The sequence below is a fragment of the Aphelocoma coerulescens genome, chromosome 2, assembly GCF_041296385.1.
Source record: "Aphelocoma coerulescens isolate FSJ_1873_10779 chromosome 2, UR_Acoe_1.0, whole genome shotgun sequence".
Lineage (NCBI taxonomy): Eukaryota > Metazoa > Chordata > Aves > Passeriformes > Corvidae > Aphelocoma > Aphelocoma coerulescens.
In genome coordinates this window covers 15,338,065-15,457,797 of record NC_091015.1, presented here as the reverse complement: position 1 = coordinate 15,457,797, position 119,733 = coordinate 15,338,065, and the positions used below count along the sequence as shown (strand labels likewise).

The window sequence follows — 119,733 nt, the reverse complement described above, 5'->3', positions numbered from 1 at the left end:
CTGTAGTCTAACCCCATGCAATTCTAGCACTACCAGAGAGTAACTGTGGCTATACCATCTCATCCTCAAGTGAAACTTGCCATCAGTAAAATTCATATGTTCTCTGGTGGCTCAGCACAGGCTAAGACAAGAAAACATTGGAAACTTTCGATTTCCCCATGCCTCTGGAGAGAAACTTGTGCTGCATCTTCACGAGTGACTTCTGGCTGTAGCTGCTCGAAGGCAGCAGCTTTGCACACCCTTTCAGCTGAGGTTTACACACTCTTTAGCTGAGTGTCATGCACCTTTTAGCTTGATCTTGGCATGCTTTCAGCTGCGGCTGCCACCGAGGGAGCTGCTCTCCCCTTGCCCCTGTTCCTGCACAGCCGTGCACTGATGGCCCCTGGAAGAGGGGCTGTAGAAGTGTCCCGGACACAGCCCACGTTCCCTGCTCCTCCGTCTCCTTAATGAACACCGGAAGCTACAAACTTGGTTTTCTTCTGCTTTTTTGAGCTCGTGCAGCCTGCTGGCTGTAAATATCAGACCAGTTTTTAATAACTTACGTTCTCTTTATGTTTTAATCAGAAAAAGACTGACGTGGGCTTTATTCCTAAGGCAACCACCTCCACCACGGCTGTACCATGCCTCATGCCCACACAGCCTCCCGTGACGCAGAGAGCTGCTCGCAGCGTTGGGCTCAGGAGCTGCACTCCTTGGGAAATCCCCCTGTGTAAAGGAGTCCTTCTTGTGCAATAGTACGGGCCTTGCAGCTTTCGCTTCTCGAGCTGTAGAAGGGGTAACCTGGAAAGCTCTATCCTCATCCAACATGATTTTGGAGCTGGGAGTAATCATGCTTCGATGCTTGAACAAGCTCCAGCTCTGACTGGGGAAGTTTTAGGGTACATTTGTGTCTCACAGGCACCTTCTCAGCATCCTCCCCCACTGCCCCTCCTCGGGGATTCCCTGGGAAGCTGCATTCCCCAGATCATCTGAAGTCCCTAGGGATAGGAGTGATGACTGCTCTGCTTTCTGTTTGCTGAGAAAATCACCCCCAACCTTCCAAAAAGGGAGAGAAGAAACCCCAATTGCTGTGACACTCCTGGGTTTTGCTCCAGTTCTGAAACTTTGGGCAAAGTGCTCTATTTCTTCCTGGAAATGGAAATTCCAGCTGAGGGAAGTTAGTAAATCTGTTAACATGGAAAGGGCCCAATTCCCTCCTTTGCCTACTTTATCTGCAAAGTCCATGGGAGTGTTTCTGTGCTACTCAACCCTGTCAGAGATACAATGCACAGCACATTTTCTCTTGATGTAACACTGGAGGGAGAAGTCCTTTTCTACACGGACAGCATGAAAACTGTGTTAATTCTGTTTTCTCCCTTTTAAGGCATTTACACAGCTTGAAGAATTTTCGCTTGTTTTACAACCAGAGAGCAAAGGCAGGCAAATGGCTGCTGTCAGCACGAGTGGTTCTGTACTGCACCAAGCCTGAGCGCAAGCACTGCTGATGGACTTCGGGTGAGAACCAGTTTGCTACAAGCACCTGGATTACAAAACAGGTGGCCGTGAGTAAACTTTCTCATCACCCACTTCAATTCAAAACAGGAAAGCTTTTTATGTCATGGAGAATTGTTGTTTCTTGAATGGGAACATCCACAAGAGAAACCCTCTCTACCCTTCAGAGAGACGCTTTTTTGATATTTGATACTTGGGACAGTTTGTGAGACTGTGGTGTGTATATGAAGCTTAATATTTGTAAGCAATTAGCTTCACATTGGGTAAACACAGGCCTTTTATCCATCACCCATCTGAAACACCAGTGCATTACAAGCTGGAGCCCCATTTTCCCCTGTGTGGAGATCTCTGGGGTCCTCAGTGGCTTGCTCTCTCCCTGTGCTGTAGCTGCTCTGCCTCATGTGCATGTACAGGTGCTGTGCCCTTGCAAGCAGCTGCTGCATCTGTATCCTGCATGGTGTGTGCCCGAGTGAACGCCCACTCCAGCAAGTCGACTGCCCCCATCACCCTTTGTCACCCAGCCTCAGCTGGCAGTGCCACTGCAAGGCCCCACCACTCCTGCATACTCACCACTCATTCTCCGGGAGGCTGGCAGGGAGGTAGGGATACACCAGACAGTAGCGTGCATCCACGGCTTCCTCTGCAGCATCCCACTGTGATACGGCATCCCACTGTGATACAGCATCCCACTGTGATACAGCATCCCACTGTGAGCCCTCTGCAGTTCCCCTTGGAACTCCAGTGCCCAGCCGTAGCCCAGGGCAGGTACTGCCTTGTGACCTCTTGTGCTTCTCTGCCTTTTGATTCAGACTTTTCATCATGTTAAAATCGCACATTTCAGGGGCTGGGCTGTGCCATTCCCCCTCTTCTGGCCTGCTCACACCTACCTCTGAAACTTACTTTCCTCTCTCCCTTGTGCTGGGAAAAGCCCTGGGTAGGCTCTTTATTGAGACAAATAATTCCTGCCTTCTGTATACTTTCTCTCTCACCTGCCAGCTTAGTCAATGCTGGACAGCTGCACCACTTACACCTTTCTGGTGCTAAGCCCACATTCTGGATAAATGTTGTCTCTCTTCAACTGCTGGGAAAAGGGCAGATCCTGACAGTCAGAAGGCAGCAAAACACCCTCTCCTGTTTTGATTTTGAGTTTATCCCCAGCATTAATAGAAAAAAAACTTTTATCTGCATGGAGTTTAAGCATAACAAGTGCTTGGTGATGGCAAATACTCTGTTGGAAAGCTCTCCATCTCATAGTGTGTAGGGACAATGTGGACATGGCCTTGCAGTAGCTTGTAATGCACAGACAGAGAGAGTTTGGGTGGTCTGCTCCCAGGAGTAGCAACTCAGTGGGTGGGGTGGTGCTGTAGATCATAATTTTGGATGACTTCAGTGCAGCACAGAAGACTAAACTTCACACTGCTGTTCCTTGTCAAAAAACATTTACTGCTTAGCTGAACCACAGCCGAGCCTCCTCGTGGCTGCTCTGTGGAGTTCCACATGGCATCACAGGGTGCAGGTTGTGCTGCTCTCGGGGTATATGGCCCTGCACCAGCAGAGGTGCAAGGGGCTGACAAAGCTCTTCTCCCTGGCAGGCATGTGCTCCCAGCCACGCAATGACTGTGCTGATGAGCTCTACTCAAGGATGTTTAGAAATGTTCCACCACAAGTGCTTGGAAAACTATGAAAAGCAAAGAAGATCTCTGGCTGTGCCAGCAAAAACATCTCCTAAAAAGAGAAGATAAATTACTTTTTCTACATGGTAGGCTCGCTTTTCAGAAAGACAAACGCCACCAATAGTGGTGGGAGGGATAGAGGAGGCAGTTTGTATAAGGAGGTGATTTTTTTCAGTATGAAATTATGCATCTGTTCCGCCTGCCACAGACCTTGCGGCATCAGCCCTCCCTCCCTTGGCTCAGCTTCTTTCTCTCAGCATGAGGCTGCAAGCTGCTGTGCTAAAAATACATATTTTTAACATGAAATAGCTGCTTCTGCAGGAGCACACAACAAAGACACCACAGCACTCCTTGCAACCTCTGAACCTGCTTGGACTTCTCTCCTGAGGCTGGAGCATGAGGCTATCGATCAGAAAGGGCTTTGCTGACATCCCAGGTGAACTAGGAAACCTCTCCCATCCCTCCATGGATTTCTCTAAAACTGAATTTGAAAAATAGTCTTCCCAGAGGGTTTGTTCACAGTCCTGTAAGCATGAACCAGAATAATGTTACCATTTGTTCTGGGACATTTTCCTACAAATTTCTCATTATTCCAGGGTAATTCTTTCAAGACCTGTTGGGTACATGTAGTAGCTGCAGTGTTTAATCCCTGTGAAGAACTGTAGACTTTTCTGTTTGGGCTGAGAGCTGACAAAGTCTGGTATATCAGATGCTTCTTACCAACAAATAACTCTCATCCACTAAAAAAGTCATTTGATCAATCATTGAATGAAGAGATAAAAATAATGACAAATTGAAGCCAGGTAACATTGGAATCACAAACTGATAAGGCTGGATAAGACCAGTGGGGACCTCTGGAGATCATCTCATCCAACCTCCTGCTCAAAGCAGGTCAGCTAAAACAGACTGCCCAGGGCCATGTCCTGTTGATGTTGAATGTCTGCAATTTTTTCCATTTACGTCTCTGGGCAGCCTGCTGCAGTGCTTAACCACACTCATAGTAGAGCATGTTTTCCTTGTGTTTAAAGGGAATTTCTTGTGTTTCAGCTTCTGTTCATTGCCTCTTGTCCTGTCACTGAGCACCACTAAAAAGAACTTTACTCCATCTCCTGTAAACCCTTTCGTCACGTATTTATACCTAAGGGTGAGATCCTCCCTGAGTCTTCTCCAGGCTGAGCAGTCTCAGCCCTCTCAATTTGCCCCTCCATAAGAGATGGGTCCAGTCCTGTAACCAGCTTCCGGATCCTTCATTGGACTCTCTCCAATATGTCCATGTCCCTCTTGTAGTGAGGAATCCCGAACTGGACACAGCACTCCAGGCGCAAGAGGAGACCTGCTGCAAAGCTTTGTCTCATGCAGCCCATGACACCATCGGTCTTCTTTGCCAAAGTTTCCCAGATCTTGTTATAGGCTCTCCTGAAAGAGGAGTATTTTCTTTCTTCCAGTCTTCAGGTATCTCTCCTAATTGCCAAGATTACAGAGTGACCTCGCAGCAACATTGGCCAGCCCCTCAGCACTCATGGGTACATCCTGTGAAGTCTCATAGGCCTGCATATGTCCAGTTTGTTTAAATGCTCCCTAATATGACCACTGAAAGTCTTTCTTGCTCTGATCTCAGGGTAGTTATAGCATCATATAGTAAGTATGCAATTTTCTCTTAATTCTCTGCAGTGCTCACAGCATGATGAGTTTTTTTCCCTGTTCAGTTCTACAGTATTCTCCAGGAAAAAAAATTACCTCAACAGCAGATTTTCATGTAATTATAACCTCTGTATCTACCTTCCTTCCCTCCCTTTTCCTCCCACTCACCTCCAGCACCCTGTTTCTAAATTCTCCTCCTCCCCCAGTACCTATGAGAGAACACAGGCAGTGCAGCATGTCCATGGACTTACACTGACTGCTCTGAGGGGCACAAGAGTTGCATGCTTAAACCCTTGTGGGTGTGTGCTTGAAAATTTCAGCTCCATTTTGTAGATGAGGCGAGCTCTGGTGAAGATTTTCCATTGACCTCATCCTGTCCCCAGCACTGACATCATCAAATCCCCAGCAAGGGGTATTGTTGCTGCATCTTCACAGTGAAAAGGTGAAAAGACTCTGTTTAAACATACAAATTTAACTTGCTACCCAGGGTGTGCTTTAGAATACTGCAGAATTTTCCTGAAAGATTAATGATGTTAAAATGTGCTAATGGCAAGCGAGAGCACCAGCGTACGTCCCAGCACAGGGGTGGTGCAGGCTGTGGAGCTGCTCCCTGGGGACCTTCTCCTGGCTGCCCCATGCATGGGAGAGCACAGCACGGCATGGCAGCCCACCTGCCACTGTGAACCTGGCCTGAGTTGACTGTGCTCTTGACAAGCCTTGGACAGGCTTGGGGAAGAGTTCCTGGTGGTTGCTGTCAAGTGTGCTGGTCCTCACCCTTCCAGAGAGTAGGCGTACTCTGAAATGACAGGTTTTTTTCCAAAGTGCTTGTTTGTCTTTTATGTTTGCCTCCTCAAGCAGAAGAACACTCTCTGCATTAATTCACCACTGCAGCCTTTTCAGAAATATTGGCCTGGCCTTTGCCTGTCCATCTGCAGAGCCCCTCAGCGGGCTTGTGGAACGGATGAGCCCTGCTCCATTTCTTTCTGTATGTGCCCACGTCACCCCAGCAACCTGCCTTGGCCCCAGCCTGCTCCCCATCTTCCTGCCTGGTCTGGATGCCAAAACCTGCTTCTTTTCCCCACACTGACACTTTTTTCCTTATTAGCTCTTTCAGTGAGACTGGATCCTTCTGTAGTTTCAGCCATGGTGTGACAGTTGGATTTTGGACATTGCTAGCCGAGAAGATCTTCTATCCAACAAAATATTACCCATGCTGCAGGACAAAAAAAAGGAGAAAACATTTAGCAACTTACAATCCCATCCTGGGAAATCTGTTGACAGTGAGTGTGGAGAGCCAGGCTACATCTCCAGATTGTTTCTGCACATCCAGATCATGTTTGCAAGCCCAGAGCAGGCTGCATTTGCCATAAACCGGATGTCTAAAGCCAAGTACACAGTGGGCACACTGAACCCCTGAATAGATAGAACTGATGGTCTCTGACTGCAAGCCTGTGCCCCTGCCAGTTTGGGATTCTTCCAAAAATATTTCAATTCCATGTTCTAGAGCATGCAGTTTTAACTTGAAGGGAGGGAAATCCTACCCATAGGTTTGGTTAGAAAATGAGATGCATCCCATAAAGCACTTTCTTTTTTCTGCATGTAACAAAAAATTAATTACCTGGTATCCTTCTCTATTAATCTGCATACGACCAGTGAGTGGTTTCTACAGAACCTGGTGGATTAATCCCACTGCCAAGGTACACCTTGCAAAACACCTGTTAAATGAGTCACCAGAAACTGTTGTGGAGGATACTGATGGGGTAGAAACCAAATTAACTATGCAACTGCTTGCTACTGGAGGAGCCTCACCATGATGAGCCAGGCTCCTCTGTGGCACTGCTTCCAGAGGAAAAAACTGGATCCATGCAGCCTCTGTTTTGCCTCTGACGTGACAAAGGAGAAGCACTGAAGCAATCGCTTGTGCTCTGAGGTTGATCACATCTGACTTTCTGCAACCACACTCAATGGATAGAGATGATTAGAGTAAATTCTGGTGCTCTTGTGTCTCTCTGGTGCTGGATGCTGATGAGCAGTGACAGTTGCACAACTGCTGTCCTTTTCCATGGTGGATATTGGAGATGGAAGGGTAGAGACATGGTGGTATGTGCTGCTTCTTGCAACCCTGTTCTGGGAGGCTTTTTCCCCTGAAGATCCTCACTGCCATACGGGAGAAATAAGAATTGCATTGGAAGATGCCTGGACCAGCAGAATATTTATGTGGATCTACAGACATATATATCAGTATATTTATCTGTATTTCTCCAAGTAGATATGAAGATCAGTCATTTGCTTTGGGGAGGGAAGGTCAAAGTGGACACTTTGCCTAACTGCACCAGGAACTAGGTCATAATGCATTTACTCCATGAAACAATCTCTCTTCAGATCTGTGTCACACTTTAAATGCCACCAGAGACAAACTGCCCCCTGGTAATCCACATCCCCCTGGTTCTGCCCTCCCTGATCTTCTCCCTGTGTAATCCCTTCACTTACCTAATGATACAGCACAAACCATTATCACCCATAACCATACACCATTTTTCTGGAGCTTAGTGGGAAACCTTCACCATTCAGAAATGAAATAAAAACATAGCAGCCTGAAAAGAGCTGCAAAGTCTAACAGTCCACGTGTGTTTGAGCAGTTTGTGAAGGATGCTGTGGACAGGCTGTGTGCCTGTGCAGGCTTCTGCTACCAGAGTGGTGCCTGGAGACCAGCATGTGCTGCTGCAAGGTGAGCAGAGGCACCCAAGCAGAGCTGTCAGCACACTGCTGTCCAGGCTGAGGTAACCCACCGCAGGGGATGTCAGTGCTGGCAGCACAAAGGCAGCATCCCCACCTCTCCGAGTTCTGTTTACAGAGCCTCAGTCTCAGTTGGCAGCAGCCACCTTGACATGGCCAGTGGGAAGGTGGTTGTATTCCAGGCTTCAGAAAAAAAGATGGCATTTCCCTGTCTTTGAAACCACAGAGCTGTGTAGGCACTGTGTTTGCAGGAGATGCTCCCTCTTTAGGGAAGAGATCTTTTGGAGCAATAGCCTCTCATCTAGCATCAGTGTCACATGGGACACTAAGCACCAAAAGGACAGTGGGACACCAAAGTGAAGGACAGTATGTTTTGCTTTGAGGTTTCAGTAGCTGGTTACAGAGAGAAAATAGTTTTAATATAAATTCCAGCCTGTTCAGATTTGTCAGTAGAAAGTGTCCAGTGGAGTTTTAGCTGGTTTACATATTTAAGAACAGATGTGAAGCTGAAGTTCTGTAATTCCTGTGCATTTCTCAGCTATTCTCTGCCATGAGACATTTCATATGTTTTATACCCCAATGCACTTCCCCTCCCATTGCTATAGTCCTGAGGTATTTAGATCATATCTTCGTAACTTCACTTTACTGGAAAAAGAAAATATATTACTGCCTCTCACACACAAAGTAATTATCCCAAAGGCTGTTCTGGAGTCTCTCTCGGTCTTTGTCATGCATGAGGTGGAAGCTTGATGCTGAATTTTTTGTTCCAGCAGAGATCATGGTCATTCCCACTGTCCTCTTCAGCTGAGTCAATGCAACTCTTTTCGAGGGCTGTAGCATCAACTAAATCAGCGACATGTTTTGGGTTAAGAAGCAACAATCAAAAGGGGGAAAGGTGCATCTGTTTGATATATGTTCAAGCAGATCAAATAGTTTGCTTTTATTACCCACTTTCAGAAGTGTAACTGTCTGCTGGCACATGAGGTGAGATGCTGGGCTAGCTGTGCCCACAGCTGTGCAGCCACAGGGCACAAAGGTTCCGTGCTGGAGGCCACTGGGACCCCCAGGCAGGTCTTGGAACAGGGTCTGGTTCTGCTGATGTGGTAATGAGCTTATGTCCGTGTCCCAGGACATGCCAGGACCTACCTGCCAGCTAACAAGGGATGAGTTGGAAGTCACCAACTCCAGAAAATCCACCAGTAACACAGCATTGGGAAATGTCATCCCCAGTGTGGCAAATACAGAATAAAGCCATGAAAATAAATGGCCCAAAGGAACAGGGGCATTAGGAGGCATTTTTGCTCCTTCCAATGTGCTTCATTTACAGACCAGGACCCTGTGCTATATCCTCCATTCAGCTCCTTTTTTGTGTATCACCAAGGGGATCTTGCCTGGCCATGCCATCAGCCACTGCCACAGCAGTGCCTTTATATTGCCTCTTTCTTCCCCCAATCTAAGATTCTCTTCAAGCATTGCCAGCTACATGATCCCACTTTCATGAAAAAAGCAACAAAAAGAAGTATTTTCCAGCAGCCAGGAAGTTGGCATATTTCTAATTATAACAAAGAAAGTGGCCATAGCCTGTTTTGTACAGATGACTTCCTTTAGTTAGGCCAAAAAATGTGACTATTTCAAAGCTGATTTATGTTTCTAACTGAAGTCCAGAATCTTAATCTCTCTTACTGTTTCCCCAGTTTGAACTGTGCTTGGCTGAGCAAGGAATTAGGGTTAGAGATGGAAGTCAGAAGGAAGAAAGATCAGTTGTTCCTATTGCAGAAGTAAACAGCAGTACGTGCTTAATTGTTTCTGTATTTTCTCATCAGGTGGATTTTTCAGACCACTGCAAAGAGCCCTCGGTGTGTGCAAGCATCATACACTGAAATCAAATCAATCAATCCACATCCTCCTCCCCCCTTGAGGTGCTTGCTTTTCTTGTCATTGGTCCAGGGCAAGGACAAGCTCCCCCAGTGCTCCAGGCCTCTGCAGAGGACAGAACAGCAAAAATCCCACTTCTCAGTGGATCAAAATGGTGGTATCCAGACCCAAACTGGGACAGACCTAGAGAAATGTCTGGAAATCTTCCTGGTCACCTTCTGAGTGCAGCAGGGCAATGATCAGCCTTGAAAGCCGAGTCCTGCCTTCACAGCTGCCACCACCATCAAGGGACCACAGCACAGGGCTCTGACCCCTGACAACCCTTGGATACTGCAGGAGGAAAATATGCTCATGTGAAAACCAGCCCTTTGGTGAACACATGAGCTCCTGATATCTTGTTTCCAATGGGTTTTTGTTTCATGTTTGCCCTGGGAAAGTGTGGTCTCCTATGCTATGAAATCCAGAACAGTGGGGCTTCACCCGAAGCAAAGAAAAAGAGGGATTTCCAAAAACTCACTTGATTTTCAGCACCAGCCATGCTCCCTATGCCCTGGTCCTGATGATAACCATCTGTGAGGATGTTTGGATGGAGGCAAATCACACAGCTTTGCATGGTACTCTCACTGTCTGCAGCAGCTGAGTACCACGGAAAGCATCAACCATTTTGGATCAAGTTCTCATCCCAAATAAAGCCACAGTCGAAGCCCCTGGCTGCCCACATGTTTGCATGTCTTTGTGTCACCCCTAGGCTATGCAGGAGTTTCCCCTTCACTGGAATTTTTAACTCTCCCTCCTTGCCCTCCTGGATGTGTGCTATTTATTTTAGCCCTAGCATGCATCCTTCAGAAACAAATCTTCAAGCACCCAAAGGCCAAACTGGGCTCTGCTTCAATCTGATTTTTAACAGACTGGCTGCCTTCAGCAGCAATGAGACCCTGCTACCCCTGCCAGCCCTTGGCTTCATCCCCTCATGAAGATGCTGAAGGGTGTAGTTTCCCACAAAGACAGGGATGTTTGATGCTCTGGGACTGAACTGGGCTGTCATGTTAATGAATGATACCCCTGTGTTTAAAATGGCCTTGCGGATAGTGAGATGGAGAAGGACTGGATAAGTTTCCAGAGGCTCACTGTCCTCTATGTTGTGCAGATGATTTCCCCCCTTTTCCTATTTTTTTCCCAAGATTTCATGTTTTTTGACAAACAAATGTAACCAGGATGCTGAAGGGATTAACCAAGATTGAAAAGACTTTGATTTGGTGATTTGGACTGTTAATCTTTGGTCTGCATGAGTCACTGGAAAGCTGCTGTGTTCCTGTGTGGGATGTAATGGGTGTCACATAAACCCAGGCTGCTACACTGCAGGTTAACTGTGAGCAGAGCAGAGATGAAGAAAGGAATTTAGCGTGGGCAAGAGGCACACCCTCTATTTTGGCAAGAAGCAGTTCACATTCTTACTCTGATTTACACTAGTTTATAGAGAAGGCTGAACTGAGTTCTTGAAGCATGTGGTAGTGTTTAAGTGTATAAAACTTGGAATCAGCTTCAAGTACTGCATATGGAGAGATCAAAGCTATTGAACTATGTATTTTGTATAAGAAATATCTATGATGAAGAAATAAATGCGTCTCAGTAATAGCCAACAGGGAGAACTCTCTGAAAACAAAGGCTGGTGCAGTGACGCCCCTCTGTTTACTTGTTTTGCAGGGAGATTGATTGTTAGAGCCCTCACTTTAACATAAACTCTGCAAAGACTTGTGTACTTTGCACGAAGCCGCTCTTTCTCCTGAGGCTGAGGCCAAGGCACGCACAGTGATGGAGCTGGGCTCTCCAGGCTCATGGCGCCAGGGCAGCGCTCTGCCACTGGAGGGATGGGGGCTGCACCAGTTACATGGGAAATACTTTCCTCCTGGTGCAGTCAGGCTGATATAACTGCCTCTGGCCGTGTTTTTCCAAAAGGGAAAGAGGGAGAAAAAAACCTTTGCTTGGCTTTTTTTGGGCACATCTAATTGTTGCCTAGTCCAGATCAAGAGGAACCAAGGATGAACTGCAATGCCTATCCTAGAGAATCTGTGAAAGTCCAGGGTCCTTCTGCAACCCTTGGCACTGATGCTGACCTCCCAGCCCATCACCATGGAGGGTCCTTTGCCACTGAGGTTGGCAGCCATTTCCTCCACCATCCTCTTCTGAGACCTCCTCTCTCCCCCTCCCTGCTTGCTTTCCCTCACCTGGTGCAGTTTGTCTTTCATGTTCTGGTTATTTATCTGAAGCCTGCTCTCCAGGGCTGCCCCATGTGGCTATTTTAGTCATTTCCTCCAGCAAGTTCCTGTAATTGTTGGGTTGGCATTGTGTGAGTCACCCACCACACTTCCTCCCACACTCCCTCTCAGATGGGAAAAGCCTCCTCCTGCTAGTTTTCCTTTGTTAACCAAGGCATCCTGAAGCAATTCCACCTTTAACAGCACAAAGGCCATGCTTGACTGCAGCAGCCAGGTGCTTTGCAGGACCAGAGCAGAGACACCGTCGGAGCAGAGGACACCATTGAGCTGCCTGGCAAGTGGTGCAAGCAGGGGAAACCAGCTGGGCTGATCTGCCCCGTCCTTTTCTTCCTGCAGGTCCATGTGGTCACTCTGTCCCTGGGGCTTTGACTGGGAGTGAAGCCAGATTTCAGCCAGAGAGAGACCCAGACCTGGGCTTTGCAGCTGCAAAGTGACCTTCCTCATGGCCCTTCCTGCCTGGAGGACACTTGCACATTGCACCCAGCATCCTCTTGCCCTAGCACCAGCAAAAACCCTGGACCAGACTGTCCACTTTAGTAGACATGAGGCACAAAATCTCTGCTGCTCAAAGCCACAAGTCTCTGTAAGCAGAGCCCTTTTGGTGACAGGAATGCTGAGGCTGACTATCACCACTCCGTGATGGAGAGCAGGGCTGGCAGGAGCCATCCCAGCATGCTGTGTGTGCAGGGCGCTGGGAGGCTGCCCTGTGCGTCTGGGCACCACATGGCCCTGGGAAATCACAGCTCACACCTGGCCACATGTTGGCCTGACTTCCCAACCAGTGAGATGCTAGCATGTGAGCACTGGAAGAATCTAAAATATATGCAGGGCAGGTATCTAAATACACATGATGGGTGTGTGTTTAAAATCTGAAAACAGCCCAGCAAGGTTTTTTGACATTCCATCATGTTTCTTTTTGCTTGTTTGTTTTGCTTTGGGCTTTTTGTATGTTTTCATACAAAATAAAACTGCAGTTTTTCACCCCTGAGTACCAGGCTGGTATGGCATTAACATTTCTGTCCCTGTAGGAGCGGCAATCATTGGCAAGTTTGAGCCTAACAACTCCTTCTGTTTATTTGATGGAGATCTAATGTTTTTCCCGCTTGTGCTGTGCTGGACAGACTAATCCTCAGTGATGCCCCTTGCAGACCTGCCTTGCCTTCATTCAACGAAGTCTAGTGCTATGTTTGTGGGAACATCACCTTTGGCCACAGGTCCTCCCTGGAAGTGCCCCAGGGCACACTCACTTCTCCGTCCTGCCTTGCACTGCGTGTGGGTGAGCTGCAGCAAAGGGAACCCTTTGGAATAAACCCCTATGTGCCGAGCCATGGGTTGGTGCCGAGCCCCACAACAGCCAGGCAGGAGAAGGCACAGACAGCTCTCCAGAATGCTTTTCTGAAGCTGTCCCTGAAAGACCAGGGACCATACATGGGCTTTACACAGCTCCTCATTTATACAAGAGGAAATCTGGCATTTCTCCCCCATTAGTACCTGAGGACATTGGCTCAGCCGATGTTTTTTTGAGCTGCTTGTTAGGTCTGCTCTTCAGTGACACATTTCCCACTGGGAAAGTACTAAAATCACCACCTAGTTGCAGGGGATAATTATCATTTCTGCAGGAACAATCCCGATGTTTTTCATTAGTGCCAGTGCTATGTGTGGAAACCTGCACTTTGGAGGGAGCAGAGGGCAACCATGTCCCTCAAGAGCACTGGGAGAGGAGGAAGGCTGAACTGCCACCACCAGAAGCATCTGCTGTTTCTGTGCATGGGTAGCATTGTCCTGGGACAGTCTGAGGCTTTTCAAACACGTGGAGACATGTCAGAAGGTAGAAGGAAAGGAAAGGAAAGGAAAGGAAAGGAAAGGAAAGGAAAGGAAAGGAAAGGAAAGGAAAGGAAAGGAAAGGAAAGGAAAGGAAAGGAAAGGAAAGGAAAGGAAAGGAAAGGAAAGGAAAGGAAAGGAAAGGAAAGGAAAGGAAAGGAAAGGAAAGGAAAGGAAAGGAAAGGAAAGGAAAGGAAAGGAAAGGAAAGGAAAGGAAAGGAAAGGAAAGGAAAGGAAAGGAAAGGAAAGGAAAGGAAAGGACTGTAGAAGGAAAGCTTTTAAAAAGTGTCCTGTGAACAAAATCCCATTACTTCTCTTCATGGCTTCACTCAAATACAGTGATCAGGTAGTGATGCAGGAGGAAGGTTGGGAGGGAATTTATAAGCCATGGGTTGGGCTTGGCCTATCCTTCAGCATCTCACAGCACAGGGCCATGAAGGATGACTGGTTTATGCCTCAGGGATGGTGCATGGGTTCTTTTTAGTGCAGGTGCAAGGAGAAAAATCTCCTAAACGCTGTGTCCTTGCCCCACAAGGAACAGAGAGATACCTTGTGCATATGAAAAGGCAGAGAGCACATCCAAATTACTCTATTAATCTCTGGAGGCATCAATTCTCTCTCTACCACACAGATGCAAGGAAGCTGTTGGCTCCGAGCGTGGTGCAACAGTGCAGCAGCACAGGGGTAATACACCCAGACCTTTCCTTTCTTTGTCATTTCTCAGAGCATCTGGGATCTTATTTCCTACAAAAACGAACCAAAATCTGAAAACTACTTAAAATTCATCAAAATCAGGAGATTGGGAGGGCTGAATGTGCCCCCTCACACCTATTTGGGGTTGTTCTACAGCTGTGAGCTATCCTGCTTTCTGAATTTGCTCCTCTAAAGCCTGTTGGGACAGTCATTGCAGGCAGGCTGCTGTGGGGCCCCAGAAACACTCTACTGAATTTGGTGCCGCATGGGTCCAGCAGATCCCTGCTGAACTTCTCTCAGCACTCTTTCACTCCGTAGGGCTACTGAGCTGTCGCAGTAGCAAGAGCATTAAGGAATCTACTTCCTTCTGAATTTAATAGGCTTGAAACTGTGAAACCCTGGGGTTTGAGGTGAAGAGGTTGGCAAGCTGTAAAATGTTTGGTTTGCTCCCAGTCCTGCTTCCTGTGACACTTGAAACAGCAGAAACAGTGAAGGATTCTTTCCCTTTTTATTCCTTGTGCCCACAACCTCAAACCCTTGTCTTTTTCTCTGTGGCCATGGAGAACAGGATCCCTGGAAGAATTTTTTTCCCCAAAGATGAGTTTCTTTGGTTCAACCAACTGTTACTATGAGTTAAATATTGTATATTAATATATACTAAATATAAAAATAAATATAAAACTATAAAAATATCCAAGAAGTCACATCCCAAGCCCTTCTCCCCAGCACCCCAGCCAAGCCATCGCCCTCTTTCCAGGCTTACACTGGGAGGACGAGGAGGAGCAGTGCAGTGATCCTGCTCTATCTGTCCAAGGGATTGAACTCCCAAGTGGCAGCAAGATGAGGAATGAGGCTGAGGTTACCACAAACCTCCCTCTCCCAGCAGCCAGCAGGCAGCGGAGGTCGTGTCCCATCTCTGGGACAGCGCCATTCCCAGCACATCCTCATGTGCACTCTGCTTTCTAGCCTGGGGCTCAACCCTGTTGTGTCTTATTAGTCCATTTTTCAGTCTCCTTGCTGACCTTTTTGGTGTCCCATGGCCACCCATAGGCAGGGGCTCTGCTGGGGACTCTCATCCACCAGTGGTGTGTGGTGCTCTGGGCACCACATCACAGAGCCCACAAGAGGGTGATGAGCAGCAGCACCTCTGCTATGGCCAAGATGCCCCGGGGGGCATTTCCATCCTTCATACACCAGGATGCTTCCCCTTATTTGTTTACTTTTAAACAGTGGCTTGCTGTTTCTTAAGGGGGATGTAAAGGGGAAGGAGAGAATTGTGCCTGTTTCCATTAAGAAATACAGTGATGAAAGAAAGAAGGAAAGGAAGAAAGAAAAAGAGAATGAGAGAAAGAGAGGAAGGAGAGAAAGAGAGGAAGGAGAAAAAGAGAGGAAGGATAAAAGAAAGAAAGAAAAAGAGAAAGGAAAAGAAAAAGAAAAAGAGAAAGGAAAAGAAAAAGAAAAAAAAGAAAAAGAAAAAGAAAAAGAAAAAGAAAAAGAAAAAGAAAAAGAAAAAGAAAAAGAAAAAGAAAAAGAAAAAGGAAAAGGAAAAGGAAAAGGAAAAGGAAAAGAAAAAGAAAAAGAAAAAGAAAAAGAAAAAGAAAAAGAAAAAGAGAAAAAAGAAAAAGAGAAAGAAAAAGAGAGAAAAAGAGAAAGAAAGAAAAAGAGAAAGAAAAAGAAAAAGAGAAAGAAAAAGAGAAAAAAAGAAAAAGGAAAAGGAAAAGGAAAAGAGAAAAGAAAAAGGAGAAGAAAAAGAAAAAGGGAAAAAAAGAGCAACGATTAATTAAGTCTAGGATTTCACAAATACCTTCTCAGAGGCTTCTGGTGAAGATCAAGTGCAATATAATATTAAATATTTAGTATGTCCTCTCAAAAGGGATTTGATCTTTACATATGAAAAAGGGATGAGACTTAAAGATTAAACAGATCTTTTTAATATCCAGCTTCAGTTACTCAAAATAACAATGCAATCTGCAGTGACTGAAGAATTTGCATGTGGAGGATTAGGCAGAGTGATTAAACATTAGGGACAGAGCGCAGGTCTGGGGAAGCTGTGCCATATTGCGGGTGTCACTGAGGGAGACACAGAGAGACCTGGGAGGAGAAACGCTGTCAGCCAAAAGAGGTGGGGCAGGAAAAAATGACCATATGCATGAAGAAGGGTTGGGTAATATTCAGGTGTGGTGGCCTCATAGTTTCCCAGTTGGCCATCAAGAGAAGAACACATCCTACTACACTGCTGTGGTACCTCTCTGTATACAGGGAAGCTCCGGGGTCTTCCCAAAGGACTCTGCTGAGTCCCTCCTGCCTCAGATAGTGTATTCAAGCAGGAGATACCATACCATAGGTATGTATATTTATATACACCAATGCATGCATATTAGAAGAGAGAATATGTGAAATGCGTTTCTCAGGCAGACAAAAAAATACTTCAAAAGACAGAATCATAGAATGGTTTGGGTAGGAAGGGACCTTCAAAGGTCATCTAGTCCGACCCCCCTGCAGTGAGCAGGGACATCTTCAACTTTATCAGGTTGCTCAGAACCCTGTCCAGTCTGGTCTTGAATGTTTCCAGGGTTGGGGCATCTGCTGCCCCTCTGGGCAACTTGTTGCAGTGTTTCACCAACCTCCTAATATAAAATTTCTCCCTTCCAATGTTTAAAAACATTGTCCTTGTCCTATCACAACAGGCCCTGCTTAAATATGTATACCCATCTTTCTTAGATGATAGACCCCCTTCAAGTACTGAAAAGACACAATAAGACCTTCTTGGAGCCTTTTCCAGCTGAGCAACCCCACTTCTAAAAGTCTTTCTATGTGGAAGAGGAGTTCCATCCCTATGTAAGAAGAAAGGGAAAATCACAACATCCACAGTTTGTTAAAATGAAGGGTTAAAAGAGAGAGATGTCCCTGCTGCCACAAACCCTTCTCTTTTTCTGCTTTTAAGCAAGAAAACCATGAGATGAAGACAGGTCATGTCAGAGCCAGCACTTTGTTTCTCTAAACGCCTCTAGGAGAGCTTAACTAATGTGATGTGGCAGCAGCACGAGGCACAGCATAGAGCCCTGCCGTGGTAGAGACCAGTCAGACATGGCCAGAGCTGTGGGGATGCCACACTTCTCTGCTGCCCTGGCTCAAGCCTCTTTTTCACTTCAGTCTTTCCTAAACAATGCATTTATAGTGTTTGGCCTGGGAAAACAGGCTTGTCTGACCTTCTGTGAAGTTGATTTCAGCCCTTTTTTCCAAGTACAGCTCTGTGCCATTTTTGTGTCTGAATGAGCAGTAAGTACCTACATGGGAAAAAGGTGGGGGTGGCTTAGTCAAGAAAATAAGCCTTCCCCAGTCTTTCCACAACATTTTAGTTTCAATTGTGTCCCTTTTTTGTTCTGTGGAGCAAAACCCTGAATGATTTCAGTCATTTCCCTTTCAAAATAATTGCTTTCCTGATGCAGCTCTGGACAGTCCAAGCAAAGAAGTGTTTTTCTTTCCAGCAGCCCCGGTGAAGGAGTGGCAGACACTGCAAATGGAGTCCTGGTGAGCTCAGCATTACTAATGCCCATCAGATCCAGTTCTCATCACTGTATTGCAGCAACTTGCAAATTTTAAAATGCACTAAAGCCGGTGAAACCTGTCTTCAGTGTACCATTTAGATTTGCCAAATACAGAACCAGAAGACACTCTTACACACATTTGCTCTGAATTCCCAGGCAGCTCAGGCCAGAGGTTCCCTGAATTAATTTGCCTTTGAACTGGAATATTTCTGTTTAAAAATGCATTGTAGGAAAATTTCTGGGGTTTGAAAATCCATCCCAGTCTGTGCTAAACCTCTCCCATGTTTGGTTAATGTCATTCGTAAAACACCTTCCCTTTGATCTACACCCCCCATCCTCTGACATCCAGCTCTAGATTTTGCTGCACTTTGTGTTCCAGATTGATGAGCTCTCTTCATCACATTTTTATTCTCTTTAGCTTCACTTACAGTGGGGTTTGCCTTGCCTTCCTTTGGGTAGCTGAAGTGAGAGTGTCTCCAGCAGAGCAAATCATCTTGTATAAAGAGCAAGGCTCTTTATACTCAGTTGAGGGAAACAGGTACTTTGAGGATACATTTTTGTCACCTGTTTTAGACCCCTCCTTTAGAAGGAGAATTGCACCCCTAAAGTGCTTATTTTCTCTTCATTGGCTTTAAAGGGAGCCGGAAGGATAAGTTTAAATAATATCTGTGCTTGGTCAGATGAGAACCACCCAAGCAGGCAGTGATCTCAGCCTTCTGAATTAATCTCTGACAAATTCCAAAACCACTCTGAGAGCCTCAAATGCTGTTTTACAAAGCACAGTTATCACTCCTTGCAGTTATGCCCATCATACTTCCTCAGTGCTTCACAGCTTCCTAAACCCTTCCTGCAGTGGCTGCTACTATGATTCACAAGATCCCACACATCCCACTATCCCAGCAGTCCGAGCTGGGGAGTGAGCTCCCTACTCATGACAAGGGTGTGGCATTGTTTTCTTTTCTGGGTTTATTTTTACTGTGTCTGTGGAGAGCTCCAGGGTCTGTTTAGCAGCTCCACATTTGCTGACACCTCAATAAACATGACCTCTTCCGGGGATGGCATCTAAATGCTCATCCCCTGCAAGACAGCTCTGCTATGCTACCCCCACCTCCTCACCCAAAACACTGGGATACACTGAAGGCAGGAAATAAAAAGGGAGGTATTATTGAGTCAAGACCAGAATGGAGTTTCCTCATCTCTCAGAGAGAATGGTCTCACTAAAGGGACAGCTCCTTAGTTTGGCTGGGTGAGACCTGAGCAGAAAAGGGATCTGGGAAAGATGGTTTCTGCAGGGAAACACCAGCTTCCTGCTGGCACAGCAGGTCCACATCTGACCTCCTTCGTGTCCCATGGCAGAGGCAGAGGTGGCTCTGCAGCTGCAGTGACACCAGTGATGGCTCTGACCACTGCTCCTGCCCCTGGGGACAGGCGCTGGAGCTGCTGGGCGGTAGTGGTGTATCCATCCCTCCCTGCTTTCCCTGGACTATTAGTTCCCCTCATCACTCTGTTCCAGGTGTTCTTTCTGGAGAGCCTTCTTCCAGGACACGTTTTGCACCATTTATGTGGACTTTCACCTCATCCAAAAATTCCTGTTCTCTCCTAGGCCCTTCTCCAGGACACTGTGAAGAAGAAGCAAGCAAACACACTGACTGAGACCAAAGCAAGAGGGTCTCATTTTCCTTCCCCCCATCAGCTCTTGGGACTATTTACTACTTCTGAAAATTCAGAGAAATCCTTTCTTGCTGTGGAGCTCTGTCTAGTTCTCTGCTGGGTCCCCAGACTGCTTCACATTCCCATGGCAGGTAAGGGAAGGAAGAGAAGTTATCTTCGTTCCCAACCAGGAATGCCTGCCTAGACCTCAGTCCAGCCTCCAGGCAAACATCCATGTCTACATGAAGGATTGGAATTGCCACCTCTGCAAATCAGCAGAGAAATGTGCAGAGCAGAAGGGAGAACAAAAAAAAGACCATGATTTCTCTGTAAGTGAATGGTTCACATACTTGGAATGAGCAGCTGGAGAGATTGCTGACACCCCATCTATCCAGGCACCTTCAGGCACTTCAGAGCAAACAGCACAGATCCAGCTGAGAGATATCTGCCTTCCCAGCCTGGAAAGCTAGCCCTGTCCCTGCCAGTCCTGTCTCCTCTGGCCTTATTTCCCTACATCCTGCCTCTTCCAGCCCTGTCCCTTCTAGACCTGTCCCTCAGTCCTTAACCTCACCCTTGAAAACCCATCTCTGATGTCTGCTGGGTTTTCCCATTTAAATGCATAAAATGTGGTGTACAGACACACCTTGTCAGCTGGGCTCATTTTGGCTACCTGGGCTGGAGGTGAAGGGAGGCCTGGTGAGAGATGGAGGATGAACAGCTGGGAACCAAAGTGCTCCCTTCACGTGCATCGGGGGGGTGACAATGAGTTGGCATCACCAGCTTCTGTTCTATTGACTACTGGGGTTTAACATCCACCTCTGGGGGAAAGGGGCTTGGCTGAGCCTGACCCACAGCCAGCAGCAGAAGGCAGAGCTGAGAGCCCCTGCAGTACCAGGGACTTCGTGAGGGCTTGCACACCCAGCTCCAGGCCACAGCACTCCCATGGGACACAGCATACACAACCCTACTTTCTTGTCTCCTGCCACTTGTGTTCATGTGGGCAAGGAGAAACTTCAACCTGTTTGTAAAAGTAGTAGTGGATTTTATATATATTAATCTAAGACAACATCACTGGCACAGAACTGCTGGGTTTTTTCTTCCTGATCTGACTTTGACAGAGATTCCTGTCTATTGACAGGAAAAGTTCCATTGAACTTTTTCCCCATTAGTTTTACTACCAATTCATCCCATACTGACTTTCCATCACCTGTGTCTTAGCTTTTGCTTTTACACAGTTCTTCAATATCAGATAATTTCTTCAAGAGGTAAACAAAACAATCATAATCTGCAATTATTTGTTGCTATTTTTTTCCATATGTTTTTCATCACTGATCCATGGGAAAGTGGATTGTTTTGTTTTAAAAACATGTCTGTTGAGGTAAAGTTAAAAGGAAATCAAACAACCTACTGGAGAAAAGTCTTGAAAGCAATAAAGGCTCCCAACCAGTGATGCTTCCCTCCTTGCTAAGAAAATCTCCACCAATGAAGCAGTTGTTGAGCCCAAGTCTGGGGAAAGGCATTCCCCCAGTCACCTCATAATATGGATCTGGTAGGTCTGAGTCTTTGGTCTTCCAGTTATTTCCTTGTGTGTGTAAATAACAATGATCCTGACATATACAGCAGTCCTTAAGAAGGATAATACCTGCTCAGTAAATTGCATTGTTATTCACAAGTCTGTTATGTGTGTCTTTCTCAAAGACAAACCTTAAGGCTTAATTTATGTTTGTATAAAGACATCACACCTCCTCGAATAACTGGGGAGAATATTGAGAGTGAAGCTGTTACTACAAGAGATGCCATTTTAAAAGGTCCACCTTTGCTCCAATGCCTGGTGCAGAGCATGAACAGGTTCATTGCAGGCACCAAGACATGGAGACAGGGAAGGTGGTTTGGGTGAGGGCTGTAAAGAGTGACACAGATAGAAAAGGGTGGGTGAAGTAAGAGCAAACCTCGAGTATTGGTATGTGCAGTGTTCCTTTGTGAGAAGTGTGGCTGCCTGTCTCTAAGGCAGAGTCCACAGAGGTGAAGGACGTTCTTTGACATTTCCATTGAGCTGCATATATTGAGGGGCCTTTCAAATCCATCCCAGTTGTCAAAGGCATTTTCTTTTCAGATAACCCAAGCTAATACAATGCAGCAGCCTCAGGCTAAATCCCAGCTGAGAGCAGTCAGGTCAGTTATGTTACTTCAGTTTGTGATTGTCCTCATAAGTCCTTCATAAGCTTATCTAAGGTAGCTTGTAGGTGACAATGCATGCTGATTTGTGAGGAAGGATTTTCATGCTAAATGGATGATATAGAAATCCTCTCAGCAGGGAGAGTGCAAGAACACATCATTACTCTGTCCCTGCAATCAGTGGGTTGGGTAGAGCTCATTAGATATTGGCCCTTCTTTAGAGGCTGTTCCCTACACATCAGTATTTATCTCCCTCTGTCCAAAGTGACCAACAGTGGCACATTCCTTGGAGATCCCCTGCCTGATGTGACCACCATTGAGGTGGTGGCTCCCAGCTCACAGGCAGCGGGTCCATGAGCCCTGTGGCCACAGGGAGAGCAGGATTTCTGCAGCATCACATGCATGCAGCACATGGCAAAGACAGTCAGTACCTTTGGTATAAAGCACTTAATGATCTGGGCTGCTCTCTAATTAGTTGTCTATTTATTAATAACAATATTAATTAATACTGGACTCACTTATTATTTTTATTAGTAGAACAGAAAGCACAATACAGAAATTTTAATTATGTTCATTTTACATATGATAAAAGTGAAGCAGAGATGGGTGGAATGCCTTCTTCAATGTCACACTTCAGTTTACTCTCAGATCTGGAAACAAAATCTGTTTCCAAGTATTGGACCAACCTGGAGCTGCCAGGTCCTTTGATGGGGTTTTCTGGGTACTTATGACTGCTTCAACGACTTTCTCATTGCAGCATTCCAGAAACTGAAGGAAACCACTTCTGGGCCAGGGTTAACACACTTCAGTTGAAGGTCACAGTAAAAATCAGCTACTTGATAAGGATTTTTTCCAGGTGAGCTGGTGGACTGTTGCATGGCAATGAACAGAGCAAATGCTGTTCTCTTGATGATTTTCAGGCCCTCCAAGGACATGTTTCCTATTCTGAGATGAAATTCATGTCTTCTCCTTTACCCATGTATGCCCTATGCCACTACCCAAACACAAACCAAAACATAAGTTTTTTCTTTCATGATCCCTTCTGCTTTGGTAGCCTTGATACCCTCCACTCCAGCCATGCATTTTATTTCAAGATCCACTTTGTTTTTGCAGCCTCTTCACTCTTTCCCTGGCTCTTTTGTTTGAATTTGCTGTGTAGCCTCAGGTGCGTGTTCTGCAACACCTCTCCAGTTAGTGTTTATGTTCATCCCGAGGCCATGAGCAGAGGGGGCCTTTATGGAACTGCTCTTCTCTGTCCACTTGTACAACCCGAGACTCTTGTCAAAGGTTGTCTGACACCTTGTGCACCATCTCTGTAGCACTCAACATCACCGTCCCTGGCCATGGGCATTACGGGTTTTGTTGAGTTTGTGTAACAATGGCAAGACCACTGGGAAGCCCGTTACCCTGGAGGCAATAAAAGATAATTAACTGTAAAGGTATATTTGTGTATTTTTTCAAATTGAGATTTCCTGTATTTTGCAATTTGATTAGCTGAATTGTTTTATAGAGTAAAAAAAACCCCAACTTTACACTTCAGTGAAATAACATTTCCATCCTCTTTATCAAGGAGTGAGCTCCCACTTACCCGTTTGCCAGAACCAAAATTTTTACAAAATCTCTTTCAGACAAGGCTGTAATCCTGAAATACAACAAGTTTAAGCAATCATTTTGTAGCTGGATATTTCTTGATTCCCCTTGTACATCTAACTAGAAAGGAGAGCTGAAGAACAGCTGGGAGAAAGTGGAGTAATTTCTGTATTAGCCATTAGCAGGCCAGAGATTTTTCCTAAGGAAACTTGCCCATTTAAACAGAAAGCTGAGAGCACACAGAGATTTTTCCTACATCTTCCTCTGAGAGTGAAATGTAGGCATTAGTGTTAAATCGTTTTCAATTTTTGTAATGGCTTAACATAAATAGCTTTTCCTACTCCAAGTCAGTACACTTGACAGCTGTTAAATACTGCTCTTGCCAAAACAGGCCCTTGTCACCTCAGTCCTTATCCCAGTAAAACTCCCAGTTCCCAGCTGAATCATGAATCCCATGCTGCAGGGGAGCCATTGCACGGCTCTCTGTGGTTCCTGCATATGGGCAGGCAGAGAAGCCTCTGCAGGATGACACATGTGTGAGGAAAGCAGGGAAGGTGTGGGGTTGGCAGCACATTTTGCATGACTGAGCATCTGACCCACCTTTAACCCCTCCAGCCTTTGGCACCGTCTGGTGTCCCCCAAACAAGGACATGCCCCAGGGGGAGATGGCTCTTGGTCCCATGGGATTGGCTTTCTGACACTGAGATCAGGTGCCTTCCACCTCTCACTGGCACAGGTTAACCATGGTGACAGACAACAAGCAACCTCCTCACACCCAGGCAAGGGGCAAAAACGAGAAACCAGGGCACCATCATCAGCTGCTGCTGCTGCTCTCTCCTGTTGCTACCAGAAGGACTTAGGTGCCAGCAGAGCTGTGTCACCTCTGGAGAGAGGAGCACTAAGGGCAGCTGCAGTCCACTGCTACCCCTCAGCTATTGAGTAACAATGCAAAAGCCCACATTAATTTTAGGGGTCTGTCATCTCGCAGACATAGTGTCCTCAGAGTGGGAAGGAGTCCTATAAAGCACACTAGAAAGATCCTTTCAGTATGTTCTGCATTTCTGGGGTTGCTGCAGCCCCTTCCAGGTGTCATGGAGGAGCAGGTGACCCTGCCTCTGTGGCACCAGACCTTCCAAAACCACCTTTCCAGGGGGTGAGATTACCATCCTGGCTGGATGGAGCGGTTCTATCTCCAAAAGCCCTACATACAGCATGCATGTGTGTAATTTGCCCATTACACAAACAGCAAAAAGAAAATGTTGCTTGCTTTCTGCACCATTTTTCCCTGGTTTCCTTTCTTTGTTATTTTGTTCTTTTCCCTCACAGTAGTCATTTAAACAATTTCTCATCTCACATTGAAGTGAAGTCATTTTAAGACGGCTTCCTCCTGTTTAAATTAGAAGGAGAAAGAAAGGGGAAAGAAAATCTTTCTTGCTTTGCTGTCAGTCCTCCAATATGAACAAGTAGAGACTATGTTTGTTGGAGATAAGTACCTGCACCATTCTGGCAGGAGTACCTTGCCTATAAAGGTACTGTCACACTGCAAATCTAAGATACAGAATTGTAAGGTACTCACATGGATGTAACTGCCAGGCCAAAAATATCTAGCTGCTGTTCTTTCACCAAAGTTGTGATGGTGCTTATAAGCTTTCAAACACAGTATTTTCATTATATTGATATTTTCCAATACTATGTTGAAATATATGGGTAGTTAAAAAAGCTGACCTTGATAAGAGGAATTATATTTTTCCAAACTATTAATGTTATTCTGAAAGATCAATAAATAAAATATTGAAGGAAACACTTTTCTTTATCAACGTAGGACAATAACCACCAAAACCAACAGCCACCCTGCAGCACAGCTGCAGCAGCAGACACCAGCCAGGACACACTCCCCAAGGGGCCGGGGACCCCCAGGAGGGGATGTCCCAGCAGAGCCCAACACATTTTTGTTCATCAGCTACAGATGTGACCAGTGGGACCACTTATTTTTTTGGCCCTCTTCCTCTGGCTGATCAGCCTGGCCACATCTGCTTCTAAACTGGCTAAACTTCTTGGGTACAACTTCTGGGCCTTTTTTAAAAATATCACTGCTAATTGACTTCTCTAGGAGATGGGACAGTGGAAGCATTTACATGGATAATGTTCCAAGTATCCAGAAGAGAGTAACAACAGCTTTACTGCTCATGCTGGGCAGCCCAGCTGGGCCATGGGTACAGGCACAGCTCTCACCATGACCTTGAATCAGGCATTGGTTCTGCTCTCATCAGCTCCTCACCTGCTGAATGTTGAGGATGTGTCTGGGAAGTGCTCGAAAGTTGGGTTAACGAACACCACTAATGAATGCAGGTTGAAAAAGGACATCTCACTTCCCAGTTCTGGCTCTCAGGGCATTTCCCCAGCCTTTCGTCCCTCCAGGCAGCTCTGTGAGCAGTGGGAGGTGCTTGGGGCCACGCCGTGGCTGGATTTAAGCTGCTTCGCCCGGAAGAGGCACTGTGAAAGTGCTGCATCGCAGTGCGTGAGAGCAGCTGTCTCCATCCACAGCTTCAAGCACTACCACAGCAACTAATTAGTGTTGTTTATTAGTGCTGCATTCCCCTAGCTGAGCACGCTGCAGATTGCAGCTGCTGTGGCCCTCCGTACCGTCCTAGGAAAAGCCCTGGAAGCAAATTGCCTTGCAGCGTGCCCTGAGGGTCAGCTAATCCTGCCCCTGCAGGGCCAGACCCGATGGCTGAGCTTCAGACAAGGAAACCTCATGCAAAAAATCATCTGTTCAAGGAAATGATTAAGGGTTTTCATCTTCTCTGCAGTGAGATACTTCCTGCTGTCTGATGAGACCAGTCTTGCTGGGGATGGTGAAGCTGTAGAAGCTGCAAGTGATGCAGCAAAGTGCCCTCTCCAGTGCAGCCTGAGTGGGAGCTGATGGTGTGAACTGTCATGCACTGTCCTGAGCCCCTCCCTGCCTGCAGCACAGAGTCCCCAGCATGGCCAGCAGCTCACAGGGCAGCCTTGCCTGCACACCATGAGGCTGGGAGCCCAGCAGGCACCGCTCAACATGGATACCCAGCAGTGAGCCTGATGAGAAGCACCCCATGCCACCAGTGCACCATGAGCACCATGCTGCCCCAGAGATGAACAGCACATTAATGGCAACACCTGCCTACACTGCATCTACTGCCAGCTCTTCTCTACAGCAACCACCAGCTGAGCATGCAGAAGCAAATGCTCGGGAAAAATTAACGAGCAATTTGGTTTTGTCTGGCTGAAATGGGATAAAAGAGAATCCAGCATACATGCTCCTGGTGAGAGGATGGGACTTTGGCTTTGTCTAAGGCAGGACTGACCTTTGGGGGACACCTCCACAGGGTACTTGGGTGAGTGTAACGTCACTGCCCCTCCTGGGTAACTTGTGCTTCCTCACACTCCTGTGCCATGTCCACTGCCTTCACCAAGTGGGCTCCTGCCGAGTCCACAGCAGTGCTCTCACTGCACAGCCTCCCTCCTGGTGCAGCCTCTCCTCTTGGCTCAGCCTGTGCGTGCCCCTCCCAGTACAGCCAGTCCTGCAGCAGGGTGCCAGTCTGGCCTGATGCTGACTTGTGATTGATATATGGTGTTGATTGTAGCTCACAGAAGAAGTGCACATGGCCTGTGGTTTAGAGAGCTTCCTAACAGGCAGGCACAGGTCTCTCAAGTGAGAGAGCAGCTCACAAGCAAGGACAAGCTGAGGGGGGAGCTGAGAGAAATCATCCAGCAGCTCTTTAATTTGCCTCCTGGATTTTGATCCCTTTAGTTTCATATGTTTGAGCTTTTCTCCTCAAACAAGAGAGCTACTAATATTTTCCTTAAATAAACTTTCACATAAGGCATTTTCACATAATCAGATTATTCCAGGAGCTGGAGTATTAGAGAAAAGCCAGAGCCTGTTACACGAGGTGCGAACACAGAATCCCCCGAGCATCAGGGTGCTCTCACTTGGATAGATGGGAGGCACATTTTTGCAGAGGGAGGATTATCCTTAATTTTTAAGATTCACATTTTGATCCAGTTAGCCTCCTGAACATTTAGCAGCCCCTCCCAAATTTTATCAGAGCCTCAAGGGACCAGAAGTGGGAGAGCAGTGCAGGAGGAGGACAACACACCATGACAGCACAAGACTGCAGCAGACAGGGAAGAGAAGCTGTGAAAAGAGCAGGGTCACTGAAAGGGCAGTGCTTGGATCCTGGCTGTGGCAGGGATTCTCTCTAGTTTGATACTAAATTCTGTGAACTTGGATTTGCCAGTGGTTTTGAGCAGGTATTGGTAAGACCACCAGCACCAGCCATATCACCTCCATTATTCTGCTGTGAACTTCTGAGGTAGCAGAGTCAGATGAATCAGGCACAGGCCAAGAGTTGATCTTTGAGTCATCAATCTGACAGCGACCCACAGTGTGTCTTAAAGCCAGCAATTTAAAACCTCCCAGGTTTCTGTTCCTTTAACTGTAAAATGGAGCAAACAAAGTATTTCAGTCAAAAAGCCTGAGACTCAAGTTTGAGTTTGTAAAGCAATGTTATGATTAATCTCTTTTCTATGGATGCTTAGGAAATGAAACTAAAAATGAGCTCCGATCTTCATTTTCCAAAGTTCAGAAATGATTTTATCTTCAGATTGATGCAGGCAACACTATGTTTCTTTTCTTTAAGAGGCATGAAGGGACAGTAAAATGTAAGGGACTGTGAGTGTCTAATTCATGCAAATTCTTCTCTGCCATTTGCTCATCAGTTGAGTCTAAATGGGAGGAGAAAGAGCAGGTCTGCTTTCAGGCAGCTTCCATGGGACTTGGAGTTACCGATGAGTTCACATCATCACCACAAGAGCTGATGTGGATTGGCTATGGTCACATTCATGGCACTGCCTGGGTTGGCTAAAAAACACACAGTTTTGCTGCCTTAATATTCCAAAGCTGGCTCTGGTTCATGGTGGAGGGTCCCCTTGGATTAAATCACTTGTGAAAGCTCTGCTGGCCTGCAGTGCGTAAACAGTGTCTCAGTGCAGCACATGGTGGGAACTAGATTCGGTTGGATGTTTTCCAGCTGAATTTTTTCTTCCATTTGAAGATACTCCTTGGCCAAAATGGGAATGTTCTTCAGGAATGCATCAATTTCGACAGATTGCAGCAGCCAGGGGAGTTAAAACCCTGTCATGGAGGTTCTTGCTGCAAAGCCCTTCCACACCAAAGGGCCCTAGAACTCCACAGCAGCTCACAGACCTGCAGGGCTGAAAACAGGAACTGGTTTTGCCTAAGGGTCCCTTCCCCATTTTCCTCCAAGTAGCCTGCCTAGGAAAGCTGGACTTCTGCAGGCAAACCAGGCAGGTGTCTCTGCTTCCTCACAACAGACTTTTCCTAAGCTTTTTCAAATCTTATGAGTTTTCCCATAGTGGAAGTTTGTTTTTCTGCTCTGCCTCAAATACAAATATTTAAAAAAAACCTGTTTATTGGTCATTCTGGAATACCAGCACACACAGATGCATTGGAATAATCAATGGTTAACTGCTTTGCTTCTGAGAGGTCATAACAAATGCAACCATATCTCCTTCAAAGGAAGACAAACAAAATGGATAAGAAAAATTATAATGAGACCAAGGAGACATCTGAACAATAATGAAAACTGTTGTGTGGGCCTGAATTTTAGCAGCACACTACCTTGCCTTCCTCTCCTGGGACATCCTTGGGCTAGGGCTCACTCACATCTGGGCAGGGGAGACACCAAGCAGCAGTGGGGAACAGCAGCCTGGCTTTGTGCCCAGAGAGCCAGTGGTGCTCTGAGAAGAAAGTGCCTGTGATATCTCACTCATCTCTTCTTGTGGCTAAGGAGAGGGCATAGCAGTTTTTTTCACCCCATCTGCAAACAGGGATCAGGATGCTGGCTAGGGCTGCTGCTGACCCTGCTGTGAAAACGTCACATCTTCTGGAGCCTGGCCTAATTCATCTCATTTGAGCTGCCAAGTAGGTCTCAGAGGGTAAGAGCTTCAAACTGCTCCTGTCTTAAATTGATTTGAAGAGATTTGCTAAAAGCAAAAGATTTTGTATCCAGGCTACTCCCTGTATACAGCTCAGAGCAGCCCTACAAGGCTCTTTTGTGGAGTACTGACATGCACTGTGAAGGGGGTGGTAAGGAATGAAACCTGCACAGATTGTTACTTACAGTTTAATAAACCCTGCTTCAAACTCAGGAGCATCCATAAAAAGGGGTAACACACAAAACTAAGAAATTTACGCCTTGGTTTTGCTCGGGTAAATGTTCCCACTTCTGTCTTCATAAACACTTCTGTGTGATGGGAAATTTCCCTACATCACTGTCCCTGCCCAGGGATCCTTCCTGACTGTGTCTGGAATAGTGATTTGGTACCAAAAGCTGGGATTGCAATGGCAGCGAGGGGGCAAGCACGGGAGTGTGGCTCTATGCAGTGTGATGTCATGGAACATGGATGCAGTTGTTAATCTTTTTGGGATGCTTTCTTTATACTGAACTGACCAGTGTGAATTATGAGTGCTCAGATTAAGACTTGTGGCCTTCTGTGAGTTTTCTGACTTGCTGCAGGCAGGTGAAAAGAGCAGACCATGACACAGGGCTGACCCTGATTCCATCAGCAGCTCTTCATGGTGAACTCCCTGGCAGATAATGCCGGTACTTCCCCAGCACAGCCTCAGAGCAGGGTTTGGCCCAACAAGTGCCAAATGCCCTGGCTTTAGAAGAACCTCCTGGCACCTACAGCTTTCTACAATGCACTCAAGATTTCAAAAATACTGCCCTTCCAGGCCTGCAAGTTGTGTCTTTGAAGGATGGAGCTGGCCAGCCTCTGCATTATTCTCCTTAATTTTACCTTGCTGTCTTGTAATTTTTGTTGGGAATGGTTACTGTGAGCTTTTTGGTCTTAGTGCAAATCTGAATCTGATTGTCAGAACCTTGCCAAAATTTTTCTCCATCACCTCTAAACACTTGTGCACTGCCAATCAGTGCACATCCACAGTGTGAGGCTTGACTTTCTAGACTGCAAACAGGAAGGAATGACTTTCGGTCTCCTAGGGGCTGTGCATAATTTGAGTACAATGACCTTTGCACCTTAGGCTGTAAGTTTCCACAGCTCAAAGGAGTAGCTCCAGCACCTGAGAAATCCTATGCTAAACACGAGTTTTAGAAAAAAAATCAAGAATTGCTGTGGCTGGAAAGTTCTGTTTGCTCTCCCCTTAAGTGCAATTTCTCTCTACTTCCTGGGAGCTCTTGGTGTTTTGCTCCTTCTGACGCTTATCCTACAGAAATCATGCCCTTCCTTACTCATCTTCATTATTAAAAACCCAAAGAGGATTTACACTGCCTTTTGCAAAAAAAAAAAGTGCCTTCTAATCCTCCAAGTGTACACAGCAGAAATAGGTCCCAAACACTCAGGATCTTACAAGAGAAAACAGATTAAACTGCATCAAAGAGGAATCTAACATGATGTTTTATTTCCCTTTCCAGTGTCCTTCCTCTGTGCAAGTTTATTTTTTAAGATCAATTCCTGTTGCCAACAGTGTGTATTTGTGTAACGGGGCAGGCAGATGTGTGCCAGAAGTTTGTGCTCTGCCATGAAAGGCAGGTTGGGACAACCTTACATGAGGGAGATCCTGCCACCTGCCTTCATGGTCGGAACAGAAAAGCCAGACAAAGGGCTCCAAGGAAAGATGGTTTATTTCAGTATGCAGAAGGGAATGGAGACAGAGAGATGTGGGGATAAAATTTCCTACGACCTTGGGGCTGCCAAGTGTGGGCAGGTTTTCAGAAGAGCTGAGCTTCCATTAGTAAGTAAAATAATGGGCTAATTTATCCAAAGAACTCTGAACAAGGGGAAATGAGATCTTCTGGGGATCTTGCCTCATATAGTTACTATAACGACTTGGCCTTAGTGCTGAGTGTATGAAAATCCATCAAAGGTGATTTGCCAAAAGTGGTGCAGGGAGTCTGCAATACATCTGGGGATCAAATTCTCATGTCTGAAACAAAGTACATTATTCAGGCCTCTTACTTGTTTGGAAAAAGCAAGATTTAGCTTTGGCTTAGCTGTCTTGCTTTAGAACAAGAAAAAGAAGGAGCTCAAAGCAGATCTTGCAGCTCCTTTGTGGCCTTTTGATGTTTCTTGGGGAGAGCTCTGGGACCAGGTTGGATGGGGCTCTGAGCAACCTGGTCTAGTGATAGGTGTCACTGCCCACAGCAAGAGGGTTGGGACTAGATGATTTTTAAGGCCCCTTCCAACCCAAACCAATCTGTGGTTCTATGATTCTTTCTAAGAGGAGATGTTGTCAGGGCTGATATGACTGTAATGAGGTAGAGACAGCCCCACATGACCCCACCCACCCTGGACAGTGCAGAGGGCTTCAGGGCTCAGTACAGTTTCAGACCTTCTATGCACATTTCATAATTTTTGAGCAAATTCCTTGGGGCTGCTAGGTGAGATGAAGGCTTGGAGAATGCCTGTGAGCGGGTCAGTGAAGCATCTTACCTCAAGTCTTGTAATATCATGCAACTTTTCTTGTGGAAATCAAAGGCAAAGCTTGAGCACTGCTCTGCAAACAGTGCAAGGGGTAAGCATTGGGGTGGTGCCACACTTTCTGCCTTTTTATTCAGTTATATCTCTGGCTCAGCATTTCCTTCAGACAGGCTTTCACACTGCATCCTGGACAGCCACTTGGCTAGTTGTGACAGAAGTAATTGCTGGTAAGTAGCTGAAGGCAAGGCACACAAACAGAGGATTTCTTAGGGACGCAGGCTGCAGTTCTGGGTACACTAAAAAGAGACTTTTTCCCCTCCCTGCCACATGACCACATCCTGCCTTGCTGAAATCGTCAAGAGCTGTCACATGAAAATGGCCAAGGAGCCACTGAGGCCATGGGACAGGACTCCAATTCCTGTCAGATCTGCCCTTTGCTTTCGTTAGCAGCAGTTACTCTTTTTCCCAGAGCAGCAGCCATCAGGCCAGACCCGCTGCCTTCCAGGTGGCTGTTTTGCAATTTGCTTTCATGGCATAGAGTGAAAAACCAAGATGACCACCAGACATTGGTTGTGTGACGGCACCTTCCACTAACATGTCTCATTTTGCAGTCAGTGGTACAGAGGTCCCTGGGCTCCTGCAATCAGGGGTGTGAGAGAAACAAGAAAACCACTGTTATTACCTAACAAGAACTGTCATGCCTTTGTCTGAATACCAATATTTTCTTAAGTTTAGGAAAGAGCTCTGCTGTTTTCCTCATTTGCCTCTGTTTTCTGGACCTCTGATACAAAACCCTATGTTCCTTTCCTCTCATCCTATGTTTTCTCCATTTTCTCCACAGTGTGCCCTGACACCTCCATCTGAACAAGGACCTCTGTAATTTTCTTCTGTCTTATTGAATGCACCAGTTAAACCAGGGACTTCATCCTGACATTTTGCAGCTGGACCCCAGTGTGGGGTTCTCCATGGGCTTTAAGGGCACAGCTGCTTCACCACGGTCTGCACCACAGGCTGCAGGAGAATCTGCTCCAGTACCTGCAGCACCTCCTCCCCCTCCTTCTTCACTGCCCTTGGTGTCTGCAGAGTTGTTCTTCTCATATACTCTCTCACTCCTCACTCCTCTGCTGTTATTCCAGGCAGTTTTTCCCCTTCTTAAATAATGTTACCCCTTGCCCCTGATGGGTTTGCCCATGGTCAGTGGCAGGTCAGTCTTGGAGTCATTTAATCCTTTGCTCCTCTGCAGAGCCCTGCAGTTCCCTGTGACCCAGCACCACAGGGTGAGCAAAGCCTGCATCATTACAGGTAGTTTATGATATACTTCAGGGTTTGTCCAATACTCACATACTAACACTGGGAAATTCTTCTTGATGGGTTGGGTGCAACTTCCTCATGCTAGGGGTAAGATCTGCTGGGTTTGGAAAGGGGGAGCAATACCTACATAGGGTAAATGGCTACCAGAGCCCCTCCAGTGCCAGCCAACAGGGCCTGGAACCCCCAAACAGAGCACCCACCTTTTTTCTCTTGGGTTTGTAACAGAGGTGCACACAGTTCATTTAAGAGGAAGCTCTTTGGTGGAATTGCTAGATTAATCTGCAATTAGCTGTAAATTTGTTCAATTTTAGCTTGTCACGTCATTTGGTGTTTTATGTTCACTGATGGTAATAACTGGTGTAATTTTAGAAATAAACAGGACAGAAGCAAGCATTGCAATCTAGAAAGAAAATAATTCAGATGCATGAACTTAAATTCACTTTTCCCCCATTTTTTCTTTTTTTTTTTTTTAATTTTGACAACTATCAAAGTTGTGTGTCTTATTGTGCTAATATTGTGAGGAGCTGGTTCAGGGCATCATTTCATGGAGTACTTTGACTAAAGAAAACATTTGTTTACTTTTACAACAGAAATAAGTAGAGATGTCAAAACTGTAGAGCAGAAGTGTGAAAATGTGGTCTGTTACCATTCCCAATGGACTCCTTTTCCCAAAAGCTTATGTTTTCTGGATCAAACATGAAGTTTTGTGTGAATCCTAATGGAAGATCTTTTAACAGTGTGGATTGGCAGTATCACTTCTAGAAGCAGTTCCTCAATTCAAAAGAAATGGAAACTTCTTGAAAACATGCAAAATAGATGAGCAGCTATTCAAGTTCCTTTAACATGTAATTTCCATAGACAATGTCTATTATGACTTCTTCATCCCATTATCTCAGGAGTGGCCATTGTAGGAATTCTTGATGCTGCGAAATTTTATTTCATTGTACAGTTCATTGTGCTTTGCATTTCCTTTCGTTTGTTGCTCAATTCATAGAAATGCTGACTGAAATGCAAAATTGAATCCCTAAATAGTTCTAGCACGGGCTGTGTTTTATTCTGCAGGCTTTAATGGGAGGCAGGTGAGCACCACAGCTTCCAGACCTCAGCCAGTGTGATTATAGTGCAGAAATATCCAGCATTGCACGAGGCTGCTGAAAGGGAATACTCCTCTCACAGGCCAGGAATGATTTGTTGCTGTTTACACTTGGGAAACAGCCATTCCAGCTCAGAACCATAACAAAGAGAGAAAGGGAACTGCGGAGTGCCTTTGTTTTGGAGGCAGCATGTTCATGGTTTGTACTGCAGCAGGATACATCAGGCAGGGAGCAGGTCTGAGCCACCTCAAAGCACAGGAGAAAAATAAAAAACTTCATCAACAGGCAGGTGTTTGCCTTCCAAATGCTGGATGCTGTGTCAGAGCCTAACTCTGGCAAAGGTTTCAGAATGAATTTCTTTTTTTTGCAAAATAATATGAACTTGAAGGAACTGGAGGTGAATTTGTGTTTAACTTGTTGGCTTGTCTAGGACAACGAAAGAAATGAACACTAAACCCATCCCTCTGTTAGTACTTTCGTCCACATCCCAAAGAAACAGGAGTTATGTGGAATGCTGAAATGTCTTGCCTTGACATTTCAGAAATAAAACTTTACATTTCCTCTATGTTTGTTTTTAAAGTGCTGTTTCTTTGTAAATTGAGCACAGGCTGACCTAAGAGATAAGCTAGAAAAACCAAACCATGCAGTAGGATCAAAAGCTTTCACTTAATTCAAAATTATTTTTGCTTTCCCTCCTACTTTATTGTTTTTAGTTTCTCTGGAAAAATGGACTCTTTTCAGGTCAACCTGTGGAGCAAAGTCTGCTGGCTTCTCTTCCTCCTGCTGCTTTCTATTGAACCTGCTAAGTGAAAATGAAAAATATATCCATCTGCAGCACAGAAACTTCCTTTGTACACACAAACCCCCCCATCCAGGTGCAACAGGGACCACAAGAGAAGTCCTTGCTGGCAGACTGCTGCGTTGGTGCAGCGGTCTGGTCCCTGGCATACCAGTATCTGCAAACAGAGACCTGGGCTCTTCCAGCTGGAGCTTCCTGTCCCTGCCCTGTGAGCATTTCTCATGCCTGCTTTCCTTGTGGGGTCCCATGCAAGGGTGAGGTAGAGCCTGTAGCTGGAAAATATCAGTGGAATTGATGTTATGACAATTACAGCCAAGGAAAGCCAGCTTGGGTGGAGTGAGCTGCTCGAGTGGTGGATGGAGAAGTTGGTTCATGATCCAGAAGTAAGCTGATGGGAGGTTTGGGGACATTTTGTGTCTAGCTCAGGTACACATCTCTGCCTGTGGCACAGATGCTTGGGATCTGTCCTGATTTCAGCTGGGATAGAGTTAATTTTCTTCCTAATTGAGGATACAGTGCGGTCTTTTGGATTTAGTATGAGAATAATGTTGATATCACACTGATGTTAGAGTAGTTGCTGAGCAGTGCTTGCACTAAGTCAAGGGCTTTTCAGTTTCTCCTGCACGAAAAGCTGGGAGGAGCCATAGCTGGGACAGCTGACCCGAACTAACCAAAGGGATGTTTCATATCATAGGATGTCATGCTCAGTATATAAACTGCACAGAGTTGGCTGGCAGGGGTCAATCCCAGCAGGTGGTAAGCAATTGTATTGTGCATTTTTCCTATTATTACTATTTTTTGAAAGAAAAATTTATTTCAATTATTAGACTGGCCTTACCCCAACACACAGATTTTGCCCTTTACTGATTCTTCTCCCCATCCCACTGGGGAGGCTGGGGCAAGGGAGCGAGTAGCTGCTTAGTATTTAATTGTTGGTTGGGGCTAAACCGCAACAGGTTACCAATTTTCCCCACAAAACCCCAAGCTCAGGGGAGCCAGGGTGAGCCATGCATCAGGGGAAGCTCAGAGAGCTCAGTCTAAGCTCTGGGAAGCAGGCTGGCATCTCTGGAGATGCCCCAGTCCACCTGGGGAAGCTGCAGGCTGGAGTGGGTGACAGGCTCTGAACCGCTGCAGGTTGTTAAGGACACCAGAGCCGTACATCAGAGCGAGCTCTCGCAGCCCTGCCTGGGTGAGCCACCAAGCTGAGTCCCCACGCTCCCGGCCAGCCCCCCACGAGCCGGGTGCTGGCTGTGATGCCCCTGCTCCTGCTGAGGGACAGGAGCCAGCCATGCTGCTGCTGGATGCTCTGCTGCCTTCCTCCTGCACAGCACGGGCCCCCATCCTCCAGGCCAGGCATTTTTCAGAAAGGATGATTACATCTGCAAAGCACCCGGCAGTGCTTTGGGATGAAGAGAGTTATGTAAGTGTAAGATAATGTTATTTATAGATCCAGGTTTTATCCAAAATGGAATTAAACTTGTGTTCCTGAAGCCTCTGCTGTCGAAGACAAATTGCAATTTGTCCAGTAGCTTCTAGTGCTCTGCATTCAAATTCTTTTTCTCAGTTCATCCCAAAGTTTAAGAATGTGTTTTATTTACAAATCATAGATCTCAGAAAGTGAGGAAATCTCTTTTCCATCAGCTGTGAGGTGACCATGGAAGCCTGGGCAGTGGCCATAGAAGCCTGGACCATAGTTGTTCTTTGCAACTGCATCAAATGTAATATCAAAGTACCATAAATCAGGAAGGGAAGGCAGAGTTTGAGTTGGGTTAAACAACAAAACCACAAACAATTGTCCTAGACACAATATTTTGCCTGCATTTAACACTCTGTAGCAATCCATGAGCTGCAGGAGGATATCCAGCTTACATCCCTGTTGGAGGTAGCACTAGTTCAGTGGGTTAATGTCTGTGCTCCCACAGAACTACAGACCCTGTGACCTTTTAAAATCATGCATTATTAACTTAGAGAGCTTTACTTGCTCTTTTGAAATATTAGATTCAAATCCCTCATATCTGTATCTTTTACAAGCCACGAAAATGCAAATTTGTGGGCTGCCTGCTGAAATCCATGCTAACAGGTGTTAGGAATACTGTTTTATGAGGTACAGCACCTTGCATAGGTTAGCTTGTAGAGTTCATCTGCTCCCCCTCACTTGTCATAGTATCTAGCATGAAATTCCACACATGCCTTTTATTTAGGAAAGAACACAAAAGTATGTTATCTTATTCCTCTGGAATTTTCCACAGTTATTTAGCATGTTAGTTTAAGCATAATTGGTTAGTGGGCTCTTGAAATCTATATCTTAGCTGTATTTATTTACATCAGGCTAAAAGTAGTTCATTTCAGTTGAGGTAAATGTGAAGCATTAGATTGCAAACGTACCTAATCCATCTCTCCTCCCCCATGACTAGAAATCCTGTGGTTAAAATAACACAGCCTCTATTCAGAGCACAAACTTAGAGCTGCGAGCAGGAGCAGGCTTGGGATTTAAGCAACTCTCAGCAGATGAGTCTGTTCCAGGGTTTTTCTCGGGTTTGTTTTTCATCCTACTTTTGATCCATGAGAGGAAGCCAGGCTCTCTCCTCTGGGCAAGCAAGGTAAAGATTTTCTGCATTCTGTATAAGGTTGCATGTGCTTGTAAAGGAGCTTATAGACATGATTGCAAAACGGCTGTTGCAAACGCAATTGTAAAAATGTTGCTGTTATAGAGCAAGAAGTGTTTGGCAAATGGCTTCACAATCTTTAAATGTTAATCTGGTCTTCTGGCTATTTCCACACGACAGTAAAATGATGAAATGATAAATCTTGCACAGAGAAGCAAGGAGCAGTGGTTCTCCATCACACATGAGAGAAGCTGAGCATGTAGGAAATAGCAAACCCAGGTACTACTGTGATCTAGCCAGACTAAAGCAAAACTGGCGTTTTGCTAACTGTCAGGTATAGTCCCTCCTGGGTTTGTCCAGCTGCTCTAACCCCATTTGGGAGGCTGAGGCTGTGTTGGAGGATGGCACTGACTGTTTACAGAGTATATGCTAATGCTGCTCCAGCGTGACTCTCACAGTAACGGCGGAACCGTGCTTTCAGGAATGTTTGGATGCGGCGTGCCAGATAATTAACTGCCTTTATTTGCTCTTACTGCTTTCCAAGTCACAGGGCATGTAGAAAAGCATCATCTTTCCTTGAATCCTTATTTTATTTGAAATCCAGGAAACAAGCGTGATGTCTGTGCTAATGCCCGTGGAACTGTACTCCCAGTGCCAGAGTCTGTTAACTCTCCCAGCCCCGTGCTGTTTTTCACAGGGGATCCCGAGTACCACATCAGTCCTCCTGCACCACGGTGTTCAGACACAGAGGGTGGCACTGCTGGGGAGTATGGAAACACCGTTACTCACAGTTTTGCTTAATTTTAAAAATGCTGCCCCTCCCTGCCCTGAGGCATGGGACAGTGTGGTTGCGTTGTGGGGGCACTTACACCCCCCTCCATCGGGGTAGCACGAACAAATGCTGCTCCAGGTGCTACCTTTCCAGTGCTGGAGAAAGCCTTGTTTCCCACACAGAGATGCTCACTTTCCCTTTCCTCTGCTTTCCACTCCTTTTTCCCTTCCCTGATGGTTTCACATTGTCCTGTGTGCAGTCACTGTCCTGCCCTGGTCCCTGCTGTCCCACAGCCGTGTCACTCCCATGGCAGCATGCCCTCCACTCCCGCTCGACCAGAGGAAAGAGGAGGACCCTGCTTAGCACACCAGGTCCTCTTTCGACTGGAAAAGGTGCCCTTCTCCTTTGAGCCAACAGTGCTGCTTTGTCCTGGGAGAGAAATGCGGCTTTATCACTTGGGTGCCCGGCACAGGGAGGGACAAGCGGGGCTATAAGGAATACAAACACACGGCTCTTCCCGATTCTCCGAGCACACCGCGGCAGAGAGGCAGCTCGGAGGAGAGAGAATATGTGCAAAACAAAGAAATGCGGTCAGGCAGGAACTATAAAATTCCAATATAGAAAGCGGAGCTGATGTCATTTTAACATCCTAAGCAGTGCCAAGAATTCTAAGCTCCATATCAAGATTCAGTGCAAAACCCCCACAAACTCACAACTTGTTCTTGTGGAAAAATTAACTTTAATGGAAAATATGCATGGGAACATGCCAGAGGAGTGTGTTGCTTTATTTCTTTTATTAATTTCAAATACATTAGTTCAGAGAGCAATCCCATTTTAGCATCAGCTGCCTCTATCCAAGAAGCCGAAGCTCACACACACAGCTCGCAAATATTGGAGGCGAGGGAGCTGTGTTTTTCTGTGTGATCAGTTGTTGGATGGAAAGAGCTGTTCGAGTAGGAAGGGGTGTGGGAAGGCTCAGTGGGATGACTGAGTTAAGGCTTTTTTTCCTGGTGACATATCTGAATCGTGATCAGATGCACCTGAATGAAGCAGCATCATCAGCTATTATAACACAGAGTGCGTCAGAGGTGGGATCGCGTGCAGCTCCTGTGATAAAGGTTACTCATCTCTGTCCTGCTGTAGGGCCGCCTTCGGTGCTGCTTATAACTTTGTCAGACTTGAATACTTTAGACTGAGTTCTTCCAACTTGATTGTCTGCCTTGGGCTAAGTTCTTTTCTGGAAAATTTCAGCCAAAACTGTCCAGCCAGTTTTGTTCATTCCAAGAATGAGCATAGGGAAAAAGGAATTGTTGTCCAACTGGAAAAAAAAGAAAGGAAGAAACAGGAGGGGGGAACCTGGTGATCCTGTCTTTGGATTGTTCTTATCCCTCTGTGCTTTGGAGTTGAGATCTGAAATTTGGCAGCTTTCTGTTGAGAATGTGATTTTTTTTTTTTTTTAACTTTGTAAATCTCCTCCAATTTGGCTTAGTGATAGCCTTTGAAGGGAGAAAATAGCAACTTCTTAGGGACGTGCTAAGGCTGAGCAGTCAAAATCTCCTGAGATTCCTTCCCACATGAGTGAGCTCAGCCCGGCATCCCAGCAGCTCCCAGTGTTGACCCCAATGCTCCTGTGCAAACATCCAGTGCTACCAAGTTCCTGCAGATCCTTGTTCTTCCCCACAGCACAATAGGAACCCCGTCCTCTCTCTGCAGTCCAAGAGTCATCCCAGCTCGAGGAGCAGCATGAAGATGGGCTCTTCACGTAATGCTGCTCAGGGCAGAGTTGATGGCCAATGGAAAGGCAGGCAGGAAGCAACACTTTGATACTTTCCTGTCACAGCCTGGTGGCAGACAGGGACCCAGGGGATGCTGGGCTAAGCAATGGTCTGGTACTCGGATGCTAAAGCCTGGGGGTTGCATGGGATTGGGATGGGGAGTACACGGTACAAGTGAGGAGCCAGGGGGCTTGGGAGCAGGTCAGGAAGGTGTGGGTCAAGGTGTGAGCCATGGGGAGAGTCTGGGCATGCCAGACCCTGACATGAAACCTCAGCTACCCTACCCTTGGTCCCTTTTTGGGAATGTGAGGGCTACCTCTCAGAATTGGCTTCAGTCCCACTCTCTCTGCAGGGTCATCTGTGCCAGGTCTTGCTGAGGCTCTCCCCAGTCTGCAGCCAGTGGCTGTGGGGTGCCCCACTGTCTGCATGTGCAGTAAGACCCTGCTCCTGATGTCTGCTGCTGGGATGGGAGTTGGTGGGAGCTCTGCCTCGAGCATGTCCAGTGTGCCTGATGCTGAGCACTCCTGCACAGCCCCATGTCTGTTGGTCAGCTCCTGGGGACAGCTGGGATGAGTGACCAAGGCCCTGATAAACAGGTGCCTGGTGCAGTCAAGCTCTTGCTTACATGCCTGTCTCTGTTTCCATTTTATTCAAATGGCTAAAGAACCACCACCCTTGACAGAGGTACTAGAGCTCAGGGACACTTGTGAAGAACCCAGGTGCACTAGGGAGGTGTGTCATTGTAATTCCAAGTTTTGGGAAAGTCAGTAATTTTTCTTGAGGAGAACTCAGGAAGAAAATAAAGCCTAGGACTATGCTGAACTCTAAGGGAAAAAACCAAAATTCTCTATAACATCTCCAGTGAAAAAAGTCCATCCAGTACCGTGGGATAAAGCTGAGACCTCTGGCAAAATACTGTTTGTGTTCATCTAATTAACAATTGTACCAGAACACATAGCACAAAGGAGGCCTAATCCTGGCATCTCTTGCCTCATGGATTTTTCAGTTGTAACAGTATTTTTATAGCCTATTTTTGTACTCAATGCACGTGCAGCATTGGAGACAGATGGTGAAATCTCAGTGTTCATTGTGCCACTTGACGTGATTTCCACATCGAAAGGTAGGGAGCTGCAGTCTGCTTGTTCCCACTCCTGCTGGAGTGGCAGGGAAGGGTGGCTTACTTCACTTCTTTTATGACTATAGACTATGGAGCAACCTGGACAGCCCCTCCTTCCACAGAGACAGGCAGTGAAGCTTCATCATCTTCACCTGCTCCTGGCAGCCCCATGCACATACCAGGGCTCAGCTCCCAGTTTCTGCAGTGAGACTGGAGAAACAAAAACCAGAAGGACAGGAGCTGTGAGAAGAGTGTGAGAAGATCAGAGCTGCCTACAGACAGCTACTAGAGAGAGGAAGGAGTGCTAAGAAGCTGTGAGACAGTGTTGGCCAGTGCTGCAGGCAGTGCTTGATGAACACTAACAGCCTCACCTTAGTCAAAGATGTCACAATGAGGAGCTTTAAGCAGGGATTTGCAGGAGAACTGAAACAGAAAAGGAAAAGGAGTGGTGGATACTTATGGGCTTCTGCTCCTATGGACATTGCTAAAGTCTGATGCTGAGTGAGTATGGATGAGTGGAGTAGAGACTGACAGTTCAAGGACCAGAGATGCTTAATGGGGATGTCCTTGTGGAAGCTGTCACAAAATAAATAAAGCCAGGAGGATGTTGCTGTTACAGCTTTGATGAGATGATTACACGTAGGGAGCAGCATCATGAATGAAGCAGTCAGGTCTCTGCCTAAGGTTTCTTGCACAGATCTAAAAGAGCTGCTGCCTTCTCATCTGCCACCCCAGCTGGCCCAGCCAGCTCCTTGCACTGCTCACAGCCCAGGGAAAGAGTCAGATCACCTCATGAGTGCTAACCCAAAACGTTCACTGCTTGATGAATTGTTTGACCTACTTGAGGCTCAGACTTCACTCAGAGAATTCCATGCTCTTCCTACAGTGTTGGTCTGAATTAAACCAGTATGTACAACATGACTAGTTCAACAATCACCACACTGTGCCTTGGGACTTTGCCTCTGCTGGAAACTAAAGTACATGCAATTAATTCTGTGGTTCCTCAATGAACAAAATGGGGCTTTTGTGTAATACTATTACTCATTTGTTTCCAATTAGTCATGAATCATGAATTGTTTTGTCTCAGAAATTAATGCTCTTTTTTTCCAAATTATCAGTTTTTACCTACTTTGCAGACCCCCATGTTTCCATGGCTTGTGTGGGCCAGGTCTTCTGTCCTGATCCATGCTGGAATCTTGGGTTTCTGAATGTAATTGTACAGTAAGATTGAGGTCTCCAAATCCCATGGATTGAGAGAATCAAATTGATCCCAGACCTGAGAGAAGGTTGCTACTTTCCTACAACTGCACTTCAAATATAAATATGTCTTCATGTTATTCTGCTGTCCAGTGATGTGGATTAGGGTGAAACATCAAAAAATTTTGCTTATGAATGGGTGTACAGATTTTGTCTCCTATCAAGGCATAGGCCTGTCTAAGTACTCTTGTAGTGACCATCTTGGTAATCCAAACAGTGTTCTCCTACATAAATCAGGTCCTGCTTAATACAGGGGATCTGCCACATCTTCAGATGCATCCATGAAACACGTGTCACTTGGGCTGCGTGACCTTTACAGAATCCTCCAATTCCAGGGACACTTTCGAAAAGTGACTTATTTTGTGCTCTATTGTCTTGAAACTCAGATGCAGAAGGGGAGTGAATACACAGTCATATCAGGAAAGAAATACTCGTTTCTGATAAGGCAAAATGGCCTTACCTTTTTCAAAAGAAGGAGGCCAGCACAGGGTGAGGAAGATGAGCATTTCAGCCTTTTGCACTGGTGAATTTGGGAAACCCCTACCCAGACATAAGCTCAGGTTTCTGACAGTCAGACAAGTGTTGTATTCCTCAAGTCCTTTTTGTATCAATTCATTTATAACACCCTTGTGAATCCCATAATCCAAGTCTATGCATGAGACTTACAACACACAAAGGGTCCTACCAACCTCAAACTCACTGAGCACTTTTAACTGCTTACGGCCTTTTAGTACATTTTCATTTTTATTTAGATGTCCTGCCCCTCAGCAGTGAACTTTTCTTGTTTTCTCTTCTTTTCTGCTACTACCAGATGGATGTTCATGCCCTTGGCATTGTCTTCCTGGAGGGAAGAACAGCAGCTCCTTGTATCCCACTGCAGAAGGTGGCTCCAGCTCTGTTGCCACTGTGCACAATAAACTCTCACCCAAGTCACCATCCCTGACCCTCAACAAATCAAGAAGGGTTGTAAAGCAAACCCACGTTGCCATGTGCAGCCTTCTGCCATCAATTGTGTGTCCATCAGAGACTGGCCAGCACATGGGATGGGTTGTGCACAACCAGCCATAGCCACCTTTTCCCCTTCTCCTCCGGCACACGGTCCTGCTGCTGCATGTTGGGTAGCAGCGACCTGTGGACTTAAACCCTACCCTGCCATCAGGCAAACTGTCAATGGCACTTGCAGAGTGGCTTTCTTGCACTGTGCATGCACTGGCTAGGACTGCCAGGGTTTGCACCCCTGCTGCACATTGGCACGAGGCAGGAATTGCCTTGTCAATAACTTACCTTGGGAAAACAGAATCAAATAAAATTATGTTATCCACCTCCAACGCCTTTGCTCATAATGGATTGTTTTGGCCTCCTGCATATGTGTAATCAAATGCTGCTGCTTTTCACATGCTACACTTCACTGTGTTTAAATCGAGAGGGATCTCCCTTAAATATTTATTTAAACCATAACATCCCTTGAGCTCTTTATAAATTGCTGTACAAAATTGACTCCAAACACTATTTTAAAAATTGAATTAAACTGGTTTTCTGCCTGAGCACAGTGCTGTGGGCCAGCACCTCCTTCTGCCAGGGCTGAAGATCCTGTAGCTCTGAAAGCCAGCCCCTGCTCCACAGGACTTATGGACCCGGCCCTCAAATTGTTCCAGAGTCGCAGGGCAGAGTTTCAGAAGACATAGTGTTTTTTCCCCAATAACTCAAAAATCCTGTAACTTCCAGACATAGGCTCCTTCCCCGGATGCAGGAAAACTGCTCTGAGAGCTGTCTCTTCCTACTGGTACCCACACACCACAGCTGAGGCTGGAAATACAGTAATGCCAATCCTCTGCAGCTCACAACTGCTGGGGGGCAGGAGGAAGCTAAGGCTGCTGATATTTTTAAATAGTGTTTAAATCATGACTTCATAACCTGGCGTTCTGGGAATTTTCTGAGCAAAAGATCCTAAAAATACATAAAACACACAACATAATCTGTACTATTTGGCTGGAGTCTGCAAATCTAAGAAGGATTCCCCACCCCAAATAAAAATATTTTTATATTGTATATAAAAGGGAGGATTTAAACTCTTCATATAGCAGGCCATTTTTTTGTATTTAATTTTAGTTAAAGGTGGACTTACACAGAAATGTTGGTAGTATTAATGTTATCTGTTAAAAAGTTTACACTAGATCAGCAATAAATTAGTGGAGAGAGCTACAGCCCTTCTTCTGCATTTCTAATTCCACATTCTTCCAGCATCCTGATGAATCAGTTATTGGCTAAATCTTCATAGTCAACATGGATTTGGGTGGAAATTGAATTACTCACCATCTAAAGAAAGTGCGAAGAAGATAATTCATTATGCTGCTCCTTAGCTATAATTGAGGCTCATGTCTTAATTCAAGGCTCTGTGTGGGTTTAATCATAGAGCTGAACTGGGGAGAAATACCAAAGCTTCTCTGAATCATTTTTATTCCCGCCCCAGTTCTTTGTCGTTAATTACATCAAGACATATCTCCAAGGAGACCAAGAGTGGTGCCATCAGCCTGCTGTCCCTTAGGTCCCCCCAAAACCTTCACTTGTTTTGCTAAGTGCAGTGTGTCTTCGGATGGTCCCTTGGGAGGAAGAGGCAGGCTGCATTTTGCTTGAGATCCTTTTTGTTCTGAGTGCAGATTTCAACAGAGTAAATGAAAAGGCACAGTCTTTTTAGAGCGAACACTAGCGGTGAAGCTGGGAGATCAATCAGCCTTTTCTCAGCTAAAGATGATTACAAAAAGAGTTTTGAACATCAGGAGGGCACTGAGCATTACTTTCCTCCCATGGTGAATGCAGTATGGGGAACATGTGCCTCAGACATCTTTTTCCTTTTTCCAGGCTGAATGGGAAAGACCTCCTTGTACTTTTCTCTCCATTAGCCAAGGCCATGGTCAGCAACATGGATGAAGTATCACAGTTCAATAATTTCAAATCAATACTTCATTACTTTTCTCTGTTCAGAGGAAGCACATTTTTCTCTGCATGGGTACATAGAGCCTTTATCCAGCTCTCATCCACCCAGACATCTTGTGTCAGTTTTAGGGTTAATTCCCTCCTTTTAATTTCCTGCCATTATTTACTCAGAGCACCTGGAGTCAACCTTTGACAGTGAATGTGTCTGAAATAGGATTTCCAGAATAAAGGGGTTTTTAAAATTTTTTGCCTGTACCAGTCAATCTGAACATCTGCTTGGTAGCTAGAAAGGGATTTTTCTTCTTCTCCTTCCAAACTTTTGCCTTTCAGTGGTAGCTCTTACATAGCCACTGGGCCTGGCAGTTCCACTTCAGGGGATCTTCTGACAGTCATAACTTTATCCACAATCAGGCCAGAAAGTCAAATTACAGAAAATTTTAGGGAACTGCATGGTCCTGAAACTGTTGTTTCAGACACATCCCAGATGCTTAATTCCAGAAATGAAACATTTTGATGGTTCAGAACTGAAACAACTTGTTTCCAGTTTGAACTGAATGAAAGCCTCTGACTTCCTCTCAGTTTGACATTAGCCCATGCCCTCTCTTTTCTGCTTTGGTGTCTCATGAGGGCTTGTGCTTGCCTGTAGCCACGTCTCACCAGCTGGGCTGCACACACCCCTAACTCACAGCAATCACACTCCTGCATTGCTCCACTTTCACCAGTTTTCTCATGGTCATACACACCTGTAATGAAAAGTATTCACCCAGAAAAGGGACTTTGGCAATGTGACCCAAAGCACTGCAGCAGGAAGCTGGAAGCCCCTGGGAACCTGATGTAATGCCCTGAAAAATGCAAGACGGAGGAAACCAGCCATGTAGCATGACCTGAAGCTGTGCCAAAAGAAGCAAGCCCATTTATTTCACTGTACTCTTGCAAGGACTGGAGCTGCCTCCTGAACACGGTGATACTCACTTCCCAACTTTCACCCTCCTATATTTGGAGAAGCAGCTTGAAGTGTGATGCTCTGCATCTGTTCTGGCTGTCCTACGTACAAAACCAGCTGCTTCCTTCTGCCCAGAGAGTGCTGGAGGGTTGTGGACAACCTAGGCATGGGGCAAAAGTAGAACTAGGCACTGTGACCACTGTACTAGGCACCCTGCAAAGGTCTCAGATGTTTGCATGGCCAAAGTCTGCTCAAAGCGGCCTTGGTTTAATTCAGCCCTGTTTGTATGGCTTTGTGAGCACCGAAGCAGTGTGAGTCCAATGTTTAACTATTGTTATTTATTAGGTAGAATACTGCCCAGTCCTGGGCCTGAATTCTCTAAACTGAAGCCCAGTATATACAATCCGTCTTGCCTCTCTCCAAACAGCATCCAGCATCAATCACGGCACTATAAATTGTTTACACAAAACTGCAGACATCATAACTTATTTAATAACTCTCTTGTTGGTCAGATAAGTAAATATTTCGAAAGATTGTGAACATCATGGGAAGCTGGAACTGCCTAGACCAGCTCCAAGTGGATCCAAGTTAACAGGGGACCATATTTGCCTTGCCTTTGATATCCCTGCTTGAAATGGGGCTGAGAAGAGATCTGAAAACAAGCCTCCCTAAGGGAAGCTTATGCAGTTTTAAAGATGCTCAACCTTCTGTAGAGATAACAGGAAGAAGTAAACTGTGGAAAAAGTTTGCAAAGAAACTATCTTCCTGAAGCTGTAAATTTGAACTTGTGGGAGTCAGACCCTCCCCCTCCTTCTCCATGTGGTCCTCTTTAAACCCAAACAAATGAAGTGGATGCCAGAAAGTCTCTGCTGCAGAAGGGGTTGAGGGTTCATTCCTTGGGCCATAGCTAGAGACTGCAGGGGTGGGTTTCTCTCACTGTTGGTGGAAGGGATGGTGGCAGCACCTTCACACAACCACCTCTTCTTGCAGACAGCCATCCCCAGAGCTTTGGCCATGAGAAGGGGAATGGTGTTGGCATTGACTCCCACACTTCCATTGCCTGCCTGTGGTAAGTCTCCATGCTTATGAAAACAGACCCTGGCTATCTGTTTCAGAAACAATCAGAAACATGTTGGTTTATGAGATATTTGTTTCCAATCATTTCCAACAATTATTTGGGATCTTTTTCCTTTCAAGTTCACTGAGTTGTACCAGTTCACCTCCTTTTCAAAGGGGCTGTGTTACATGCAGGAATGTGGAGTTGAAAGGACCTGAGTTTTTGCAACAGGAATTTGTTTTGGAAGCAAGCGAGTCAGAAGGAGAGGAAATGGGCAGCTCACCAAGGGCTTCGGCAGGATTATCCCACCCTTTCAGCAAGCTACAGCCAGGGCAACTCATGAGCTGGGGCTGAGCCTGCTTCCAGTGGGGGTAGGGACAGACAAACTGCTCTTACCAGAGTTTAATACAGCATAGGATATTGTCATGGTGCTTGAAACCTCATCTGAAAAATCCCCTCCGGCACAGACCTCGCTAATGTGAATCATAGACTCATAGGATATCCTGAGTTGGAAGGGACCCCCAAAGATCTTTGAACCCAGCTGTGGCAGCCACTACGATGCTGGAAACCTTCACCTGGCTGAAGGTGGCTGTAGGCTGCTGCTGTTGGGTCACTGGGGTGCTGAGGAGGGCACTCCTCCACACAACCCCCTGCCAAAGGCCAGGCACAAAGTCCATTGTCAGATGAAAACACATGGACTTGAGGGTAACCTTGTGCTGAATCAGTGGCTCAACTGCATGTTTGGCATTTACTTGTTTGGTACCTGACTGGCCCCTCCTGGCCTGTGTTTTCTTTCATAAGATTTTAATTCTTAGTCTTTTGAGATACTTCAACACCTCCCATTACTGGTGCATCTGGGCAGTTTTCTTAAAATATATGTTTCCTTGCACTGTGTGTATCATTTAATGTCAGAGGCATGTGTGAGGCTGTCCATGTTTGCAAAAAGGCAGGGGTTTCATCCCAGGACTAAATCAAATGCTGCCAAGACAGCACAGTGCAGACATAAATAAAACATTGGGTGTAGAGACCAACTGTCAGTGGTTCTCAGCTCCTAAATATCCATTCCTGTTTGTGCACAACCATACTTACTGGCCCTTCTGCCTCAATATACTCAGTATAAACTGATGATTGATAGAGAAAACAAGTTAAAAAAAAAAAAAAAGTAATTTCTTACACAAGTGGGTGCATGTGGAGAGGAGATGGGAAAAGCGTACAGAGGTAACACTGACCTGGTGGCAAACAGGGTAGTGTGAAATGCTGTCAATACAGTCAATATGTTCATGTCCCACAGGTGCAGAGAGGTTTCACACGATGAAGTAAATGTTTCCTAATTCCTAGACACACATGATAGAAAAGAGCAGCATGCAGAAGGAAACACATCCTGGTAACCTGCCAGAAAGAAAGGTGTTATTTTTCAAAAGAGAGCTGGAGACACTCCAGCTCTGGATCCATATCCAGCTCTAGCCTCCAGCCGTGAATACTAACCTGCACCTAAGAGCCACCACTCTTGTGGGCTGTATGCCATAGATACCTGTGTGACATTGCTTATGTGGTTGTCACTGAATGGGGTGTCCCAGTGTGCTGGATGAACCTGTGGACATTACAGGAGGAATATTCTCCCACCACCTGGAGCCCCAAAGCCCTCAGACTCCCACTGTGCAGGATCCCACAGCTCCCATAGCCCACCACAGCTGTGTCCCTTCCTTTGTACTGGGGCAATGGGTGATCCATCTTTTCCACCAAACTCTGCCAGCCCTGGATAGGTGCTCTGCTGCTTCTGAGCAGGTGATGTGTTGGTACATACCCTGCTGCTCAAACTTTGTTGTAAGATGAAGGTGCTATGCAGCTGTCTCTGTGCGAGTGTTCCTATTGCCCAGCACCTACACCAGGAAGTTTGCAGTGGGGGTGGATTTGCCCTTAACTAAGTGCATTTCTTTCCCTATCTTCATTGCAACATGTCACTGTTTTTTCAACCATTAGTGATTTTTCCCCCTCTCTCTTAACGTTGTCTGTGATTTCTGTGTCATGAGGAGGAGTATTGTCAGATCACATTCTCATGATGGGAGAGGCAGAAAATCCGTTCTGTATATCATGTGACCTTGGCTTCCAACACCACAAAGGATTTCTTCAAGCCCTGCTCATTATCTCGTTTTATACTTTAAAGAAAAGTGAAAATGCTGGTGACAAATGGCCTCGTTTATCACATTTAATTGACTGACTATTCTTTTAAGTCTCTGAAACACACTTTGGGCCAAAGCACTGGAAAAAGAACATGCCATTTACCCTGGTCTGCTGCCAGGTCACATTAAAAAATGTTCAGGAGGTGTTTTCTAGATCAGTACACGGAGCAGGAGTAAGTGTGTGCACTCTCACCACAGCACACTTCCCTCCTGGTTTCTAGCAACCACGACAGTGTCAGCCCTTTCACAGGCAAGCAGCAGAAATGAGCAGAAATGAGAATTTTGAGTGAAACTGTTGTGGGAAGGGTGAAGCTACAAAAAAGTTGTGTGTGAAAGGTGTCAGTACTTCCCTGCTGACAAAGGGAGTGCCTAGAATGGGACTGTGGGGGGCTCCCTTCATCCCAGAACGAACAGCAGAACTAACCAACATTTTCAGTGACAGCTTAGGCAATGTGAAAATTAGCAATGTGCTCGTTCCAGCTATGGCAGGAGTTGTGCTGACTGTAGGTTGCAGGAATGACAAATTGGAGATAGGGATTAAAAGCCCCAAAGATGCAGTTTGGGAGGGATGACTGCACAGCTTTCCCCAGTGTCCCTGAGCCAGGCTGGCACTGACTGTGTGGGCTGCTGCTCAGCCCCAAGGACCTGCAGGTTGTGATGGGTCATGGGCTGCCTATAGTGACCTATAATGTCATACTGTAGCAAACAAAACCCCAAACATCACCGTAAACTACACAGACAGAAATACAGCGTGTAAGACACCCCCCTTCCTTCAGTTCAGCTCCCCTTGATAGTGTGAGATTTCACCTAAAGATTTCTCTTATGGAAGGAGGTGGTATTCCTCAAGAAAGGTGTATACAGGTATGTGCAGGAAGGTAGGCTAAAGAAACTGGGTTTGATTGAAGAACAGAAATCTAAAGAGACAAAAAAAATTGCTTTCAAGCACATGAGCGGTTGAGCAAAAAGAAAATGAATAAACTTCTCTCTGTCCCTGCTGCAGACATCAGCCATATGCTAAAATTTCAGTGAGGGTGTGTACTGGCTCTGGCTGGGACAGAGTTAAGAGAGATTTAATACAGATTTAAGGAATGTTTCTAATAGTGAGTGTAGTAAAATACTGAAATACTTTGTCTCAGGAGACTGTGGAGGTTCTGTTATTAAAGGTTTTTCAGAACAGATTATCCAGACATCTGTAAGGGTTCACCTAGGCATGGGATGGAAGGATGGACTGGAGCCAGCCTGAGCCCCTGGGGACGCTTTGCATGAAATTTTCATCACATTAATTTGGACACAAGACTCTTCTTATAAAGTACTGAAGACACCACCCTGGTTTTTCAAAAATCCCTCCAAAAAGCTTTGAGTCTTGACTGAGTCTGTCTCCAGTTTGGAGGTGGAAATATTTTGACTCCTTTCCCCAAGCCACCCTGAGACAAACCTGCTCAAAGGGGACAATGAACCCCAGAGTCACAGAAATCTTCTCTCCCCTACTGTCCTCTGCTGGCCTGGGACTCCCAAGCTGGAAAGGGTGGGGAAAGGACCCTTGTTCCAAGTGGCAAGTGGTTCCAAGAGCCATTCTTACATTCCTGCTCCTTCCCACAGCATCACACACAGGATACCCCAAAACCCAGTGCCGCCCCCACAGCTGCTCACCCCCGGGGAGACCAGGTGCCTTCACAGCCCCAGACCACCCCCACTGACCACTGGGGGACTCAGCATTGCATCCTAAGTGAAAAAATGACACAAATCCTGCTGTCCTGATTAGCCACCCCTCTAATCCCCATGATGTCAGCGGGGTTTTGCTGGGCTGGATTTGGCCCATAGCCAAAGAGCTCTGGGTTTTATTGTCCTTGCTCTGGCTGGTGGTGGCAGGAGAAGGCTGCAGGTGTGAGCCTGCAGGAGGAGCCTGACCTGGTGCTTTAGATACCCAGCAAAATTCATAGCCAAGTTTTGTTCATCTTTGTGGGAAAGGTGTTTCCTGAAGAATGCAGAAAAATCCCACCATGCAATTCCTCTTTAACTACACAGCATGTACATATTTATATATGTGTATGGGTTTGATTATATCTATGTGTATAAATATATATATATATATATATATAGTAATTATACTGTCCTCATGATTTTTACAAACACAGTTTCTGGGGCTAAGACAAGGTACGTGTGTGGTGGGGGGAGGAAAGGAAGAGATGGAAGGAGAGGAAACTGCTGCTGCACACAGCAGCTCTCATCTAACCCCCATTTTTTACACTGATGGAATGCACCCAGTGACTGTTTCTACTATTTAAGGAAAAAGGTTCCTATACAAAATCCTGTGGTTTTGAAGTGATCCTTTTATAGGCATAAAAAGATTTTTCCATATCCCTCTGTTTGATTTCTTTTCTTTTACTCAGACCTGGCTATTCAAATAGATATTTGCAGAATATCATGCACTGGAATCAGACACTTCATTCAAATTCTTGGTACTGGAGATCAAATATCCAACCAATTTACTACATAAAGCCATGGGGATGCAAACTGAAGTCAGTTTAGCTGTAGGGCAGTGCAAGACAGAGTTGAATTTTGTCCGGCACCTATCCCAAGGGATTTTGTGCTGGCAATGACCCATCACAGAATTGAATGTGCTGTATGTTCCACAGCGGGTTTGCCTCTCTCAGGGTTCTCAGTGGTGGTGAATATTAATGGTGTTTGTAATCTCATGTTTCGGAGTAAGAATAACTATATGTTAACCTTGAGTTAATAACACAGGGGTTTAGGGTGCTTATCCTAAACAGCAGCTGGATGCAGTGCACAGCCTGCACCTGGAGAAGGGACCTGAACACTCATCTCTCCTGTCCCAGAAGTGAGAAGTGTGGCATTCACATCTGTACAGGCCCAAAACGTGGTGCACGTCCTGGACAGAGAGGTGCTGGCAGCGATGTGTGACGGGGCTACGGTGGGGGGTGTCTGGGCTGTGGCTGTGGCCTCTCCTGGGGGAAGACTCGTGCAGGCAGCACACATCACATGCAGAGTCTCAGGTGGGATACACACAGCCCAAGGGCAGATGCTGAGCTGCTTGGCCCAGCTAAAATCCTGGGATGTGAAGCAGCAAAGCAAACCCTGGTGATTTACAAGCAAGTCCTGAGACACCTGGGGGTTCCCTGTCTCCCTCTTCAGTCAACATTGTCCTTGGGGGCATCTGGGCACAAGAGCTAAGCTGGGGATCCGAAAGCAGCATTACACAGCTCAGTGCTTTGTAAGGACCAACACAATATTTAATTTAAGATTTTAATTTAATTTAAGATTTAATTAAATCTTTATAATAAGCCTATACAGCCATATACTGTGCTGGAGGCAGCTTTTCTGCACAAAACTACAAGCCAAGGGATTTACAGAGCTCCAGTAGCCACTCACTGCCAGATGTCTATTATCTCATCACATACATATGCTCCACAATGATGCTGGAGCTAATACTTTCCTCCACCACCACAGAGATGTGCCTGGTACCACCAGTTTGTGCTGACATAAATAACAACCTATCCAAGCATCTCCCCTACAAGTGCTGGGGGAAGGGGCAGGGACATATGTTCCAGATGGAAATACAGCCAGGGGTTGTGCCCTTGGTGGCTTTGAGTTATGTAATTTTATCTCAATGCAACATGAGAGGAAGCTATTCCTCCATACACTGCATTGTATTTGGCTGCCTGCTCACATACTTCTTTATGAATGTAGGAGGACTGGTTATAGGGATGATGACAAAAATTAACCTGCTATGTGGCTCCCCCTTCACATATGAGGTATGTTCACTCATCCCTGCTTTAAAGTTATGTAAATCTCTGACTTCAGAGGAATAAATTTTGATTTACTCCCACACTGAATGAGTGGGAAATGCTGAATTTTGGATCAGTGGTACAGGTCTCAACTCTACAGGCTTTCAGTTTAAAATCATCTTTTAACTGTATATGAGGTCACTACAGAAAATTACGTGATCCACATATGTTTCCATCTAGAAGGAACAAGTAAGGCCAGGCTGAAGATACTTTGACAGAATGGGGATGAAAAACTAAGTGGTGTCTGCCCACAGAGGGACAAACTCATGGCACCCTCCCAAACTGTGGGTGGTCTATTGTGCATTGCTGTAGTCAATGAGAACATTACACTCATACATGCAAACCTAATTTGAAAAAAACAGTATTTAAACAAACAATGAATGTATTGTAACCTCATAATTCATACACACTGAACCTTGGCTCTCCGTACTCCAATACATAGTAGCTTTCTCAAAACCCTGTAATTTGATTTTAAAAAAGGAATGCTGTGGGCGTTGAGTTAGTGTAGAAGTACACAAGACCATTGATGATTCTGTTTTCATCCACACGGAGCATAAGGCAAGTAGGTGATTTATTTTTATTGGCACTCTGGCAGATAAGCTTCCACTATTATGAAGTTGTCATAGGTTGGGTTGGCTCTGGCTGTCAGTCAGAGCACGCCCAGCAGAAAACCCAATTCAGTAATTACATCCTCCTCAAGGATGTGTTGCAGGGGAAGGCTGTGGCCCCTGCTTCTCCCATGGCCCTCGGAAATAACCAAGAGTGCTCTGAGCCAACAAAGGACTTGGACTGTTGTTGATTTTTGTAAATGTTGCAGCACGCCATGGGACATCACAACTGTGCTACAATGGAATGAAAAGTGTTCAAATTCCAAAAACAACTAAGCCCTGAGACTGAAAAATAGAAATCCATTACAAAGATGCTGAGATCTGGTACCACCAACCCCTTTTACAGACTTCAGCAGAGTGAAGACAAGAAGAGCAAGGTGGGGCATCTTCACTTGGCCATTGCTCTCCTGGCTTCTACAAAATTAACACTGTGGTCACCTGGACTCTGGAATAAAGAGGACAAACTTTTGATGGATATTCCCACTCTTGCCAAGTTGTAGCTTATTTATCCAGATCCTACCCTTTGCTTGAAGGAGACCTTAATTATCACGCAAATGACATTTTTACCCCATTCATCTGAGATCTCAAGAAGGAAAGGAATTTTTTTTAAATTAAAGATTGCTAGAGAGGTCTAGCAAGTAAAAAGACCATGAATACAAATGGACTATCAGGGCTGAATATCAGATTACATTAACAGCCCTGCAGAATTTGCTCCATTTAATTTAGCTTTAAATTTCTGTGCTGTGGGTTTGTGTGTCTCCACAGTAAGACTCACACTTCTTGGACAATGGCAGCCCACTCTGTACTCACTTTTTCTGTGGAAACAAGGCAAATCTCCTGCAGCTTCAAGGCCAACAACAAAGACATCCTAAAGAATGGCAAATCACAGCTCCACATGCACATGCTTTGGGCAGGTCTGAAATCATCTGCAGTGGAGAGCGGAGCTACTCAGATTTTGTTATTAAAAATGTTCTTCCCAAAACTAGAATTTTGTCACTGTTTTTTTTTAAAGTCACCTCTTGCACACAAATGTTGCTTTTAACAAGTGTTTTGCGGTGTATTTTAAAAACACAGCTGTAAATTAGGTCTACAGTTTTTTTTAAAAAAGTACCTTAAGAAACTTGAGTTTCATTTGTCTATCTTTAGTACCAGGTACATAAAAATTAAAAAAATATAGAAGGGTGTTCTTTATATTTTAGGAGTTTCTTCACCTTGTTTGTCCGTCTCTCTTGTACCTCCAAAGACTGGGCCACTCCTGCCTTTCCTGCCTTACTGAACCAGTTCACCAGAGTGGCCCCAGGACCTCAACACCAACACCACTCTGATGCAGTCTGCATTTTGGAGAGGGGTGAACAGCCCTCAGCGCCTGCCGTGGAGAGGAGGAGCTGCACCCTGGGCCACCCACAGGCCCTGATGGGACATCCCGGGTCAGACCCTCAGCCACGTGCTGTGTCCAGTGCTGCTCCTGTGCTCCTTCTCCTCCTTGTTTCTCAGCCAGAGCTTTGCAAAGGTCTGAGTTTCCTCTAGCTGGCAGCTGGGCATGCTGCTTTCCTTGATGAAATCTGTTTGGAAATGGTAAAGATCTGAGGGCTCCCTCAGCTGGAAAATCAGATTTGGCTTACCTGAATGTCAGGTCAGCTGAGCTGGAGTTAATAAACAGCTGGGGATGAAGAGGGACAAACAGTGATGGAGTGGCTCGTGGGAGCCTGTCAGATTGGTTTCTTGCAGAGTCTGGCCCTTGGTGCTGCCTCAGCCACTGCCTTGGGCACCCCCTGCCCTGCCAGGAGCCAGCGCTTGCCTGGGCAAAGGGCAGCTGGTGCTGGGACAGAGCCAGCTCGTCGCGTGTCCCAAACCCACGGGGACTTCATGGCCTGGGAACACCTCCAGCTATAGCAGAGCCACACACTGCCTTGTGCAGATGGACTGACAACACAACCTCACAAGCCTCCTCTTGGTGGGAAATGCAGCTAAATAATCCAACTTCTTACTTGTCTCTGTCAGTCAGTGGGCAAGGCCCCACTGCTGCTGGGCTTCCAACTCTGGGGACAGGAAAATGGACCATCCCAGGCTTAGCATACCTGCATCCCTAACTACATAGCCAAGGCCCTTTAAAAATGTCTGTAGAGTTGGAACAAAATGGATTATGCAAGAAACCCTTCTTATACAGTAGCTCTGAATATGCTGAACAGCTTGAGGAGGGCATCCCTGCCCTGTATGTCCACCAGTGAACCCCACACATCCTCTTTTCCTGGGTATGTCCTGCCCAGTATGGAGTCTAAGCACCCCCATGTTAAGCTCAGAGTTTCTTTCCAGGGTGGGATAAAAAGGCAGACCCCCTGCCATGTGCCATGGGCTGGTTCTAGCACTGCTGCACAGGCAGGGCTGTGCCCACACCGTCAGGAAGCTGTGCAGGGAGATATCTTGCTTTGGAAGAGGGGACAGGGACTGAGACAAAAAATGCAGAAAACTGCTGAAAATGTGACTCCTGGTTACCATGGCTGTAATCCTCCTCACAACGCTGCAGCTGAAAGAGAAAGAGAGGTGGCTGAAGGCAGCCAGGGGCTCTGCCATGGGGATTTCATCGTCTTCAGAGGACACATGGGGTGACAGCAGGAGTTGCAAGGGGCGTCTCCAGGTAGGCACTGGTTATGACAGTGCCCCTTCCCACAGATGTTTTGGGGCCCTGGCATGCCCGAATTTGGACCCCTTCTCCTTCCAAGGCATGAGTGCCCCTAGAGCAGGAACCACCCCACTGCATCCTCCATCCCTCCTTTTGGACAGCTCATCACGAAATGGACGCAGTGGGAAGGCACTGCTGGAGGTCCTCTTGGGATTCAGATCACCAGCCCTTACCCTGTTTGCTCATCTCCTTCTAGTCAAAAATGAGATTATTCCCTTCAGCTGCCAGAGGCTGAAAATAAAAATGAGTCAGATCTGATTTTGTATCACTGCAGTCAGACTTTCTGTGCTGTGCAGGGAAAACAAAGAAAGGTGAAATCCCTGTAGGGAAGGATTTGCAAATTCTGCGGGAAATTGGTATTACAGATAATTGTTTCCTGCTGAGGGGATATAACAGAACTTTGCAGAAAAGCTGTCCTTTTCAGCAATATCCACTGCAGTGTACCCAGGCACACAAGTCTGTCTGTAGCATAAATATGCTCCACTGCACATTTTCCTCCTGCACCTGAAATTTAGTATTGGTTAATTCCACTGCGATTTCCTTTAAAAGAGACATCACAGTGTAAATGATAAACCTGTTAAATTACAAATTAGGCGAAATGGTGGGTGCTTTGGCCTCTGGAGCATCAAGACTGATTCTTAATGGTAGCTGTTGAGACTTAACAGTTGAAAATGTGAAAATTATTGACTATCAGAACAAAATCTCTGCTCCTAGGCAGGTTCATGCCACCAGAAGGCACTTTTTTTTCATGTTTGGCTGGGCATAAAAAAAGACAATTATGAGTAGCTTCTTCTTTGTATCTAATGCCCAGTATTTAGAGAGTATGTCATTTTTTTCTCCCTATTGAAGGTACCATGTTAAAATAAGTCAGCAGTAATAAAATAAATATGACAATTAAAGTAGTTCTAGCTTTTACTATTGTATACAGTGATGGATATGCTTATATATTTTTTTTTAAAAGTCCTTTTTTTTTTCTAAGCCAAGACACCACTGGTAGGCTACTCTGAGCTACAATAGTGTTAACAGTGGATGGGAGAATGGGTCCTCAGACAAGCCTCTCTTTATTTTTCCACTGACCTTACCAAAGCATAATGATGGCACTCGCTGAATCAAATACTGCTGTCCATTGAATGAAGCCCTCTTGCTCAGCTGTCTCTGACAGCTCTAAATTTGAAGCAGCAGAAACTTTGACCAGACAAAAGAAAACTTCTGCTTATAATTATCACAACAAGACCAAAACCAAGAGCACTGTGACTGTTTTATTAATAGTGTGCTTTACTGCTCCCAACCTTTGCAAAATCTGTTTATCTGGCTCTCCAAAAAATATTACTACTTGGACCTATTTCATATGGATCGTGAAGGATAAAGACATTCCTGAAAGCTCACTTGCCAGCTCTGCTGTTCTGCCAGAAGCAGTAATTTGAGAAGGAATCATGGTCCCTTTGAAACATGGATCACAGCATGGCTGGAGGATGGGGCCCAGCCAGACACACATGCATGGACAGATCTAGAGGAGATTTGTTCTCTGTCCCACAGTAGCTCTCATCTTCCCTCTTCTGCTGCTCTGCAGTTTTCCTGCTGAGGACACATGTAGGCAGAGAAGACACCAAATCTCATCCTTGAAATAATTTCAGAAACATGCTTCCACATCGGGCTCTTCTCCTGATTGTGGGAAGAGGTGCCAACTGCAGAAGGCCGGAGAAGGAAGTGGCTCAGATCTCATGTTTTCCTTACACATCTCAGTAATATCTTTTTGAAGAACTAGAGCATTTTTGCAGAACTGAAGGGTGCTGATGGCATCTGGTTTAACACGATCAACCTTGCTTGTCGTCCCAAATTTACTGGCTAGCAGATCAGCTCGTCTGTTAGATGGGTATAGTGGCTCCCTGACATCATCAGGAGTGAATGTGTTACATCAATTAAGCCTTTTACAGCCCTGCTTGGATTTAAGTAAAGAGCAGTAACTGAAGTGCTTAATGAGGAAAACAGCTTGTGCATGTAGAGCCCTACCTGAGATATGTATTTGAAAAGTGCAAGTGTCGGTCACACAGAGCCCTAACTGCTTTATCAGACAAGAGGAGAAACCTGGCAAAGCTTAATGGTCTCATGGCAAGACATGTGAATGTGGTCAAGAAATGTCTGTCAGAGATGTCTGTCAGTTGTCAAGGGATGCTGACATCCAAAATAACCAGTTCCCAGGACTGGGAACTGTGTACCTCAGTTTGTCATCTACTCAGAGCTTTCTTGGAAGTAAGCGGCTTTTTCAGAAGCAAGGTGAGTAAGCTGTAGTAGAAGAGCAACTATGGTCTTCCTCACTCCCTGTAAGTCACTGCCATTTCATAACCAGGTTTCTGTAACTATTTTGAGCTCCATCTTGAGAAAAGAGGCACATGGACAGATATACTCTGCAATGTAATAGAGGAGTTGGTTATTGGAGGAATTTTATAGCTTGTTAGGAATGCCTTTAAGCTATTTTTGTGTAGATTTATATTGATGGCTGGCAGTATGAGTGGATTTGAACCTGGCATCCCATGACCCATCCAGTTTCCACACAAGCAGCAGATGCCAGGCCTGACTCCACTATTGCCTATCAGGCCACCAGTAGCAAGAGCAGTGGAGGAGAGATCATCTGTTTTCTGTGAAGGGTATCTTCATCATCTCTACTGTGGAGCCCTGTTAGAGAGTGGGAGAGGAGAGTGTTACATGGGAGAAACGTTCTCAAGCCAGGCTAGTGGCTGCCTCCTCCCTCATCAGTGTAAAAGCACATTTGTGCTGTTCTCTTCATGACCCTCTGGCTGCAAAGAACTCCACGGTGGCTGTATCAGGGGAAAAGACCAGCACTGGCCACAGTTTGACCAAGAGCAGCTGTGGTTGCTGAATTCAGAGTTCAGGCACATCCAGAGAGCATCTGAGTATCCCAAACACAGCCACCTCATCTGCAGGGCTGGACAGCACAGGCACATCAGGCAGGCTGTGGTGGCCAAGCCCAGTCAAGACAACAGAACCTAGAGTCAACCTACTGCAGAAGTCCAGGTTTTTAAAGAGGTTCAGGGAAGGGGCATACAAAAAGAGGAACCTAAGTCCTTAGGCAGCTGTGAATCACTGTCTTGGATTTAGGCACCTAAGTGCTTTTTTGGATTTCATCCCAAACACTTCACTGAGTGAGTGTTGCATTAACAACAGCCCACTCAGAGGATAAGCAGCAACAGAAATGCTCCAAGCCACTATTTTAATGCAACCTAGAATGTGAACAAATGATCACTGCAGAAACAGCTGTACTGGGTTATGGTGCCATTGCCCCAAGCTGTTTCCTTCACTTGTACAACGAAACACCCCTCAGCAGATCTTCCTTGCAAAACTTCCAGCAAAACCACCAGCCCAGTGCAGGCCAGAAATGTATCCAGGCTAGAACCACTGACTTGGTGTTGAAATGGGCATGCAGGTCCCACTGTCCATACATCTGACTCTGTTAGAGGGGAAGGTGGATTCTGGTGGGTAGAGGAGGACAGCATCTTAAAGCAGTATTGTTATTTCTGTAGGGATTTTTTGCCTCTATTTTCAAATATGGAGCAGCCACTTGTAAGGACCCGACAACTTTTGCAACTCGCTCTTCAGGTTCCCTTCTGAAATATGTCAAAGTACCTACATGGTTAGTGGTGCTGCCCATGACCACTAAGTTCATGTTAAATAGAAGGACAACAGATGCTCTCCTAGAAATGATGGGAATAAAAAGATAGGGCTGTGTGTGCCCTTTTTCACTTTAGGCAAGCATACTCTAACTTTGGAGGATACACATTCAGGTGAACGCTGCCTGCAGGGCACAACAAAAGACAGAGATGAAGTAAGAAGATTCAGTTCTATTTTAACTTTCCCCTTGGAGTGGATGTAGCTTGACTTCTCTGATGTAGGCTGCCTGGCTGCAAGTTGCACATAGAGGGGAGGGTTTAATCTCCTTTCAAACAGCCATTCATTCGGAGGCTGGCTGGCTGCTTTTCTCCCAGAGCAATCTAAAGCACCTTGAACAAAGGATCTCCTTCTAGGTTCAGGTCTTTGTCAGGTGAAGGCAGATCTTACGAGGTCTCACATCTAGACAGGGGAATGTGGGACCCCCAGAAGAGGGACTTGCCTGAGGGGGTGACTGGGTTTGTGCACAGTGGTGATGCAATTAAAGAGTGTGTGTGGTGTAAGTGTCCCACAGCATCCTGGTCTTTAAACAGCCTGTCTCCTCTAAGGGATGCCTGCATGATGCTTCTGTATCACAGTGCTGCAATATGCCCAAATGTCAGGGGTGAAGCTGGATCCAGGGAAGGAAAGGATGTGATAAATAAGGCTTCAGTGGTGTCTGTTTCTCATCTGAAGTAGAGAAAATATGGTGAGGTAGAGGTGTAATTTCCACTGATGAGTCTGGAAGTCCTTTAGTGAATTGGGGGATGCATAAATTGTGCAGGTGACCTCAGAACAAACCCACCTAGTAAAATGCACATGGATGCCTTTCGATTAATCTGAATGAGGCTCTGCCTAAAAAAATCTTCTATTATTTTGGTGCTTGGTTCCATTTTCTCTCTGGTCCTGGAAGGAAGGAAGGAAGTAGAAAAATTCAGCTTGATAAGGAAAGTCTTCTGGTAGGAGAGCTTGAATTTCTCTGCCTTCCAAGCAAGATTTCTTTGTAATATCAGTATAAACTTCTACAATATAACTAATGAATTTCAATGACTTTCAAATCCTAATGCAGTCCCTACAGACCTGTAAACCTTCATGGTGCAGGCTGACATTCTGGTGTTGGTGCTGCAATCCTCTGCACAGTTGCTGTAACTTAAAATGTTGTCAAGCAAAACTGTGTTTCCGTAATGCTGCTCAGGTAACTTCTTGGTACCAGTACTTTTCCAAAAAATATCTCCTCTCCTGTCTCTTCAAAAAGCAATTCCAGTGGAGAGTAAATAAGAAGTGGGGATGACATCAGTATCTGCAGAAGTGCCTGTAAAAAAGAGAGCAAATAAGAGTTAAATTCAAGACTAAAATACACATGCACCAGCCAAGTTTATTACTGTGGGGCTGAAACATATTCCCACTCACTCCACTAAACCTGTCTACAAGCAGGTAGAAAGGAAGGAAAGCAGCTTGGAAAGCTGACTCTGTGCAGCAGAGATGCTCTGCACAGCTGTATTTTTCTTTTTTTTGTTTTCTGCATGAAGCAGAGGTGGCTCTGTACCACCCCCACAGATAACAGCACACTCCCTGTGTGATTTCGTGGTGTAGTCAGGCATTTGGAAAGGATTTTTCTATGAAGAATGGATTTGAGTCATAAGCCTTTGACCCTGCGGCCCATCCGAGACGGCCGTGACAGGTCACTGCTCCCTGATAACGATTCCCCACGCCGTCTCTGCCGCTCCCACGGCGGTGAGCTGCTCCGGGGTGGGTGCAGGGCCCTGGCCTCCCTCCCGAGCCCTGGGATCTGTGCAATCTCCAGTGTCAAGATGTGTTTGGATAGGGAAAGCTGCGACACTCTGTTATACATCAGATAGATAACAGGAGCATCCCCTCGCCTGAGGAGACAGATGCCTGGTGCTGGGTGTTGAGTGGCCAAGGCCCGTCCGTCTGTGGGCTTTCTGCCTGCTCTCTAAACCTGCATGACAGTCACATCTTCAAGGGGCTGTTTTTTGGAAGATAAACATAGCTTCTCTGGTTCAAAAATTACAAGTCATTCTCCTATTTTTTTTCTTTAACCGAGAAGGTCTGTAATTTCAGCTTTTTGGGTGAGGCTCTCTGTGGGAATGCACTGACATGAAGGGGTCTTGCAAACTCTTGTTGAACTTTTTGAGTGCTCCCATTACAAATAAGCCTTTCTTCACTCTTTGCCCTTGCTACTGCGCTCAAATTCTCTTATTAAAAAAACCCAAACAACCTACTGTAGATAGCTTTCTCCCCTTGATCTCATAAAACTAGCTCATGTAGATCCACTGGAGGGAGACACTATTTCAGAAAGGGCAGCCCTGTCTTTTGAAACTTAAGACTTGAAAACTTATGTTACCACAGCTAAAAGCTTAAATTGATGAGTTAAATAACTATTAATTCAGTCCTTATGGACCTAATAGAAACTACGACACAAAGCATTTATAAAAAGAGCCTTTTTATTGTGTATTGAAACACACAATTTCAAGGATGCTCTCCTCTCCCCAGGGGAGCCTGCACTCCTCAGGGAAGGGCTGGCTGCAGAGGCTCCAGTGTGAGTGGTACCAAAGTACCCCCCCCAGCAAGTGCTGGGGGAAGGACAGTCACTCAAAGGCATTTATCTCCAGCCTCCTGAGTGCAAGCAGGAGGACTATCATGGCAATGGCAGGCCCACAGCCCATGGTCACTGATCTGGCTGCCCCTCCTGCTGTGTGCCCTTGCCAGCTGCACACAGGTGCCTCAGCACCTTTGAGCCTCTCTATATGGCTGTGACCATAGGGAAAAGGGAGTAACCTGCTCCAGGGCAGCTTTCCTTTATCTTCCCAACAATTACAGTCTGACCAAAGTTTTGAAGAGTATAACCTTTCCAGACTCTATTTCTTGATATTTACTGCTGTAGCTATAGGTTCTTCTGCCATCAGCATATATTTTCCTTTTTTTCCCAGGGCTTCAGTTGTCTCTTAATAGCAGTGATTTCACAGCCTAGACATGTCAGTGTAAATAAATAAGAATCCTTTTATCTGTACTGTATTTTCCACCTTCCAGGTTATTGTTTATACATACATGCTCAGTAAAGGGAGGAGATATTCCCAAAAGGTGTCTCTGGTTTCTACATTACTTCACATACCTTTATCACTCTGGCCTTTGTGTTTCGCCTCCCCCAGATTATCCACTATTTCAGACTATTCTCCCAAATAAAGACCTGCTCAGCACCCATTAGGCATTTGCAAGTTAAATTATCTGTATTAGTAAGAATATGACTGCAGCTGTTTTGAAGATGAAGTTGATTCTCTTTTTTTCCCCCCAAGTAAATTTGAAATTCATTTAACAAAAAAGGCAAAGAATTTTTAGCTAATACCTGTGGGTAGCCCCAGTTTGTTTTCAGTCTTCACTGTGACTCCAACAGATCAGTATCTGACTTTGACACAGTAAATCTGGAGTCACAGCGGGGTGGTGCTGAACTGTAGCCAGACATTTGGTGGGAGGACAGGGTGGAACCCACTGCTTGACTACACCTACACTGGACATCAAACATGGCCCAGTGGCTGCTGAGCACTCACAAGTAAAGGTGAAGTGGGCATTTCCACAGACATCATCAACACATTGTGGTAACTCATGAGATCTGACTGAAGGCTGCTCATCTTTCAGCTTATTTAAAGTCTGTTTTCCTCATGCAATAGTCCACACAATGATGTTAGTGGGATCCACAGCTCTTACTAATTTCTTCTTATTACAGAGATCAAGATAAAACCAGTGCTTGAAAAAAGACCTTTTCTAAGCTGCACACCTCTCACTTCCCAGTGTCTGTGAGCCTCCCCTCCTTATCAAGTAGAGCTCACATCTCTTGCAGGAATGCCAATGTGGCAGTCACAGCTGAGCCTCCATGTGGAGCCTCATGGAGATGGATGGAGCTGCCATAACATCTGTATTATACCACTTTGTACCCCAGTACATAATGCATGAAATCTGTAGTACTTTACTAAGCAAATGCAGGAATTAGTCTTCTCTGGAGTAGTAACCATTCAAATAAACTAAGAAAAGTAGGATAGATCCAACACCAACAAGCTTTGCTACTGCGTAACTTCTCTTCTTTCATCTTGCCCTACCTTTGGAGGATGATTCTTCCTCCCCTCGACACCTTGCTGAGAGGCCAGCTAGAGCTTCTAATCCTTCTCAAGAGCTTTTCAGCTGAATGACTGTACAAATATTTTGGTCAAGAAACACCCCTGAAAAACAAGGCTTAACTGTTCTGTTCCTCAGCTGGGTGACAGGGGTAATTACTGTGATAACTTCCCATCTCTCTTGGGTGTTATGATGAGAAACTCATTAGTTATTTTCTGAGTACCCTGAGCCAAATCCTTGAATAAAAGAGCTGTAAAGATTGTTTTAACAATATTTAGCACTTCAAAAGTTTTGGAAGCACTACCTAATTTTCCCAAATGTAAACCAGCTAAATTCTGCAGGGTAATTTGTGTGCCACACCCCTCAGCCTTTTCATCAGTCTTCACAGCGTTCAGGAACTCACATGATATGGGTGTACGCTTTCTCTGTGTTCACTAGTCTTTTCTTTTTAGCTTTTCCCCCCATTTTTTCCTCCCTCCAGCACACTTTCATGTGTCATACTTTGGGACTTTAAGGTATATCTGACAGAAATGATAGCTGAGTCCTTACACTTAAAGGAAAATACTCTCCATCAGTGCAGTATTTCTGCTCCCCAGCAGCCTCTGGCCCAACACCTTGCACAGACACCAACTGCTGTGAATTAAATCGTCTTTGCAGAATGGTCACCACCTGACATCGTGAACTATTTCCCTCTATTCAATACACACCCGCCCCATCTGCTTTTTTTGGATGACTAAGAAGCAATAAAGCAGTTTGAGAAAAGAATCCCTGAATACTGAGTCAAAACGCAGCTAAAGAAGCACCAGAGAACTGGCAAATGAAAACCTCCCTTCTCCACAGCAGTGCTTAGTGTTTCCCTTGATGTAGCAATAAAATATCTGAAGTTTCTCTGTTCCAAGCTAAAAAGAGATGCCAATTGCATAAACAGGTGATTACTGTCAGGATGGGCAATGTGAACTTTTTCTTGCAAAAAGGTAATAGCTATTTTGTTTATGACTAGCAGCTGTTCTAAGTAAGTTTAATATATCATGGCTGTAACATGCCATATAGGATGGACAAGAGGAAAAAATAAGCAGGGGTTTAATAGCACATCTGTGGCTAGTTAGTTATGGTAAACTTCAGGTATGTGGTGATTTCAGCATATGTTCCTAAACATTTTCCCGGCAACTGGATCTAAGACAAAACCTTACGGTCTTTTGGGGAGTAATTAATGCACCTAGTTACTTCAAACTTCACCAAATTATGAAAAAAATCTGCTTGATTTCCCTGTAAAAAGCACTGATGAATGATCATCTCCAGAAATGAGGCTCCAAGCCTGCAACAAGTTCTGTAGGAATGGCAGGAAAGTTCTGGCCTTGAGCAGCGACACTGCTGATGGGACATAGAACATAAACACAGGACTCCCGATCAGGGAGGTTCTGAGGCCAGAGAGAATTATAAAGGCATAAAGCAGCCATAACTTGCATCAAGCAGAGCACAACCTCCCATTCACTTGTCATAGTGATGAGACGCTGCAGTGCTGTTGCTGAAGAGTTGGCTGGTGTGCAGCATGTCTCTGTGTTTTTCCTTTCTTCTTCCCTGTAAATTAATTCGTCTGCATTTCCCCCATCTGGCCTGTCTTGCTCATGTTTGTGTGTTTCTGCTTTCCACAATTTCTGTCCATAATGGCCACTTGCAGGCCAGACTTGTAGGCGCTGCTCTTCATCTCCCGAGGAGCTGAGTCCTGGTGTTCCCTGCTTGCCCAGGCATGCAGACCTGCTCTACCGTGTCCTACAGGATCCAAACCTGCCTGCTGTGACACATGGGATGCTCTACTGCTTGCTGGGTTCATGCAGCTCCACCATGCTCCTGTCCAGAGACCCAACTTTGTGCACACAACCACCATCAGATCCATGGTTTCTTTGCCCTTCTCCTTACAGGGGACAATAATGGTTCTCTCCTCTGTTGCCCCATTGAGCCACCCTGCCCCATCACACTGGTTTTCACCCATCTCAGGAGTCCTACATGGCAGGACAATGGCTTTAGTGCTCTTTTCTCTTTTGCAAACTTCGTTTGTATGCTTCTCTCTCAGCCATATTTAGTTCTTTCAGCCTTTTCAAGGATGAAACACTAAACTCAAGAATGTCTGACAATGGTCCCCTTCTCTGGAAAGAGCCAGGAGAGGGAGATCTCCTCAGGCAGCTGCAGGACTGTGGGCTTTGCAGGGGAGCAAGGCTTCATCAGTTGTACACATTGACAAAAGGCAGAACTGCTTTCCTGCCTCCTCTGCTTTCTTTCATCTTTGCCCTACTCCTGGCAGTCACAGTCTCACAGTAGCAACCTGAGGACACAACCCCGCTGATCTGGGCAAAGACAAAACAAGAAGCAACATCTGCCCAGAGAACTTGCTCTCTAACAGGCAGAGGGCATGATGCTGCAGGAGCAAAGGGAGTCCCTGAAAGCTGTACTAATGATGAGAAGCTCAGAGCTCAGAGTTCCCAACTCACAGACTAATGGCTTCATGGGTTACACCAACCCTCTGGGCAATCCCCCTTAGACATGAATTGGGGCTGCCAGCCATCATTTGTTGTTAATTGTGAACACAGCCCAAGGCATCCCTCACATTGTCTCAAAAATCATGTCTGCTTTCTGGTTTCTGACTGTGGAGCTATGTTCAGCTCACGTTTTCAGGTTTTTCTCTGTAACAGGAGACCTAGGAGCATGGGCACAGTCTTATTTTTTTAGGAACTTTTCCTCTGTTTTCTTTAACTTTAAGGTCCTTTGACTTCACTCCAGGGAAATCTTCAGTGACTGCAGGACTCCAGACAAATCTGCAGGAGTGCCTCCTTCCAAGGACTGCACCTCCCTTTGCAGCCCACAAAGTGTTCTCAGAAGAGATGTAGCAAAAATTAGCCCCAGGTGCAGAGAGGCAACTGAGATGTGCTGTCCTCTGTGCTTTTATCATGCTGTCTACAGGCTGTGACATCATGAAGACAAAAAGATGTCCCTTCCCTTTGACATTGTTCAGTAAATGGTCCAATTTCAAATGGTCCAATGGAATGGTCCAGCCTGTTCCCCCTCCACACCTCTTCCCATCCCCTAAATCCAGGTCCAAAGCAGCTTTCCCAACAGAGAGCCATGAGCTCCAGGAACAAGGACCTGCTCTGTGTGGCGCACCATGACTACCTAACCAGAGCAAAAGCTTTTGTCTTGGGAAGAAGGGATATAAACAGGACTGTATCCTACAACCAGGGAGAACAAACAGCTCAGAGCTGCAGCCATGCAGATGAGAAAATCGTTCTGGAAATTTTTTCTTACAACACAGAGGAGACAAGTATTTTAAACCCCCAGAACTCCCATTTTGCATGTCATAATCAAGATATTTAAATAATAAACGGTAAGTTGTGGCAGCACAGCTTCCTTGATGGAAACCCTTGCTATTGTCACACCCACATGAAACTACTCTGTGACAAAACCTAAACCTGCTACTGATTGACTACTGTGTCAGCTACAAGGCTTTACCATGGGAAAATACAGGTGTTTCCAAACCAGCAAAGCCACAAAGAACTCCGCACACAATCTGCAGGGGCAGGGTGCAAGGGGTTTTGCTCAAGGTCCCCCTGTTGCCGGTGGCATTGTCCTTAGTGGCTGCATCATGTGTCAGCAGCTGCAGGCTCAGACCGTCACTGCTGGAAGACAAAAGGAGATGTCCGTAGAAAAGCAGGTCAATGACAATTACTCCCAGAGCCCTGTGAAACCGGGGCACCAGAAAACCTGTATGCAGTTTTGGGCTCTCCTGCAGACTTCTGCTGTGACCTTGGACTCATCATGTAACTTTACTGCCCTTGTTTTCTCGCTATTAACTAGAGCAAATATTGAATAGGACTCCATTTATGAACATGTGCAAAAGCGCTTTGATAGCCTGGGATAAAACTCAATTAAGACAGGGCAAGCAGTTAATGGGCCCAACCAATTATTAAAGTAAATGATTCACAAGCATACTTTTTTGGAGAGGGTCATTAAACCAAAACAGATTTGCAAATTATTCACCTGTTTCTAGAAGCTGAATAAACCATGGGGAGGGGACAGGTGGGGAAGCAGGCAACTAACAATGCTTCAAGAACAATTGAAGACCATGTTAACAACAAACCCTTTGGGTGCATGGCCGGGTGCCAGCAAGAACAGCAAGCTTTGGAAAGCTCTGCTCTTCTCCCTCTCTATTCCTGATAGACCCGTCTTCCCTTCTGCAGATTTTCCGTATGCTGAGAAAGCTGATGTCGTTCACCTCAGCTGAGCCACGGGCTGTGCTCAGCTGTGACGAGAGAGAGGGCAGGAGACGCCCGTCCAACTTTTCGGAGCAAAGCCCGTGCCTCCCGCAGCGCCCGCAGCGCCCGCAGCGCCCGCAGCGCCCGCAGCGCCCGCAGCGCCGCTGCCCCGCGGAGCCGCCGCGGGCGGGCCGGGGCGCGGGGGGACGGGCGGGGCGCCGGCACCGAACCTCCCCGTCCCTCTGCCCCCGCCCATCCCATCCCATCCCATCCCCGCCCCGCCCCGCCCGTCGCGGGCTCGGCGCCTCCCGCAGCCGCGGCCGCTGAGCGCGGCGGCCCCAGCGCCACCCGCGGGACCTGCGCGGCCGCCCGGAGCGGTGAGTGCCGGCGGCTCGGGGAGGGCGCGGTGGGCAGCTGGAGGAGGCGGGGAGGGGAAGGACGGCGGCGCTCGGAGGTGTCCCGGAGCGGGCGGCGGTTCGCGGCAGCGGGGGGCGCATCCCTCGGGTTCCCATTCTTTGCACCTGCTCGTTCTTCTCTCCCCACCCTGACCGCCGTCTCTGGCGGAGCGTTCTGCCGGCATCCCCCCGGGAGCTCGCCCCGAGCCGAGGTCCCGGGGAAGTTGGTCGGTGCCGCTCGCTGGAGCCGCTCCCCTTCATTCACCACCGGTCGCTGTGGTCCTCTGCGCCCGGGACCGGGGCTCCGGCTGCGGCTCGGGACCGGCTCCTACCGACCCGAGAGGATGTGGCACCAGGGTCTGAAACGCCAAGTGCCGCCCCTCTTGGTATTTATCTGTACTCCCATAGTTACACGGTAGTCAAATGGCTCTTTGGGTTTTTTTACTCTCTGGTGGTTGTTTTAAACCATGTCCTGTTGCAAAGGAGACAAAAACCCAGCTGTTCTGTCAGAAGGAGATCTGTGCTGTTATGTCATTTCATAATTGCCTCAGAATTGCAAATCATGGCCTTAGTCTGTCACTGGATCTGTGCCAAATGACTCTTGCATCTATTAAGGATGGGTGGTTGTTTGGTTTTTTTCGGATTTTTTTTCTTTGGTGTTTTGGTTTTTTTTGGGGTTTTTTTGTTGTTAAGAGTTGAGAATAATGGCTTTTTATTGGCATGGACTGTACATGTTAAGTTTCTCCAGCCCATGTCTTTAAGTGAACACACAATCTAACTATCTAACTGTTCTAAGTAGTCAGTCTGATTCACAGAGTCAAGACATTAAATCTTGGCTAATGACAATGAGAATTGTGTCCTGCTGAAAAGTATTCAGCTGCACTTCTTTGCGTGAGCTGAAGCAGTTTCTCACTGTTACTTCAGAAGTTCCGATTCTGCCCAGAATGGCTGTTCCTTTTTGTGGGTAACAGACACATGGAAAATAGCAACCTTCCGGCTTCAAACTAAACAATATCAGATTAATGACAGAGAAGGGCTCTACAGATCAGAGATGCAGCCGCTTGCAGAGCCTTAATTTGTGCCAGCACTTGGTTTGTAATCACAGAGGCTAGACCTGCCCTACCCTACTATGCTGTGCAGTTTTACCACTCACCATGGTACCACTTGGAGGAAAAAGTGTGGTCCTGCCAGTTATTCCCTTTTCCAAGGATGCTTAGGGCAGCAGGAGGAAGTTGAGGCAGACTGCTGCCTTGAGGTCGAGAAGCTGGGCATGGCTGTGCCCCTCAAGGCAGGGTCATCTCTAAGCTGCGCCACCAGGGCACATTAGAATACCAACTAAAAGACCAATTTAGTCTGTCATTTCAAAGGCTGGGCCCTCTGCATCCTCCCTTCCTATGCTGATGTTCAGTATTTCTCCATGCTGCAGCATGTCTTTGCCAGCTTTTGGAAAAGACAGATCTTTCAGGGTCTGCCAGGCTGTGTGTATCAACTGGCATATTACGGTACTATATTGTTCTTTAGATGCATAACTTCACTGGCCTCTTATGACCTAAAAAAGCACACAGAAAATAAACAAGGGCATATTGTTCAGTGGGAAGGATGCAGAAAGTTCTTCTGTGTTAGCTTTTAGTTAGGGAAACATTACTTTTAAGTGTTTCTCCTGATTGTCGGAGGAGTGACATGGCACATGTGAGCTTGTTTTTTGCCAAGCAAGCTCTGTTTGGAAGGTGAGGCATTTCTGAACTTCTTGATCACCTTGGAACTCGTAACAAATGCATAGCAAAGTCCTGCCCAAATCTTCTAATTAATTTGGCCAGAGGCCATCCTAATTAACCTTTAGGGAGTTCAGGGGTGGGAGAGCTTGGTATGAAACAATTGTTCTCTTGTAATTTGCTGTTCACAATGTGTTGACCAAGCCATGAGCTGCATCTCTAAAATCCTCTGGGTCTCTTGCTGAAGCCATTACACCAGTTTATTTGTTTTTTAACAGATGTTGTTTTCTAATCCTCGGGTGGAAAGGGTTACCTTACTTTCTGGAACCTTGTTATTGTGCTTTGTTGCAAGGGCCAGTGGACTTGGGCTTGCTGGGGAAACTTACTCACCAGTTCCATCTGTGAAGGAAGGGGTTGGTCAGCCTTTCAGCAGTCCTGATGCGATTGTTAAGGTCTCTATGTGAACTGATGACATCTTTTCACATCTACCTAGAAATAACCCTCAGTTCTTCTGGTATTGGCAGTGCCTGCAGGGAACAAAATGCCGCGGGAGCCTCTTTGCCCAAGTGTATTAGAGTTAGGATATTAATGGAATTTGTCAGCCATAACTTGGACTGTCTCAAATGGTGAGGCAAGGGAAAAAATCTGAGATAGTCGAAAAAAGGAAAAAAAGTTAAAGGCTGGGTTCTGCTTTTTGAAAACGCTGATGGCACCGTGCAAGTCACTAAGAGTGTGATGAAGGGGGAAAAATGAACAGCTGTTTCTGAAATTTCAGGATGGTCCATCTTCCTCCTTGTGATGATGACTGATCACCTTGTTCCTCCAGGGGCTTATCTGTGCTCAGGAACTGAGTCACCCTTCACCAGCCTGGGCTTACCTTACTGGTGGGCAGCCCTGCCCAGCACACACCGTGCCTCAGCAGCACAGCACTGCTTGTGTGTAGCTTTCTCAAGCATCTGTCTAGTTTTTTCTATGCTAATGCATAAAAATGCTACTTTGGCATTTATTTTCTGATGGAGCGAGGGGTCGGGGGGAAATCCTGCTGAGACTACGAGTCAGGACACACAGATCCAAGAAAGAAAGATCAAAGGCATCTGTAATACAGGAAGAAGCAGAGGGTCAATCCGGAAGAGAGGGCATTTGATTATACGTGCAAGGGTAATAGAAAAGGGATAACACACAGGAGAGGATGGTGATGTCCGAAAATGAGTAAACAAACAGATGTGTAAGACTATGCTGAGAATTTACTTACTCCAGAAGACACAATCCTTATCTCTTTGAAAGAAGAGAAGACCACACCAACCTTGGAATGCTTCTGCTCCCAGCTACATTTGTGAGCAGGAAAAAGTGTTTGTTTACAGATCACTCCTCCATGAGTCCTGGCCTGATGGGCCAGCCCATCCTGCTGTGATTAGTAGGATGCTAATGTGTGTAATCCTTTTGATCACAGAGCCCAGGCTCTATAAGTCATGTCACTGTCACCTCAAAGAAGTTCAGCCATGTGATGGATCCCTTATTAAAAATTTTTGCTTTGAAAGATTTAATGCAGTTATTATTGGGATCCTTTATTCTATTTTTTTTCTTTTGTCTTATACAGATGGGGAGCTTTTCTATTAAAAAAAATACAAACAATAGTACTTATTCATGAAGTTCTAATGTGGGAGTAGCTTATTAGTACTTTGCCCATAGGTACTTTAGGTGGGATGATTAGCCCATAATGTCTTGATTTTAAGATGTGAGCAACAAATATGATTCCCTGTGCTTTGTTCCACCAGAGTGGACTGCTCCATGCAAAACTGTAAACAGCATGGAAATGTTCATCTGGTCCTGAAAAATATCCTCTTCTGCAGTTCCTCTTTGGGAGGGAAAGAGTTGACTAATTATGCTTTGTGTAATAAATGTACTATTTTGTTCTCCTGTTGTGACAGACAAAAGCTGTCATTTGAGGAAATACACCATATGCTGCCAATTAGTGTAAGGACTGGTTATATCTGGAGCACAGAGTATCAGTGAGTGCTCTTTAACAATTGCTCCTTCTCTGAAAAAAATCTGGACCAGTTTCATTGGACTAATGTGCTGGTCTATCATCAGTGAAAGCAAGCTGTTGACATTTTGAAAACCAGCTAATACAAACAGTGGTATCTGTGCATGCTTGGACGTATCCTCTCTCCCCGTTATGCATTTACTTCTATTTGGATGCTTTTGAGCCTCAGCCTATCAGGGCTCAGTCAGGGCTGGATTGGTCCATGGCAAATTAAAAAATCAAGCTTATTTCAGATACCAACTCCCATCCATCCAGAGTCAGACATGTTTTTCAGCAGTGTGAACCCAATACTCAAACACCCACATTACTTTAAAAAAATAATCTCTCTCTCTCTACCATTTTTTCTTGATGAATGCAAGAAAGCAGAGTCTGAAACCTCCTAACAAACGGCAGCACCTGGAGAGCAAATAATGATCTCATTCAGATCTGCCCCAGGAGATGCTCTGTACTCTCTCTCTCATGCCATGGTGGGTTTGCAGATGCATCTGCAACGATGAGACACAAGACAGGAATAACTACCTTCTGAGAGTTAAATAAACTCTTTAAGACTTGCTCCTCTCATCCTCCCCACTTCCTAATTTTATTGGAGACACATTGTATCATTAATTTCTTCTCTGGCACAGTTCCTCAGGATTTCAGTGAGGTCTTTTTGCTCAAAGAATGCAAAGAGGATGTGAGCTGTAATTTTCACTGTCTGTGAATCTCTGTGTTAGAGAAAAAATGTGAACTCTCCTGCCCACAGGTAATGTGAGCTAAACACAAAAATTCACATATTTCTTTTTAATTTCTTTGAGGTGAATGGGAGGGACTGACCTGGGAAGACATGCAGAGCCAACATAAAGTTGGCTCATCTTCCAGCAATGACTTTGGCATGTCTTCCTCCCGTGTAGTCTGCAGAGATGATTATGCATGTAGCACTAGTGGCTTTGAAGCCTTCAGTACAGCATTGACTGTAACGGGAGCTTGGTTAAAGCTTTGCCTGGTGCATATCTGTGATCTGATAAGAGTCCTTTGGTCAGGACCCCATTCCGATGCCTCCACTCAGCTCATCAGCTGCCTCTTCTCTGCTCAGGAGCCTTCCAACCATAGTGTGTGTTTTGTGTCTCAGCCTCCTGTCCCTCCCATCCCTGGAGGAGAGGCAAAGTTTCTTTTCTACCCCTGTGCCAGACCTGCTCCCCCTTAGCATTCCCCTCACTCTTCCCTGCAATGCAGAGATGTCAGGAAAGGAGGGTGGATGGGGAGTTGCAGCAGGAGGGGCTGGGGATAGAGGGAAAAGCCACCTTGAGGTGAGGTGACTATTTGTAACACTGAGAGACTCGTATGTAAGAGTTTTGATTTTCTTGGAAATGTGTGGGGCATGCCAACAAAACAGTAACTTTTGTGGGAGGAAGGCAGAGGAAGAACATCAAAAAGTTTAGTTTCCATCCCAAATCTCTTGTTTCTGAGGCAGGATTGCTTAATCTGCACCATTTCTGATAGATTTTCATTTAATCTGTTCTTGAAAACCTGTATTGGTTCACGGCCTGCCAGCATAAACAGTGGATAACTATCATTATGGTTAGACAGTTCCTCCTAATCATCTAAATCACCCTTGCTGCCTCCTAAGTCAGTCCCTTTGGTTTTCCACATCCACAGGGAGTAGGATGAGATTATTGCTGCCTTTTAGCAGCCTGACATATTTAAAACTTGTTATCGTCTCTCATTCTCTCACCCTCATTCCCCCACACTTTTATTCCAACTAAACAAGCCCACTTCTTGTACCCTCTTCTCTAGGGGTCACACTTGGTTAAATTTTTTTTCATTCCTGTGAACATCTTGATTGAGGTAGGGCCCAAACTGGATATAGGGCTGAGAGGAGAAAAGAGGCTGATGTGTGATGCTCCTCTAGATATATTCCAAGATTATTCACCTGTGTGTACCAAGCGCTGCACTGCTCTTATCATGAAACCATAGAACTGTTAAGGTTGGAAAAGATCTCAAAGATCATTGAGTCAAATGATGTCTTTCCTCTGGCTCTAGCCCCAGAGACTCTTTTGCTGTACTACTCTGTTTTGTACTTTTGCATGTCATCCTCCTTCTTCCACATGTGTTTTTACTCCTGCCTGTATTGAATTTCAGTCATTCATTTCAGACTGAGTCTCTGATTTATTAAGATTTTATTCTAATTTTAATCCCTGAAAATGTTCACAGCATTCCCTAGAGATTTGTAATTGTAATCTACCTCCTAATTTACAAGTCGTTAATGGAAATATCAAATAGAGCAAGACCCCAGGCACAGCCCTTATGTGTCTTTTCAGGTTGACATTGGACTTACAACTGTTCCTTGAGTACAGATTTGATGCATTTGTATGCCTGCCCACAGTAAATTATACCTCAATTGTATTCACCTGGTTTGCATATAAGGCTATCACATGCATTCATCAAAGCTTTCCTCATTCCAACGTGTGACTTCTACTGTTTTTTTCCTCTCTAGTCACTATGCTCCCAGCTCCATCAAAGAAGAAAATTAAATAGATTAGGCTTAATTTGTTCTTGACAAGTCTGTATTTTCTGTTTCTCATGACTTTATCATGTGGGAGTGGATGCAGCTGCAGTGCAAGGCAGCAAGCAGGGAGATGGAAAGTCTTCTTGGATCACACACTTGCTCCCTCCTGCTCCACAATAAACCAACACTTGTTATAAGTATTTACAAGTGGATTGAATACTAATTTTTCTGATTTGATATCAAAGCATGGCTGTTTGGTCTATGATACCCCAGATCTGTCTCCTTCCCCCTTTTGTTTGAAGTTAGATAATATGTTTACCCTTCACTCATCCTTTGAGAATTTCTAGAAGGTATTTACTCACTGCTTGGAGGCAGCCCTGACTAGTTTCCTACTCCTTCCTTACTCCTAGCCTATGCTTAATTAAGTCCCGCCAAGTTGAATACATCCAACTTGCATTAATATTCTCCAATCTTTTTCTCCTGTGTTCTAGAGTATCTTTGCATTACATATCTAACATTTGATCACAGTGAACATTATTGTTGAAGGCTCTTCAGCCACATGAATTTTATCTTTCCCAATGGGGCATGTGTCTGCAAGTCAGTGGATGTGGTGCTGGTTGTTTCCGTAGCAGAGGGCAGGGGCATGGCACTCTGCAGTGGCTGCATGCACATCAGCACTGCAGCCTGCTGGTTACAGTCCCATCTGACTTTACTGTCCCCCAAAAAATGAAATTAGCAAGGTAAAAGCTTTGTTTAATGTGCTTTTGATAGGCTGTTTTATATGGACACATGCAAAGCCAGAAACAGGAGCAATTAAAATGTCCAAAGACTTATATATTCTCCTGGGATGTAGCTTAGGGTTATATTTAGACAGAGCAAGTAGCACCATCTAGTATTAAAACAATCATAAGAACCTGTTTTCCATTGCTGTAGTCTGTCAGGCTTTTATCACTTGATCTGAGACTTTCAGGTTGTGTCTCTCTCTCAAGCTAAGTTTATTTTAATATTGTCAGCTAAACCAATTCAACCATTTCCAAGAGAAACTAGGGGGAAGGAGAGAAGGAATGTTGTTTTGCCCACATTAGAAAGGGGAAAGAAAATAAATCCTCCAGCTTTTTGATTGAGAGCTGCGGTGCCATCATGTTCAGGAACAGGATCTATGGTGACAAGGCTTGGAGACATCTGTGCATGTTCTTGGCAGACTCGTCTCTGTTTCGAGCTATTCCATTTTCTCAAGACTTTTCTGCCCCAGCCTCTGGTGCTGAGCAGCCCACCTGTGACCCAGCCCTGTGCTCATGCCCTAACTGCTCCAAGGGATGTGCCAGCAGAGCATGCCTGTGTAGCACCAGCCCAGGGCTGTGCTGCTCAGTGGGATCATCCCTGTAATGACAGCTCCTGCTTCTTCCAGGTATAGGTGAGATGGGGTCTCAAATCTGCAGAGAGCAGGCACGGAGGTGCTTCTGCTGGAAGTGTAGACAGGACAGTAGGTGTTCATTAGGAGGGGAAGGAAGAAATTGGGGTGACAGATGCAAACTGAGAACTGGCCAGCAGAAGCTGTGAGGGGTGCAGCAGGAAGGACAGGCTGACTGCCACAGTGGTGGGTTGTGTGGGAAGAGTGGCTGAACTGGTGGGACCAGGAGACAGGAGGGCAGGGAAGGGACGCTGGAGGAGAAGGGGAGGACGGCAAGAAGGATTGGTGAGTGTGGGATGGGGGAAAGGAAGGCACTGGGGTACATGGTAGTGAGGAGTTAACAGGGGCAGGGGGATATGGGGCTTCCTGGACAAAAATGTTGGATTAGATGGGCAGAGGAATGTAGGAAAGCACAGTACAGAAATTACTGCAACTAGTTTTTTTGGCTCATCCCATGCCTTCATTGTGTGGACAGCTATTTGCCACACTTAGGTTGATGTGCAGAGGTACCAGGTTCTTGCAGCAGTTGCTCTGAATGTACCTAGTTCATTTTAAAGCTAAGTCCTTCAGAAAATCAGGTTGTAAGCACTTCAGAATGGATGCCTAGAGTGGAGAGGGTTGTTTTCACTTTAGTCTGTCTGCATAAATACTTCTGTCTGGCACATGTCTGATATGAAATGGGAATAATGTCACCCAGACGTGAGTGAAGATAAGCTAGTTTAATGTGTGACCCATCTAGATAATATGCTTTGTAATTCAGATGCCTGTTAGTAACTATGTCTTCAGAACAGTGTTTGAATAGCTGCTGCAGAGACAACCCAGGAAGAACTAGCATCACCTGGCCTGCACACCAAATGAGGCAGAAGTCCTGCAGAATTTGGTAGCCTCAAGTCACGTAATTAGAGACTGCAGCAAATTGTGCGTCCATGCGGGGTGCCTTGATTTTGGCAATTCTTGATGTTGTAGGCTTCATTTCACAGTATGAATAATTTTCCTTCAATGTTTTCTTTTCTTGAAAGTTGTTACAAAATCTTTTACATTATTATTATAAATATTTCTAAATAAATCAGGTATAAATAGAGGTGGGCAGGGCAAATCACACCCAAGAAGGACTTCAGGAGTTGTATTCAGCCAATTAAAGAGTTGACACCTTCCCCTTTATTTCAAGTAGTAGAGGGCAGGAGAGATATTACAGAGGGCAACCAGGGCCAAATCCTCTATCATTTCTGGTCTCCCACCCAATATGTGCCTGCTGTACTGAGACACTCTCTGGAACTTGGGCTAAAGGAAGGAGCCTGCCAAGGGGCTCCTGAGAGTACCATGAAGGGAGGATTCAATGCCATGCAAGTCATTTCAGAGCATGGAGGTAAGACTTGCTTCTGCCACTGCTGCAAGCGTTGGCATTCGTCATGACTGGTACTGGTCATCATACAGATGGTGGTGGTATCCCCCCCCAAAGTAACAAGGCTTGGGAACTCCTGCTAGGGAACTACAGACAAAAGCAGATCATAAATAGAAAACTGTGTTTCCCCCACTGAGAATGAGTTCCAGAAGCAGCTCAGAGGAAACTAGAACCAAATTTCTTCATGGTGTTTATCAGGAGTGCTTTGGGCTTTTCTCAGGCCAGAGGTGAGATCTGTGCACATGGATGGAGCACCCCAAGGTGAGGTGCTCTGACAACGTTTCCATCTGGTGATCCCATTGTGTCCTGCCTGCTCAGGCTGTGGGTCCCCATTGTGTGTGTCCATATGGGGGCTGATGCTGATTTCCGCTGTTCACGCTTGTTTCTTTGCATCTGAGAGTGCTGTTGAGAAGTTTCCAGAGAAAAGCTTGGCCACTGTTTCCAATGTAATGCGGAGTTGTACTGGCGCTGGGGACAAGTCGGAAACGCTGGCAAGATAGCAGGCATCCTCAGGAAGCAAAGCCTATCAGAAAGCACTGATGTCATTGGCAAACAAAACAAATGAGGGCTGGAAAAACAAACTGTTTTGCAGCGTTGTTGATACTCCCTCAAATTAGAAGCTCTGCACAGCCTTTACTCTGCAGTCCAGTCTGACAGATTATTTACATGACAATGCTGCAGCAATGGTTTTGTTGGTCCTGCCAAAACAATTCCTTTGATTTTATTTTTTAGGTTTATTTATCTAAGGGAAGGCGGGGTGAGTGTCCTGGAACTCTAGTCAGATTCAGAAAGCTGGCCAGTATCCTTGCAGATGATGGGTGCTGACATGGTTGATATCCTGCAGGCTTTGATCAGGCAGGACCTCTGGCTTTCCTGTCCCTGAGCAGGTCTGATGCAGGAGATGCTACTTCCTCATGACTTCTGCACAGCCTTTCAAGGCTGTATCTTGACAATGTCCCAGCTAGTGGCCACCTGCCACCACTGCTACTGGCTCCTTGGAGCTTGTGCCATGAGCATGGAGCTTCTTCCCCTTGGTTGTTCCCACTGCAGCGTTGTGATGGGCATAGTAATAGCATCCTTCTCCCAGATGGGCCTCCCCACCACACAGAACACCATGGGGTTTCCTCTTCTACACATTTTGCAGAGTTTGCAGAGCAGGAGGAGACGGTCATACCAGTTTCTCATGTCACACTTCCACTTGTTGCTCCTCACCACTGGTGCCCAAAGAAGGATCAGAGTAAACCCCATGGGCTGGAGGTTTCTTACCCACTCACCTTTGCCTCTCTGATGGCTGCAGTGGGCAGCAGAGAGGGGGTTAAGCTCTGCTCCAAGCCAGCCCGATAATAGCAGGAAAAGCACATTTCTTCCTTGCACCTGTGAGCGCTTCGATGGGCTTTCTGCTGTGTATGGCAGTCACATTGGATCTTTCTCTTGTTAGAAGCTGAACAGCTCTAGCAGCCAGCTGTTCCCTTTGCTCTGCTCATACCTGGCTCCTTGCACAGTCCAGGCAGGGGGTGGATGGAGAATCAGCTTTTTAGGTCAGCATTCAAAATAACCCACAAAGCCTTCCCTTCCTTCCATGAGGGAAGGGTCCCGCTCGTCCCTGCTTTCTGCCTGCTTGTACTTACTGCTGGCTCACCTACTCAGAGCTCTTACTGGGAATTTGGAGTTCTGTTCTAGCAAGGGCTAATATCTGCAGCAGAGAGCTTTATTTCTCTGTTTTTAAAGAGTATGTAGTGTTACATATGTGAAAAGGGAGGAGATTCATTAAGCTCTAGGGACAAACCGGTTTAGGTGTTCAGGAGGCTCTCAGGCTGGAAAGCCACTTCTGCAGTGTTCCAGGTTAAATTGTGGCTCTGCATAAAAATCGTGCCTGTTTTTCTACACTGTGATCTCTCCTCAGGCGAGTGCTGTGGCTGCTGTGGGCAGCACAGCACAGAGGCGGCTGGAGGGTCCCTGTGTGCCCAGGAGCTGCATACCAGGCTGGCCTAGAGCAGCTGGCCAGACCGGCTCCACAGCTGGCACAGCATCCAGGAAACAAGGTGGGACAGAAAACAGATGGGGTGCTGGATAGGCAAAAAGTGGCCATAACACATAGAGTGCTGCAGCACAGAAACTGGTTTATATATTAAGCCAATCCACTTCTGTGTGTATGTAGGCTGAGGTTTAGTACTAATAAACGTGCAGCAGCCATCTCAGCAGTTGCTCCGTTTCAAGTAAATCCTTGTGAACAGTAATGAACAGACTTCTCCCTTTCTTCATGGCCAAGAAGAGCATTAGAGACCAGTGTATAAAATGCACTTGCTTGTCATGATCTTTGCAGAGACAGTCTCCTTTTAAGCAGCTGCCACTGCATCCTCTGATGGACCTGCTACTACTAAGGACACGCAGTACTCACTAGACATGTTAAATGAACTCTTCATGCAGGGAAAATCATCTTGTGTTTTATATTTTACATAAATCTATTTCTGTGTATTTTACCTTTTTAATCCACCTTTTTAAAATTTCTTTCTTTTGGCAACACTGTTCAAACGGGGAGGAATGTATCAGGATGGGTCCATTGTTCTGTACAACCTTCAGAACAGAACATTACCTTCCACACATTTTAAAACTCTGGAAGGACGGGTATTCTATAATGGCCGTAATAAGCTGTGAGAGTGGTATAGACAATAGAGGCTGTTTTCAGCCAACTAATTCACTTTGCTGGATCTTCACTCTAGTCAGTGCAGAATTGAGGGCTGTTACTGGGGAAGAAAAATCTTGACTGTCCTGTGTCTTGGAAATCCTTGAGACAGAATACACATGGGAATCACGTGTTGTTTCCAGCCGTGTTACACAGTGGAAGTGTGCTGTAAAAACAGCATACTTGAAATCTTAGGTTTTGTGTTATTCTAGCTGAGGATTGCAGAAGGCCAATGCAGGGAGAAAAGAAAAGTAATCTGTAAAAAGGACTGTTAAGGTGGGGTATTGCATGATGTTACCTGGGTTTCTCATGTGGTTGCATAATTTGTTTTTGTTCTTATGCATATTTTTTCCTTGTTCATGTGAACATTTTTATTCATTGGAATATGCAGAGCTGTAGGGAGAGGCTTATTGCTCTGTAATCCACCCCCTCATTCCGCAGCAACTTAATACAGAGCACACCTCTCCATGACTGGAGAAAAACAGTTTTCGAAGGAAGTGCCTGCCCAAGTGGGCTTACCTCCAGTGCAAAGTTTTTATTTTGAGATCGCATTAGTGAAATCTGAAAGCTGCAATCACCAGTGAATTCTTGAGTGAAAGGGACTGAGTCAACAGCAGCAGCACAACATCTGCTGCTTGGCTGAGTGCAGGGAGGTGTATTGTCTAGGGAAGGACAGCACATGAATCATCAGCATCTGTATGCACTTTGCTTCATCTATTTTATTAAAAGGGAGGAAAAACTGAGTCCAGGGGATGAGACTCTTAGCTTCAGTAGCCTACTGGCTGATCAAAGATATCTTTCCTTGTCTAAAGTGGTCTTCTGCTTGTTTTTTGGTTTTATTTTGTAGTGATGGGTCCAGCTGGAAAGAGCTTTCTGATGGCACAGCTGTGAGGGAAACCAGCACAACATGTTCAGTGTCGAAGACCTCCTGATTTCTCATGGATACAAATTGTCAAAAAATCCCCCTGTTTCATATGAGAACAGGTATGATGGATGCCGGCATGAAATCACAGGGAACAGATCTGCTCAGAGAACAACACTGAACGGGATTGAAGCAGAATCCAGAGCTGGGGTGTACAGCAAAAAACCTCTCGTGAAAACCAGCTCCAGCAGCACTGAAAGCAGCCATGGGAGCCAAGGGAGGCAAGCAGGTCCTGGTTACCACCATGACCTTCAGGGTTTGTCCACTTTTCATACTTCAGAAGGGGGGTAAGTTTCAGCATCATGCCATGGCTTTGCTTTCTCTTTCTTTTGTTCTTGACAGAAAAACTAATCATGACTCTAACCCTTTACACCATCTTCTGTGATCCTTTCCTGCTCCCATCCTAGTAACCATTTCCATTCACTGGATGTCCACATCCAGTGACACATGCATTCACCTTCTGCTAGAGAAAGGCCTTTGAGAATAGTGGGATAATAGGAAGTGGCTGAGTGTGGGAAAATATGTTTTACTAATGTGGTCTGTATCAGAAAGGCCTTTCTGATGGACTTAGGAAAGCTTAATCCTAGCACGGGGGAAAAAAATGGGGGGAAAAGGTCTTACTTTTCTTCGGTTCTAAAAAACTGCACCCAGCTTCTTCTCCCACATAGATTTTGCAGTGGATTCAGCCACACGCAGCTCTTGGTGGGTGTTCCTACATGCAGTGAGGACTTGCTTGTTCTCCTAAGGCTGCTCTCGTGGAGTAAGCATGAGAAGGTGCCTGTGCACTTCTATTTTAAAACGGCTCCAAGCCAATGGAAGCTCTTGTTGTCACTCCATAGAACGTGCTTGTACAACCATGGCTTGCTCAGCTCCGAGTACGTGCACACCGGGGCTGGGGCCAGCTGGGCAGGAAGAGCTGTGTGTACACACCGACGCTCGGCCATTGTTCTGCAGCTATTTGAGTGCTGCAGATGAACAAAGGAAAGGGGCTTGAGCAGGACTGGAAGCCAGCCCAAGTATGACGATAGTTTACAAGGAAAAGCCCCTTCCTCCTGCCGAGTGGGCTTGAAACTGAAAGCAGGGCAAAACACCATTGCCTTGGGAGCTTGTCCTCTTACAAAGACCTTCAGTAACGTGTGGCAAAGCCATGTGTCCCCTTACAGCTGGGCTTGTCTGCTCTTTCCCTTCACATCTCTTCCCCTTGCAAGTCTGTTTGCCTGGAGCAGGAATGGCTGCTGCTTGACAGCTAGGATAATGGGCAGGAAGAGATGTGAACCCTCTAAAGCAGTCATAGGGCAGCAAGTCCTGGTGAAGGTCTCCAGGTGGAACCTAGAGAGAAGGAAGGACAGAACACTGATGTAAAGGTAATTGGGAGGATGCTTCCTAGTGTGTTTTGGATGAAGTAAACTGGACAGCAAAAAAAGTAAGGAAAGATACTGAAAAAGAATGAAAGGGAAAAAGGTTTTGAAGCAGGGGAAGAGAGCATGCAGTGGTGCTGAGGAAGCTAGTGCTGAGTTTGCAATGTGGAGAAATACTGGTGTGAAGAAGATCTGGCTATGCAAGGCTGGAAGCTACCACAGCAGTGCTGCTCCTGCACCCTGTTAGTCAGAGCCTGTGTGGATGCACAGGGGTTTGGGAGGGCTGCTGCCTCCCTGCTTCCCACTCGTCTGGGTGCATCTGCAGGGGCTCACACATCTGCTCACACATCTTGGATATGGCAGAGATATCTGTAATTGCTGGCCTTGGCTAAATACAAAATAATGCTCTCTAACAGTTTAAACATCTCTTTCTAAATGCAAGGGGTGGGACCTGCCAGTCTACAGCATAGTTAAATATTATATCCTGGTTTTGAAAAGTGGCTTTTCCATACAAAATAGGGAACACAACCCTGGAAATGGCTTTGTCACACTTTCATAAAAATAGAAATATTTTCTTGCTATTATTATTACAACAAACTCTGATTCCCAGTGAGCCCACTGGGAGCTCTCACAAGGCACTAGCAGCTGGGAAAACCTTTGTATTATCCCTTCCTTGCCATGCCTGGCAGTGTGGAGTGCCTCCGGTGTGGAGCGTGACACAGCTGTGGCCTGGCTGGTCCAGGAAGGGAGGAGGGAGCTCTCTGGGCTGGATCTGGGGAAGCCGCAGCTGCAGCACCTGCATGTCAGCTCCTGAGCCCCAGGTGACAGTCCCCCTCCAGATCCAAGGCTGCTGTGTGCGTTGAGCTGCTCTAGAACTGAAGACAAGATACCTGTGATGGCCCAGTTTGGAGTGCCCAGGCCTGTGACAGGTGGGGGCTGTGGTGAACTCCACCAGGCATTTTGATATCGCTGCCTGGTTTCTGGACTGCTGTGGGAAATCAGCTTCTGGCCCCCAGGCTGGGAAAGTACTGCACACTGCAGAGACCTGGGGACAATTTGGGCCCATAGAAGAGACGACCTCCCAGCAAGATTCTCTCTGGGCATTGCAGGCTTCCTGCCACCGTTCCCTGGTGCTGCTTTCCCAGTCAGCACAGAGCAGGAGAGGGCCCAAGCACGCCGTGTATGTCCTTCACAGATGGTGACACCTCCACAACAACTCAGAGCATGGCTCAGGCTCCTTGTCCAGGGAATTATCTACACCATACTGTTGTTTATACCACTGATGTAGAAGAGCTAATAATTTCCCATACATGATGGAAGTGAGTGATGTTGCCAGCCTCATGGCTGCCTTTGCAGGGCTTAGTGTGTTTTGTGATGGGAGGGGATGATGCTGTTGTCTCCTCTTATTAAGATTGTTCTGCTAATCAAACCTTGCTGAGGAGGGTGGAGGCTTCATAGCCGCTGCTTCTGCTGCTTGTGAGGGGAGAGTGATGCCCCAGTGGAATGGGGAAATGGTGTTTGGCTCTATCCTGTTGTTCTTCAGGCAAAGTGTGAAGGAGGGCTGTCCTGGCTGTCCTTGCTTAACTGAGCATTTGGAGACCACACAGTAAAGGTTTGGAAGAGGAAACAAGTCAAAGAAAATAGGAAGGCTGATCCTATGGGTATAGATGAGACTTCTCTCTTCACAGGAGCACTTTGTCCTGATTCTGTTCTAAGCAGAGAGAAGAGGCATTTTGCTTAGTTGTTTGTGTGGGAGGAACTATGTTAGTAGCTAGCAAATTTAGCGATAAATAGATACCATCATTAATGAGATCACCTGCTGGAACAATTAGGAAAGTATACTGGTGTTTTCAAATGCTGGGTCTCAGAAGAGTGTATGTGAGGATAGGATCTCAAAATAGAACAGAAGCTGCCAGTGTCTAGAACAGCCCTCTGAAAATTTTTCCACTGTGCTGACTTTCTTAGCAGTGTTCTTTGTGGGGCACAAAGTCTACACCAGTGCCTGCAGCTCATGCAGGATGAGCTACTGAGTGCCCAACACCTTCCGCTTGCATGCTGGCAGCCAGCAACAGGGACAGACACTCCCTACATAGCCCTGCAGTGGCCTCATTCTGCAGGGTTTGGACTTCGATGCCTGTGCCACACTTCTTCACTTTTGGCCCCATTATCTGCATCATGTGAGGTTCTGCTGGTCCAGCGTCACCCTAGGGGAAATGGGCAGCTTCAACCCACTGCTCTGAGCAAGACAGCAGTCTCGCTGTGAAATGTGGTCATGCAGCCAGTGCAGGGTGGACTGATGGCCTCATTTCTAGTAAAGGCATAAAATTCACAGAAAGCTAGAAATGGTTTTGGGGGGGTTGAACAGTTTTAATTAAATTAACTATATAGAATCAATTCAAAGCACTTTATGAGAGCAAATGTGATACTCCTTAGAAGCAGGCCTGTTAGAAAAGAGTTCATAATGTTAAAATCCACCTCTTTTGTCCCTTGGGACCACTCTGCCCCTGGAACTTAAATCTCCACAGTTGGTCCCATGGGACTGCTCCATCCATGGCACCTCTCCCAGCTGTCAGGCACTTGCAAGCTGCTGTGTCTGTGTGTGCATTTCTTTGTGCGTCAGTACCAGCACATCATGGAGAGGTACGGAATTGTGCAGTGGCACAGTCAGAGATGAGCTGTTGCACAGAGGGCTGTGAAGTCTTCTCTTTGGTGGTGTGTCATGGACACAAAGACTGCACCATGACTGGTACTCAACATTTGGACATCTAGCATTGCTGAGGCGGTAGCGAAGCATTTTAGACTTGGAGTGGCTCTTGGAAGCTTCACCTTCCACCACTTCATTGACTGCAAGACCCAGAAGTGCCACATGTCCTGGAAGGAGGCACTCTGCTGTAGCTGTGGCCACAAGCAGTGTGGTTGTGCTGTGCTGCCCCAGTGCTGCCTGCCTGCCATGCCTGCATGCAGGTGTGCCAGAGCTGCTCTCCATCACTGACAGCAGAGGAGACTTCAGGATGGAGCTGCACTGGAGGGTCCTTGGAGCATCCTCTTGCCACTGCACAGTGCACTGTCATCTTTTTCAGAGGTTTACAGGGTCCTTGATAGAGGCTGGCTGTGTAACCACTTCTAGTGGCTTAGCCAGGACCTAGAGAGACTGATACTGTCTGTCCTATGAGCAGATCTTAGAAAGGACCAGGTTTAAAATGCTCTAAATGCCTGCTTTTAAATGTCTTTTTTACACTCACGTTGCAATGATGACATAGTACAGGTTACATGGTGGATTGTATCATGTTCTGAAATTCATTACTGGACCCTAGTTGTTAATCTTTAAAAATAAATTTAGTATTTTAAACAGCTTTTAATAAGTGGAAAAGCAACCTTTCTGTTGATAAGAATTTGGGTTTACTTTGTGGGGGTTTTTTTAATGGTGAATTAAGCTTTGCAACATCACTGGAAATTTAAAAATCAGGATTTTTAGGTACTTTTCTAAGAGATGCTGCCACTTAAGCAGGAATAATTTCAAAGAAGTCTGATGGCCTGTGCTGAGCAAGATGTCAAACTAAATAATTGTAATGGTCTCTTCTGATCTTGGAATCTATGACTGTACTTCCTGCAATTTCTGTAGACCCTTTTACAATGATGGATAACATCAATCAGAAAGAGCAGCCTGTCCATTCCCTCCTCACTCTTGCTGGACCCTGTTTCTCACCTCATTTAGTAAACACAGATACAGATGGTGCCGCAGCAGTAGGGGGACGAGATGAAAAGGTAGCAGACAGCATTTGTTCAGCTGTATGTTTCCACATGGAAATGTTGGTTGTTACTACGATCACATTCTGATATAGGGGATGTCCTGTTATATCTCACTGATTAATAGAGACATCTGTTCCTTCTTGGGGTTCAGCAGTCGAACTATATTTCGTGCTTTGGAGGCAGAACATTCTGTTCAGAAGTTCAATCTTAATCCAATTGAACTAATATGAACAAGATGCTTCTTATCCCAGTTTGGTTTTAAACTTTTAGACTCATAGGATGAAGTTAATATACATAAAAGAAAATTGCTGTGGATCTGGATGGCTTAATTTTCATTCTGAATTTTGACTTGTAGTATGTCTTCACAAACTCCTATTTAAATAGATCATTGTTTTCAGTAAAAAAGAGCCAGATGACACTGTTTATATACCTTGGGGTGGAGGGAAGAGAAAGAAATTCTTGGGTTCTATCTACATACTTGTCCTATTTCTGTCAATTTTGATTTTTCTTTCCAGTCTTATGCTGGTGGCAGCCATATAGTGTAAAGGCAGTTATATTGTGGGATACCTTAGGTACAAGAATAGCAGAATGCAATTCAAGTAGAAAATTGATTATTTATATAGAAAGGTACCAATTTTGTTCTGCAGGAATGTATAAAACAGTTTACACTCTGTTCAGAACATAGGATCTATTCTGTTCATGTAAATCTGTATTCTGAATTTCTAATCTTCAATAAAATGTCTAATGTCTTTCATATTTCACTAATAGATTCCTTTATTTAAGAATTTTATACTTCTTTTGAAGTATTTTACATTTTAAATATTGGTTCCATCTTATTCAGAACTGTGTTGATACATCACCATTGTTGTGACATGTGTCATTTAATCCAAAGTACCCTGAAGAAATTTGTTCCCTCAGAAAGATGAACAAGAATCGGTTCTGGAACTGACATGTTTAATTTCAGCACTTATACCAGGATGCAAATCGTGTTTCTTACAGAATATATCTTATGAAATCTTACAAAATAGCCATCTATCTGTTCTTCCTACCTCTGCTTCTTGGAATCCTATTAAACTTGAATACCAGAATAATCTCCTTGATATCTATAGATTTTGGTTTAGCAGGGTGCAGAAGTAATTCAAGACAGTCACTTCTGGTTTTCGAATGGTATCTTGGAATCAGGGACTGGCCTGGGTTGGAAGGGACCTTCAAGATCATCTAGTTCCAAGCCCCATGCTGGGGGCAGGGAATTTTCTAATGTCCATCAAGGAGGGCTGTGCATGTTTGCACAGCAGGTAACTGTGTGCTTTTGTCTCTTTCTAACATCTTTGCATACCTAACAACATGTCAAAAGAGCTTCTGTCCCTTCCTTTACCCATGTTAATGACTGACTTTTAAATGCTCTCATTAAAATTGTCATCTGGTTGCAAATAGATTACACAAACCCCATTGGCATAACTCATCATTTGACCTCCTAATGGCCTTACCCAAGCGAGAAGGAACCTGTGCACACTGCCTCTGACACTGCATTTTTTTTCAGGGTTTATGACAGGCCTCATTTAGCATGGTCTCCCCAGCCCAAGACTGATAAAGATCTCGCCTACTGGAGAAGACGAGGACAGGACTTCAGTGTACTACTGGGCTATTCCCAGAAAGCCAGTGGGGAGATGAAAGGCCTGGCTGCAGCCCCAGGGGCACCCCGGCACCCCAAGGAGAGTCAGATGAAGGCGGGGACAGGTGCACGGTATGTCAGAAGAAGCGGCTTGCAGGAAAGCTGTGAAGTGCCCAGCACCTGCAAATGGCAAAGTCTGGAAGTGGAAAGCTGGAACCAGCCAAAAAAGGTAGGGAGGCAAATGTCCGAGGGTGACAGGGAGAAGCTGCTTCAAGAGCTGTATTCACTGACACTGGGAGACAATGTACTCAGCTCCCACAGCAGGGGCAAATCACAGTCGTTGCCAAGGGTCCTTTCGCCTGAGAGCATGAGGTGTGTGGAAATGGCCTCCCTGACCAACAGTAACAACTCGCTCAGCGTAACTAAAACCCCCTCGTATCCCCCAAACAGACTGAGTGTGGAACCAGCCAAGCACCATGGAACGGGAGGCCCTTTCCTTCCCCTGGTGAAGCCCAAGTATGGGAGGCCTCTTAAGCCTCCATCCTACGAACTGCAGCAGCAGACTAGGGCACCTGCAGAAACCATGGGTTTCCAGGACCACTACCAGAAAGAGGAACCTATCTCCTACTTAGCCAAAGTCAATGAGCCAAGGCAAGATGCAGACTCTGGTTTGGAGCCCCCAGTGTACGTACCTCCTCCTTCTTACAAATCCCCACCTCACCAACACGTGACCCCACGTTCCCCCAGTGAAGTGCCTAACACCGATTCATGCGCCAGCAGTGATCCACAGGGTCCTGCAGAGAGGGTTGTCCCCTGCCAACGACCAGCCATGAATACTTTTGAAGTGGGGGGTGACCCTTGCAAAGACAACCATTTTCCTCATGGGAAGCAAAGCCATGCAAGGCGCCCTGCTGATCACCTGCGTTCTGTTCAGTATATTCCCTTTGATGATCCTCGAATACGACATATTAAAATTGCACCACTGGAAGGTCTGCAGGGCAACTCGAAACACACTGAAAATGCATGTAGTCCCAGTTCTGGTGCTTTGCAAGAGAGAAATCTTGAAGTACAGTACAACAGTGCCTTTGTGGATGCATCAAACTTGTCCAGTTCTGCAAAGGGAGAAAGAACTTCTGACAGCTCCACCCATAGCAACAGATGGTTGGCACCATCCGTTCGAGATCAGGAAAATTGTGCCTTGCCGGACCAAAGAGACAATTGTAGTGCAACTAATCATAGCCCCCGTAACGAAGCCAGCACAGAGTACACAAAAGGCAAACTTTCTGTAAGAAATTCACATATGGACAACACCTGTGAGACTGTTACAAAAGTGAAAAAGTTTGAACCTGGAACTGGGATGCAGAGCAAAAAGAGTTCAAAGAAAAAAATGAATGAAACTATATTTTGTTTGGTCTCCATCCCAGTTAAATCAGAATCCAATCTGCCAGATACAGATAGGAACAACAACATAACTCAGAGCCCTGATAAGAACGGGTTTGATCACAATGGGGCTTTGCAAGAACAAAGTCTCTTAAGTATGTCTTCAACAGACTTGGAGTTACAAGCACTTACAGGAAGCATGACCAATAAAAATGAGTTACAAAAACAAGAGCTGTGGAGACCAGAAGAGTTCAAACAAATGAATGACCTCAGATTTATTCAGCCCACAAAACACAGAGAGCTCAAATATTCTGGCTCCTGGCCAGGCGATCAGTACAAAGACCAGCAGACACAGACCAGTTTCTCTGAAGAACCTGAGAGCCCACAATTTTTCCATGGTACAACGCCTGGGCAGCCTGATAGTAGCAAACTGCTATCTCCAAAACTCCTGGGATGTACAGCATCTACTATGGAGGCAAAACAGACAGGATCACCTTCTGATGAGAGAGGCTGCAGGCAGAGCGGTTACGGTATGAAGGGCCAGACGCACCTCAGCCAGTCTAGCAACAGTGCATTTTCCAGGACTGCCACCTCAGTCCTTCAGGCTCCCTCCCCAAAAGCCCACCAGAGCCAGCCTGTGCCTGTCCAAGAGAGGGAAAATAGCCTTCTTTTCAAGGGAGATGTAGTTAAGGGAGAACCAGGTGCTCCGTGCAACAGTAAAGAGCTGTTTGGGCAGTTCCTGTTGAAACCTGTAAGTCGCCGTCCCTGGGATGCAATAAGTGAGCTAGAAAGTTTTAACAAGGAGCTGCAAGGGCAGGAGGAGAGCACAAGCAGTGAAGAGGATTTGGAAAGTGCTGCAGCTCCTCTGCAGACAGGTGCCTTTATGCAGAGGAGGGAGTCCAGAAATCAGAAGTCAAGCCAGGAGCCAAAACATGGTGGGAAATCAGAAGTGGTTGTGCCAGAGGTGCCTGTATTTAGGTCAGGAAGGGTTAAAAGTAAGTCTGAAAGTTGGAGCATGGGGACAGAGCGTGGTGGTGCCGAGCCAAGAGGTGTTGGCTCTCAAGGCTCCTCAAAGCCAGGCGGGAGCAGTGAAGGAGTCAGGCCAGCAGATGGAAGTCTGATAACAGAAATGGGGATGGGGGAAGCCAAGAGCAGAACGAGCAAACAGCCAGTTCATGTTGGCCCTGTCAAAAGAATTTTGTCCAGTAGCCCAAGTAGTTCATGTCACAGTAATCCCTTCAATAACCCTGTCTTGCAGGAGATGAGTGAAGACCAAAATTACCTAGAATTTGTTAAACTGAGCAAAGGGGCAACTCCCACAAATGACAGGGTATTAGAGAGAGGGTCAGTAGTACGCTTGTCACTAACAAAGAGGAACCAAAGGTGCTCTGAGCCAGATTTGAGGTCAGTGGGACTTGATGTGGCCTCAGAACCTGGTGCTAACAACTCTGATCACTCTTCAGATGCAAATGCAGTGGAAATCCCTGTGAATGAGTCATTGCAGGCAAGAGCTGCAAGAATTTTAGGTATAGATATTGCAGTGGAGTCTCTCCTTCCAGATGACCACGCTGGGCCCCACCCAGGCACTAGCCCTTCAAACGGTGCTCAGGACTTTGAGTCGTCATCAGTGGGGAGCACAGTAAGTAACAAAGAAGGAAAAAAAGAGGATTCTTATGAAGGCAGACGAAAGTGTGGCTGGACAGAGAGTGCTCTCTTTGTCAGAGCCGGAGGACGATCTTTATACCCTGATGAATGCCAGGCCACTCACCAGGAAGCCAGCACTAAACCGCTGGTAACTGACCAAGTTGTTGAACAACCTGTGAGTCCCAGGCAAGGTGAGGACCAAAACTTGGTTTGTAAGTCAGCTGCATATCAGCATTCAGAAAAGAGAGTGAGGAGCACCTCGAAAGTGATAGAGACACTCCAAGGCAAGCTCACGTCTCCACCCAGCCGGACTGCCATGGATCGCTTGGTGCGAATGAAAGAAGTTGACTCTGTGTCACGGATGAGACGTCTGAGCATTAAGAGCGCAGACTCAGGAGAGGAGGTGGATGAGGAGAAGCTGTTGAAGGTCCCAGAGGAGAGAGGAAGCAAACTGGCAAGCTCAGGGGCTGTTTCCAAGCGTGTTATCTCTCTCAGTGAAAATGGATGTTTAGGTGGAATGGACAAGAAGAAGATCGACAGAGATTTTTCTTTAGGTAAGACCCTGTTATGGGAGATCCAGATGGGTACTTGTTCCTTATGTAATGGCATGATCGGTTTGCTTATGCCCACGTAATGCTGCTCAAATAGTAACAGGCTGTAGGTGGTACTATCCTCATCTGGGAGCCACCCACTTTGCTCTCCTTGTGGAGAAGATGAATGTTCTCTGATCCCATTTTAGGAATAGTTACTGTAAAACTTACTTGTGATATGGAAACTCATTCACAGAGATTGGAGTGCTCCCTAAGGTCTTATCTGTCTCATTGTTTCAGGGAATGGCCAGGCTAAAACAGTGGAGTTAAAGACAGTCACTCTAATGCCAGTGTTTGGGAACATGTGGTGATTTTATCATAGCTGTTCCTTGAATGCCAATTTTTTTCCTCCCTCTAATACTTAAGTAGACACATACTATATCACAGTTCAGAAGAAACTAAAAATAAAAATCTGATGATCTTCTATGAAGCCTCTGGGAAATGGCTGCATATAGGGGCCTGGAAAATTCTCTCTCTCTCATGAATGTTTTCCAGATCAGATGGTGAGAATAACTGTTAACCCCAGGACAAATGGAAAGTTGACTTTTTCAGTGAACACTTTTTTTCCCCCCTATTTTTTGGTGTTTCTGATCTTTACAGATATGTATATATATATATCTACAGATATATCTACACAAGATATAAACTTGTGTAGTCCATATGCATTCCCAAAGTAGCATGAGCTGTTCCCTCTCTAAAACAGTTTTCTTATAGCATTTTGTTGAACAACTGAAAATCAGTTGATGCCATAGACCTGTGTAAAGGGATAAATCTCCCAGGCCACCTGCCTAGTCCCTTCAATAAATTGGAGTGAGAAAACATACAGCGTGAAAGTTGTTAAATTAGTATTAACCTCCTCCTTCCTTTTTCCATCTTCTCTGTTACAGTTGACACTTCACCTGAAATCTGCACAGGTTATTCATTTAACCTCATTGATATAAATCTGTTCACAGTTTTCCGGTACAGACGGACTGAAATTAAATGGAGTATGCTTTAAACTGGATTTATGCATTTCCATCTGAAAATAAATGCTTATATGAATTCTAAGCATTGACTCCTGCAGTCTTGCAGCCTTTTTCTCCATGTCTTTTTCTGTATCCCACATCTTTGTCTCTTTCTGCTCTGAACTGTTTTTCTCCAGACCAGATTTTTCAAACAGACTAATTCAGCTTTCTTGTACCCATCAGGTCTAGTATGCCCCACATGCATTTCATATGCTTTCCTCCCTTGAGGTTTCTGCTGGAGTGAAGAAAATAACTGTTGTGGTGACATGACTTCAGGGATGTATCAAAACAGATTGTGTGCGTTTTATTGGAGAGTTATTCTGCAGTAAATTAGGTCTAAATTTATCCCTCTTGCTGACAATGCTAGGCTTGTATTCTGCAGTGTGTTCCCACTGCAGCAGTTCCCTCACAGCCATAACAGCCCTCCCCATGTTTGGATGGCATGAATGTCCCTTCCTGCTGCGCATGTCCAGTACTGCAGGGTCACACACATGGGGTGGGCAGGTGGCTCCTCCACTGGCCTCTTCCCATCCAAAGAGACCCTGATTTGTTGATGGCCCTAAAAGCTTCACCTTACCTTAACAGGGCAGGGCTGAAGATTCATGTTTGTAGAAAGGCCTGAAGTTGTGTCTTCCTCTATTAAGTCTCACTCCAATTTCCAGACTAGCTCATTGGTACCATTGAAAACCCAAATGAGTTGCTTTCAAAGAGCAAATATTCCATTCTAAAAGGCCATTCTATTTGGAGTGAGGCAGGGTGATGTTAGTCTTATAATTGCAGATTGGGCCTGTCACAGAGGCTGCAGCCCTTACCAGAAACAGGCTTTCACATGTATAATGTAGCTTGGCAGACGAACAGTCATCTCTGAATAAGAGCCCTGCCAAAACTGAGTGCAAGAAGCTCATCTTACTATGCAAATACTGCCATTAGGAGAACATCTCCAAGTGTTCCCAAATACATTGGATGTCTTTTCTCCTTTGCTGTTTGAAGACATGAGGCTGCTAATCTGGCTTTGTTTCTGGAGAGAGCATTTCAAATGAGCTTAACCAAATGTTGAATAAACATTTCTGTGTCTATGCTAGAACTCCAACCTCTGTCCCCTTCAAAAGGGTGACCTGGCCTGTCAGTCTGGCACTTTTGTGCCCTTGATTTAGGTGCTGAGGGCATGGGTAAGCTTTCAGGGAATATACTGAGCCATGCAGAGACTCCATATCTTGTGGCCCGATTTTCTCCCTTCCTCCCCACCCCCGTCCTACCACTCCCTTAAACAGTGAGCACCTGAAATTTTGTGGGGAATTCTGTTAATGTGAATGTGTCTGGCCTTAGGAAAATCAGGTTTCTGAAATGCAAATCCATTTTTATTCTTAGGTCAACCTATCACGGAACAGTTCAGAATTTTATGTTTTAACAGTTTAGATGGCAAAGTGTTTACAATCAAAAAATCGTTTCTGCTTTAGAGGCATTACACACCATCAGTGCATTACACTTAGAAAGATGCAGCATTATCCTCGAGCACGCTAGCCCTCAAAAATTTTTTTCCTGATGATTTTTTTGCATTCACACGGTGTCTGGAAATACCAGAAAAGGCTTAGCAGAAATCATAGGTGTTGCTGGCACAGACTCCTTTCTTGGCTGGCCTAGCAGCTTGAGGAGGGTGGGCAAGAGAAGTGATAAAAGATTCTGCACCACGAATCCACCCACTGGGCCCAAATCCAGAAGTCCTTTCTTAGCCAGTTCCCCCTTGACATGAGTCTGGATGCTGCAGATGGACACTTGCACATAGGAGCAAAGATTTCCCTGGAGGATTTTTATGCTCTTTATGTTTGAATGAAGACATTCATTCACATCAACATGAAAGTCCTGAGGATGAACGTTTTACTCCAAAGTGTGATATTTATGTGTAGAACTGTTTTCATGCTCAGCTGTTTAAATGCGAGTGCTGTGGGAGTACAGCCTACGGGAGGGACGTTTAAGGTTAGCACAGATACTCCGGTTGCGTAAGAGCAGAAGCAGCACGCGGCAGCGCGGCTGCAGCGCCTGTTTGTCCGGGCCCCTCTGTGCTGCAGACTCCTCCTTAAGTAGCCCTGGCTCCTACACGCCATGACCGTGCACCCCAAGGGCAAGTCCGGTGTCTGCATGATAGCACTGGGCAGGCACACCTCACAAGGCAAAGCCTTTTCATTGTAATCGTATCCCAGGGTGACGAGGGTGAAGGAAAAGGCTCATGTCTGCTCACCTCATGGCCAGCATTGGGAGAAATCCAATTAAAAAATCTGATAGAAGAGTGTCCTCAGGGGTTTGGGAAAAGGAAAAGCAACCTGTGGTATGTCCTGTGAACTGGCAGGAGGGAAGTTGGAAATGAAGAAAAGTGTTAGTAAGCCAGGCCAGTGCTTTAGTGAGAAAGGCTAAAACATGAACTGCAATTTTGCAGACCAAAGCGAGACAGACTAACCATAGTGATGCAATGCAGCTGTGCTTTCCTGTTTTCTGTTGAATTAATCTGAAATTAAGGATTTGCAATCAAATGAAAAGACCCTGATGAATACATCGCATAATCACTCCTTCAGCCAGCCTTACACACCCTGCGAGGATGCTTGAAGCATTTAGTGGTCCTCAGTGTTCAGTACAAGGGGGAGCAAATCTTGTGTCTTTTTCCTTCCTGTCAAAGCACCTGAAAACTGGAAGTAATCACTTAGCATTCAGTGTGCTTGTTCCTACCTACCCAAGGCCTTCCCAAATTCTGTCTCCATGCATTTTCCAGAGTTGTTCCCAAATTATACTGGTAAAAATAGAGAATTTGGGTCAGGAATGCGATATGTATCTTTAACGTGGAAAGTCCATTATCAGCTTCTCTTTTTTTAATAAAAACTAGGGAAAAGATGTGTCGTGTTCACAGCTAGCAATATTGAATAGATTTCACAATGCATTATTAAGAGTGTTTTCTTGTTTTTTCCAGATACATATGACCCCACCAAAGTTGAAAAGGTGTGAGAATAATGAAGAGGAGAATAGAGAAATTTCAGCTCTCCTAAGAATGTTTAACTGATTTTTTTTTTCTGGGTGCTTTTTGTTTGGTTTTTGTTCTTTAATGTTTGGAAATTGTCTCCATTTGTGATGTTCATGGTGTACTGATAATGCCTTTACCACTGCCACTAGGAATTAGCTATTCATGTCTGAAACTGTTGCAGAGACCACAGAAAAATCTGACTTCTACATTGGAACCATCTGGCTTGGTAGTGTTTAAGACAATACCTGCCATTGGCAAAGAGTTTTCATCTGAACTCTATTTCAGTCTTCAGTGGGGATGATGAAATGCATCAAGTGAGGCGTTACATTGGTGTAAATTTAAACGTGAGAGATTAGTGAAATTATTTTTAAAAGAATGTGAATCTATAAGCTAAACTTCTAAGTATCTACATTCTAAACTTTGTTTAACTTAAGGGATTTTTGGCCATAAGTAGAAAGTGCTGCTGCACTGTGTGGGGGAAGGAATGTGAAAGAATGGTAGCAAAGACTGATTGTAAAATTATCTCTGACTTCCAGAGTTTGATTTTACTTGGATTAAATACTTACTTCCCACCTAGGAAGAAGAAAAAACAAAACCCAAAAGATGGAAGACTTTTGTAGTACAGTGTACAGAACATGTAATTATAGAAGCTGGCAACTATGTTTCAAACCAATGCAAAGTATACCACTGGCTGTTTTGCACTCAGTATTACCTATTTTTGTTTTGCTGTTTAGAAATTCTTTATATGAAAGTATAGTAGCTGGTTTAAAATAGCCCATTTTAACAAAGTAACTATATTTCTTGTTACAGAATACTATCTATTTTTCTACGATGTAAACAATTGCTAACAAGTGGCAAGTATAAAGAAGTATTATTATTATTATTATAATTATATTTTAAGAAGACTTATTCCTCTGAGTGAAGGTGCCCTAAGCAGATTTCACTCATATATCTTAATGCACACACCATATTGCCACTTACTCAGTAATGCTACCTTATTTTGTTCTGAAAAAAAAAGCCATCTATCTATCTATGTATGTATGTACTAAAAGGTTAATTTCTATTTTTTCCCACTCAACCCTTGGATCGTTCTTCTTGGAGCCACTTTCTGAAACACACTGAGAACTCTCCAGGCTGGTGTTGCTGCCATTCCATTCCTGGGATGCTGATTACCAAAAAGCGGGTTTGGATCTTTGTCCCAGTGTTGCCAAGTGGCTCAGATAAAATACCTGCTTGCTTTCTTATCCTTTGTTCCCTTTTGCAGATTATGAGTTTGGATTAGGCCAGTGCACAAAAATAAGCAAAACTGGGTTCTTCCCTGAAGTCACCAGGTGTTGCTGGTTCAGGTGTCTTTTTGATGGCATTTAAATACATGGCTTTAAATATATTTTATCTGCACACACAAATGCATGAGTTACAGAATTTATAATAAAGCCTATGCATTCTGCCTGTTGATCCTGAATTAGCCTGCTTAGTTTCTGTGTCTTTAAAGCCTTTATGTCCATTCCTGTAGGTTTTTTGTAAGTACCCATGTACTAACATTCTTCTGATGACGTGTTCATGTACTTCCCCAGTCTATTCTATTGGCCTTTTCTGGGTTTTAGCATAATTTTATTTTTTAAAATCTTGTAATTTCTTGAAATATTTTTCCTAAATCTGTAATTTGGAAAGAACGATCGGGAAAAACACTCATCCTGTGTTTTGGCAGCAAGAATTTCTTGTCTGTAACACGATTCTGTTACATATGGACTATTTAAAGCTTGCTTGAAAAGAAAATGTGGTGTATAATTTATTTTATTAACTCTTGTGCATGCTGTGTAGCAGTACTTGTTGACAAACTGTTCCTACCACTCATACATATTCACCTCTCTTCTTCACCATCTAGGACATCTGGGGACTTGTAAATAGCTACAAAACATGTTTTCCCCCGGTGTCTCCCCATCTGAATCCTGCCCATAAAAAAACAATTCAGAAAGAACTGCATCAACTCTTCCCAGTAAAGCTGAGATGTGTAGCAATTAATTGAAAGTTTTAATTTATCCTTGGTTGCTGAAGAACTGTAAATAGTCCCATATAAGCATTCCTATTACTTTCTGTTTATGTCTCCATGGAACAGAAGTTTTCTTTGCATTTTATTTTCTTCTGCTAGGAATAGGTTAATTGATTCCACAGTGTCTGTTTCATCAGTCATGTCAAGTAATTACTTTTCCAAAGCACATAAACATCCAAGATCTGGGAAAAAAAAAAAAAAAAAAAAAAAAAAAAAAAAAAAAAAAGGCAACAGTATTGCAGGGCAAGTTTTATTGGCCAAGAATAAGAAATTAAAACCTAGAAAGTGGGTAAGCTTTGTTTTGCAGTAGTATGTGACTGACCAGGGGATGAAGGAGCAGAGTTACTCCTCCTTTGGAAATGGTGTATTCCTCTAACAACACTGATAGTTTCATTTGATACAGACAACTGAGAAATCCATGGGGTACAGTTTTCTGAACAGTTGTGCCTCAGTGTTTCTACAGTGTTTATACCATGGGTCAGCTGTTGGAATGGACTGGATGGTACTGTAGCTGAACCACCTTTCCAGAAACCTTTCACCAGTTTGCAAACAGTCAACAGAGAGCCCCCTTTACACCAGACATGATTAAAAAACAGTAAATGGTGACTGCCAGTGCCTGTCTCAATGGGTACATAAAGCTGTCTTGGCAACAGCTGTCACTGGTAATGGCAACAGCAGGAGCTCAGGACTGAGCGGGTGCAAAGGTGGAGGATGTGGCAGGCTGCTTCCAGTGCTTCCTGCAATGCAAAGCACAGTGAGAAGTGAGGAACTCTGCCTTTATTCTAGGGGGAAGAGCAGAGCTAGAACCTCAGAAATTGTTTTTACAAGCTGCTGTGTATCCAGCTTGTGCTGCTGCTGTGCAGTTGTAGCTGGGGAAGCTGAGGTCGGGGGAAGAGACTGGTTTCATGAGCATTCTCAGAAACTCATGAAATAAAACTCCCAAACCTGACTGATTCATACATTTTAAAAAATGTTTAATGGGAGCACTCCTCAGGACCTGGATGGCTAAAGAGGACCTGCCATCTCCTTCCCTTTACCCTGCTGAAATCCAGAAGGGACAGTCACAGCCTGAGGGGTTGGTGCCAGTAACAGCGGCTGGTGGCAGGGAGATAAAAACGAACGCGACGTTCCAGGCTCCTATCTCCTGTCTGAGGGAGAGAAGCCACCCGCGAACTCCGGGGCTGCGGAGCCTCGCGGACAGGGCAGGACGGCCTCTCCCGGTGCGGCAGAGGCAGGGGGAGCGGGAGTGGGATCGGGATCGGGAGGCGGGCAGGCTCTGCCCGGGGGCGACGCATCTGGGGAGGGCAGCGCGCTCCCTCCTGCGGTTCCCGAGCGCCAGCGGGATGTTGGTTTCCTCGAAGAACCGCTGTTTGCGGGCCCCACGCCATCCTCCTTGCTAGAGTCGTCTGGAGCTAGACAAAGTGCGGTCTGAGCAGCGCTCCTCAGTGTTTGAAATCCCACCGCCGCCACAGCTAAAGGGATGGGAAGGCAAAGGAGGGAAATGCCTCTGAATGACCTGAGCCCTCCGGTGACAGAAATGCCCGGTGATACAATACATCTGACCAAGCATCATTCTTCAGATTTTAACTCAAGAAGCCTTCCCCCGGGATAAGAAGGGCTGTTGTATTTCATACCACAGGTTTGTCTTTATTGCAAACACCAGCATCGTGTATCAAAACCATCAAGTTTTCTTGACTCAGCTCCTGATGCGGGGAGCAAGTCTTTGTCCTGAAACATCCCATTGACTCCGGGAAAACAGGAAGGACACCATATGCTTAAATTGGTAAAGTCACAGAATTAACCTCTCACCCTTAGAAAATAACTAGTCCTATCAAGCTTATTTAAGGATAAATATTGGAATTTTGTAAAATATTTCTGTTTAATATCACAATTCAATATAAATATCTAGAGTCAACATTCTATTGCCTTTGCCACATGAACAGCCAGCTGAATGTTAGTTTTACAGTGCTCGACCTTCTCTTTGGGTTAAAATGTTGGTATCTTCTTCACTGCCCCCTTTCAAAGGAAAAAAACCCAGGGGAGTGATTGGGAAAAAAAGTAGAAATGAAATGTTCTTGCATTTTAAATGACAGAAGTTCTTGCAATTGCTAAGTGAGTCCTTTTGTCCAGATTCAATATCTGATAGAGGCAAGTATATGTGAGAAATTAATCTTTACTTGGCAGGAGCCTTCAGCTCAAAGAAGATAGACAAAACAGTGCTAAAAGGAATGGAGAAAACTGACAGCTTGTCAGACTTTTGAATGTTTTGTGTAAAGCTCTCCTTTTGGAAGACACTGGTATTTTCTTGGTTGAGGATCAAACAAACCCCTAATTTCCCTCCACTGGCAATAAGCCACAGTGCTGCAGCCCTAATTTACTGGAGTGATTTTAATTACAGAATTTAAACTTCTATTCTTCTACATAATCCAAATAAAGGTTCAAGCTGAAGATTTCATGAGATGATGACTATATGACTGAATTCATTAGAAAAGTTGGGAAATTATGATTTCTTATTCAAATTTGCATGAAAATGTTCACTGTACCTCCCATGTGGACTAAATGAAACCTGTTTACCATCAATTCTATTTTTAAAGAAAAAAAATAGTATTTCAATCAAAGAAAAAGGGCATTCCTGATATCAATAGCAAAGCCCAAAACCACAGTGCTACCTCCCACCCATGCTGAAAAATATGTTTGCAATATGGCATGCAGAGCTGCACAGCAGGGAGAGGGTGAAGGGAACATAAATCAGAATTGACCGACACATGGCTGAGATTAGAAATAGAAATGAAAATTCCCAGCCAAGAGAAACCACAATAACATACATATTATAAAATGAAGGAGGAACTTTCTACCCTTAACAGCCACAATCAGACCAGCAGAGAAAATAATCAGAACCATTCTGAAAGCCATTCCTGACCTGGAAAGAAAACAAGATATATGTGCTAGACAGAGTATCAATATCCATGTGTCTTTGTCCTTATACAATACAGATAATTCTCCACACAGTTTTTTAAGATACTGTGGCCTTTCTCGAAAGCTAATACTATGTCATTGCCTTGGCTTTCTTCTCTAACTAGTCCACAGGCAGATTTAGTGGGATAAAAATAGAGGAAATAGGGGTAAGCAGTTATAATATTATTTATATGATACCAGAAGATGAATGTGTTTTAAGAATTTTCTTTGTACTCTTTTCCTGCATAATGCCAGTACTGTTTCTGGGCTTACATGTAAACCAGAGGGGTGCTGTTATTCAAGACAAGACATTTTCCAATTAAAGATTTTGCATGAGTACACTCCTCTGTGATGTTGTTGATGTTGTTATCATGAAGTAAAATGGAGCATGTGCTCTGATGTTTGCACTGCCTTCAAGAAAGATAAATGTATTGGTGAAGTGTTAAAAGCCTGCAGTATTCTCCAGGGGTCTGCTACCTCCAAAATTGGTCATGACTGGTCTGTTACAGCATCAGGTACAGAGTTTTTTTTTTTTGCTTTTAAGAATTTCTTTCCATATCCACATTGTCTCAGATCAGCACAGACTGTAGTTCACTCATTTCCAGGTTGTGTTCTGTTTGTCTGCTACCTGTAGTGTGTGTTCTGCCTCTGTGTGAGAGTGGATTCCTCCTTTACTGCCTGGCAACCAGCCATGTGCACCGGCCAAACCTATGCTGCCAGAGCATTTTCCACTCCATGTCAATGTTTTCCCCTCCCTTTGCAAAAGTTGATATGGCACTGGGATAGTTTACTTTGGCTATGTTGCAGTAAAGAATGGCATGTTCTGTATCTGTGCTGATAGGACTTCACGAGAGCTAAGTTATCAAGTTAATACAATTTTTTTCCCCAGGCAGAAGTGTAGGTTGCTCATGGCTAGAATGTGCAGCTCTGTCTTTTGTCACTGGCTCACAAGCAGGTTAGACCTTACTGTCACACTCACATGTATTTGTTGCTGTGTAGAAGCAGTGGACTCATCCCAGTACTTCTCACCTGTCACCAACAAACCTGTGGAACCAAAGACCCAACAGATCTGGGGAGGCTGAAGGTAGAAATCATTGTGGCAGTTTTGCTCTCCTCTTCATCATCCAGCCAGCCTGATCTCACTATACCCTCTCTTTCCCCACCTGCTTGAAGTATAAAAATCTCCAGCCTAGCATAATCCCATCTTCCACCCAATTTGAGTCTAGAAACCATTTTTCCTACATATTTTCTGCTGGTAGGAGAATGCAGGTGTTCAGTTCTTTTCAATTGCTGATATATGGGTTTTTTTTGTTTCTACTCTTTACCTTCGTTTTGATCCCTGAATCAATTCAAACAAGTTGTTCATTACTTTTTGCAAATGTACATAACAGATTGGGCCCATTTGCTATCAGATACAAATGGCAGAAGTCCCCAGGGTCCAAACTGTCCTGTTACATTGAGACCTGACATTCAAAGCAAGGGGCTGGCTATATGTTGGGGACCCCACACACAGCCCCATAGGAAAGGTGAAAGCATAAGAGCAGAGACCTTTCTGCACTTGCTCCCACCCACTCACACCCGCCCTCTCTGCTGTATCAAAGCTGATGCCAGCCCCTCCACTTTTGCTCCACTGAGCCGTCTCTCACTTTTGCTATTGGATGTCACCTGGCCAGCACTCACATGGCATGCTTCAGGGGGCACATGTTCTGCTTGCTGCCACCAGACAGGGACTGGGGCTGGCCAACATAGTCTGTGCTCCCACCAGGCAAATCTGTCAGTGCTCAGGCCCACCCTGGCCTGCAGAGCACATCAGTGGGAAAGCATAGTGGTGGCTAAGGGTGAGCAGAGGCTGCTCAGCTCTCACTCAGAAGTTTCCTTGTTAAGTCAATCAAAAACCCTCCCAGCTGCAGGGCCCTTCACCTCCTCTCCAGCACTAGCTGGGAGAGCCACCAGCTCACTCACCCTTTGCCACTTCAGCCCACACATGCCTGAACCTTGATAATTGAATAAGACCCTCAGGTCTTATCTTACTCTACACACACCTCATCTTCCTTATCTCTCCCACTGACCTCTCACAGCCCCTTTGTTTGACCTTTCTGGGTAACAATGCTATGTTACCAGGTTCAATTAAAGCTACTTTATCTCTCCAAATCTTCCCTTTCTTGGGGAAAGGAAAACAGCCCTCTGGAATCACTTTGCACCATTTATGCAGTGAGGTGCTAACGCCAGCCTGCAGAAGTGTGATACCTCAGGAGATGATGCAGAAAGGAAGGAAGCCAACTCCTTCCTTTTATCCCTTAAAAGAAGTTCACTTATTGTAATAATAATTGAGATCAAGGCAAATGCTTGGGAAAAAATAAAGGAAAAAAACCCTAAAATCTCTTTGAGGTGCTATACTATGCTCTGTGCAGTGTATTTACAGGCTAGCTGTAGCTCACTTTGCCATCAACAGCTAGTCCTTGGGAAGGGCTGGGCAGATGTTGCCCTAACCAGGGAGCTTCAGCTTCTCCTCTTACCCCTTTCCTGCTTGATTTATATTTATATTGCAACCTATTTAGACTTCCTTTCCATGTACTGCCCCAGGTACAGCTGTTAGCCTTGGTTTCAGCATAGTAGCAACAACAGCCAGTACCCTGAAACCCACTGAGCCATGAGCATGGTGACCTGGCCAGCTCACGTCATTTGAAGTGGCAGGGTTATGACATTTTGTGAGCAGGAAAGCTTGTCATTTGTCCCATTTTCTCATTATTATTTTAGTGTAATGTTTAGAGTATAAAGGAAGTCCTCTACTCTCCCAGTGGTGGGTCACACTATAAATACCCCAGATGGCACAGGACAAGGAGGGCTGTAAAACTCAGGATGTGGGTCACAGGATGGCTGTCTGCTTGCTGTCTGGGAGAACACGATAATAAACTCTTGCAAAGAGCTCTGATAACACCACATGAAAGGAGTACAAACACTGTGGAGGAGATCTTCGGCTGCTGTAAAATGTCACCACACTCTTCAGTTCATGATATGCTGCTTTTCTTATTTCCTTCCCTTCTCAGCCTCCTCCTGAGTGCCTGAGGTTGAAAAGTATCCACAAATCATTTTTTGCCTTCTGCATTAATTTTCAGTTCCTTTTCCCTCTCAGTGCAGACACACCTCCGTGCTCCTGCAACATCCTCCTTACCAAATGCACCTCTCATAAAATTCCAACACTTCAGCCAACAGTCCCCTGGAGGATATCAGCACCATGCCAAAAATACAGAGCCCTTTTCCCTGCCCCCAAGAGACACAGGCATTGACAGCAGGGAGGTGGGTCAGGACAGTCAAACAGAGGCAACCAGGTTCCTGGGACGGATTTTCAACAGAAACATTCCGTATGTAAAAATCATCCCTTATTCTCCTGGAGAAGTTAAAAACAAAATTCAGGAATTTTGTCAACTCTTGCAATAGGAGGATGTTTGTTGAGAATGTTGTGCCTTTTATTGCAGTTTTATTATCGAAATATTATTGGCTATGTCGTTGGTGTTTTAAGAATCCTGGGATAATGTTTTTGATAAGATTTAGAAAGAGTATTTGGGCGGACTGGGAATAATGAAACAATTGTGGATTGATTTCAAACCTTCAGAAATGGTCTTTGCAAACCCTCTTTTCCCCCCACCCCAAAAGTTATTAATGGTTTTGATCTGAGTACCTGAGTATTCCCCTCAGCCTCAACCTTTCGAACCACCAAATCCTGGTGTGGACACAGCTCTATGGAGTGTCTATTTTGGCTGAATTCAGTGATTGGTAAATGCTGGAGACTGCATTTATATCTGTACAGCTTTGTTAATGACTTAGAAATGACACTGCTTTACCTATGCAAGTGAAGCAGTACAGTTTTGTAATGTAAGTCCACATTTCACCCAGACAGGGTTGAAAGGTAAAACTCATGGCTCCTGAGGCAAAGCAGATTTATTTCTTTTTTATTCTCCTTCCCCCTGAGATAGGAACTGCCCTCTGCTGCTGAATCAGCAGGATGTGCCCCGTGACACTGACTTTAGCTGGCTGAAGAGCTGTTAATGGGTCTGAAATCCATCCCCTACCCCAGCCTCTCTCACACAGCATGCACAGGAGAGGCAGGGAGCCGAGAAAACAGCATGGGAGAGGGAAGCGGAGACCCCTGATACACACAGCTGTTATCTGTGATAAGCTGCATCCTGTGCCATGCTCCACCTCGCTGCAGCAGGGAAAGCGTTTGAACTCCAAGACCCTTTCTCAGTTCAATCCCTATCTGACAAACACACAGCAGGCAGCTGGAGAAAAAAAACAGAAGTTCAACCCATCCCAAATGACTCAGTTTCAAAGATTTCTGACCAATTTCCTAAAACTCTGCCCTGAGGATTTTTTTAGGCAGTGTCGGTATATTTGAACCATATAAATAACTGAAGAAGTTCATAATAGCTGTGGGGTGGTGAAGCAAAGAGATTGAGCTGAGATGGGGGAAAAATACCTCAACTATGTGCAGGCAGGGCAGTAAAAAACCAGGCTGCTTTCAGGAGAGCGGCTTGTTTGGAATGGCTGCAGCTGATCTCTGGTCTCCCATCAGCCACAAACCCAGCCGAGTGTGGCTGATGGCTTGTGTGTCCCCTTCACAGGCCGGGTGCGACGGAGCTCGGCAGCAGAAACTGCTGGGACGGGAGCGGCCTGTCTCCTTCCCCACATCCTCCTCATTCATTCTCCTCACTTTAGCAGAGACAAGAGTCATGGCCATGATGTGTGTCTGTCTGAACTTCGTGTCATCTTTGTCATGGGGCTGCGCCGACCGCTCCTCACAACCCGCAGGGAAAAGCCCGTGTTTCCCACACCCGGCGGTGCCGTCCGGGCGGCCACACGCTGCTCCTCTGAGGGAAGGTTGCCACCGCATCTGGCTGCCTGTTTGTTTCTTTTCCACAGAAGACTGTTCGTCATTTCAGTGTTGTTTTGTTTTGTTTTATACTGGGGCTCTCCTGTGAGAGAAAAGGCGGCCGGCGCGCGCCCGCCTCAGTCCTGCGGCGGGCTCGGCCCAGCAGCGCCACCTGCGGGCCGGGAAATGGCACCGGGGGCGCTGCCCGCGGCCCTCAGAGAGCGGCGGGGAGCGGCCGTGCCCGGCCGGACACCCCTCACCGCGGGGACACGGGCTGCTGGGGCAGCTGGGATGGAAACAGGCGGTGGCAGGGCAATTTAGCCCGAGCATAGGGTAGGAAGGGTGGCAGGCAGGTGGGATAGATAGGAGTTGTTGTGTGCAAGTCCTGTTGAACTGGAGCCTGGGCAAAGGCAGAAAAAGCTGGTGGGAGGTGAGGGTAGGGAGGCCAGGTATATAAGGCGTGTTGGCTTGTTGGTCTAGTTGTGACATACTGATAGAAGAATCATTTGGCAGACCTGGATAGGGATAAAAAATTCAGAAGACCTTTCAACAGAGCTCACACTTCCTTGGATTTACCTGTAAGGCGTGTGTCATAGAATCATAGAATATCCTGAGTTGTAAGAGACCCACAAGGATCACTGAAGTCCGTCTCCTGGCCTTGCACAAGACCACCCCAAGAATCACACCATGCGCCAATTACGTCTGTCCTGAACCACTTTCATTTTAACTCTCCTTAGGATAGGCCTGCCCGGGATGATGTACCTGACTTCAGCAGCTCCTGTCACGTCTGCAGAGGCACCCACTACAGCACCTGGTGGTGTGCTTCTAGGTGGCCAACCTATCTACTGCCATCAGCCAGTTTATCCTTCAGCATCCCTGAGACACGTGGGTTCTGCTTCAGCAGATTCCCCAAAGGCAGGGGGACCTGCAACTATGCTGTAAGAGGATTCACCAGGATTAGCAAGTGATCACAACATGCACAGAATTACTCAGCAGTGTCACCACATTCACCAGCTACCACTGACCTTTGAAAACTTCTGTGTCTACTTCACTGACATGCTCTCTTTGTTCTGAACCCAACGCCTCTACTCTCACCTTGGCCAAAACAGCATCATCATTTAACTCTTCAGCAAACCCTTTCAGAGCATCCTACTTGCCATCCCTCCCATAGCTGTCCCTCCCTCCCCTTGGTGTCATGCCTGGCTTGATCTCATTTACACCTTGTACTCTGGCCAAAACCCTGTGATTTTAATTTTTTCCTCTTTTTAAACTGGAATGCCAGTAATCAGTCATCAGTTTACACCAACTAATAGCCTATACAGACACACTTTCTCCTAGTCGTACTGAATATCAACTTTTTAAATACAAAATAGGATTCTTTTAGAAGGAAAGAGAGAGCCATTCCCTGAAATTTTAATAAAAAGGAATAAAAGTAAATGCATGGCAGCCGCACCCTTTTCTGCCTGGTACAAACCCAAATTATGAGGTTGGACGTAGATACTCCAGGCTACTGGACTCTTCTGGCAAGGGAGAATCTTTTATTTTGAATGAATATTTCAAAACACATGGGGTTTATTCCAGTCATGGTTCTCATGGAAGCACAGCAATAAGACACTGTTTTCAAAACTGCATTAAGCACAGTTTCTTGCCACTTGCCAAACCCTAGCAGCCAGAGCTCCATAGCTCTTTCCATGCCAACCATCCTATATCCCAGTCCCAAACACGTAACTCATAATCCCATTCAACTTTGATACCACAACTGAATTGTCCCATCCCAATCCTGTGGTTTCAGACCCACCATAGGCAAATTTGACATTTCACACTTGTATGGAAAATAGCTTGAGGATGAAAAAGTTTGTGGAGGCTGGCATTTTTCTTCATTGTTGATTGGGTGGAGATGGCTAAAGAATAGCTGGGAAGGGATTAGGCATGTTAGCTTCATGCTGGACAAGGAAAGCTGTGTCTTGGCATTTCTTTCATGGGGAGCTGGGTTCCAGGGTGACTGGGAACACCCACTGAATGGAACAATTAATTGTTCAGCTGCTCATCAGCCTCACCCATCACTTACACATTCTTTCTCAAAGTTTGAAAGAGCTGTTGTCAAATCAAGGCCATTCTTTCCTGATAGCCATCTCAATTCCAAGTCTACCTTAGATTTTCTCCAACCTTTGAATTTAGTGAACCTCGGTTATGGGGACAGGGACATTTATATTGAAATATGTCGCAAGATGAGCTGGAAGAAAGAAAAATGAATGTTTCAAGAGTGCAGTAGCATGAAGGTAGTTTTTCACCCTTGATTCTGGTGTAGACACATTTGGTGAACATGACTATGGGTTTTGTGTGCTTCCCGTCTTATAGAGTGAAGCATTTTCAGATCTGAAGGTAGGAAACTGTACTGACACTACATATTTAGGACTGTGTTCTCTGTTGTTTCTCATCTGTTTTTCTTAAAATGTTTGCTTTTACAGCTGTCTACCCACCTTTTCTTTCCTGGGAGATGTGTAAACGCCTTGCTCCGCCTCCTTCTCTGTAGTGACACAAAAGGCAGGCAGTGCTATCACATTGTCTGCACTGTGTCAGCCCTGGCTTGTTACACAGTCCTTGGAATTCACACAGCAAGTCACACAGCACAGCATAACATTTTTTACCTATGCTGATCCCTTTGGAATTACAGACTAAGGAGATGAAGGCCAAGCAATCCAGATCTAGCTGTGTGGGAAGAAACACATGACAATTGCACCCCTTTTGTCTCCCCCTCTCACCTCAGCTTCTAATACTGCCTTTGATAAGGTAGGATATTCATATGAAAGATATTGAAGAGGGAGAAAATCCACAGTCATGATAGCAGGAAGAAAAAGAAACAGAAAAAGTACAAAGCAAAAAGAACTACTCTTGTTTCAAATGAGTAATAGCTCAGTCTCTCCTCTGCAGTTCTCTAGAAGCATTTATCTGACTTTTTTTACTGAACTGACCAAAATCAGAGCACAAGCTGCCCTAGAGGGAAATGCCTGCCAGCCACAACCTCCAAATAAATATTTCTCAAGTATTTTTTTTACAAGAAAAACACAAAATCCAGCCTGATAGAAACCTGCATGTGATGGAAAAAGCCAAGCAGCCCCCTTCTGCTTGGAGCCAGGAAAGGGTGAAACCTCTCCAGGGACAGCTACCACTTCCTCAGGCACATCTTCCTGCTCCCACTGTGGTAAAGGCCAGGTCTGAGTCCAGCAGCTGTGAATCTCACCCTCTGGTCAGTTCTCAGCACCTGCAGGCTGCTTCCTGCAGAGCCAGGCCAGCTGCTTTCCAGGGTCTCTAAAGGGCACAGATTTTTCTTACAGTGTTTTTCTGCACAGATTTATTTGCATAAAATGAGTGTTCTTTAAACTCAGGCTCTTTTTTTCTTTTTTAAGATCAAAAGCCTAGCGCCCTTTACTGCAGCTGTGTCTATTTTTTGACATGTAAGCCAGTTTTAAAAATCTACACAAACCAGCTTTAGGGGGCTCTTCTTTCCTGCAGTGCAAGAGGCTTTAGGGAAAACATGTATCAGTGAAAACTAAATTCAAAAGAATAGACATGAGCATAAATCAAAAAACCTGAAACAATTTGGCATGATAAATATTCGAGCATATCTTACATTAGGTATCTAAATCAGAACCTTTTGGCATTCCTGTTTTGGTTCCCACATTTTAGCCCTCAGAAAAATACATAAAGAGAGGCAATGCTCATACAGACAGTGTCAAAGTAATGCTTTTCCTTTCTCTTCCAAACAGGGCTTTCTACAAATGAACAGTAACACTTTTGAACAAGACATCTGTAGGAAGAAAGAAGGTGATTTATATGAGTATTTGTTGTCACCTTGATTTAATAAGTGATCAGTTATGGTCTGTGGATTAGTCCTACAGATTGTTAGTGTAGAACAGAAATCTAGCAGTACAGTCTGAAAAGACTTGGTACTCACATTAAGCAAGAGACACTATCACTTTTTGGCTGTGGATTTAGTTCAGTACAACTCTTGGTGTCAGTCTAATATCAGTGAATTTCTAGAGGAAGATGTAGAGCATTCTCTGCGGTTCTTCTAGGGCTTTAAAATACACCAGTCCTTAGCTTGTCAGCTTTGAACCCTATGTGGAGAAACACTTTTAGATTTTGCATAAAATGCTGCTTTGGAGAGATCTAGCAAGTCTACTCATTATTTGGGTTGAACAGTTTTCTCTTTTGTAAATCCCCAGTCTTCCTGTTCGTGATTTTGACAAACTTTTAAAAATGTTTCAGCAGATTTTCCATGACATCCAGCTTAAGCTACTTTCAAGATCCAAGTTAAGGATGAAAAATGCTTTTTTTTTCATGGCCTGAAATTCTTGAGTGCTCTTTCTTGTATGGGGGGTGGGATGAGTGACAGTTCTTCCATTCTTCGGAAAGGGCTCGCAATGTGGCAAAAGAACTGACTATAGTGCAGAGCATGGAGAAAAAGAACAGCCTTTGAAAGACCAGAGCAGTCTTCAAGGTGCATTTAGACTGTGATTTTATAAACCTCACAGAGTCCATCCTCTCTGAGCACAAACGGAAGGGAAGCACATACTGCAGCCAGGATGGACAGGGATAGAAAGGACAGTACTGCCCCAAAACCACGGACTGTTCTTGTCCCTCTGTCCTACATGATGCAGGGCACTTCATTTGAGCAGTCTTTGAAGAGGTGGGTGGTACCACTGAAAGCCAGTGGTAGCTGTACTTTGGGCAGATGAGGTGCCAGGCTCAAAAATCCTGAAAAATCAGGAAAGACGCACATCAAACAGAAAAATCAATTTTCTGGCAAGTTCTGGCTGTCATGATTTATATTGGTGAGTCCAGATGGGATCTTCACTCATGGAAATGCTAATTACACAGACCATGTGTTTTCTGTGGAGGACAGTGATGACTCCCACAGAAGGATAACATGGCTGTGTCATTCAAAATTCTGAAACTGAGCATAATGACCTTATTTCTGGTATTGCCTAGCTTTTGAATCCTTATCTTGGCAACCTTTAGATTGTTCATCTAATCTAAGTTTTATGTGCCATAATAAGACTCTGACAGGCTGAAATGCTAATTATTAGGCAGGCTTCTTAATCTCTTTCTAGTTTTACTGTTCCAACATGGAAAAACACAGCCCTGAAACTGGGTTATGAAATATGATTGATCTAAAACTACACTTTTCAATCATCATCTGAGGATCCCTGGAATGACTGCTGTGGAGTTTGTCCGAGGTGACTGCTTGTTGTCAGTCAGCTTGCATTTGAAATTCAGGTTCTTCCCCTCTGCTACACAGTTCTTGGTTTGCAAATGAAAAACATGGATTTGAAGCACCAAGGCTGATTTTCCTGGTGTTCTATTGCTGATGGCTTGCCAGTGGGGTTTAACTAGATATACCTGAATGTTGCTGTGTGATTAGAACAGAATAAATTTTTTGGAATAAAGATCATATTTGGATGGTTTATCTTTTTTTTTTTTCCTTCTTGAATTGACCACAAGCAAGTTATGACTATTTACAACATATTTGCTTAATCAAAATTACTCGGTGGATAACTCCCTGGTCTAAAGCAATTTAAGAGCAACCTATATCTAATAGGCACTATTTAGACACTGAATGAGTTGAAAGAATTCATGACTCATAAGGGTGGTTTTGCACCTTGCTCTCCCACTGGGCAAGTAACATTCAGCTTCAGGTTTTGTGCAAGATTACTCCCATTGCAAAAGTTCAAAAATTCCCTTTTCTGTGAATGTTTCCAAATGTCCCTTAAAAATCTACTGCTTGGCACAAGCAATAGATGCTGTCAAATTCAATGTGCACTTGGACACCTGCAGGGCCTCTGGAAAACAGCTCCTGATTGCTGGACAAGTATGAACAACTTAAAGGCAGTAAATGCTTCACGTCACACTTCCTTTTTATTAAAATGCCAACAAACCTTTTTGGCCTATATGATATCCCTAAGTGAATCACTTGTAAAAATGTGAAAGAAGATCATTTGTACATACAAGATCTGGCCAGGGAAATTGCTTTGTTGTAAACAGAACACCCTCTGGAAGAGCTGTGTGTCACTTCTAGGTCACTGCAGCATATCAGATCTGCAAGAGCAAAATACTTATAACATAACATCATAATCAAAACAAGTAACAGTTTCCCTTGTTTGCTGCTATAGGTCTCTTAACTCCTGGCTGTCGTGGATTTTGACCCAGTCCGACATGTCTGATACTAAGCTGTACATTGCTCACTGGCTTTGTTAATCACATTATAGCCTTTTATGAATTTTGAGAGACAAATCTCATAAAAATGATAAAATAATTTTTTTGATAAAATAATTTACTTGTCTTTTAATAACAAATATAGAGAGTTCAGTGAAAGGACAGGAAGTTTTACTCAATTCTTTTGAGCAGAGACATAAAGGCTAATAGGCATAAACTGTTTTTAGGGGGGAGGGAAAAAGAAAGGAGAGTGTTGGTCTGTCCTCAGGATTTCCCCATGTGGATCCAGTCGTTGTGTTGTTTCTGCCAATACAGACAGCACTGTACGTAGCTGTGCTGTTTGTATTCTGCCTCATGGGCAACTGCAACTTGAAGGTTGCAACTAGGCTAAAATCAGGGCCCATGGAGGGGCTTCACCTCAGTTGGGTCCAATCAGCACCCTGGCTCCCTTTGTGGGCAACAAAAAGAGGGGGGGTTATTGGAGAGCCTGGTTTTTTAGACACCCATTTAGGATGAGACGTGCTCAAGACTCCACTTCTTGCACTGACCAGGTCTCTGCTTGCTAAGCATTCATTTATTATGCCATACCCAGATGTCTTGCACGTCTCTTGCACTGTAGCTCCCACAGCCACTTGCACTAGAGCTGCAGCTCCCCTCGCTAATCTTGCTGGGCTGTACTTGCAAGTCTGGCTGGAAAGTCACTCCAAGTATAGAAGACCTTTTCAGGGCCTCAGCATTTAACTGAGTAGTTCTCCAAGACACAAGAGCTACACTGAGGACGCAGTGAGCCATGGGAGCTGGGACTGCCCTGTTCCTTGCCAGCTCCCCTAGAGCTGCTGGAGCACACAGGACAGTAGGAGGAGCAGAATGGTCTACAGAGCACCACAACAACCCCAGTGTTGGTTTCCTCTTACTGAGACATCTCCTGGGATATCAGCAGGTAAGAAGGAGATTGAATTCCTCCTCTTCCAGACGTGTCACATTTCCATACTAAACTATTCTCACTCCAAGAACCTTGCTCACATGCACTTCTCCCCATAATTCAGTTTTTTCTTTCCTCTGTAAATCACATGCACTATAGAGCCCCATTTATGAAAACAAGATCTATGACAAAACCCTCCTAACACCAGTAAATCTTCTTTTAATGAATTGGGCCTGTAGCTTCAATTATGAAGCTGGGATGTGAGGGCTGCTGAGTGAGCCATGCCAACAACAACACTGAGGCAGATCACTGTCATAAGGGTGTTAGGAGAGTCTTGGGAAAGGCTTGGACACTCCCTCTTTCCCTTAAAGCACTTTCACATCTGCACTGTATTATATCCCCATCCAGATGACTTCGCTGGGATCTCCAGTGTTCTTGGGAGTATTTACATTATAAGAAAAAAACCCACTAATTTATTTGTTCAGTCTTTCACATAAATATACCCATAGTCTAGTGTGAAACAGCTCACATTTATGTGGTTTGCTTTGTTTTCAAATGCACCTAGCCTGGATTTTCAGTTTTACAGTGTATGTAAAGAATTAAACCCTTTAATTACATTGGGAACGCTCTGGATCATATTTTTACCCTCTTTCTGTGCACTACATGCCATAAGACACTACTCTCCTTCAGCATTACTAGGAAGGAAGCACTTTCAGGTATCCTGCAGGAGTTGGCTGGGCCACTTACAGGGAGGAACAGATCTAGTGGCTCCCACATGGCCAGGTGATGTGGGAAGGATGAAGGCGCTATTTCTATCCTTTCCCTTGGGAAGTACATTTGGGCCATCCATAAGACAGGGTGCTGCTGAGCCCAGTTTTCTTTTTAGCTGTGAGAAATTGCCAGTGGACTGACATGTGACAGGTGATGGTCTTATCCTTCTGGCCTTGGGAAGAGAGAAAGAGGCAAAGCACAAAGGAAATATTCACCCTCAAACACTCCTGCCCTCATCTGTGACCAGTATGATGATAAAGGCACTGGGGGTGGAGGGATCAGATTGCTTCAGGTCTTGCTCTGTGCAGGACCTCAGATTTCCATCTTTAATTTAGAGATCAGGATGATTTTCACCCATTCTTGCTATATTGACACCAGTAACAAGCTTTTCTTGCTACCTGCTTCTTCTGTTGGCCTCACACAATAGTTCTCAAGTCATCTTGATGCTGTAGTAAAACTCAGTATTTCAGAGGACCTCTTTGACTCCATTTTAATTTTTAAAAGTCTGCACTTGTCCTGTTTTCTGTCTTCCTGCAGCAATCCGGGTCATGATGATTTAGTGATGGAAGATCCTTTGGTTGAGAAATGGGAGAAGGGAATATTAAAACGATAAATTTCACTTACTTGGCCTAGGCTTGGCCTAGAGACACCTGTTCCTGTGGACTTTCATCACTTGAAGTGGATGCTGGTCTAGTAGGGCTACTGCAGCGCATAGGCACTCTTGTGGACTGCAAGATGGACTGCAAGTTTGCTAAAGGGAGATCTCTGAGCACTGAGGAGAGCTACTAAACATTTTCCATGTTGTACTATCTTCTTTCCTTAAGTTACATGGTTTATTCCTACTAGTAAGGAAGAAAAAGATACTGCAAGTATGAATATTTCCAACACTTTCATGTGAAACTGGGCTTCTGCACAATGTTAATGATCCAATTTTGTTATTGCTTTTGTTTCTGTGAAAGTGCCTGGCTTGTACAGGAGTTTCAGTTTGGGGGAAATTTCAAAAAATTTGGGGAATATTTAGCTGCAGGCTTTGTGGTTTCCTTATTAAAACAAAAATAAAAATGGAATTTGTACATTTGGAATATGTATTCTCATGCATTCCCTTACATTGTACATTTGGAATATGTATTCTCATGCATTCCCTTACTTTCAAAATATTCTGATGAAAACAGAATGCATTCTGCACAAAATGCCTGTTCTGCTTAGCCCTACCCCAATCCTGAATTAATGCACAGTCCTGCAAAGCACTGCTTGGCAGGGGAGGGGTGGCTGTGCAGGAGCTATGTGTACAGCTGCTGGAAGAAAGGGAACAGTTGTCACCTGTGTGTGTACCTGTCTTGGTTTGAAAGACAGGTGTCTGCTAAGGAAGGCAGGAGCCCCCCTTGGAATGGCAGATGCAACCCCCTTCCCTCCAAGTTATTATAATTTTGAAATCAAGGGGCCTTTAGGCAAAGATGTGGGAAATAGGAATAACAGTTCTTTACTATTATATATTTATATATATATAACCAGTCAAACAAACAACAATACCTACAGCAGTAACAGCAAACAATCCCAAACCCAGTCCCGGCCTTCTCGGCTGTCGGGCCCTTTCCCCTCGGGTGCAGTTCCGCTCGCAGCCGGCAGGGGCGCTGGCGGCTCCCGGTGAGCAGGGCAGGTGCGATGGTTCCCCCGCGGCTGCAGGGGGCGCTCCGGAGCGAGCTCGGGGAGCAGCGGCACTGGGGCCCTGGGATCCCAGGAAGGGATGGGACAAAGGCTTCACAAACCCCTGGGCAGCCGATCCCGGTGTCCGGCCGGAGCCTTGGGAGCAGCAGGCTGGAATGGCAGGCTGGAACGGCAGGGAAGAGCACAAATCCCGGGTGGCAGATGAGGTGTATCCAAACGGGGAACCCCCCGAAGGTCTGGGCAGGCAGGGTGAGCAGGGCTACAGCGTAGTGAAGGCTCAAAGCAACAGCGGGGCAGGGCGGCCACAGCCCGGCTCCCAGAGGGGCAGGGAAGGCGGGCTTGGGATCCCGGGGTTTCTCTGGCAGAAGGAAAAGCAGCCAAAGAAAGCAGCCTCTCTCTGTCCAAACGCTGGGGACTGACTGTCCGCACACCCAGGTGAAACAAAAGAGTAGCCAGATGCACCCCACCTCTATAGCCACCCCTTTTGTTTTTCTTAAGCACCCAGCAATTTGTCCCCCTAGCAACACGTATGGGGAAAATTCCTTTAACAGGGAAAAAAAAACCCAACAAAACAGGAGAGCTCCTAAAACCCCAACAGTACCCCAAACACTGGAAAAAGGCTGCAGATGTTTCAGCTGCTGAAGGGCCACAGCAGTCTGGGGCATGGCAGAGGAGAGATGTGTGGGTGTGCATTCGGCCTTCTGGTGAATGACAGCCACGTGACATCTGTGGCGCTTGGGAATTTGAAGATGAGTATTTCCCCTGATAGCTCAGTTTCTGAAAACCAGCTGGGAGCACATCAATAAGGTCAGGCATTGCTCATGAGTCAAAAAAAAAGTCACTCTTTATCTAGATATCAAACTGTAAATTTTCTAGTCTGGAAAATCATTTTGCTGGTATAGACTAATCCCATGGATTTGGGGTCAGCTGTATAACCCAGAAGGAGATTTCAGGGAAGGGTGTGGCTGAGAAAGCAAGTGAAAAGACCCTAGGACTGCAGCCAGTTTTAGTCAGAGGAACCGCTTTGTTATCGTATTACAGCTGCACGGTGTTTTTAACTACAAACTCTGCTTCAGACCCAGGCTGAAACGGGTGCCGCAGTGGTTTGTATGGCAAAACAAATTACAAATCCTTTATGACACACTGTTTGTAAGTCCTTTGAAAGCATTGTTTGGGCAGCAGCAGGACTCTTTTCAATCCCTACTCTGGTTGCAGCTCTTATTTCTAAAGGCACAGCTATACAAACAAGTGACTGTGGGGACACGCATGTACATCACATCATGTTTTCCACAGCAAGATCCCATTCACAGCCTGTGGTAAGTGAAACAGTCCCTAACCATAAAGAGAAAGGTTGCTCCAAGGCAAGAGGAAGAAGTTGCCGCTAGCAGTTACACTGACACTGTAAATCCAGACCTCCACTTCATTCAGAAGTGTCTGTACCCTGTGTTACTAAAGCACCTGTTAGAGGTGCAGTGCTGCAAGAAGCAACTGTACAGGAGGTACCTGCAAAGTGCAGGGGTGTTGGAAACGGATGACTACTTGTGCAGTCAGTGGGAAAAGAGAAGTGTGTCCCTGTATACACCTATGTGTTACAGTGTTATCTGCCTCCTCCATCCATTGCCTGGAAAATTCTGGCTAGTGGGATGTTTTCTATATGAATCCCAGTCTAAACTCTCACAATTAAAAGGAGATGGGCTGAGTTTGCTGGCTGCTGCATTGGACACAGTGTGGTTATTGGTCATGTCAACAGCATGTGGAAATAGTGGGGACCTGCTGTAGGTACTTGCAGCATCACAGGAAAACAGCTTCTGCCCTTCTGACGAGCTCCTATGGGCACAGCATGGCCTGGGCTGGTGGAAGGCCCTTCTCAAAGTCTGGAAAGGCCGTAGACTCAGTGTAGACTTTATTTTACAGACTTCATTCACAGACTTCCTTATATCTGTTACTCTCCTTTATATGAGCAAAAGGGAAATAGTGAATGAATGGTACAAGGATTGTATTTGAAGTCTACCCATATTTATCCTCCAGCTAGGACTTCAAGTGCCTCTAATACCCTAAATTAGTGACGAGGTTAAATATTGCCAGAGAAATATGGGCTGAGGTTGGAGCTCCAGCCAGCCAATAGCTAGGTATTAATTTAAAATGTATAATTCATGAACACTTTTTTACTGTTCACATTAAATCATTATAATTCTTTCAGTACCAATGTCCCTGCTTCACATGAGTGGTGTTTAATATTAGCTGCTGTTCAGCCCTTTCCAGCCAAATAAAATCAACCTTAGTTCATTCTGTCTTGCTTGGATCAACAAACATGGAACATAATGAACTCCCCCTGCTCTGTCACTTATCTTGCCAGGCTGGGAGAGGGAACGTACCACCACAAAACATTCCCCAGTGCTTTCCTCTGACAACACACAGTCCAGCTTGTGCAAGGACCATGACAGTACCACAAGATGCTGCACCCTCCCTGCTCCTCTGTCTGCCAGCACAGGAGAGCCCTCCTTGACACAGCTGCTTTGGGAGGGCAATTCAGCAGTGCAGTGGGTCCTACAGTTAGACTGCTTTCCAGAAAGACTCAAGGAGGGATATTCCCTCTTCCTCTCTCCTTCCCAGTAGCCCCCGTCCAAAGCACCAGCTTGGACACTGTGAGAGCAGCCCTCGTGCTGGGCTGGCAGCACAGAAGGTCTAGGCTCTGCAGCAAGTAATGGGAAACCAGCCTATCCCTTGAGTGAGGCTGACACATAATGATGGAGACTAGAAATTTTGGGTATTCCCAAACCAATCTCTATTAAAGAGTTTGAAAGCTGGGCATTGGGAATGTTTTTGAACCATGAAAGCAACACCAAGAACAAAACCATAGAATAATGTCAGGTTCTTTTGATTAAACCTAAAATGTTCCCAGTATTACTTGAAAACTAGAAGCAGACAAAATTATCCATCATGTTATAGATAACTTGGCTGCAGAAATATGGCACCAGCATATGCTGAAAAGTAAAAGCTAACATGATTATTAGACTATTAATTCTAGCATCAGCCTTGCCTGCATGAGATCCATATGTACAGAAACTAAGGTCTTTGGAGCAAAGACCAGAGTTTCTGTGTGTCTGCAAAGAAGGTGGAATAGGTCTGAGGATTAGACTAAAAACTGTGATATTGAAAAAATTGGCAGTGGCCTTTGAAAATGTTTGCCCATTTGAAGAGTTGCCACAGTTTTGTGCTTCTATTGAAGCTGGATGATATCCAGAAGTTTAATTCCACTGAGCTGGTTAGGCTAACTTGCATCTGGCATCCAGGCATGTCCACCCAAAAACTGGGTTTCCAAAGCACATTGCAGCTCCTGGAGTTCATAAAAGCTGTGATTACAGAACTTGTAGTCAGTGCTCTATGCAATGCAGTTTGCATGATAATGCATCGAACACTGGTCCCCAGATCTCCCAAGCCTCTGGATTTTTGCACTTGCTGTTTCCCAAGTGCCTTAATTCAGAAACTGCAAAAACCTCTTTCCTCATTTATAGGGGGAAAAAAAAGGACTTGATTAAAGACTTGATGCCTGCTAGTATGATCAGCCCCACAGAACTGCAGTGGTTTTCATTTCCCAAGGAAAATTAAGAAGAAAATGCATCCTGCTGAGTTTTGGCAACAATTTGGCAGGGGAAGGTCCATAAAGAAAAAAAACACTATCAGCAAAGGTCTTGTGAACAACAAATTTCAAGATCACTTGATTCAGAAAGTCCTGTTAAATCATGTTAAATGTTTTCTATGCATCCATGAAGGGTATGACAGCTGGTGTCTCCGTATCACTGCAGCCTGGGTTAAGTTACAAATTATACACATACCGTCCTCTGCTAGCCTCCCTCTCATGAATCCAGCTTAGCCCTTCCAAATCAATTTGGCTATAGCATTTTCTGGCCTGATCTTTAGTATTTTAACACTAATAATGTGTGTTGCAGTTCATCTATCCCAGGATTTTTATTTCCTCGGTGGGATCTGGGGAAATTCATGTTCCCTTTCCTGGGAAAGGCAGTGATTTCCTAATGGTAGATGAAAGCTTGCCACTCTCTGCTGAAATAGCTGTCCCTCACCCAGGAACATGCTGTGCTGTGCAGCTCCCAGCCATGCCTTGTCTGACCTCCAGAAGTCACCCCATACCACATCTCAGTCATGGGAATTGTGACAGCCAGAGCCAAACCCACAGAAGATCAGAGATCAGTAGACCCTTTCCTATCCATGGTCTCTC

General features: G+C 45.4%; 1 protein-coding gene and 2 long non-coding RNA genes across 7 annotated transcripts; 1 reads left to right on the top strand and 2 right to left on the bottom strand.

The window, feature by feature from the left end:
- Nucleotides 1–22,085: 22,085 nt before the first annotated feature.
- Nucleotides 22,086–25,632, bottom strand: LOC138105621 (uncharacterized). The gene is made up of 2 exons (XR_011148576.1): nt 25,448–25,632; nt 22,086–22,986 (listed from the first exon to the last, which is right to left on the bottom strand). It is a non-coding gene; the product is annotated as an uncharacterized lncRNA (long non-coding RNA).
- An 11,644-nt stretch (nt 25,633–37,276) lies between these two features.
- Nucleotides 37,277–97,823, top strand: JCAD (junctional cadherin 5 associated). 4 transcript variants are annotated; one of them, XM_069006557.1, is made up of 4 exons: nt 37,277–37,478; nt 47,273–47,351; nt 81,628–81,989; nt 88,351–95,986. In XM_069006557.1, the coding sequence occupies exons 3-4, from the start codon at nt 81,688–81,690 to the stop codon at nt 92,078–92,080; spliced, it is 4,032 nt and encodes a 1,343-aa protein (XP_068862658.1). In that variant the 5' UTR covers nt 37,277–37,478; nt 47,273–47,351; nt 81,628–81,687; the 3' UTR covers nt 92,081–95,986. The 4 variants fall into 4 exon arrangements, with proteins under 4 accessions (XP_068862658.1, XP_068862656.1, XP_068862659.1 ...); XM_069006558.1 differs by lacking the exon at nt 47,273–47,351 and adding an exon at nt 95,997–97,823 and having other exon boundaries at nt 37,279–37,478; nt 88,351–92,000; XM_069006555.1 differs by lacking the exon at nt 47,273–47,351.
- LOC138106256 (uncharacterized) lies at nt 57,583–68,772 on the bottom strand. Of its 2 annotated transcripts, none has more exons than XR_011148953.1 (3): nt 68,434–68,772; nt 64,389–68,072; nt 57,583–61,588 (listed from the first exon to the last, which is right to left on the bottom strand). It is a non-coding gene; the product is annotated as an uncharacterized lncRNA (long non-coding RNA). The 2 variants fall into 2 exon arrangements; XR_011148952.1 differs by lacking the exon at nt 64,389–68,072 and having other exon boundaries at nt 57,583–61,182; nt 61,357–61,588.
- Nucleotides 97,824–119,733: the final 21,910 nt, after the last annotated feature.

What these genes read in the sequence shown, in the direction of transcription:
- JCAD (XM_069006555.1), top strand. Translation starts at nt 81,688, where the DNA reads ATGTTCAGTGTCGAAGACCTCCTGATTTCTCATGGATACAAATTGTCA. An exon ending in TTTCATACTTCAGAAGGGGG is followed by an intron (nt 81,990 to 88,350) that starts GTAAGTTTCAGC and finishes ATTTTTTTTCAG; the next exon opens with GGTTTATGACAGGCCTCATT.